At 43.1% G+C, this 144179-nt stretch overlaps 1 protein-coding gene, 1 long non-coding RNA gene, 1 other non-coding gene and 2 pseudogenes across 4 annotated transcripts; 3 read left to right on the forward strand and 2 right to left on the reverse strand.

Annotated features, from left to right (window-relative positions):
* Nucleotides 1-6074: 6074 nt before the first annotated feature.
* Nucleotides 6075-47934, reverse strand: Ciapin1-ps1 (cytokine induced apoptosis inhibitor 1, pseudogene 1; annotated as a pseudogene).
* Minpp1 (multiple inositol-polyphosphate phosphatase 1) lies at nt 47057-73271 on the forward strand. 2 transcript variants are annotated; one of them, NM_019263.1, is made up of 5 exons: nt 48025-48643; nt 51829-52026; nt 54884-54981; nt 59240-59373; nt 71943-73271. In NM_019263.1, the coding sequence occupies exons 1-5, from the start codon at nt 48025-48027 to the stop codon at nt 72337-72339; spliced, it is 1446 nt and encodes a 481-aa protein (NP_062136.1). In that variant the 3' UTR covers nt 72340-73271. The 2 variants fall into 2 exon arrangements, with proteins under 2 accessions (XP_063143914.1, NP_062136.1); XM_063287844.1 differs by lacking the exons at nt 54884-54981; nt 59240-59373 and having other exon boundaries at nt 47057-48643; nt 71943-72046.
* Nucleotides 60442-60518, reverse strand: LOC120100113 (U4 spliceosomal RNA; annotated as a pseudogene).
* A 21917-nt stretch (nt 73272-95188) lies between the features above and the next one.
* Nucleotides 95189-104562, forward strand: LOC134485221 (uncharacterized). Its single transcript, XR_010063232.1, has 2 exons — nt 95189-95384; nt 97348-104562. It is a non-coding gene; the product is annotated as an uncharacterized LOC134485221 (long non-coding RNA).
* On the forward strand, nt 104376-104566 carry LOC120100289 (U2 spliceosomal RNA). Its single transcript, XR_005500064.1, has one exon. It is a non-coding gene; the product is annotated as a U2 spliceosomal RNA (small nuclear RNA).
* The last annotated feature ends 39613 nt before the right edge of the window (nt 104567-144179 follow it).

Genomic DNA, 144179 nt, shown 5'->3' on the forward strand with positions numbered 1-144179 from the left:
CCATACCAATTGATTCAATATGGCTTCTCTCGGTTTCTCCTGAATTGCTCTGCTTTGTCAGCCACTCAATTAGACATCACTTTCAAACATGGGCGCTTCCTTCTATGAACTAAGTTTACCTCCATTGTTTGGGATGAAAGCTGTGTAGTAAGGGTGAGTCTGTATTCAGTCTGAGGGATAAAAGTATGTGCTAAGCCATAGAACTAAAAACATTTTTTTTTCAGTAAACAACACAATCTGGGGTTCGCAGTGGGATCAAATATCCTCCAACAGAAAGAACATTGCCCAATTTATTTTATAAGGCCATAGTTACTCTGATACCCAAACCACATACAGACCCAACAAAGAAAGAATTACAGACCAATTTTCCTTCTGAACATAGATGCAAAAGTACTCAAAGTATTGTTATTTGCAGATAATATGATAGTATACATTAGTACTTGCATAAAATACATAAGTATACGTAAAACACTTGGAAAACAAATCCAAAAACACATCTAAAAAGTCATCCACCGGACTGGAGAGATGGCTCAGTGGTTAAGAGCTCCCCACTGCTCTTCCAGAGGTCCTGAGTTCAATTCCCAGCAACCACATGGTGGCTCACAACCATCTATAATCAGGTCTGGTGCCCTCTTCTGGTGTATCTGAAGACAGCTACAGTGTACTTATATATAATAAATGAATAAATAAATCTTTAAAAAAAAAAAAAAGTCATCCACCATGATCAAGTAAGCTTCATTGCAGATATGCAGGAATGGTTCAATATATGAAAATCAACATATATACTGCCATATAAACAAACAGAACGGAAACAAACAAACACATGAACATCATTAGAAAGGGGCTTTTGACAAAATCCAACACCCATTCACGATAAAAGTCCTGGAGAGATCAGGGATACAAGGGGCATCCCTAACCATAATTAAGGTCAATTTACATCAAGCTTATAGCCAACTTCAAATTAAGTGGAGAGAAACTCAGAGTCATTCCACTAAAATCAGGAATAAGACAAGATTTCCACTCTCTCCATGCCTATTCAATACAATACTTGAAGTCTTACTTAGAGCATTATGACAACTGAAAGAGATCAGGGATACAAATCGGAAAGGAAGAAGCCAAAGTACCGTTATTTGCAGATGATATGACATGATAGATAAGTGACCCAAAAATTCCCCTAGGGAACGCCAATAGCTGATAAGCACCTTCAGCAAAAGTGAATGGCTGCAAAATTGATGCAGGAAAAAATATCAATAACCTCTTATACAAATGGGATGAGCATAGGAAGTCAGGGAAACGGATACCTTTCACGATAGCCTCAACGAATATAAAATATCTTGGGAAACTCTAACCAAGCCAATGGAAGACTTGTATGATTAAAAACTTTAAGTCTTTGAAGAAAGAATTGAAAACAATATCAGAAAATGGAAAAAATCTCCCCTGCTTATGGATCGGTAGGATTGATACAGTAAAAATGGCCATCCTACCAAAAGCAATCTACAGATTTAATGCAATCCCTATCAAAATTCCAGCATAATTCTCCACAGTTCTCAGCTTTATATGGAAAAAAAAAAAAAAACCCAGGGTAGCTAAAACAATCCTGAATAAAGAATTGCTGGTTGGGCTGGAGAGATGGCTCAGCCGTTAAAGGCTAGGCTCACAACCAAAAATATAAGAATTGCTGGTATCTCACCATCCCTGTTTTTGAGTTGTACTTCAGGGCTATACTAATAAAAACCACATGGTATTGGCATAAAAATAAACACGCTGTTCAATGGAGTTGAATTGAAAACCCAGAGGTAAATTTATACACACATGGGCACTTGATTTTTTAAATAAACCTTTTTAAAAACATTTATTTATTTTATGTATGTAAGTACAGTGTCGCTCCCTTCAGACACACCAGAAGAGGGCATCGGATCCCATCACAGATGGTTGTGAGCCACCATGTGGTTGCTGAGAATTGAACTCAGGACCTCTGGAAGAACAGTCAGTGCCCTTAACGGCTGAGGCCGGGCACTTGAGTTTTGATATAGAAGCCAAAAATACCCACTGGGGGGAAAAACTTTTCCACATAATGATGCTGTTCTAACTGTATATCTGCATGTAGGAGAATGAAAATAGCTCACTCTGCACAAAACTCAAATCTGTGGATCAAAGACCTCAACGTAAAACCAGATACATCGAGCCGGAAGAAGAGAAAGTGGGGGATGGCCTCAGCGTCATTGTCACAGAAGATGACTTTCTGAACGGAGTGTCAGTAGCTCAGGCACTAAATCAACAAACAAGAAATGGGACCTCATGACACTGAAGAGCTTCTGTAAGACTAAGAACTGTCATTTGGATATAGTGGCAGCCTACAGAACGGGAAAACACTTTAACAAACTCCACATCTGATAAAAGAGTAATATCCAAAGTATTTACAGAATACAGGAAATTAGATATCCAACAATCCCAATTAAAATGGGGAAGGGATCTAAACACAGAATCCTCAATAGAGGAAACTCAAATAGTTGAGAAACACTTAAATATTCGACGACATCAGCCTTCAGAAAAACACAACCCCAAACCTCCTTGAGAGTTCATCTTACGTCTGTTTAAAAGGAAGACCAACAACACCAAGAACAGCTCGTGCTGGCGAGGGTGTGGAGACAGGGGAACACTCCTGCATTGCTGGTGGGAGTGCAAGCTCGCACAGCCACTTGGAAATCGATATGGTGCTCTCTCAGGAAACTGGAAATCAATCTAACTCAAGACCCAGCTATACCACTCCTGGGCATATACCCAAAGGATGCTCCATCCTACCACAAGGACACTTGCTCAACTGTGTTCATAGCAGCTGTATTTGTAATGGCCAGAAACTGGAAACAGCCCAGATGTCCCTCAACAGAAAAAAATGGATAGGAGAATTTGATAAATTTACACATTGGAGTTCTTCTCAGTGGTTAAAAAAAAAAAATGACATCATGAAATTTTCAGGAAAATGGTGCAGAAAAAAAAAAATCCTCCTGAGCAAGGTAACCAAGAGCTAGAAAGAGAAATATTCACTTGCAAGTGAGTGTTAGCTGTTAAGTAAATGAAACCAAGCTACAATCTGAAGACCCGGAGAGGTTAGGTAAAGAGGGAGGGCCAAGGGGGCTGAGCACACACATGGATCTCCCTAGTAAACAGAATAGATTTTAGAGGTGGGCTGGGGGTGGGTGGGGATAGAAGCAGGAAGATCAGGTGCTTCAACATCTATCACTCTGAGAACATTGTCCTGCTGTGAGTTTCTTTGTTAATTACCAAATACTGCAGGAGGCAGCATCTCTGGAGAGGGCTGAGAGAACTCTGCTCTATTGGTGTTTTCTTCTCTCCATCCACAGTAATCTGTAACAGCGTCTCTTCCTTAACATGTAGCTTACTGGTTGACTAGGCTGGCTAGCTGGTAAGTTCTATGGATTCTGTGTCTCTGCCTACCCAGTGCTTTGGTTATAGATAGATACACGCTGCTCTACCCAGCTTTATGTGAATATTAGGGTTATGAACTCATGACAGGCACTTTATATACTGAGTCATCTCTCTAGCCTCTCCCACTCAGTGCCCCACCCCCAACCCCAAGGCTTCTATTGCGTTCTCATGGTTCACTGGAATTTTTCCATGCATTTATAGTTGAGTGATCAACCAAAGGTTGAAACAGGTTCAAGTATTCTAAACCTTCTCACTTGACAGCATCCTGTTGAGAATTATTCTTTTATTTATATAGCCATTCTAGTCACTCCAAGTGCCATCCTCTGATTTTTTTTTTCAAGCCACAGACTACATCTTTCTACCTAAATTTTGATGCCTGTATCTCTCCTGCTAGTTAAGGGGATGTTGTCCTCAGGTCATAAGTCACATTAACTCAGATCTTACTTAGTTCCATCCCTCAAATTTGTTGTACAATTACTTCAAAAATGAGAGAACAGGAAAAAGACAGGTGGAATTAAGAGACATTTGAGGGGTTATGTGGAAACCTAGTGCAGCGTAAACTTTCTAAAATATCTGAAGGAGATCCTAATGAGGTCTCCTAATAATGGGGATACTAGGTCTCGACTGGCCATCTCTTGTCACCAAACAAGGCTTCCAGGAGCCAAACCTGGTTGCATTTAATTGAGTTGTTGCCCAAGGGGGGGTCTCGTGGAAGTTATAAAAGGACCTAAGATGCTTAGACCAAGAAAGGCTTGTTCTCTTGACAGTAGAGCTCCATTGCCAAGGGCAATGCCCGTGCAACTCACTAAGCATGGGGGAGTTGAGCTGGTGCCCACGTGGAGCCTGCATTCTGCTTTCTTTTGTGCAGGAAGGTACTTTGCAGGCTACCGAAAGAAAAACTTAAAACAGCAACCCAGCCACGAAACCTTTGACCTACAGTCTGTCTTGGTTGCAAACTCTGCTTAGGGAAATGGTAGCACACCATTTACGGAAATAGCCAACTGTGATGGTTTGCATATGCTTGGCCTAGGGAGTGGCACTATTAAAAGGTGCGGCCTTGTTGGAGTAGAAGTGTCACTGTGGGTGTGGGCTTAAACCTTCATCCTCACTAGCAGCCTTCAGGTGAAGGTGTAGAACTCTCAGCTCCTCCTGCACCATGGCTGCCTGTATGCTGCCATGTTCCCGCCTTGATGATAATGGACTGACTCTCTGAACCTGTAAGCCAGCCCCAATTAAATGTTGTCCTTTTAAGAATTGCATTGGTTGGGGTTGGGGATTTAGCTCAGTGGTAGAGCACTTGCCTAGCAAGCGCAAGGCCCTGGGTTCGGTCCTCAGCTCCGGAAAAAAAAAAAAAAAAAAAAAAAGAATTGCATTGGTCATGGTGTCTGTTCAGAGCAGTAAAACCCTAGCTAAGACACCAACTAATACCTGATTTGACTTAAGGCCCACTCTATGAGACAGAACCCATACCAGACATTCCAGGATAATCAAGAACCAGAAACTAAATAGCCTAGAGACTAGGGTAAAACCAAACACTGCTGGTCTAAAAAGGGAAGACGGAAAGTATCAATAAAATGACTTCTGTTGATATATTGGTATACTTATAGATCAGTGCCTTACTCAGTCATCATCAGAGAGGCTTCCTGAAGCAACAGACAGGAGCAGATGCAGAGACCCACAGCCAAACCATACTCAGAGTCTACATGGTATGTCTCCATCAAATCCCTCCCCCATCTCAGAGCTCAGAAAACCTCGTGGAAAAGGAGGCAGGAAGGATATAAGAACCAAAAGGGGATGGAGGGCACCAGGAAATCACGGCCCTCTAAATCAACCAAGCCAAGTTCCATAGGAGCTCACAGAGATTGAGGCAGAAAGCACAGGGCCTACATAGGTCTAGACTAGGTATTATATTATAGCTTTTATTCTATTTTTATATAGAAACAGGAAAGTTTGATACCCATTGTTTACCAAAGATAACAGACACAGATACAACACTACAGCACATGGGGTGGGGTGAGGGAGTTAGAGGGTCACGAGATGGATCACGCCAGCCGGGGGGAGTGACTTCTTTGGTGCCCCTGAGGCCCTTGGACACCTGAGGAAGATCAGAAGATGGCGCTGATTTTTTGGAGACTGGAGCTTACACAGCCTTAGTGTTCAGTGATATCTAGACTCAAAGATGGAGCGGATCAGACGGTAACTTCAGAAGCTCCTTCGGGTACGTTCCCTTCACTTAACACTACCAAGAGGCAGATCCCCTCATACCCTGGTCTTTCACGACAGAGTAGCACATACCCCACCGCTCACAGCAGCTTCGCTCCGCTACTGGCCTCTCCCTGGGAATGTTTTCAGAATGGTTGAATCCAGAGGTGGGAGGAGGCAATGGCAGGAACTGAGGGATAGAAGTTGGGTGGAAGAGGAGGAGGAAGAAGCAGGGGAAGGGGGAAGGGAGGGGGAGGGGAGGAGGAGGAGAAAGAGGAGAAGGCGGGATGGGGGGGAGGAAGGGAAGAGGGGGAGGGGAAGGGGAGGAAGGGGGAGGTGAGGAGGAGAAGGTGGGGGGGAGGAAGGGGAGAGGGGGAGGGGAAGGGAGGAAGGGGAGAGGGAGGTACATATGCTTGAGGTTCCCCCTAGGCATCCTGGAGATTGCTATTACTCAGGAGCACCTGTTCTCCAGGCTTGAAGGCTAGCATCTCAAGGTAGGGGCAGTTGACTGGGTTGAAAGCGCCACCCAAGTAGCAATTTCCACAGACGGTTGCTCTGTGCTTTTGATTCTTTCCAGTTCTTCTGCAAGGCCGCAGATGCCGTTCTCACAAGCTTTCCTCTTTACTCCACTTTCTCCACCTGAAGGAGTCTTCAGGGAGGCCGGATGGGGCTTCTTCAAATCTTCTGGATCTAAGCAGCTCATCTGAGTCAATTGGATCCATGTTGTCATCCTCCACGTCATTGGCTAAGAGGATCCAGAGCTTGGCAGCAGCAGGATCCACCACAGGCTTCGCTACAGTTGTCTCCTGAGGGGCTCTGCAGAGCATGACAAATACAGAGGCGAATGCTAGCAACCAACCATTGAACTGAGAACAGAGTCCCCAATGGAGGAGTTACAGAAAGGATTGAAGGAGCTGAAGGGGTTTGCAACCCCATAAGAATGATACCAACCAACCAGAGCTCCCAGGGACTAAACCACCACCCGAAGAGTACGCATGGACTGACCCATGCATGGCTCCATTTGCATATGTAGCAGAGGATGGCTTTGTTGGGCACCAATGGGAGGAGAAGCCTTTGGTCCTACCAAGGCTCGATGCCCCAGTGTAGGCGAATGTCAGGGAGGTGGGAAGGGGTGGAGGAATGGGTGGGGGAACACCCTCATAGAAGAAGTGGGGGGTGGGATAAGGGAGTTATGGATGGAAAACTGAATGGGAAACTGGGAAAGGGGATAACGTTTGAAATGTAAATTTTAAAAAATCAAAAAAAAAAAAAAAAAAGCCTTTATGTTGATGAAAGGCTTAAGGGGGCTAGAAGAATCCACGTCAAAGTTTGGCTTCTTGCTGGTGACCTGAACTGAGAGCCGGCTGTTATTGTGGTAGACCAGGTATTCCTGCACCCCCTCGGGGATTAAGGACCCCGCTGCAAGCTGCAACTTGTTTACTTCCACAAGGCCAGAAAGAGGGACAGGGCGAAGAGCCTAGAGGCTCTCTTTACTTTCTCATTGTTAACTACAGCTCTCTACAGAAGAAAGTATCCTCCTGGCAGAAGGATTCGGGTCATCACAGCCAGAACCTCAGCACTGAGCAGAGACGTGCTCCCTGGAACTACATTGGACGCAATAAACTACAAAGCCGGAGTCTTCTTGTGTTTTGTTTTGTTTTGTTTTGTTTTGTTTTGTTTTGTTTTGTTTCGAGACTGTGTTTCTTTGTGTAGCCCTGGCTGTCCTAGAGCTCACTCTGTAAACCCGGATTACCTGAAACACACAGAGATCCGCCTGCCTCTGTCTCCAAGCTCCGGGTTCAAAGGCATGTGCCACTGCTGCCCAGGGGAACCTGGGTTCTTTATGGGCAGACTGCAGCAGCCGGTTGCTGGTTTCCGTAAGTACTTGGCGCTTGCTGCCCAGATAACCCTTGAAGTCTATCCAGTCTTTTAGGATCTCCTCAGGCGATGACTTGTCCCAGAAAATTGCTACAAGCTGGCCAGGGGCTCTGCCATTGCGGCAGTGCTGCAGGATCCAAAGGCTGCCCCTCCTAGCCTAAATACCGGCTCTGCAGACACCGGCTTCTTGTTTCCTCCGCTTAGTATTTTTATGGGATTCGTGAGTGTTTGAACAAGTGGGTCTTCCGATTCTCGTGCCTGCTCTTGGGACTCTTTTCCTCCTGCTGGGTTGCCATGCTCAATTTCAATATGATGGGTTTTGTTTTATCTTATATTTTATTTTGTCACGTTTGGTTGTCGTCTCTTAGAAGTCTTTTCATTTCTTATGAGAGTCAGAAAAGTATTGGGGGAGTGGGGTTGGAAGGAGTAGACAGAAGGACTGGAAACTACAATCAGGATAGAATGTATGAGAAAAGAATCTTTTTTATTTTTATTTTTTTTAGAATCTATTTTCAATAAAAGAAAAAATGGAAAAAAGGATTTAGAGATCAGTCTGAATAGAGGCCAATTTTACATTTTATAGTAATCACTTTCATGAGCATTTTCATATCATCCCTCCCAATTTCTTTATCTTTTAAGTAACTTAATATTGTGTAAATTATTTGGAAACTACAGATGCATTGCAGCTTGGTGACGTTAGAGCGGAGCCAAGCCTTGAAATACAGGTAGAGAAACATGTGTTATGGGACAATACTGCCCCCTACAGGTCATTAGCATGCTTTGGGCAAGACGGGCCCCACCCAACCATCGGACTGTCCTGCAGCTTGAATCAGACCTGTCCTCTGTTTTCAAAAGGGCTGGAAACAGTGACAAGGCATTTGGTCTCTGTCCACAGTCATCATCACTCATGAAGCTGGTGATCTGGAGTTAACTCCTAGAGGATGGAAAGCAGGGTGAACCATCAGAGCCCAGAAAAACCACCCTGGGTAAGACAGAAGCCAAAGGGAGCCCGATTCCAGCATACCTCACCTCTGTGCCTAGAAAAGTGCTTAGAATGGGGTCACCAGGCGGACCACTACGGATTCATTCTTAAGCTGTGCTCCTAGAGGAGATGCGCAAGCTGGATGAAGAGTGGTCTGAGGGAAGGAAGGGCCCAAAGAGAAGCCTCGCTGGACCACGAGAAGAACTAGACACCAGTCCCTACAGTCAAGTTTTTCCCCATCTCATTCCAACTTGACTCATCCCCATCTTCTTAACTTAGGCCTCATTTTTCTTTTCTTATTTCTCTGTCCTATTTCCTATGTCCCATTCTGCAGGAGTAAAGCAAGCAAGGTTCCCAAAGCAAGGCTCCCAAAGGAGTCAGGCTGTTCTATGAATCAGTTTGGCAATTCTGGTAACAAAACCCATGAAGGCCCATAGCATGGTCTCTAGAGGATTGGTAGAGCCTGCTAAGCACCATCTCTGCGGTTGGTGAATGTGGGACTGGGAGAGGTGACATTCATATGGTGACTCTGCCCAACAGTTGCTGATGATGGCAAGGTGAATGGTGGCATGAGTAGATGTCACTTAGATGCTTCCAGACCAAATGGGACTGACCGATCTTATGAGATGATGTTTTGCTGAGAAGGGAAGCGGTGTCTTGCTGGAGGCTGCCTGGTGAAAGGGAATGTGACGTTTCACTGGAGTGGACACTTGGGAGGACATGTGATGTTTGGAAAACATGTAAGGACAACCCAACAATCAGTGAATGGCGGATGCTCTGACACTGCGTAGCCTTGCTTTCTTCTCATCTTTACTTGTGGCAACTTCATAGAGAAAAGAGGACCAAAGAACTTCTTGCCGGTTGGAGGAGCCTCACAGTTTCTGTGCTGTTACTGCTGATTCGTGTTTGGTGTTTTGCTAGTGGACTGGACCGCAGACAACAGAGATTGGAATCTCCCTAAAGAACTACTTCTAAACAGGTCCACGTCCCCCTTGTCCTCTTAGCCATCTTCCTCCCCTAACTTTGGTCAGTGGGCTATAAGAGAAGTTGAAGCATTTAAGAACCCTTATTAAAGTGGGTTTTGAAAAATATAAGTCCACACCCCCCACTCAGCACGGCCCTTGTCTGGATTCTCACTCCATCTCACAATGTCCAACCTCCCAATCCCTTTATCTGGAGTGACCTTCTGATGCTGTACCTGTCTGGCCTTTTCTGGACCCCTTATTTCTTCTGTACCTCAAGCAAGTTATCAATTGTTTAGTTCATTAATGTCTTATCATAATTGGGATTGCTTTTGTTAATTTGGCTGTTTGCTGTAGGGTCTTAGACTAGGGAGTGAGCATTGTCAAGGCAAGGACTTAGTCTACCTTTTGTGTCACTATCTCCTGCCCTCTGACTAGTATATGCCATACAGAAGAGTCCTTACATTGAACATGGACTGCTAACATATGACCTTTGGTCTACCAAGAACAGGTTCCTATTGCCTGAATGGTTGGTGACCACTTGGTGAATGAATGAATGTTCTGAAATTTGAGTTCCTACCACTAGGAGCAACAGAAAGTTATAGTGATTTGTGTGCTGTTAGAATTTGCCCTTGTTTTTCCCTTGATCTCTTTTTATTCTAAATCGTTCTCAGACAGACCACTGAAATTCTCTAACTACAAATTTTCTTTCATAAAGACATTCTTCTCTATTAAAACAGACAATCTGGGTCAGTTAAATGCAGATTTTTAAAGGCAACATTTCTCCAAGACAATTTAGTAAAACAGTAAAATTTATTTGCTTTGGGTTTCACTGAACCATAATTTAGACACATGAAACATTTCCCACTTTAATGCATAATTTCATGAGATGTGGTGTTTCCATGACAACACAAAGGCCTTTCTTGCTCTTCTGTCATCGGCTCCCTAGAGCCTGCTCTCTCAGGCAGCTACTGACTTCCCAGCTATCACACAGGTTTGTTTCCTCTACAGCTCTCCGTTTCAGCATTCTGCCCGAGATCTTGGGTGTCTCTTTGCTTTCCCTCAGCAGTGTTTCTACAATGGACCCATATTGCCAATTCTCAGATAATTGCTACCCCTTTGTACCCTTAGATGGAAGGGAGCTCAGGCTTTCTCAAGCTCCTCCAAAGACAGGGGTCTTCTTTGGAGGTGAGCGAGAAAGCTTGAAAGCACCAGAAGGTGGTACTGCATCCTGACTGAAGGGCCAGCCTTGTTGGCAGGACCAGTTCATAGCCAGCACTGTATTTGCCCACTAAGCAAGCTTGGGTACCAATTGGCATAACTTGTCCGGCCTTCTCAGTTCAGCTGGGATGAGCAGGCTGCTTGACTTGAAGCTGCCTGAGGGACACATTGGTCAAGAATGTGAAATGTTACTGTCTCCATAGGTGCCAGCAGCACTGGACTTTAGGTACCATGGAGGAACTGCTCCTCCAACGTTCTTCTTTCTTTCCTTCCCACTTCCTCTTCAACCATTTGTTCAACTCAGACTCTCTGTCACCAGATGGTTATGCCTTGGAAAGGAAAAGGAAAAGCTTGGACCATGGAGTCCATTTGTTTCTGAAAATTAATTAACAGTTAATTTATGTATATTGGTTTGGTTTTCACTGGGGAAGGTGCATATGCCCATGTATGGAGGCCAGAGGAAAACCCCAGGGGTCCTTCACTGATAGCTAACACTGAGCTTGTGTTTTTGAGACAGTCTCTCACAAGCATGCGGCTCACCCGATTAGGGTAGCCTGGCTGGCCAGTGAGCCCCAGGGATCTGCCTGTCTCCACTTCCCCAGCCATGGAATTACAAGTCCACATCACCATGTCTGTCTCTCATGAGGTTTGAACAGAGGCCTTCCACTTGCATGGCACACATTTTATTAACCCAGATGACAGAGTTATTTTCTTGACGCTAGGATAAAATATCCTGACAAGATCAACTGTGCTGGCTAGCTTTGTGTCAACTTGACACAAGCTAGGGCCATTTGGGAAGAGTACTCTCATTTGAGAAAATGCCTTCATAAGATATGCCTGTGATCGAGTCTGTAGGGCATTTTCTTGATTAATGGTTGATGTGGGAGGGTCCAGCCCATTGCAGTCAGGGCTGACCTCTGAGCAGGTGGTCCTGGATGGGCATGAGAAAGCAGGCTGAGCAAGCCATGGAGAGCAAGCCAGTAAACACTGTTCCTCTCTGGCCTCTGCATCAGTTCCTGCCTCCAGGTTCCTGCTCTGAATTCCCTCAGTGATGGGGTATAGCCTTCAAGTTGTAAGGGGAAATAACTCTTTCCTCCCCAAGTAGCTTTTAGCCATGGGTTTTACCATAGCAAAGAAACCCTAACTAAGACAAACAATGTAGCAGAAATTTCAGGTATTTTGGCCAACAGTTCCAGAGTGATATGGTCCATCATGGTGAGGAAGACAGGGTAGCAAGCAGAGAAGGCACAGCGGTAGGAGTAGGAAGCCGGTCACAGTATTTGCACATACAGGCTGCAGAACATAAGCAAAAGGTGAGGCTTGGGTATAAAATCTCAAGCCTACCCCTGTTAACCACTTCCTTGAAAGGGGTTTTATCTCACACAGGGTGTGCAGCTCTCCCAAACATCATCTGGGAACCAAATATTCAGACAAGTGACTGTGACATTCAAACCACAGCACTAGCTATCCCCCTACTGAGGAGAGTAATTCAAACTAGGCTTCCCTGCAGGGTCTCTTTTAATGCCTATCTCCTTCTCTGATAAATAGTTCAGAACTTTTTAGCATATTCTTATTGCCCATTTGCATACTGTGCTTAGGGGGAAGTGAAGGCAATGTCTCTTAGCAGTAGACCTTAGCATCGAGCCTATGTCCACTGACGTTTAGCAGCACATTGATCACAGTGTGGATGCAAAACAGTTCTCATGTCCAGTGGAATCAAATTTTATTCTGGAGCCCAACCGCAGTGAGCTCAGCCTGGAAACACCGGTTCTGCCTTCCCCACATACCATGTTCCGGTGCAGAAATGGTTACATGAAATCTATTATAGTAACAGGGCAAGAAAGCTATACTCAAGGCATTCGTTCTTTTATGGCCACAAATATGATAATGTCATTATTGGTCTTTGGAGTGGTAGAAGGTCCAAGTAGGGGTCTAGACTGTCTATTCCAAAAGAATTTGCCTAATAGTTACAAGGATTGGTTTTAGATCAAACACAGAGGTGGACCATGGATGGCTATTTAAAAAGACTAGAGACAAGATTGTTTAGGTCGGGATCTGCAACATTCCAGCTCTCCCCAATCACCAGACATTTGGCTAGTCAGCCTTGTAGGATTTTTAACATTGTAGCACCTCCCCACGCCCCCATCCCAGCCTCCACCCTCAGCCTGCGGGAATTTAGGATCAGGAAGGAATGGACTAGCTCCTCAGAACAGGTTGAGTTCAGAAGTCAGAGGCTTCCAGGGAGATTTAATTAGCTTAGCACTGGGTGGCTTCTCTTTCTACTTAATTAAAGAGATTAACCTCATTCAATGAAGAAATGGTTTATTTTGGCTCACAGTTCTATTGGCTCAACTTTGAAGAGACGGGTTCCAGTCTCACTGATTCCAGTCTCATTGCAGGCCAGATGACAGGAGTTTGGTCACCTGGTATCTATCTGCAGGCAAGAAGCAAAGAGAGATAAATGGTGGTGGCCAGGCACTCCTTTTTCCTTTAGGTGCAGATTCCAGCTCATAAAATTGTGTCACCAACGGGCTGGAGAGATGGCTCAGCCATTAAAGGCTAGGCTCACAACCAAAAATATAAAATTGTGTCACCAACATTTCAGGCCGGTTTTTTAAACTCAGCCCAACCCAGAAAGTCCTTCACAGATATGCCCAAAGGCTTATCTGTCAGTTGATTGCAGATTTTATCAGCTAACATCAACAAGTCCATCCCTTGTCAACTTGCCACCCAGAGATACCACTTTTATAGCCACAACCTTCCACCTTTATTTAAATGAGCTCATAACAAAAAAACGCACTCAACCCAACTTCAACCCATGGTCTTTAACAGTTCCACCGGAGTTCAAAAGTGTAAGTGCAGAGCTCTTCAGAGACTGGGGTAATTAACTGGGAGTCCTGTGGCATCAGGAAGAGAGTTACACCCTTGCAGCCTACAAAGGCACAGAGCACACATGCCTATTCCGAAAGGGGGAATGAGGAAATAGCAAGGGAAGATCAGACCGAAGCCAGACTGAAGCCCAGAGGGTAGACACCAAGCTCTGTGTTTGGCATCTGAGGTTTGTGAGGAGTCACCCAGGATCCACACCCATCCATCTCTGCTGCCTGCGGCACATCTAGCCTGTCCCTGGGACTGACTCCACTTAAATCATGCAGCTATCTTGGCAGACATCTTACCGTCCTGGCATCTCCAACATCCTGGGAGCTCCACTCCAACCTTGGCTTTACCTTCCATGAAGTGGAGTGACCTCAGAGCCTCTTTCCAGGAGTCCAACCGTGCCTTAGCCAGCTTCTGGAACTTTGGCGAAAGCTTTGTTCTTGCGTTTTCATGCCTATAAAACCAGAACCACATGGACGATGCTGCCAAGTTCTGCTGCCAGCTTAAGATGTAGCCTTGTCCCCTTTGACCACACTTATATCAGTCCCTGTCTGACTCCCAGGGTGACCTAGGGACATACTTTTGTAGGCAATTGTTAGGCCATTTCATTTCATGCAGGTTCACAGTTGGAGTGTGCAGGGAACTTCTCCTATTGTCCCAGTGCAGAGCACACGCTTTCTCTTTAATGGGAGGGGGAGGGGGGCGAATCTCTTTTGAACAATGACAGTCACTTTCCCTGCATCTTCCTTGTCTGATTAACAGGTTAATTTTCTTATTCAGCTAATGAGCACATAGTAACGAAACGCCTTTCATATCTGGATGCTATGAATAGATTCCTTTACCATCTTAAAGAAGCTAAGACAGGTGGTTGCATATGAATGATTAATTTATTCATGTGAAGGGCTCCATAACTAGAAAAGGTTAATTTAAACAAAGCCACATCACAATCATTTTTGTTTATGAACAATTATTTTTTTTCTAAGCAACAAAATGACTGCCTACAGAGAACATAACTAAAATAATGGTGAATGTTGATTGAATTGAGCAAAGGAAGCAGCATGCTGGTTTTACAGATGTGACTCTTAGCTGTGTTTAAATGCTCGTAATGAAACCTACATTGGTGTAATGGTTTCTCTCCTGAGTCGCACAAATGTTTTCCGACCCCTTTGTCTTGAATTTCCTGCCTGGTAATTATCTTCTTGAGAGAAGGGCACAGTAAATAATAAATCTGTACTGAAGAGTTTATTTTAAAAAGTTCACGAGCTATCTATTTTTAGTAAATCTGAAATCTGCAGGAAAATCAGAGGCACTAAACTGATTAAGGAAACTGGGGACAACATATTTAGGGAGCAGAGCCATGCTGGCCTTGAAGACATTAGGCTCCTCTTCAAGCTCTGCTTCCCTGAAGGTAAGCATGATTGGCCCACAATTATGGTGAATCCTGAGTCGGGTAGCCAGGCAGGACAGCCTGGAGCTGTTTCTTTTCATAAAGAACTCAGGCGGCAGGGAGCACAGTAGGAATAGACTCTGAGAATAGACTCCCAGGAGACATCTTCAGTGAGACAGCTGTTTATTGGGGAGGTGGGGGACAAAGACTATTTAATCTTTGGGGAGTGAGTAGGGGCTATCCTGGGATGAGTGCACACCATTGGCTGGGACTAGGGTGCTTGGGATGCCTCATTAGCATAAGGCGGAATTCCAGGTGCTGCTGGACATGATCTTATAAGGGAGAAGAAATTTAACTTGGCTACTGGGCTACTTGACCTCCTCTGGTGGAGCAAAGGTGAGGGCGCAGGTCTACATGTGCCGGGTCATAAAGACCAGGGCAAGGAGAGGAGTAATCCTACTTCTGCCGATCTGAGGATGAAACTTCTGGAGTTTGAACACACTTCAGCCTCACTCTTGCTCTGGGACCTGGTACTCGGGTCCCGTGGCTCCTGTTCCCATGATCTATCTTTCTTTCTTTCTTTCTTTCTTTTTTTTTTTTCTTTCCTTTTTTTGAAATAGGATTCTTTTTATTTGCATTTCAGATGTTATTCCCTTTCCCGGTTTCCCCGGACATAAGCCCCCTATCCCATTCCCCTCCCCTTCTTCTATAAGGGTGCTCTCCTCCCCATCCACCCCCTCCTTCTCACCTCCCCCCTTCCCCGACATTCCCCTGCACTGGGGGTCCAGCCTTGGCAGGACCAAGGGCTTCTCCTTCCATTGGTGCCCAGCAAGGCCATCCTCTGCTACATATGCAGCTGGAGCCATGGGTCTGTCCACGTATAGTCTTTGGGTAGTGGAGCTCTTGTTGGTTGGCATTATTGTTCTTATGGGGTTGCAAGTCCCTTCAGCTCTTTCAATCCTTTCTCTTAATTCTTCCAAAGGGGATCCCTTTCTCAGTTCAGTGCTTTGCTGCTAGCATTCGCCACTGTATTTGACATGCTTCCTCTGGCTGTGCCTCTCAGGAGACATCTATATCTGGCTCCTGTCAGCATGCACTTCTTAACTTCATCAATCTTATCTAGTTTTGGTGACTGTACATATATGGAATGTATACCTATGTGAGGCAGCCGCTGAATGGCCGTTCCATTCAGACTGAAGAGTCTCCATTCCAAACTTTGCCTCCATATCCCCTCCTATGAATATTTTTGTTCTCCCTTTTAAGAAGGAGTGAAGCATCCCCACTTTGGTTGTCCTTCTTCTTGAACTTCCTGTGGTCTGTGGATTGTATCTTGGGTAATTTGAGCTTTGGGGCTAATATCCACTTATCAGTGAGTGAATACCATGTGTGTTGTTTTGTGATTGGGTTAGCTCACTCAGGATGGTATTTTCTAGTTCATTCCATTTTCCTATGAATTTCATGAAGTCATTGTTTTTGATAGCTGAGTAATATTCCACTGTGTAGATGTACCACATTTTCTGTATCCATTCCTCTGTTGAAGGGCATCTGGGTTCTTTCTAGCTTCTGGCTATTATAAATAAGGCTGCTATGAACATAGTAGAGCATGTGTCTTTGTTATATGTTGGAGTATCTTTTGGGTATATGCCCAGGAGAGGTATAGCTGGGTCCTCAGGTAGTGTAATTTCCAATTTTCTGAGGAACCTTCAGACTGATTTCCAGAGTAGTTTCCCATGGTCTTTCTGCCTCTGTCTCCTGAGTGCAGGAGTTACAGATTTGAACCAGCATTCCAGATCCTGATGTTTCTTTCCATAAAGATTTTGTTTTTCATATCAAATTTTTTCTTTGCTCTCCTGCTCTCCCAGCTTGCATTCATCTCTCTCCCATATGCTTCTTTCTTCCTCTATTGTCTTCTTTTACTTACTTGACTCCCTCAAATAATTCCCTGTAAAATTACCTCCTGTCTACATCCTCTTTAGACCATGTACCTCACAAATGCAGGGACAGTTGTACTTTGAGCACTGGCTACCACGTCTTGTGAGACTTAGTTTCCAAGGAGAAAAGGCCGCGTGTGAGTTAAAGAGTCTACCAGTCTGAGGACATGAATAGAGTTATTGTGAACACACATAACAATTACATTAAACCAGTCTGCTTTCATAGTGGAAAGAAAGAAAATTTATATCTCCATGTTTTTAAGATAAAAGAGGAACTCAGTGAAATTCAAGATTTTTTATTTGTTTGTTTGTCATTTTTCTTTGTTTGGGAAACAAGGTCTCACTTTGTGGCCCCAGTTGGGTTCAAACTTGCTACATTGACCAGATTAGTCTTGAATTCACAAAGTTCCGCCTACCTCTATCTCCAAAATGCTGGGTTTAAAAGTTTGTATTAGCATACCTGGCTCTTTTTTTTTTAATAACAAGCATTTATTTTTATTCAATATGTTAAAAGATGGCCTATCAAACACAAAAAATACTAGAATGCATGAGTATTAGAAAATATTAACATTGTTGTACAGCATTTCCTATTTTCTTTTTTCTTTATTATTATTTTCATTTTTCATTTTTTTGACATTTTTCTCTTTTATTGAATTTTTTTAACTTACATTTCAGAGTTATCCCCTTTCCCAGCTTTCCCTCCAGAAACCCACTATCTCCCCCTGCTTCTATGAGGGTGCTCCCTTAACCACCCATTCCCACCTCCCCACCTTGACAGTTTCTTACACTAGGGCATTGAGCCTTGACAAGACTTCAAGGGCTTCTCCTCCCATTGATGCCCTACAAAGCCATCCTCTGCTACATATGAGGCTGGAGTCATAGGTCCATCCCTGTGAACTCTTGGGATGGTGGTTTAGTCCCTGGGAGCTCTGGTTGGTTGATATTATTGTTTTTCTTATGGGGTTGCAAACCCTTTCAGCTCCTTTCCTATTGGAGACCCTGTTCTCAGTTCAATGGTTGGCTTCGAACATCTACCTCTGTTTTTGTCAGGCTCTCACTTTGCCTCTCAGGAGACAGCTATATCAGGCTCCTGTCAGCACGCACTTCTTGGCATTAGCAATAGTGACTGGGTTTGGTGGCTGTCTATGGGATGGATCCCCAGGTGGAGCAGTCTCTGGATGGCCTTTCCTTCAGTCTCTGCTCCACACTTTGTCTCCATATTTCCTCCTGTGAGTATTTTTGTTCCCCCTTCTAAGGAGGACTGAAGCATCCACACTTTGGTCTTCCTTCTTCTTGAGCTTCATATGATCTGTGAATTGGATCTTGGGTATTCTGAGCTTTTTATCAGTAAGTGCATACCATATGTGTTCTTTTGTGATTGGGTTACCTCACTCAGGATATTTTCTAGTTTCATCCCCATTTGCCTATGAATTTCATGAAGTCGTTGTTTTTGATAGCTGAGTAGTACTCCATTGCATAGATATACCACATTTTCTGTATCCATTCCTCTGTTGAAGGACATCTGGGTTCTTTCCAGTTTCTGGTTATTGCAACTAAGACTGTTATGAACATAGTAGAGCATGTGTCTTTGTTATATGTTAAAGCATCTTTTGGGTATATGCCCAGGAGTGTTATATCTGGGTCCTCAGGTAGTACCATGTCCAATTTTCTGAGGAACCACCAGACTGAGCCATACCCGGCTCCTTAAAACAACTAGATTGTTAGCTGTGCTGTGTCTTTAATGACCCCCAAATCTCTTTGCCTACCTATCCCTGCAAGTGACCCTGAGACCCAAGACATTAAGACCTCCAACACTTCCTTCTCTCTAATCTTTTCTTTTCGATGTTGTTATTGTCATAGACTTAAGGACAGCTCTCTCAGCCTAGACTACACACCAACCCCACAAATAGAGCACCTATAGTAACAAATTTTATTTTTTCATTTTACGTTGGCGAAAAATAGTATATATGTGGCTACAGGTTGAGAATCTCCCATCAAACAAAACAAATATCAGAAAAGCTCCAGAGTACAAAACTTTCTGAACATTGACATGATGCCACAGGCAGAGAATTCTACAACTGACCTTATGTGATGGGCTTAATCATAATGCAAGAAAACTAAAACGCTGTATAAAATCCTATTCAGACTATCTATACAAAGTGTTTAAACACACATGAATTTATTCTTGGCATGAATCCCATCCTCACAATACTCATTCTCTACATGTAAAGACCCCAAGATAAGAAAAAGATCAAAATAGAAAACATTTCTTGTTCAAGCACTCCTGCTAATGGCTCCTCCTGCATGTAACGGTTAGACTCTCACTTGTCTGTCTGACATGAACCTATTTGTACCTGTATTCTGAGTTCTGAGTGGTTTCTTCTAGGTTTCTTTGAATTAAAGCCACTTGGCACAGGACTTCCACTGAGCACAGGCCAAGTGACTCTCTCTTCAGGTGGCTTCTTTACCCTGGACAGAGTACTTTTCATGTTCTGACAGACGTTTTCTGTCTCAGATGCTTGTCATATTGGAGCAAACCATTCCATAAATATCTGTCTTAGGGTTTTACTGCTGTGAACAGGCACCATGACCAAGGAAACTCTTATAAGGACAACATTTAAATGGGGCTGGCTTACAAGTTCAGAGGTTCAGTCCATTACCATCAAGGCGGGAGCATGGCAGCATCCAGGCAGACATGGCGCAGGAGGTGCTGAGAGTTCTACATCTTCATCTGAAGGCTGCTAGCAGAATACTGGGTTCTAGGCAGCTAGGAGGAGAGTCTTATAGCCCACACCCACAGTGACACACATACTCCAACGAGGCTACACCTCCAAATAGTGCCACTCCCTGGACCAAGTGTATGCAAACCATCACAGTGTCTATCCTTATGTTCTGTTTGACACACCCGCCATAGTGTCGGTCATGATAGTAAAACAATTCATATTCTTTTCTGTTATTGAACTTCCTGCTAAGAGCTGTCTTCTTTAGCCTTGAACCTTCAAACTATCTTTAAATTCCTCTGGGGAATCTTAAACTTCAAGCACACTTCCCTTTTTGTCAATTCTCATTCCCCAAGTTAGGGATACAGAAATCTTTTTACATCATACTTACATTTTTCTTTCAAAAATGAACACTCACAGGTCCCTGGAAGTGCTCACCACGTTACCTGTAAGGTGCACGATAAGATTAAACACCCCATACCTGTGAACTCTTTTAACAAGGACGGTTCAGCTTTAAAACACCTGGTGTTCACAATCCTCACCAAAACTCCACAGCCGTTCTATGTGTGTTTATTGATCATTATTACTTTCTCTTTAAAGAACTATGTATTCATTTCACATGCCCATTGAGTGTGTTGTTTGACTTTGGGGTATTTAATGGGGTTTTGTGCAGTGTTTTATATATTCTAGATATTAACCCCTTTCCTGGCGTGTAGCTGTAAGGACTGTCTCCCATCCTGTAGGCTGTCTGTTCACCCTGCTGATAGTATTCCTTTGTTGTGTAATCTCATCTGTGGGTTCCTGGGACTGCTGCATGTACTTTCAGGATTGTATGCAGGATGTGTTATCTATACCTGTGTCCTGAACTGTTTCCCTATATATCTTCCTTCAGCCATTTCAATGAATCCAGTTATAAGATAAGGTCTTTAAACTTTAAGTTAAACATGGTTTTTATGTAGGCTGAGAAGTGTGGACTCAATCTCATTCCCCTGCAGGCAGAAGACAGCCAGTTTTCCCAGCACTCTTTGTTGAGAATGCTGCCCCCCATGTTTTTTGATACTTTTGTCAAAAATTGGGTGTCCATGCTCCCAGTCACGATAACCTCAAAAGATAAAATATGTAGAAAAAAGAACTAAGCAAGGAAGTGAAGGACTTCAACAGTGAAAGCTTTCAGCCCTGAAGAAAGAGATAGAGAAAGATACTAGAAAATTAAAATACATGCTCATGGGTCAGTAGATTTAACATTGTCAAAATGACCATTTTACCAAAAGCTATTTACATATTCAATGCAATCACAGTCAAAATTCTTCAAAGAAACAGGAAAAATTCATATGCAACCACAGAAGACCCCAGATAACCAAAACAATCTCAGATTGTCCAGCAGATCTCAGAATTTGTTTCAGCAGAAAGAACAATGCTAAAAGTATCCCCAGTCCCAGACCTTAAGATATATTACAAAGATATAGTAATAAAAACAGCATGGCATGACACTACAAGAGGACATGTAGACCAAAGGAACAGGTACATGTAACTTCAGCCATTTGATATTTGACAAGAATGCCGAAAACATTAGCTGGAGAAAAGAAAGTATCTTCCACAAATGGTCCTGGAGAGATTAGATGTCCACATGCAGGAATCTATCACACAAAAACTAACTCTAAATCTAATGTGAAATCTGAAATTGCTGGGAGAAAACAAAACAGCACCCTACATGATAAAGGTTTAGGAAAGGACTTTCTGAATAGGCCTCCATTTTCTGAAAGCCAGCAACTCAGAGTTGAAAAAGAAAAAGAAAAAAAAGAAACAAAAAATGACCCCCAAAAATGGGCCTGGGAACTGAACAAAGAGTTCTCAAAAGATGAGAATAATGGTTAAGAAGTAAATGCAAGTCAAAACAACGCTGAGTTTTCATCTGACACCGCTCAACATGGCAAAAGACGACTGACAACAATGGCTAGAGGGAGTGTGGGGGATGGGGACCCTCATTCTCTGTTGGTGGAACTGCACACTGCTGCAGTCACTATGGAGACTGGTGTGGAGAATTCTCTAAAAGCTAAACGTCAGTGTACCACAGGACCCTATACCTTACTGCCCAGATCCTTGTTCAGCCATGGTCACTGCTGCTCCATTCACAATAACTAGGAAATAGGAACGACCGAAGTGGCCTTCGGCTGACCGTTGGATAATGGAAATGCAGTCCACACATGCTCTGGAAACAAAGGAAATTGTGAACTTTGCAGGTAAATGAAACGAGAAACGACCATATTGAGTGAGCTCACCCAGACCCAGGAAGACAAATGTCACATGTTCCCTCTTAACTGAGGCTTCTACCTCAAAATCTTCAGACGTGAGTGCATAGCCTACAGTGACTACACAAACCAGAAGAGCGAAAAAGTGGCCATCGCCAGGGTGGGGGTGGAGGAGCGAGAGAGGGGATTGTAGGATACAATTGATCTGATCAGAGGAAGAGGAAAAAGGAGGACTTTAGTTAGAGAGGAGGAGGGGGATGTATACAAACGTAGAGGGGAGGGCAAAATAATATAAAAGGGACCTGAAAGCATCATAAGGAATCAATTATTTACCTTAAAAATCTATAATACATGCAAGCCTGTGTATAAATATAGTTTAAATGAGCATTTCTCTTCTGGGATGACAATGCCCCCTGTACAACTTGAAGACTACTTAACAACAAAACAAAACAAAACAAAACAAAACAAAACAAAACAAAAACCTACCAGGCATGAGAAGCCCCCCTTTTCTGGCTGTTGTTCAGGGTTGTACAAGAGACCCCTGAAACTCTACAGCTTATTTCTATTGCCCTTAGTTGCCCCCGACCCCAAGATAGGAGGTTAGTTCTTATTGTAAATGATGCCATGCACTTTAGACACAAGACTCACTAGTTCTTGAGCTGTAACTGACTGAAAGTCTTCTTCTCCCTGAGGACTAGCTTTCATGGTACAGAAGCAGCCATGCGAGGTTCCAAGCGGGGAAGCAACCAACAGTCCTACCAAGCTATGATGCCTTTGAAGCACAAAGATGGTCGATGCATCATGGCAACCCTAAGCGGGCAGAAGTGCACACATACCTTGGTGGCGACCAACAGCTCTCGAATTGAACTTAGAGCTATATTTAAACTATATTTATACACAGACTTACATGTATTATCGATTCAGCAAGAGGGAAAGCATGCCTGGTACTGGACCTAGCCAACTGCTCAGGGCCAATGAAGTCATGAGAGGAGACTTTACAACTGACCCTTTACTGAACCAGCATGATCCATAGGTACATTCTAAAGATTTTTCCTTATCCCCACAGATGAGTGTGGTCCTGATTCCCATCAAGAAAACGTCTCTTTGTAACAGACAGGGACTATCACAGTAAACCACAACCAATCCAAATGCAGAGTTGTGAAGCCAAGTCCCAAGAAATATGCCTACAAAATAATTCCCATACACACCTAAGGCTCAGGGAACATGGCGGAAAGAGGAAGTAGAAAGATTGTAAGACCTGTAGGATCAGGGAGGTTGCTGTGAGATTGTGTCTTCTAGGAATGTCAGAAGCTGCCCCCTTACTAGCTTGACTTCCTGAGCATAAGCTGAACAAGGACAGCAACAGACATGATAAAGTACACAGGGGAAAGGACAGGGGACTTCAACCCTACGTAAAGAACTATAGGCAACTAAGAAACACTGTGAGTGGGATAAGCATTCTTTAGGGAAGAGCACATCAGTTCATCTTCCAAAATATCAGCTGGTCAGCTTTGAAAACATACACACTTGTTAAACAGACAGAGCAGGCTACATTTATATTTTTCAGAACATGTATGAATATTCATATACAAATATGTACATGTCAATGATTAATGGAAAAGAGGCCATTAATGTAAAAGAGAGAAATGGGGGTATAGAGATTAATATCAGATAGCAAAATAAATAGATTTTAAAAACTAGGTGTCCATAACTGTGTAGGTGTACCTCTGGGTAAGGAGAATGAAGTTATGTCATTTGCTGGTAAATGGAAACAACCAATAATAATCATATCAAGTGAATTAGATCTGTATCGGAAGGACAAATCAAATACATTTTTCCTCATTTTTGGATCTTAAATTTTATAGAGACACATAAGACTATACATGTATACGTGACATGAAAGTGGAAATATGGGAGCATATGGGAGAAAGTACGCACAAGAGAGGGTGAGGCACACTTGCATGGAAATGCCCCTGTGTAACCAGTACCATGTGTAATGGACACGTCAACCAAAAGGGCCGCAGGCGTAACTTATTTGGGAAGGAATCATCAGGACAGTTAAGGTTTCCCGTATTGCCCCGACTCTAGGCTTGGGCTCAAGCTAGAGCATCATTCACCAGAGAAGCGTTTTCCTGCAGCAGGTTATAGTTAACACAGAGACACAACTGAACAATGTCCAGAGAACAAGAGGCTCTGGGACACTCGACCGTAAGTGAGATCTCTTTATCAAACCTGCCTCCTCAAGGCTCAGAGATCCATGTGGAGGAGAAGGCAGGAAGAGTGTGAGAGCCGGAGTGTGGATGGGACCAAGAAAACAGCATCATCCAGACACAGCAGGACAGATGAGCTCACAGACGGACAACGCGCACATCCTGCACAGATTCCAAAACCTCAGCACAGAGAAGCGGAAACGGATACAAAGGGCCACACCAACCAAGAAACTATTTACAGTTGATATCTGCTGGGCTCGGGGAAATCAGTTTATTCAAACGGAGTGTCACTGGGTGTATCAACCATCCTCCAGAGCAGGCCCAGGCCCAAGAGCTCTTGGCCAACACAAAATAAACTCCATTTTTTTTCTGTGACTTTCTATTTTCTTTTTCCTTTTTTCTTTCGTCCCTTCCTTTTTCCCTCCCCCCTTCCCTTCCTTCTGTCTCATTGGATTTTTATTTTCTGTTCTGTTTATTTTGTTCTGATGGAAAGAGAGGAAAGGGAGAAAGTGGCATTGTGTGGACAGGGAGGCGGAGAGAATCTGGAAAAATTTGGAGAGGAGAAAAAAATATATTCAAAATAAATTGTGTGAGAAAATACATAAATACATCCCACATTTTGTTTTTTTTTTTTTCCTTTTGAAACGCAGTCCAAGAGTTGTGTGAGACTTCTGAGTGCTTGTGAGAGGACTCCGAGAAAACACAACGTGATTCTTGGGACCTCAGTTTCTTCAGAACATGGAAGTGTTCTTAGATTATGTTTTCGTGCTCCTCCCAGGCGTAGCAGATAGGAACGGGTTTACTCTGGTTGTTGTTATTCATGTGCCTCTGTGGCTTGTCCTCGTTACTGTACACTTTACTCAGGTGACTCTTCTCCGCTCTCGGAGTATAAATTGTCTGATGCTCTGAATAAAGCCTGAGACTTTAGTCCGCCTCAGTTTTTACATCCCGCTCTCCCACTCATGGCACCAACTAGAGCAGTAAACACTTTTCCCCAAGATACTTCCAATATTACTACTCTAGAGGACCGTTTTTGGTTATTTTTAAATTATGTATGTGTGTGTGCCTGCGGGGAGTGGGAACAGGTTGTGCAGGAGTGCAGGTGCCCACTGAGGCAGAGGCATCAGGTCTCCTGGAGCTGGAGTTACGGTGGTTGGGAGCTGTCTGACATAGGCGCTGGGACTCGAATCCAGGTCTTCTGGGAGCAGCAGGTACTCTTAAGCACGGGGCCATCTCTCCAGCCCCCATTACTATGCTTGCTCTGCAAGGTCCGTCTTCTATAGTCACACAAATCTGTCCTCACCCCGGGAGACAGCTATTCAGACTACACCCCCAACTTCTTCATGCATGCAGATCACGCTGGGGCTTTTCTAAGATTTAACAAATTCAAATTGTAGGATGCTTTCATAACTCCATCATCCGTCCTTCCTAAAGCAAAGGTTTCATCCTTTGAGACGTTTCTCTTCTAGTGCTTTTCCCCAGTGAGCTTGGGCCACTACTCAGTGGTCCTGTATTTGCTTGACACGTGATAAGTCCTGGGCTAATTCCCAGTAATGAGGGAGGACGGAGAGGGAGGATTACCATTTCCTGCCTGGCTTGGAGACTGACCTGCCTGGGGTGACAAAGGAATGAAGGACAGACATTTGTATATAAAGGTTGGGCAGACATATGTATATAAGGGCAGACATATGTATATGAAAGTTGGAATTAGCTCGGCAGGGTGCTTTAATAGAAGCATCATCAGCCTAAGAATTCAGTGTGTGTGTGTGTGTGTGTGTGTGTGTGTGTGTGTGTGTGTGTGTGTGTGTTTGTACTGATCCTGCAGGTGGGTATACAGTACATGGTTGAACAAAGAGGTGGGGTTTTATGTAAGGCTGAAAGGGGAGGATGTGGGCTAGCTTATCTCAGTAGGAGGTTTCTGTGGGGGAGCAGTTTCAGGCTGATGTCATCAGAGGCAGTGGTTGATAGTTTCTGCATGTGCCAGTTTAGCTAAATGTCAATCCTCCTTAACATCTGTGGACCAGAAGGCCCTGCCATCCCTCAGAAGCCTGCCCCAGGGAAGGCTTTGCCAGTCCGGTGGGTGGGAAGCATTGGGAGTTTGGACGTGGCTGTGCTCATAGCAACAGAACATGCACACTCAGGGGTCATCCCATAAAATGTAGTATTTCCCTTTGTCTTTGTGTTTCACTCGGGTTTTTTGTTGTGGTCGTTGTGGTTGTTTTGAGATAGGGTCTGATATGTAGCTGAGGCTGGCACTGAACTCAGCAAATTCCCTGCCTCTGTCTCTTGAGTACTGAGTTTACAGGCATGAACAAACAGGCCTCCTCACTTGCCTTTATGCTACACACTTTTATTAACATTTCTTTATGGAAGAATTATGAAACCAAGTTGGCAGAAGAAGCCGTTGAGATGTTAGATAATTAGGATAAAGGGTGGAGGTAATTTTAGAGTTCTGGTTTGATGAAACAAACTCACCCCATGTGATAAGACTGGGGATTAAGGTGTTCTGAATCTCTATATATTCAGATTTAATTTTAGAAATTATGATCATGGATTATTCATCAGCCAAATAAAATGATAAATTACCTTCCTCTCCAGTCAACCCTATTACTTCATTTTCCATGGCATGAATTTTAATGTAATTCAGAGCAGCTTTATTCTCAGAGGCATTAACAATCCCTCTTCTTACCAGAGCCAACACCCCCACCAGAATTCTCATCTTTATTATAAACTCCAAACCATCAATAAAAACTAATCAGTAAGGCTGGGTCTGTGTCTCAGAGGCAGAGTACTTGTTTAACACAGAAAAGGCACTGAGCTCAATGCAACCAAAAGAGCAAAACATCAACAAACATTTAGAAGAGGAAAACATGCATGTGGATTTTCAATTAGTCTGTGATCATCAAAAGGAGAAAATAATATCCTGTGCACAGATAAGGCAGGATTGGGTATTTTAAATACGTGACGTTAAAACGGGAAAGATCTTTGCACTTAGAAGGCAAGAAGTCATGTTAACCATTGATGACTTTTTCTTCAAAGAGTTATTTTCTTCTAAGGGAGAAGTGGGCACCTGGACTCAATGAGGGGTGTTGTGAATGCTGGGAAAATTGTGCCAATACGATGCACATCCCTCATGGAAGATTTGAAATCAAAATATGCTGTCCTTCTTATTGGAACTTTTAAGTGCATTTCATGCACTAGTCACTGGGAACTATGCAATGCCCGAGGTGGATTCTGTTAGGCACAGCAGACACAGATGTGAGCAGCGCAGAGGAAGCCTCCTTTGTGGCGTTTACAGTCCAAGGGATGAGATACAATATCGACTCCATACAATGCAAATAGCAACTTGTTCATCCATCTGTTGACAAATACTCATTGAGGTTTTATCACATGTCAGACATTGCTCTAGACATTTTCAATGTAGCGACACCTGAAACTAGTAAGAACTTTTCTCTTCCTTGTATCTACTTGTGACAAGGGCTATGGAGGAAAAATGCAGGTTACCAAGGGAGTTTACACAACACACGCCTTATAGCTAGTCTAAAAACTTCTGAAATACCTTTGAAGTGGGCTGGGAAGCCGACCCTTGTGTAGTTATATGTTTAGTAAAGCCTTCATGTCTGGCTTTGAGTGAAATGTTTCAGCAAAGCCTTTGCTGTGTTTGGGTCAATCAGTAGAGGCTGGGAAATTTGTTTTAAGACTGTTTGAACCTTGAAGAAATGTTGCCTCTCTAGAGAGTCTGTGCTTGGTGCTACACCAGAGCTTGCAGCCGCACTAATCTTGGTTCTAAGCTGCTCCTGGCAAACCTGGAGTTCTTACTTTTGATTATGGCTAACCATGGTCAGAAGGGACTGAGATTTGGGTGGGTCGTCTGCTCTCATGACCAGCAAAGGGCAAGGTAGCTTTGGTACCCGGACCCTTTCCCAATTAACCTTGTAGAATGTTTGTATAAAGTGACTGGAATGGGTATCAGTCTTCCCCGTGAGACTGTACCCCTCTGCTCCTTCAGAAAAGGACGGCTTAGCATCTTGGTGAGCATCTCTCTTGACTGTGGCACCTATGACCAACATCAATCAATACCCTGTGCTTTCTGAGTGCTTTCTAAGTGCCCTTCAGAGTGTGTTCAGGCTGTGCTCAGTTAGAAAGCCTGAGACTGACGAGAGAGGACTTTACTTTTTGGGTGATGACTCTTAACTTTGCATTTTCCTCTAATGTGTATGTAACCTACCATCAGACAAGGGACACTTGGCCACTTTAAACTGTCTATACTTGAACTGGGCCCCATGAGAAAACACATCAATCCTGTATCTTTTCGGGGATAACTTGGCTTGGAGAGACTTCTAGTACTTTCAGAGCAGGTGACAAGAGCTCACTGCACAGACCTTATCACCTGCGAGTGCACAGCCGAAGGTCGCATTTTCAAGTAGCAACTACACTTCCTGGGATGTCTTCAGAAAGACTGCCTGTGTATCTTGATTGTTCTGACTTTCTCCTGTGTTTGTCAGATAAGAAAGCGCTTTTATATTTGTGTAAGTGGGATATATGCCTCGTAATTTATACTCTTAAACAAAATTCAGTGTTTGTATAGGTCAAGGTTGTATAACTTTTTGTATTGAACTCATTAACTTTTGCTTGTTAGGCAAGGCTTTACCTCTGAGATATACACTTCTTCTTACCAATTAATAGACTTAACAAATGACATCGTATGGTGTGTACATAATAATTTAAGGTGACAAGCAAAATTTAAATAACTTCACATTTTTCCCCAATGTGGGCCTGTATTCTCTGGCCATATTCTGTTGGGCCTATAGAACAGAGAAAACTCCATCCCCGACTCATCAGAGAGCAGAGATGAGATAGGGAAGAAAGGAGAGGCACAAGAAACAAGGGAAGCCTCTTATCCTAGCGTCTCGTTCATGTTTCCTACTGAACATGGACGGTCAACACAACAGATAAAACCAGGAATGCCTGCGGATGTGATGCTCATTTTCCTGTAGACGTCTCACGCATGGGCATGGACAGTAAAACAAACCATGTGTTTAGAACGAATACCTATGCTGACCTCGAGCCAGTGCGTCTGTGACCTGGACTTTAACTGTATTAGCAGTCCTTTCTGCCCCCAGGTCTAAGCAATTTACCTCATAAAACCACCTTATAAACTCATCATCTCTTAAAGGTAAGTAAACACATTTTTACTTCATTGTTGAACTTTGGATTTTCAACTTTGCTTAATGCTTATACATGTGTCACTTTTTTTCTTCAGCCTCCCATCACTTTTTCCTTGGGAGGCAAATGCCCCTTATTAAATCTGCACCATATACTATTACTTATCTCGACTTCAAAAACCTCCCTAACTTTGCTTTACTGACTCATCTAAATTTCTTCTCTGGGATGCAGTCAGTCATCTGACTTTGTCTGAGTGGAAGTTAGTAAGCGGTAAATCCCTCAGGATGCCTGTGGCAGAACTGGCTTTCTTTCCCCTCCACCACTGACAAGAGCAGGCTCATATGTGCAAGGAACACACAGGAGTCTTTACAGATGATCTGAGGGAAATTGGAAACTAGTTATAACCTTACTTGTCTTCTAGTCTATCTAGGACACTGCAATACAAATAACAACCACTAGGTGGCGTACAAACATTAGACAGTTCTCACAGTTCTGAGGGCTGAGAAGTCTAAGATCCAGAAGTGCACAGATTAGGTGACTGGCGCTCTCTCCTTCCTCCTAACAGCTTCTTTCTACTCTAGCTTTACATGGCAGAAGATACACGGTGTCTCCTTTGGGTCTTTTCTATAAGAACACTAACCCCGTTTATCCGGGCTCTGTGCCCTGTTCCAATTTCTCAAAGCCATACTTCAATCATCTTGGTTAAAGTTTCAAAGTATGTGCTTAGGAGACAAAACACTCAAAAGCACAGGCCCATGATCGAGTCTTACTCGGGCTGCAAAGTCAATATGTGCTAGATACATTAGTTTGAGTTTGTGTAGAGTGAACATTCAGGAAGGAGTTGTGAACAGAAAATTTATTTTAAGGTAATCCAAAGGGAAAAAAAATCACAGCTGAGAGACTGGAAGGAGGAAATGGGAAAGGGATGTATGGGGGACAGCTGAGCTGGTTGCCATTGTGAGTGACCAGGACTCTCAACAGTGTCTCGTCTCTGTGTGGAACTGCCTGGAACAACCCACGGACAGGAGGCCTGGCGTGCTTGCTCAGTGAGTCTATTTCCTTATTGTCTGTCGTTTTCTAAGGTGTCGACACCCACATAACCTAATGCAAACTTCCAGATTTCAGAAAAAGCCTTGAATAGACGAGAGTGACACCAAGGTGTGTGCTTGAAGTTGGACAGTGCCCTGTGCACAGACTTGGCCACCATTGCTGGGGATCATGTCACAAGGCACGTGCTCGAGGTAGGACAGTGCTGCATGCATGGGCTTGTTCACCACACTGTCATAAAAGCTGACAGCTGTGGATTGTGTCACAACATACCAGAAGAATATGGTGCACTGAGACAGGATCTATGTTTCTCTTTTCCAAGGCATGGAATGCCCTGATTCCTTTTCATGGGACATAGCACACAAATGGGCCATTTTTAAAAGTCCTGTTTAATGGACATTTGAGGATGTGCTACAAATGAAGAGACAGACCAACTTTTTAAACACTAACTTTTTAATATTTTTAAACATTTTGTAAGAATATAAAACACTCTGAGAGGACCAATTTGACTATAATATTCTGATTGTTCTGTGGGTGCTCTCTCCGGCTCTTAGAGGAAGATAACCATTAAGAAAACTAGAATAGTGCATTAAGCTTGACGGTGGTGATGGCTTCACTGACCACTTATGTGCCAGGTACTGTTCTGAACTCCTGACATGTCCTAATGCAGGCATGAGGCATCGGTTCTGAGAATATCTGAGTCTGAGGGGAGCCTGGAGTGGCATCTAGTGATCGCCCGGAACAGTAGTTGGCTGAGCTGAACGGATCCTGGAGCTTCATGCAGAGAGAATACACATCCTGCTTGCTGCTTGCAGTCTGGGGATGGCAGAGTAACTCACTACTCCTGTCTCACCTGACTGGACTGAGAGAAGAGCCAGAACAGAGCACGGTCTTGGCGTGCCTCACTTGGGATCTCTCAGTATCCGAAAGGAGAATACCTCAACGTCAATTCTCACGGACAGCCCTAACAAGGAGGGAACTTGTATCCATTTAGAAGGACATAACAACTTCAAACAGAGCTCTCAGATGATGACTCTGGTAGTAAAGGAAAAACGCAGGACACAGAAGAGCACATTAATTGAAAAGTGATGAGAGTGTTCAAGTATATAGAGTTGGAAGCATAAAACAATTCCAGAAACTTAAAACTTGTGGGCTTTTTAAAGGTTCTACATTTAATTACTGGGCAAACCACACCCCCAGTTTAGACATGACCAAGTCTCCAGGTTGACAATGTTGAGCTCCATTGGTAGGACTGACTGATGACCATGATTCATTTAAACCTTCAGTCTTGCCTCAGTGTGAACCCTTTCAGACCTAGCTTCTTTCTCCTCCAGTGCCTTTTCTTGGATGTGTTCCTGATTTTATTACCAGTTTTCCTTGGAATCCACTGAGAAATGGGATGATTTTGCCTTTATTTCTTGGTCAGGAATCACTTGATTCTGAAAGTCTTATGAGATGGCATGGCTAGAATCAGGTATAGGGCACAGGATGGCAGGGCAAAGGAGAAGAGGACCAGAATCTTAAAACCTAATTTCAAATTTCAAAACAGAGTAGAAAAGTTGAAGTAAAAACAACAAAGTGGGAAATTAATTATCTAAAAGACCAATGAAGAAAATACCTTAGTACATAGCCATAATAAAAAAAAAACAATGACTGAAAAGTTACCAAACAAGAAGGGTAGATTAGCAGAATTCATGTGCTTGTTTATATACATACAGACATTTAAAATTAGGATCCACATTTGAGAAAACCATGTGATCTTTGTCTGAGACAGAAAAGTCAAAGAATAAAAACATATAGACCCAGTAAACAGAAGCAGGAAGTAGGCAGGAGTAGCCATTATTATACTTGACAAAGTAGACTTCAGTAAAATGAAGAAGAGGAAATAAAGAAGGCCAGTACATTTAATAAAGGGAAGAGTTCATCAATAACATATAACAATGAATAAATAGTGATAGATAGATAGATAGATAGATAGATAGATAGATAGATAGATAGATAGAATAACAGTGAGTGGCTTACATAACTGATTCCTCAAAAAAAAAAAAAAAAAAAAAAAAACAGAAGTCAATTTTCCAGACAAAAATTTAGCAAAAAACTTGCGACTTCAACTGCACGATAAATCAAATGGGTTTAACAGACGTCAACAGAATACTGCACCCAAAGGCTTTAGGACAAATATTCTACTCAGCAGACCACGCAACTATCTCCAGAGGAGACTGCATTCTGGGCCGCAGGGGAAGTCTTTTTTGCTGTTTGGGATAGGATCTCACACACCTCGGCTGGCACTGAACTCCTAATCCTTTTAGTGAGCCTCCTAAGGGCTGAGGTGTGTGCCTCCTTGCCTAGCCAGTTTGGGAGTTTTGAACTAGGCTTTTGACAGTTCCCTCATGAGGACCCTTTCTCTTCTTTCAGTCTCTCATCAATGGGCTTCCTTCCCCACCGTATAGCTTAGGGCTACTATAGTAGCACGGAAGGCACTAGAGACAGGAAAAAGATTCCTGCTATAGTGAAGAATAGGAAAAGAGTCGTTTGCTCACTGTACTGTAAAAGGCGTCGGGATGGGTACTAACTAGAGTACTGTCTGTGCAAGTCTGAAACCATAAACCGGGATTGAAATAGTTTCCTGTGTACTTACTATCAGAAATGGAAGAAAACTAGAACAGCAAGAGAAGCTCTATGAACACATTAATAGAGAGCAATAGATTCTGAGATGACTGCCGAGCCACTGAGAAAATAATGGGAAATTATAAAGCCTTCTAGAGTGGAATAAAAAGGAAAACAACTTACCACAACTTTGGGGATCAGATCTAACAGGGGAGTGCAGAGGCTTGAGGCCCAACATCAACAGGCATGTCTAACTGACTGGCAAACCTCCTGGTCTTAGCAACACAACAAGAAGTCAAATCCCAAACGACTAAAGAAAGAAACAAACTATGCAAAGACCTTTTTAAAAAGTCAAGGCAGAAATCAATGGCAAGGAAACGGAAAGAACAATACAAAGAAATCAGTCAACGAAGCAATGGCTCTTTGATAAGATAAACGGGATTAACAAATCCAAGACAAACAGAGAGAATCCCAACTAACAAAATTCATGATGAAACGGACAATAAATATTATTGATATGTAGGGGATCATCAAGGAATACTTTGAGAACCATAATCCCATAACTGAGAAAATATAGGTGAAATGGCAACATGTCTGCACCTGTATCACCAACCAATATTAAAGCTTTGGTTAGAAACAACATCAACAGATCTATAATAGGCAACGAGATTGAATCTCCCAAGCAGAAAGTGTCCAGGATGGTATGGAATCACTGCTTTGTTCTACCACAGCTTTAAAGATGAGCTGGCCCCAATGTTCCCCATGTTTCATAGATCAGAGGGCAAGTGACACCACCAACTCACCTGTGACCCCAGTGCAGTAACTCAGATGCTGCTCTGGTTTGCTTTCCTTTGCTGTGATAAAGCACTCATTTCAGCTTACAGATTTAAGTCCATCCCTGGAGGCCAGGGAGGAACTGAAGACAGGAACCAACAGGCAGGAACTGAAGCAGAAGCCACAGAAAAACACTGATTACTGGCTAGCTCTCTTTGGCTTGCTCAGGCAGCTTTCTCGAACCACCCAGGACTGCCTGCCCAGGACCGTGGGAAAAAAATCCTAAAATTTATATGGAAGCACACAAGACTCTGAATGGGTATAGTAATCCTAAAAACCAAAAAGCAGTCCTGGAGATACTACAGAATCTGATTTAAACTACAGTAAAGAGCCATACTAACAGAAGGAGCACGGTACGAACCAGACAAATCGCAGTGTGATGTATCTACAGGACCTAGAAATTAGTTCATATAACCAAAGCAACCTAACCTTGGACAAAGAACAAACTATACTGGGAAAATCGGATAGATAGCCACATGTAAAGGAATGAAGCTAGGCCTCTATTTCTCAGTCTGAAAACAAAACAAAATAGGTTAAAGACATAAAGACTTAAAAGTTTAGTTTAGAGGACAACACTTCAAGATACAGGCAATAGCTCAAGAAATAATAGCAGGACTTGACAGATGGTACTGCATGAAATTAACATACCTCTACACAGCAAAGCAAAAAGAAAAAATAATCCAGTCGAAGAGGCAATATATAAACATAGAGAACATCTTTGTCATATGTTGGGAGCGATGCCCTTGAAGCCCTCCATTATTAATGTTATTATTATGATTAGTATTAAGTATGACTGGGTTCATGGAAAATCCCCAGCCAGCTGCAGAAGACTAATACAAATCTGGTGGTCAAGAAAAATAATAATATGATAAAATTCTCCTGCTGACTAATAGATATGACAAACCTGTGACTTTTCTGACATCCTGTCAACATAAGCCGATTCCCTGACCACATGAATATTGTGTCCTTGGCCTGTATAAAGGTTTCACACTTCCCCCTCCCTCTGTTACCCCTGTTATGGTATAAATTCAGCCCTGTGGAAGAATAAAAGTTGTCACCTTGATCAGACTCTTGTCTTGGCGTCCTTCTTCGCGTCCCTTGTCCCCCATTCTCTTCCAGGTAACCCTCAGACACCCTTTGTTTACAGTTATACATTTGACAGGGAATTAAATCTAGAACTTATAAAGGACTCAAAAGATTAGATGGGAAATATCTGGGCTGTAAAAGATGGCTCAGTGGTTGAGCATGGACTCCTCTTCCAGAGCCCTGGGCATGAGCCTCAGATCATACACGATAGCTCAGGACCAGGGTATCCAACGGTTTCTTCTGGCTCTGTGGGCACCAAACATGCAGACAATGCGTGTGTGTGTGTGTGTGTGTGTGTGTGTGTGTGTGTGTGTGTGTGTATCCAGACAAAGCACCCATATACAAAAACAAGAAATTTTAATTTAAATGTGAAAAAGCAAACCATCTGTTCAGTAGATGGACAAATGAATTGCATAGGCAAAAGAAAAAAAATACAATTAGGTGGCAAACATGAAGAATGTCCAACATCTTTAGCCACCAGAGAAATGCAAGCTTCATCGTCGCTGAGATTCTATCTTACCTTCTGTCACTGTCAAGCAAACAGATGACAGGTAGTGAATGCTGAGCAAAGGTAACAGTTATACACCGAGGGTAGAAATATAAATGGTCCCAGCCACTGCGGAAGTCAGCTGGAGGTTCCTCAAAACTACTAAAACTAGGACTCCCATGGGGTCCGGACTGCCCACTCTTGGGGCCCTGGAGGCAGCAAACATCTGAGATACCTGGGCGTCCATGTTTATTGCAGTGGGTCATGACTGGAATCGGCCTCAGCTGCGTCCCACCAGGTTGCGTAACTTATTATAGGGAACATGGGCCAGGCTTGTGGAAACTCACAAACTAAAGTTGATTCAAGAAGAAAGCAATCCTAACAGACCAGTTTCAAGAATGGAGACTGAATCTCAATCAAAAACTGCCCCACACACATCTACCACAAGGTGACTTCATTGGTGACTTCCATCAATCATTTACAGAAAATCAGCACTTTGCCTCCACAAACACATGCTGCTCACAGCGTTCTCACTTTATGTGGTTTGTTAGCTCATTGTTGAAACCAGCATGACCCCACGGACAAAGAGGAACAAGTACATTAAAACTATGGACCAACAGCCCTTGGGAATTAAGTGCAAACATTCTCATCAAGAGACTAGGAAGTAAGACTTAGCACCACAGGAAAAAGAGTGTGTACTGTTGTTATTCACTGAACTTTAAGGAAGACTTTTAAGAGCGGTTGATACATTAAAAAATCCTAATACACCACATTGTTGAAAAGGATTTTTTTTAAGTCATAACAAGATGAGCATTCATTTTTGGTTGTTTTGGATCTCACTACTAGCCTTGGTTGGCCTGAAACTCATAATGTAGACAAGGCTGGCCCTTGGGCTCATAGAAATCTTCCTGCCTCTGCTTCCTGAGTATTGGGATTAAAGGCCTTATGTGTTACAAGGCCTGGTGTGACAACTTAATTTGAAGTGAGGAAAAGTGTAAACAGATATTCTCTGAGAATGAGGTGAAAAGATGCTAATCGAAACCCCAAAGAGGCAACACTTTGTTAGGAAGAGAAAAACAGAAGTCACCAGTGCTAATGACACTCAGCCAGCCTGAAGGTTGGTGCGTTACTGTATAAAGCAGCACCTTCAGTGTGAAGTACACTTGGCCATTTCTTAAGAAGTAAAATACAGAATTACCTTATCACCAATAATTCCTTCCATAGGCTACACTTCCAAAGAATTGAAAGCAGTGGCTGGAACAGAGGCTTGTATTCAAATGTCCATAGCCACACTATTCACAGTGTCTGAAAGGAGAAGCATCCAAGTGTATCCATCAACAGAGAAACGAACAGACATATGCAAGGAACACTACTCAGCTATAAAAAGAATGAGGAATGCTGTGGCACACAGATTAACTGCAAACACTGTGCCTGGTGCAGTAGCCCGGGCACAGGAGGATAGGGTACCACAGGGTACCACTTATACCAAATGCCTACAAGAGGCAACTTGGCAGAGGTAAGATCACATTAGGCCTGGGGCTGGGGAGAGGAGGCTCAGATGAGAGGTGACCAGCATTCTGGAATTAAGGCCTTCCTGACTCTCAATGCTTAGAATATCGGCCACAGTGGAGTTTCTGCCCTTAGACCAAATCCAGGGGATAAAGTATCTGTTCTTGACCTGTGCAGTAACTTGTGTTCTCAGGATTAAACAAAACGTTAGATAAAGCATTGGACAGCTTCATGGCTGTTGCAGATAATGCCGTGGTGCAGACTAGAGGCATCTTGTCAGGAAGACAAGGTGGCAAGCAGGAGATAAATACACGCTCAGGTTAGCTGTTGCCAAGAGCTATAAACAAGATCGTAGTTCCCTATCCTGGGCATGGGAATAACATCTTTACGAAGAAACCAAAGGCTAAACACACGTGTATTAAAACAAACAAACAAAAAAACAAAAATACAAAAAAAAAGTGTATTAAAACAACACCCCTCATTACTTCATTTATTCAAGGTCTTGCTGTGTGGTTACAGGGAGATTCTAAAACTCAAAATAGCTGCGGGCAAAGATGGGAGGGCAGATTTCCAGTCATCCAGTTTCTGCCGGCTCTTTCTGAGAAGCTTCAGCTGCTCCCTTCCTGACTCGGGTTTGGGGATTTAGAAACTAATAACCGAAGCCTTCAGGAAAAGGGCGGCTTCTTTCTGTCCTGTTCAGGGAAGAAAGGGAGAGTGCTGAACAGAGGGCCAGCACCAACGGTTATTGTCCACGACCTGGAACTCGCTGGGATTACAGTGTTCTGGTGCCCTTATCATTTCTTTTATGGAGATCTACTTTACTTCCATAATAAAACATTAGATTATACCTAAGGATAGAAACAATAAAAAGAACGTGTTTCAAAGGGAAATTGCTTTTCTAATTTTTTTCAGTCTGTCAAGCCTGTCTGCTGTTGGGCAGTATTCTTAAACTGTTGTAAAACATTTGCAAGTTGGCTAAAGGTTAATGTCTCCAGTCACTACGGTCTTTGAAAGCTCTCCTGGACATCACGTGTAGTATGAGGCAATGGACGTCTATGGAACATCTGCTTTAAGGCTTGGGTGCTGGGTGTCTGGTCTCTCTGGTTCCTTGCATCATCCTCTTTCCCTTTAACGTCAGCAATGTCTTTCTGAAAATGGTTTCTTCCACTTGGAACAGTGCTCTCCATCTAGCCCTGTGCATTTTCTTGCGAATGTCAGTTTCATTCTTTGTTCTGTTTAATATTTATCAACAGTTTTTGTATCAATTATAACATTCTCTTTTTTTGTTGTACTTGTTTTGTTTTGTTTTTCAGAGAGAGGGTTTCTCTGTGTAGCCCTGGCTGTCCTGTAGACTAGACTGGCCTTGAACTCAGAGTTCCACCTGCCTCTGCCTCCTGAGTGCTGGGATTAAAGGCAAGGGTCACAGTTACAGTGTTCTTATAAAGACATGTAAACCACAAGCAGTTATTAAGGAAACCATCTTGATCAAATATTAAGGAATTTTCCAAATTGGATTTCTACAAGGCTCAAAGGCAGCTCAGCAGTTTAGAGCAGTCGTTGCCCTTGAGGAGGCCTTGGGATTGATTCCCAGCACCCACATGGTTACAACCATCTGCAACTCCAGTTCCAGAGGATTCAACACCCTCTCCTGACCTCAGCAGGCATCAGGCACGCACGTGGTGCACCTACATACGTGCTGGAAAAACATTTATACCCATAAGATAGATAAATCTTTTTATCTATCTTATGGGTATAAATCGAGAGAGAGAGGGAGAGAGAGAGAGAGAGAGAGAGAGAGAGAGAGAGAGAGAGAGAACACGACACTATCAGAGAGTGCTTAGATATTTACAGAAGAAGTGAAATCAGCTTTCTCACCTCAGGCCATCTTGTTATCAAACTGAGGAAAAGAATTGCAGCTAGAATCTTCCACTGTGCCATAACCACTGATCTCTCACTTGAGAGAAGAGCATGGGTATTACTGCAAAGTGCCTTCCGCAATCCTCACGTGAGGCATGGCCCCCAGTCGATTGCTGTCCTAAGGATCTGGGCTGAAAGGGTGCCTTCTGTTTGATTTTCATTTCTATCTCCTGCTTAGCTTTCACGGTTCTCCTTGCCTACAAAGGTGTCCTAACCCAGCTCATCTTCATTAGACGTCTCATTTTATCCACCTGCCTTCTAATCTTCCCTCTACCTCCCACACACAAGAGACCCAAGATTATACACAGCCCGGAGGAAGTAGGGTTAGAATGTAACCGTCTGTGATTCCTGTTGCCCTTAATAAATGACTTCAGAAAAATCAAACAACACTTGAGAGGGCATCCAGCAGGAAAGAAGGGAGAAGAGAAATAAGGAAAAGAAACACAGGGATGTTCCAATTCCTCTGATTACATTCTGGAACTGACGTAATGATATTTGTTGGTAAGTTTAGGAGAGGCCTGCGAAGGCTGTTTTTACATTCACAGCATCTTACTAATGTTGTTCTGTAACATCGTGAGACAGGTGAGAATAGAAAATGAGTTAATCAAACTGTATACAAAAATCCCAATGTTTCCATACTTTAGCTTCCCACACTCCTGTATTAGGGTTTCTTTTGCTGTGACAAAACATCATGACCAAAAAGCAAGTCGGGGAGGAAACGGTTTATTCGGCTTACACTTCCAGATCATAGTCCAGGAAATTAGGACGGGAACTCAAGCAGGGCTGGAACCTGGTGGCAGGAGCTGACGCAGAGGCCACGCAGGCGTGCTGCTTACTGGCTTGCTTCCCACAGCTTGCTCAGCCTTCTAATAGAACTACCAGCCCAGAGTTGGCCCCACCCACCATGGTCTGGGCCCTCCCCCGTTGATCACTAACTGGAAAAATGCCTTACAGATGGATCTCATGGAGGCATTTCCTCAACTGAGACTCCTTCCTGTGATGACTGTAGCCCAAGTGACAATGACACACAAACCCAGCCAGCACACTGCCCACTTCTCTTTTCATTAATCATTCACACCCTTACCTAACACACAAATAATCCACCCACCCTTTCACCAAAGAATTGCTGAGACGCTACCAAGGCAGAGTGAATGTCTTTTGGGTTTTTTTTTTTTTTTTCTTTTTTTCGGAGCTGGGGACCGAACCCAGGGCTTTGCACTTGCTAGGCAAGCGCTCTACCGCTGAACTAAATCCCCAACCACCAGAGTGAATGTCTTTTACCAGCCTCCTGTACCTAGGGAATGAGTGAACTTTTAGCAGCCCTGCCTTAGCTCTTACAGTACAGAACCAGACGAGAGAGTCCGGGAAGACAGAAAAGGTAACGCAGGGGAGCAAAGGATATCGTTTGTGGAGACATTATATTTGCTTTCACAGACAGGGATGTGTCCTGTCCAATAAGGTGGCTGTGACAATGTGTGTCAGTACACAGGGATCTTTATTGCCTTCTGGCTTAGGTACTGTTTAACATTCAATATCTACTAATATACCAAAACCAGAAAACCAACTCGATGTGAGCAGAATTCCTTCCTACTACAGTAAACAATGAAAACAAAGCTAAAGTGACCATGGAGTTTATAGAAACTGACATTCTCAGACGAGGTAAAGAAAAACCTGTCTTCCTGATTGACAGCTAACAGGATAGAAGAACCACTATCCAAATGACAAGTGGACATCAAGCAACTGTGCTAATGTCCCATGGCTTGAAAGGACTGTGTATCTTGGAAAACTAACCCTTCAGATGGAGGATACTAGTATAATCGTGACTATCTATTTTGTTTTAGGTTTTTCTTTTTATAGCAGGGTTTGGAGGCTCCTTATTTATCTCTGTGATGTGATACCAATTTATTTTAGGTAGAGAAGACTTCGGGAGGAAATTACATTGCCAAGCAGCAATGTTAACATACACAGAACATCAACAGAAAAGGACTGGCAAATGTGTAACAACTGTCTCACCTGCTCAATGGCAAGTAAAAAAATGATATACGAGGGGTTGGCGATTTAGCTCAGTGGTAGAGCGCTTGCCTAGCAAGCACAAGGCCCTGAGTTCGGTCCTCAGCTCTGGAAAAACAAAAACAAAAACGATTTATGAAATGTTAGTGACTTAAATGTATCAGAATGTTGGTCTGTGTATAATTTAGAACCAAGAAAATTATTAACAACAATATCTTGGGACTAGTCAGGACACTGGGAATACAGCTTTGTCAATGCAAAAGAGAATATAATTAGCATGTCCTCTCCGTGTGTGTACATAGTTTAGGGAAATTCTCTACATCAGCTAAAGCACAGTTCTAACTAATTCAGTGTACCTCTGGGGTACAGGAGAACAAACTGCGGCTAATGTTTTTCAGCAAAGGTATCTTAGGGCTGTAGCACTGGTCACCAGAACAGCCTGTATGGTCAGGGCTGAAGGAAATGCTATCGACACATGGCTCGCTCTAGCTGTGGTACTGTGGTGAATAGTGTGTAGACATTAAATCAAGCGCTGGGAAACGCAGGAAGGGGAGTGATACAACTGGCGGGCAGCAAGATAGCTGAGCAGTGTCTTTTCTGGCAACGGCATAAAGTCGGTTGCTTAATGCAGCTGTGAGATAACAGATAGCTATGAGAAGATGCCCATCTGTTGGTTTCCTTCACCAGGCGAGGAGTAGAAATAAGAAACTTTTACATTCTGCCCAGTAGAAATAACTGATAACAGTGTGGATATAGGACCCCCACACACAACTTTGTTAACTGTCCCACTTAACTCTCTGTCTCATGACATAGGTGCTGTGCCTATGTGTATATATGTGTGTGTATATGTGTGTGTGTGTGTGTGTGTGTGTGTACGTATGTATGTATGTATGTGTACCACTTTAATAGATAAAAGAGAAAAGAAGAGTTTAACTTACTTAAGATCTCATGGAAAGTAATAAAGTTTGAGTTTGAAATAACCTACCATCAGATACCTATGTATTACAGTCCCTTAATAAGCATAGCACCCAACTTGAGAGCCACCACATGGGAGAGAGCCAACCTCTGACACCATTAAGGATTCTCTATTGTGCTTGCAGACATAAGCCTTCCTTAACTGTCCTCTGAGAAGCTTTCTCCAGTAGCTGATGGAAACAGATATCCACACCCAAGCATTAGGGAGTCTTGTGGAAGAGTTGGGGAAAGGATTGAAGGAGCCAGAGTAGTCAGGGACACCACAAGAAGACCCACAAGCCAACTAGCCTGGGACCATTGGTTAGTTGAACCTCCACAGAGAGTGAACCACCAACCAAAGATCATGAAGTGACTAAACCTAGGCCCTCTACACATTTGCAGCAGATGTGCAGCATGCTCTCCTAACAATTGGAGCTGGGGACAGCCTCTGACTGGAACTCTGTTGCCTGCTTGTGGATCCCTTTCCCTTAGCTGGGCTGCTTTGTCAGGCCTCATCGAGAAAGGATGCCCCTTAGTCCTGATGTGACTTGCCTTGCCAGGGTGGTTGGTTTGGGGCAGGGGAGGGAGCAATAGAGGAAGAGGGTGGGAGGACAGGACTCTGAGGAGAGGAGGGAAGGGGGCTGTGATTGGGATGTAAAGCAAAATTAGTTGACTAATTAACTCATGAAAGAAGAAAGCAAATGGCTATCACTAAGATACAATATGTGGTACTATGTAACGTTCCAATTGCAGCCTACTCCTTGGTATAGTGGGTTGAAAAAGTTCACCTTCAGGACTAATGCACAGCACTAAGTTAAGCTTTCCTCGCACTCTGCATTGTAGCAGCTAGTTTTCACTTATGGCTAACATAATACAATTACTACAAGTCCAAGTCTTCTAGTCTTAGATTCTCAGAGCTGACCAATCAACTTTTGTTTTCCCCCATTTCTTTTAGTTACAAATCCTTTCCCACTCTTTTGTTTCTGTCAATTACACATTCAAGCCAGTCAAGTTCAATGTTCCAGTTACATATTCCAAGCCTCCACTCCCGTCTCTCTCTGTCAGAGAATCTTGCCTCCAATGTTACTGAAGCAACTGGCCACAAGGTGTGGGTCCCTTGAACTCCCTACTCTACAATGCCTACACCTTTGGACACCCACCCATCTCTCCCAGCTTCACCGAGGAGATGAGTTTTCTCCTGGTGCAAGTGGAGGGTTCCATTCCCCTCCATCTCTTCTGGCTTGGCACACTGCTTTCCACTGTCTCTTGTTATGGCCGATTGGTCAGCGTACTGCTGTGGCTTCCACAGCCTCCTAGGAAGGGGAATGACTCACTTATGATCTCACAGAGGGCAGCCATGCTTCGTACCAAGTGTACTCTACCTGATTACAGATCAGATGAGGGACAGCCAACTCACACCCTGGTCAGAGGATTATGTCCTGGCCTGACAAAGCTTAGCAGAGTTCCTCATCCTACCAAGTCTCACTGCGCTAAGAACTAACAGCCTACTATATGAGACATGGGTGTGTTTTTATTATTAACAACCATCTCTGTGACCTAGCTTGTGGAAAGGTCATTTAATGTTCAGTGTAAATAAATAAATACATGCTATATAATTGCTGGAAAGCTCAGGGTAGGAATAACAACCTCAAACATTACTACTAATAAAACAAACTTATAGTACCCACTTGCATGGGTTCAAATATCTCTGTCAAAAACCCCACAGTGTAGCTTCTAAGGTTCCCAAGTTTTCAGATAAGGAAGCAAATGCCTAGAGAGTTCAGATAACTTATCAATGTCCTGTGTCAGTGAGTCACAGAGTTTGGACTCTGCATCTGAACTTGTGGATTCTGTGTCCTCTTTAGAAGTTATCTAGCCTTTCCCTTCTCAAAAAGGCCATGGCTCACTTTAACCCTTGTCAGATTAACAAAACATCAAAAGGATGGGGATTGGCTTCCCCTAAGTATATGAATAGAGTAAACAGAGTAAATGTAACAGGTATCCAGGAGGAAAATAATATTCAGTTAGGAACAACTTTAGTGTACATTTGTGCATATCGTAGGTTTTATATGTAGTCATAGCTGGGTCACTAAAGATTGCTTAATTAGGAAAGTTGAATGGTGGCTTTGGAAGACTTGGTGGCTACTGAGGATGCAAAAGTTGAGCATGCAGAGTAAGTGAGCATTTCTTTCCAAGGTGATCACTGTTGAACAGATGTGTTAGACAAACCTGTTTTCCCTGGTACAAACACCTGATGGGTGGGCATCAAGCAACACCTGGCAGAGGATTAATATCCTGAATATCCAAAGAACTCAAAAAACTAAACAAGAAAACAACTGAATCCAAAAAATGGCTAGGATACTCTATGGCTCTTGTGAGGAGCATGATCAGCCCAAGTAGCATAACTTCATGTAAGATATTTACATGTATATACACGTGTATTATATATAAATTGCATATAATTTTAGGTAGATGGGAAATAATATGACTCCTGGAGATTTATGAAACATCCTTAATTGTATTTGTTCTTTCTTCACCCCCTCCTCTTGACTTCTCTCCCCCTCCCCTATAGAAGCCCCATTTTCAGATTTTTGTTTCCCATTTCCTGTTTCTGTTTCAATTTCCTGTATCCTGCTACCTCTGACACCTAGAAACAGGCATGGGAAATCTCCATTTGAGTTGTTGGTCAGTGTAGTCCAAGTGACCTCCAAAATAATATAGGCTATTGCTGTTACCCTTGGTTGGTTCTCAGAGTTGAAGACACTACACACTTTGAATACAAGACTCAGAAGACTTCTTCTGTCTAGCTTCCACAGTCCAGTAAGTACTATTTAAGACGCCAATAGAAGGATGCAATAAATGATTCTATCCAGCTGTGATGCCTATGAAACAACACTTACCCGGCTTGGCAAGCTATCCTTATAGGTGCAGTAGTGGAACTAATATCTTGGTGATAGCCCTAGCTATCTAACTGGGCTTAAGACACACTCAACAAGGAGAGAAACATGCCTGGTAATAGAAACCTAGCCAAGAACTCTACTTGGGGCTAGCAAAGAGGTCATGGAACTTAGAGGGAAACCCACTACCATTACTTCACTAGACCTAGCTAATTCCTAATAATTCCCAACTGCACTCTAAAACTTACACCCATAGATAAAGTGTAGCTTTCACCCCTACATAAAAGAAGCTCCGCTTTGCAGCAAAGAGAGACCATTACAGAAAACTACAACTGGTCGTAGTTCCGAGATCAACTGATCAAGGGGAGTCCCAAAGGATCAATCTCTGTACCTAAAGCTCGGAGAGTGTTGCAGAAGAGGTGAACAGAAAGACTGTTAGGAGACAGATGGCCAGGAAGACTGCAGTGAGGCTCTGTATCCCAGAAATAGCAGAAGGCTACACCTATGATACTCGACAATATGGCTGCCTGAACAGTGACAATACCGATAAGCATGCGAACACAGAAGGAGATCTAGAGTCTCATCCCTAGACAAAGCAACCAATGACTGCTGAGTCAGTCTCCTTGCGTTGAGCCCTGTCCCACCCCAATTGTTTATTAATACAAAAAATTGTCTGCCTGAAATCATATATACACAAGCAACACTAAGTGGACTCAACAGGTTGTGTTTATATATTTATGCACATATATGTGTGTATATATGCTAATATATATATTTTTTCAAAGAAAAAGAGGCCATACATTTTATAGGGTCTTATAGAAGAATTGGGAGGAGTTGGAGGAGGAAAGGGGGAAGTGATATAATTATATTCTAATTAAAAATGGGGGTGGGAAGGCCAAGCAAGGGTCCTCAAAAGAAATAAAAATGGCCAATGAATATTTCCAAAAGTCTTCAACATCCTTGGTGACCAGAGAATGCAAATGAAAACTACTTTGAGATTCCATGCAAGTATGACTATCAAGGAAATAAATGACAAGAAATGCTAGCCAGAGTGAAGGAAAAAAAAAGGGGGATCCCTGTTAGGATTGGCTGGAATGTAAACTGGTGTAGCCGTTATACGAGTCAGCATTTCTCAAAAAGCTGCAGAACAGAACCACTGTATATCGCAGCTATGCCACTCAGGTATACACCCAGAGGGGTCTCCATCCTACCACAGAGACACTTCCTCAGCCATTCTTATTGCAGCTCTAGTCACAACCACAAGGACATGAAATCACCCTAGATGTCCATCAACTGATGAATAGCAACAGTACATATACACTGTGGGATTTTACTCACCCATGTAGAAAACTGCAATTTTCAGAAAAACTGCTACAACTGGAAAACATTTAGGTAACCCAGGCTTTAAAAAAAAAAGCAGGGGCTGGGGACTTAGCTCAGTGGTAGAGCGCTTACCTAGGAAGCGCAAGGCCCTGGGTTCGGTCCCCAGCTCCGAAAAAAAGAACCAAAAAAAAAAAAAAAAAAAAAAAAAAAAAAAAAAAAAAAAGCAAACACCCCACATTCTCTCTCATGCTTGGATTTTAGTTTCTGAATTTTAGTGTGTGTGTGTGTGTGTGTGTGTGTGTGTGTGTGTGTGTGTGTGACACTAGGAAACTAAAAGGGGGCCCAGGAGGAACAAAGGACACTTTATAAGGGTGAGGAGTAGGTAAGGTTCTAGAACAAGTTGAATATGGATTGAGGGACGCTGGAAAATGGTGTAAGTGGGGTATCCAAGCTGGGAGATGAAGAAAGGACAGGGCGAGAGGAGGTACAGACAAAACTAAGTATGTAGGAAAATGCCACAAGGAAGCCTACTGCTTTGTAAAAACTATCAAATTACAACAATTGGAAAAAAATGTATCATTGAAAAAAAAATAACTTAACAAGCACTTTAGCCTATAAAGTGTAAGGCTTAAAATTCAATAACTACTAATTTAAGTAGCCTTCTATGAAAAGTAAGGCTGACTGTGAATTTTTAGTCATTTAAGATTACAAAATGACATAACAAAAAATTAAAAAACACTTGTCTTAGAATCCCCTTACCCTTGTGCCTTAAAATTTCAGCATTCAAGTTGGAATCTACTCTTGATTTTATAACATTTTCTTCTTGGTCAGTACTTAACAGTATAATTTTCTGACCTAGAGAGATGCTTAAATAAAAGGTTAAAAGATGGTAACAGTGGTTTTATGGGAAAGATCCACTGGCAAAATGTGGTCCAAATCCCCTTGGGTTTGGGTCTTATGATTTAAGACTTCTTTGTTCAATTGGCATATAGACTGGGGTTTTGGTAGAAAAAAAACAAACAAACAAGGTATTTAGATTCTTATTTTGGAGTCCAAGATTCCGAGCTATGTGTCCTGACAGACACTCAACTGTTGGGGCTGGAGAACTGGCTCAATGGCTGTTTAATGGTTTTGAGAAGGACCCCAGTTAAGTTCACAGTACCCACATGACAGCTCATAACAGCCTATACCTCCAGTTCTAGGGACTCCCAACGCTTTATTCTAGCCTTCATGGGCTTCTGCTCCCAAATGTTGTACATATAGTCATGCTAGTTCATACATACGCATTTTAGAAATCTTAAAATCTCAACTGATTTGCACATCTAACTACACAGGAGAATACGGGTGTTTCCTCCATACAGTGATGAGCTCATACTTAATAATGGAGTGCATCTTTTAGGCCATGATTCAGTGTCCCCAAATTATAAGGACGGCTGTTTCTACTCTCTAAGTGGCCTTAGGCATAAACAAGCATACGATTTTGAGGTGTTGTGTCAGCTCTAGTCTACATTAAAATCATACTAAAGCTCAGTATTTAAATTTCTGAAGAAGCCCTTTTCCAAATTCATGCTCTAAGGTGTCCTGTTTATTTTTAAACTCTAACAAGGAGGGGGCGGCGGAAGTGCTTCCGGAGGTATCTTGTAAACAAAAGCCATAGATGTCTTTTCTGGAGTGGTCTCGCAACTGATCGTTCTGGGCTCACATTTTGAAAACACCCAGTCAAGGACAAGACAAAAGCCATCTCCTAAAGGTTCTCTTTTGGTAGAACCCGGACTACCTATTTAAAAAAAAAAATTGGTGTTGTCTCCTTTACTACACCATAAAACAGCTCAGGAATCTTTGACGTCGGATCCTGAGGCGCCAAGCTGCCGGACAGTCGCCCACACGCCGGGGTCAGCTGACGCCGGCTCCACCTGTGCCCGGTGTCGCACGCTCCTCGGACTTCTCCGCCTCTTCACCGGCCCACATCGAGGTTTCGAGACCGTCGGCCACACTCGCTCGGAGACCACGCTCGCATTCAGAGGTCCCCATCCGGAAGCGCGTTCTGCTCCCGCCCCCGCCGGCGGATCCGGAAGTGGGGGTCGGCAGCGGTGCACCGCCCTCCGCGGGCCCCTGGACACGATGCTTCGCGGCGCGCGCAGCCACCTCTCGGCCTCGGTAGCCCTCGCCGCGGTCCTGGCTGCGGCGCTGCTCTCGTCGTTCGCGCGCTGCTCTCTCCCGGGGCGCGGCGACCCGGTGGCTTCGGTGCTTAGCCCCTACTTCGGCACGAAGACACGCTACGAAGATGTCAACCCCTGGCTGCTGGGCGACCCGGTGGCGCCGCGACGGGACCCGGAGCTGCTGGCGGGGACTTGCACCCCGGTGCAGCTGGTCGCCCTCATCCGTCACGGCACCCGCTACCCTACGACCAAGCAGATCCGCAAGCTGAGGCAGCTGCAGGGGCTGCTGCAGACCCGCGAGTCCGTGGATGGCGGGAGCCGAGTGGCCGCCGCTCTGGACCAATGGCCGCTGTGGTACGATGACTGGATGGACGGGCAGCTGGTGGAAAAGGGGCGGCAGGACATGCGACAGCTGGCCCTGCGTCTGGCCGCCCTCTTCCCTGACCTCTTCTGCCGGGAGAACTACGGCCGCCTGCGGCTGATCACCAGCTCCAAGCACCGCTGTGTGGACAGCAGCGCCGCCTTCCTCCAAGGGTTGTGGCAACATTACCACCCAGGATTGCCACCTCCCGACGTCTCAGGTGACAGCGCGCCCTGCCTTCCTCAGACTTCGGACCCCCAACCCAGCCTCTGCTTGGGTCCCTTTTTTTCACCCCCCTTTCTGACTTGCGTTCTCGGGGCACAGGATGTGGACTTGGCCTGTCTCTGTTTTATGAATGAGTTCATTCACTCATCAGATGCGAATTCCTGGCATTTTCTGCGTGAGGGCGCAGTAGGGGACGCTGGCGGTCCAGCTGGAAGGAGGGGAGGAAAAGTATCATTCCCAGTTTTACATTACCCATTCTCAAATCGCGCTATCCCTCTGAGTGCCAACTTCGCTTCTTTTCCTTTCTTAACTGGGCATACTCTTTCAAATTATATAGAACTTTCTTCCTCCTCAACTACTTATGAGAATTGGTTGTTTTGTTTTGTTTTGTTTTGTTTTGTTTTGTTTTTCGAGACAGCATTTTTCAGCCCTGGTTGGTTGTCCTGGACTTGCTTTGTAGACTAGGCTGGCTTCAAACTCACAGAGATCCACCACCTTTCTCTGCCTGGGAAAATGCTGTGATCAAAGGCGGTGTCACCAAGCCCAGTTTGACTTTTTTTTTTTTTCTTAACCCCATCGTCTTTTCCTGAGTTTCGACATTTACAAGGTGTTTTAGGAAGCTGCTCCTCAAAGCCTCTTTATGCCTTACTTAGGGTTAGGGTACCCCGTTTCATTCTTGTGTTTACTGTAGCTGTGGTCCGTGGTCACAAGCATCACCTACCAACTTATTTCGTCATTATTATACTGCTTCGGGATTTGGGGGCACACGTAGTGGAATCCTCATTTCATAGGTGAAGAAGCCAAGAGTGCTACCCCTTCACCACCCTTACATAGTTGTGAACTAGTCAGGTCCAGTGTCCAGGTTTGTGGCTTTTGTAGAGTGCTGAGTTTTCCTTCCGAAAATGTTTTTAGCTCTTACAGCAAGTGTTAATACTTTTTGTATGCCGAGCATACTTCACATTGAATCCATACCACTGCTTTATGAAGTCGATAATTGTGTCCCCTGCCAGCCTCGTGGATGAAGCAATGAAACAAAAAGTACCAAATAATTGGTAGATTTTCATACAGCTAGACATGGATCTAAGAAATCGGATGTAGAGCTTGCTCTCAACCGCTGCACATAGGTGTGCCCTGTACTTAACCCTGCAGCATAACCTGATGAAAATGGCATGTAACGTTTCCAAATGTTTCTATGCCAAGGGGTGGATAAGTGTTAGCAACTGCTTATCAGTATGAACCTCAGAGAACTGAAGCGAGGAACATTAGCCGTCAAAGACTCAAACACCTGAGAAAAACTCAGTTTCCCCTTTCTTCCCTAATACTTAAACACCTCTAGAGAGGTCCCCATTGTTGTGTGCCTTGTCACTACTTGGAATAACTCAGCTAGTTGATGCTCGAATGCTTATTTGTTGAGTGTGCTTTTTAATTATGGCTACATTTCTTTCATTAGATTGAGGGAACATCTTCCTAAATCCATTCAAATTAACCCGACTGTCAAAAGTAGAACATTTAAAATAGCACAGCAGGCTGATGAGATGGCTCAGCAGGTCCTAACCTGCTTGCAGCCAAGCCTCACATGCTGAGTTGGATCCTAGGTTACGTTGTGAAAGGGAGAACTGAGTCCTGCTAGTTGCACACTAGATGAATACCAGTGATTTTTTTTTTTAAAGCACAGTGTGTGCCAGGTAAATATATATTGGACTTTCTTAGCTAAATGAATTTCCGTCCTCAGATTGTATTGTGAAGATTGGCTTTGCCCCAAGAGTCAAAGCCAGTGATCAGAGCAGCTCAAGGTAAAGGTATCCGTCATTGTTTCAGTCACAGAGTAAACTCACTCTCTTGTCATCTGAGATGGTTGGCTTGCCCATTGTGTACATCTGGGCTTTTGAGAAAGACCATAGAACCAGATTTTAGGTTTTCATAGACACAGAACAGTGGGATTTGATAATGGCAGGTTCTTTGGGGCCATAGAAGAAGATGACAGAATTCTCTAATTCGGGATGTTTCTGTAGGAACTATAATCCAGTTGTCAATTAGTGTAGACAGAAGTACCATTCAGGGGATTATATTTACATATATATTTATAGTTTTGCACATTATCGAACATGATGTATGTCATCTAACTTGTTTTCCATGTTCGGACACAGAAACAATAGTGTACTTTTCCTCCGGGGAGAATGATGATGGTGATGTTTTGAGTATAATAGGGAAAAGGCCCCAACAGTTGAAGCATGATAATGAATGCTTTTCCAGTAAATATTTGTTGCCAACTTGTGGAAATAATGTAGCAGTGAATGCTAACCGGGAAGGCATCTGAGCGCTTCAGTCTCTCAGATGGTGAGCCTACCAGAGGCAGGCTTCTGAAAGGAAACAGCAGACCTGAAACATTAATGTTGCTTTGCTCTGTTTTGTAGATTATGTCAAAACAGAATATTTTGTAAAGTAAGGCAGGTTGGAAAAGTTAACCGAGAAAATGAAAGCTCCACTTGGAGTTTTACTCAGCAGGGGGAATCAGAGCTGTGAATTCTCCACCTGAAATCCCGAAAGGCGCCTGGCTGGAGGGAAACAATACTTAGTAACAGTTTTGCATTGTCATGCGTCCCTAGTTACTCTTGTTTTAGGAAAATATTTACTGTTGTGTATATTATTTCCTTGTATAGCATTGCTTTAAGTCTTTTATTTCCAGTCTACTTTTCAAAAGCCTTTTCTAGGATATCTGCTCGTGCATTAAAATTGTTATAAATGAAGAGGCTGTGCTGGGGACATAGCTTAGTGGCTAGAGTTGGCCTCGAGTACAAAGGTCCTGAGTTTGATTCCCAAATCAAATGAATAAATGAATGAATGAATGAGTGAATGAATGGAAAAAAAGCAAGACATCATTCTCTTTGGGGAGAGGACTGTGCGATTAGAGAGACTACTGCTCTTGCATGGGACTCAAGTTCCATTCCCAGTACCCCTATCAGGCGCTCACACCGTCTACCTCCAGCTCCCCAGACTCTGACCTCCTCTTCTGGCCTCCACTCTGTACCCCCGCTCTTGGTCAGTGCTTTTCTTTTTGTTGTCCTCTCAGACACAGCTTAGTCCTTTGTTAAGTGTCCCCTTTCCACACTTTACACTTTGAGTAATTTGAAATTGTTACTCGTGCCGGTGATTTACATGTGTGTACTCTTTTCTCTTCAGACATGGAGTGTGACCCTCCGAGAGTTAATGATAAGCTAATGAGGTTCTTCGATCACTGTGAGAAGTTTTTAACCGAAGTCGAAAGAAACGCCACGGCTCTTTATCATGTGGAAGCCTTCAAAACCGGGCCAGAAATGCAGACAGTTTTAAAGAAAGTTGCAGCCACTTTGCAAGTGCCAGTGAACAATTTAAATGCAGGTAATATATATGTTGTATTTCATTTAAATTCTGGTTAAATGTAAAACAAGCAAACAAAAATGAAGTTACTCTTCTTAAAGGTCCATACTTAAGTTTATGTTAACTAAATATTATGTCTTGGGTCAGGAAAATATACCAGGCACTTAATTTTATTTTCACTTCTCTAAATCTTTTATAAATTATTTTGGAAGGTTCTTTTTTTAAAAAATATCAAATTTGATTATTTCAAGTTTGGCAAGATGGAAGAAATATGATAGAGAAACTCATTGATATCAGAACTCCTCAACCATTGATTAAAATAAGTTAGATTGTTTCAACGTGCCATGCATTTTCATAATAAAATGTTTTTTAAAATAACTAGAAGAGATAATGTTGAATATTCTCCATAGAAAGCAATGATACATGTTTGAAGTGTTGAATATACTAATCACCTGGTTTAATTGTCACATATTATAGTCAAGTTTTTTTCTCCACTTTAAATTTTTTCCCTTTTTTTTTTATTGGATATTTTATGCAAGGTTCTTTCTTTTTTTTTTTTTTTTTTGTTCCTTTTTTCGGAGCTGGGGACCGAACCCAGGGCCTTGCGCTTCCTAGACAAGCGCTCTACCACTGAGCTAAATCCCCAACCCCTTATGCAAGGTTCTTAAATGTGGAGTTTTTTCTTTTTCCTGAGAACATCATTTCTAAGGATTACTTATAATTTAAAAGTTTGCTTTTCTGAATTATCTCTTAGTAAAATAACTCAAGTTAAAAATCGTATAAATCCTTTAGTTTTGAGAAACTTTAGGACTGCATGTAGTGTGGGAGGATGGTAGGTTTTAGTAAACTAAAAAAAAGTCAACTGGGGTTTGCAGCCTTAATTGTAGAGATCCCAAGGACATGGGTATTCTGTCTCTTGAACGGCTGTAGTGGAGTGCTTGCCTGGGTTTGTCGTTGATAGGAGACACTTTGGAGAGTGGAAGCAAATGACTGCAAGAGGAAGCAGGGCACATCTCACCTAGCAGTAGAAAATTAAGAAAATGGAGTTTTTTTCTTATTTTCTAGAACTTTATAGCTTATTATGGATGTTGGTGCATACTAATAGGTAGAGAAGTGATAATATGTCTCACACTGTGGATTAGTTTCCAGAAGACTAGAAGGTCATATTGGTGAGAGGGAAAGGTTAAACTCTCCCATGCCTGGCTTGGTGACATGTCTTGTTTGTCTGTCATAAGTTTCTGGTTATAGGATATACCAGCTCCTAGTCTGAGCTTGACCTGAGACTCCAGAAGAGCCTTGTCATGTCAGCAGACATGTACAGTATCAACAAGCCACGCTGACTTATTAGGCATTGGGAAATGTTTCCAATTGCTTTTATGTCTATTCCTAGTGAAATACATCTTTTAAAAAAGATTTATTTATTTAATGTATGAGTACACTGTCGCTGTCTTCATGCACACCAGAAGACGGCATCAGATCCCATTACAGATGGTTGTGAGCCACCATGTGGTTACTGGGATTTGAACTCAAGACCTCTGGAAGAGCAGTCGGTGCTCTTAACTGCTGAGCCATCTCTCCAGCCCCTTTTAAAAGATTTGTGTGTGTGTGTGTGTGTGTGTGTGTGCGCGCGCGTGTGTGTGCGCGTGTGTGCGCGTGTGTGCGCGTTTGCGCTTGCTTGCTTGCTCGCTCATGTGGTACTTGGTGTCCGTGGAGACCAGAGGAGGAGGTTAGGTCTCCTGGAACTGGTTATGGAGATTGTGAGCTGCTATGAGAGTGATGGGAATAGAACTCGGGTCCTCATAAGAGCAGCCAGGGTTTTTAATTGCTGTTCAATCTTTCTAACCCCAAAGCGTATTATTTTGGTTTTGTAGTTGTTATTGTTAAATATATTACCTCAGAAATCTTTAAACTGAACTGATATGGAATGCATGTAATATCAATTAATTAACGTTGGTCCCATTTTCCTTTGGGAAAGAAAAAAAGAAAACAGTAAAATGGGCTAGAAATCAGAGTAATGGGAACAGCGCCTACCGTTTGTACCTCATCTTATCTCTTCTCTCTGTGTATCAGTGAACACAGTGCTTGGCTTGTGTTGACCAAGGTTTCCTTTTGAAACCCAAAGCACTCACTCACCTGTCCCTACTTTAGCACCCATTTGTGTCTAAAGTACAGCAGTTAGCAGACTAACAACCCCTGGTTCTTCACCTGACCTCTGCTGAGGTTTCTTGGTCAGCTAAGTTTGAAAAGCCGATGTCACTGCCAAGCCACCCATCCGGCCCCCTTGCTGGTTTGGGGTTGTCCTTTCCTGTGCTCGGCTCGGAGTCGGCGTCTTCCTCCTGCCCTCCATTCTGTTCTTCCTGCTCAGTCCTCCATGGTCCTCTCGCACAGTGTTTTTGTGTCTCTGGTTATGTACTTAATAGTTATAAGATGAACTACTGTGTAGTTTTAAAAACAGATAGTAAATATACTTTGTCGTTATTAATGTTCAAGTCAAGGACTCAACAAGACCCTAGTGCTCCTTTTCCATCCCTCTGAAGTTATCGATATCAAGTCCTGTTTAATAAGTCATCGGGCTGACCTTTGTAGGGTTTGCTAGGCAGCACGCACTTAGCAACCAGCTAGTTCAGAACTGAAACAGTGAGCATTCGCAGAGCGCTCCACAGTCTCCTTGGACTGAATGGTCCGCTGCACGATGCCCTCTAGTGGTGCAGCGTGGGTTGGCGACGTACAGGCTCTCATCCTCCAGAGTCTCTTCTCCAACAACTCAGGTTTTTCTCAGCTGTGTGTGTAACTGTGCTTGTAGCATTCTATGGGTATATAGACTTCAAAAACCCAAGGAAACTAAAACCCCACAAATCTTATCTATTTTCTTCCCCAGACTTAATTCAGGTAGCCTTTTTCACCTGTTCGTTTGACCTGGCAATTCAAGGTGTCCATTCTCCCTGGTGCGATGTGTTTGACGTAGATGATGCGAAGGTGAGTATTTTGTTTGTATCGTCTCCTCGTGGCTTTTGGTCGTTATTTGAATTTTTTCTTGTTATTTCTTAAAGCAGCTTTCTAGAACATCAGTAGAATTAGGGGATATAAACTGCCCGGGACTAACCCCTAATCTGCTAAGTAAGGAGAGACAAATGCTTACTTGGGTTCATAGAACTCAGAAAAATGGTAATTTTATTTCTAAGTGGTGCCCCCTTCATCCCAATTAAAACCCGACTATGGGGAGAGGTGGTGGGCTAATATAAAACTGAGTGAGCTGAGGGAGAACCGTTTTCCACAGACCTGATTGGTCCCTAATTACTTTTCATGAGAAACCAAGTTCTGATATTTTACTAAGGTGCGCCTGCTCCCCCTGCTGGTGGCCATGGTTCATTTCAGTTCCCTTGTTTTCCCCTGATGTGTAGACTTTTAAGGAGTATAGAAAGACCTCTGATGATCTTAAGGGACTACATTTTGCCTGATTCATGAGTGCTGGGATCTGGAAAGGGTGGAGTAGGAAAGTGTTTTGCGTTGTCCAGGGTTATAAACTTGTGGACCTTAGCTACCCTTACACACATGTGAAATGTCAGTGTTTCACATGAGAATCAAGAATTGCTTCCAGATTGACTTAAATTTTAAAGAAATACATTCCCTGCCAAATAGAGTGAATTTCAAGCTTTGTTTTGAGGAGACTTAGATGACCAGCAGCATGTCAAAAGTAATGCCATGGTTCTTGTAGCAGTGAGGAGGGTCTCACGGCAGAGTTGAGAGGAGTGAAGGATGCTCAGTGTACGGCTGCTGTAGGATGCTGAGAGCCAGGGTACACAGGTGCTGTTTCTTCCCCTCTGTGCTGAGTCAGTGCTGGGTGACTACTTCTCACCCCCAGTAACCTCTTGCGTTGGGCTCCAGACTTATTACTTAGATTAGAAACTTCTCAGCCTTCCTCCCTTTAGTATGCCCTATTTTGGATAGACACAGGATTTGTCTTTAGAACCTTTTACTCCATTTGCAGGAGGTGTTTTTGTGGAGATAGAACCCAGTGCCATGATCTCCAGATGCTTTCCCTTCATCCCAATTAAAAAGCTGCTGCTGGGAGGATTGTTGAGGCCATTATAAAGCCGGTTACCTCAGACCTGAGTCTGTACCACCTTCCCGGTGCCGTTTCATGTTCTAGTCTTTTAGTTATACAAAAGAACAGGTTTGGTTATGACATCTACATAGAAGTCATTACTTACCTTGCTTCCCCCCTTCCTTCTGCCCTCTTCTGTTCCTCCTCCCCACTTCTGTTTGCCCACCTCAGCCAATTTTCTGGTTTCTATATCTGAAAGCATGAGATATTTGTCTTCTCCCTGTTTCCCACTTTCATTTCCCACCCTCTGCTCCCTTTAGACTTCTTTCCTCTCCCTCGTTCCACCTTTGGCGGGGCACGTTCAAAATGAAAAGAGCACCATTAATAATTTTGCCATAAGTACAAAGAAATCTCTGGTCACTGTTCATGTATGTGAAAATATCTCCTCTCCTCGCTCCTCAAGCTGCATGGGTCCAGGGGACGGTCAGGAGGAGATGATGATAAATTTTGACAAAAGAAAATTGTCATTTTACTTGTTTGCCCAGGTTGCCATAATCGTTGAAATGTTTAGGATGTGATTCAGTTGGCTGCCTGCCGGCTGCCTCCTTCCTGTTCTGAGTGGCTTTGTCCATGAGATCCCGGTAACGACTGACCACACTCACTTCCACTTGAAGTGGTCATAACCTGCCTCTGTGGTCACCCATGTGTGCATCCCTCGACCACCCTTGTGCACTTCTTGTCTTCTTAATCTGTACATCTTTTCCCTTCTAGCAGGTGACTTGATGTACAGCAAAACCTGACACCACATCTGAAACACCTCAGGGTGCCCCTGGAACTTCTGATGTTAAAGAAGTCTTTTTCTTTTTAGAATTACTTATCTCTTTATTGCTATGAGTCCTCCCTCTTTTTTGTTCCAGAAAGTTTCAAACTGATAGAAGTGTTAAGCACTTGTGCATCTAAACACGATCATTCTCCTCCATGACCGTAGATAGATGGCCCTTTATATCACATTTTCAGATATACATATCAGTATATATCACAACTACACCATACAACGAACGGCCCAACACACAGTTTTTACAGGCATCTTACTACAGCCCTCTATAGCTGCTGTCCTTAAGTTCAGGGTCTCTTTGTGGATCTCTGATCCATTTGGTGGTGTGTCCAGACTCCTTCCGTCTAGACAGGCACTCCAGTTTTCTTTCATCTGCCGTGCACGGCAGCCGCAGGGATCTAGGCTTTTTTTTTCTTCTGCAGAATTTTTACTAAACATAAATTCAGATTAAACATTTTTGATAAGATACTACCTGAAATCCTTCTAAATGTATCCCATCACAAAGAATTATGTCACTTTGTCACATCCTTGATAAGTTTGATCAGTTGATGAGAATGTCACCTGCCAGGTTTCTGTATTGTGAGTTTTACCTTTTACTCTGTGTAATCAAAGAACTCATATTAGCAACCATGAGTTAACGAGCACTCACAGTGCTTGCAGAGCACTGAGACTCACCCACACGGACTGGTAGCCTTCTTTAATTGTAGGGACCTGGTGCTCTATCCAGTCTCCAAAGACTCCTGCCTGAATGTGGTGCACACCCACACAAACATTCAAGCACACGCACGTGCACATGCTTTTATTAATTTAAAAAAATATATAGTGTCTTTTAAAGTTTTTCAGTGATTTGCTTAAAAATAATTTTACCTGTTACCACTTAGAACTTACACTATGCCCTAATTTACATAATGAAGAATTTGCAGATGAAATATGATGTGTCAGGGATTTACTTGAGAACAATCCATTGTTAACTAGAGCACAGTTGAAACACAGTTGATTAAATGATTGTTGTTGAAGTTGGGTGATGGGTACACATGATGTTATTATACTGCCGTAGCATATTTTTTTTACCTTTGAAAATTAACACTGTTGGGTTGGTGAGATGGCTCAGCTAGGAAAGGTGCTTGGCACCCAACCCGATAACCTGAGCTGGATCAAGTTGTCCTCTGCCCTCTGCTCTTGACATGCACCTGCCCATACGAAGACGTGCTTCTGTGTGTGTTGCACACACACACACTAAATGTATCATACAGTTTAAATGAAGAGACACTCACACAGTTGTAAGCACTGGGGGCGGTTTCGGTTATCCTAGGACCTGTGGACCACTTGTGATGTTATTTAGCAGACAGTTGTTTTAGTGGATGTTTTATGACGCACATTTGCTTAGAACTAAACGTACTGATACAAGATAAGCACAAGGAACAAAGATGCTAACAGTATGCTCTTCTGTGGTGATGGCATAGTTAAGATAGAAGCCACTGGAAGGCCGTTCGTTGGCAGGCAGGCAGGTCTCTATGGAGACGGTGCAGAGCCAGCTGCTCTCCGGCTCATTGCCTGTTTTACAGCTCTGCACCATCGTTTGCTGTACGTGTTCCTGAGGACCTATTCTGTGGTCAACATTTGTCTTTAAGATTTTCACATAAAAGTCTCCATTATTCAGATCTGCCATCTGGTAAACCTGTCCTCGGCACTTAAAACCTCAACCTCTCTCTACATCTTTGACTCTGGTTATTTGTTTTCTCGAACTCCCCAAGTCAGTTAGGTAACTTACACTCGGCTGTAAAACTCTGTTGGACCTGCACCTTCAAGCATTTTACACGACATGAGTGTGCACGAGGAGATTTGTAATGGTCATTTGCCACTGTTTTTATCCCTCATGCTATTGTTTTATTTCTCAGTAGATTAATATATTTTTACCCAGTTCCTTTTATGTTGAAATCTGTGCATTATGTTTTTTTTTACCCTTTTGCTGACTTGGAGGTGTTTTGTTTGAGGTCCAGCACACTGCTAACTCTGTTCCTAAACTTTGAGTAGCACCAAGATTCTCTAGGAGCTCTTGTCTTAAAGTTCTTAAAAATTCACATAAACTGTGAATATAAGTCAGAGAAATGGGACAGTAGTTGTTTCCTATTAGCCCTGACCCAGATGTTGGTGTCACCATTGTTGCTGAGTGAGGGGTGGTGGGGGCCAGTCCTTAGATGCCTGGGGCAGCAGTCGTAGGCAGTGAATGCTGAGTTTGTACTGCTTGCCCTCTAGTGGGGTTAGTGTAACTTTCCTGAGAATTGCTATTAATCAGGAACCTGCTCCATTTCTGGAACTGGAATAGTAATTACTTCTGAAATGTCTCTGTTTAGGTTCTGGAATACTTAAATGATCTGAAACAGTACTGGAAACGAAGTTATGGCTATGCCATTAACAGCCGGTCCAGCTGCAACCTGTTTCAGGACATTTTTCTACACCTGGACAAAGCAGTTGAGCAGAAGCAAAGGTAAACACATCTTTAAAACGTGGAAATATGTGTGGAGCTTGCTGTTTGTAAGCTTATGGAAAAAACCATACAATGTATAATTTTTAAAAAATATATTTTTATAAAACCTTGATATGGTAATTGATATTCCCAGTCAGTATGTTAGTTTCGTTGTAATCATACTGTGTGTTGTCCTGACGCCGGTCTTTTCCCCTGGACATTCCGTTTGTAATAGTCGCCCTGCAGCTGCGTGTGCACTGCAGTGCAGGGGTCCTTGCTGTGGGCATGCGCTGGGCTTTTTCCACTTCACTTCTCAGTGGCCCGAGACTTCTTTCTAATTTCTGTTGTAAAATGGCTTCTGCTATAAATATGCAAAATGTTTTTATTTTAAGAGGGAATCTCTCATTTAAAGAAAAAGAAGAAGCTTTTGTTAACATTCCTACTTTTAAAGTAAGGGTGTGAGGGTGCAGTCAGTGGTACAATGTGTACCAGGTATGAGGTCTCCGGCACCAAAACCAAGCAAACGGAAATAAAAGCTTCAGGAGAGAAATGTGATGGAACCGTAACCCTGTTCATTGGACAGATTTACAGATGTTGACCGAAGTGGGGCAGCAGAACCTGGGAATGAGCTGCTTCACTGTAGTTAATTAATGTCCTGAGTTTGTTCAGACAGCACTCATTTGTAAAATGCTCTTAGGTTTAACAGGAGATAGGGGAGTAGAAAAACTAATAAAACAAAATCCCCAATTAGATTAATTTGGTTTCTGCTACCAAAAACATCTTTTAAAATCATCTATGTTTACTTATTGTATGGATGCCAAGGGACAGTGTGCAGGACTTGGTTCTCTCCTCTACCACATGGGTTCCAGCTATGATCTTGAGGCTTGTAGCAAGTCCTGTCATCAGCTGAGCCATCTCCTGGTCCAGCTGGAAGCTTCTGGGGGTGGGCTGTGGTTTCAAATAAAGAAACTTAGGGGAGGAGTTAACCTTTTCCTGTTTGATTTTCTGAGTTACTTCCAGCTCCTACATTTTATGAGAGAGCAGACCTTTCCCGTTTGATCATTGTTCATTTGCTCAGTGTTGAGTCTAAGGGATGATAAGTTTATTAGCAATAATCGCGCCTCGGATAAACCTCATTGGCTACGATACTGCCACTGCGCAAAGCTGGATGATAAGTTTATAATTGTGTCAGGAGGCTCTAAAATAACTTTGTAAGGCTCCTATTATAATTTAGTTCTACTTTGAAGCTTAAGTAATAAAAATTTATCAGTAATGTTTTAAAATAAATGAGAATTTCTGTATACTGAAAAATCAGGATAGTATGAGGAAATTCCAAATAACTCCAGCCCCAGAATTAAATTTCAAATAACTCCAGACCCAGCTATTGGTTGAGTAGAAATTTTTTTTTTTTTTTTTTTTTTTTTGGTTCTTTTTTTCGGAGCTGGGGACCGAACCCAGGGCCTTGCGCTTCCTAGGCAAGCGCTCTACCACTGAGCTAAATCCCCAACCCCAAGGTCTCTTTATTATGTAGCTTTGGCTGCACTGGGACTATGTAGAGCAGGCTGGCCTTGACCTCACAGTTCCCGCCTCCAAAGGGCTGGAATGAAAGCATACACCATCACACTTGGCTATGGTTAAGTGGAAGTCTTATCAAAATCTCACAAGTTTCCTTGTAGGAATTGAGAAGTTAGTTCTAAACTCACACAGGAATATAAAGAATCTATAGAAATGAAAGTAATTTTGAAAAAGAACAAAAGGATTTGTCATACTTCTGTGAAAACTTACAGGAAGCTTGGAGTAACGGTGTGCACCAGGAATCCTAGCACTTAGGAGGCTAGAACAGAATTATGAGTTTGAGGGACATCCTGGGTTATATAATAAAACTCTGCCTCACAAACAGGCAGATAGCCTCAGATGTAATATAGTCAGACAGGGACACAGTAACATCGTAATATAGTCCTAGTCAAATAGACAAAGGGACACAGTAACATCATATTGTAGTCCTAGTCAGATAGACAGAGGGACACAGTAACATCATATTGTAGTCCTAGTCAGATAGACAGAGGGACACAGTAACATCGTAATGTAGTCCTAGTCAGATAGACAGAGGGACACAGTAACATCATATTGTAGTCCTAGTCAGATAGACAGAGGGACACAGTAACATCGTAATGTAGTCCTAGTCAGATAGACAGAGGGACACAGTAACATCACGAAATAGACCCATATATAGTAGTCTGTCCATATCCCTGTGGTTCCCTCCTTGGTTTTTATTTAACTACAAATCTAAATTCACATGGGTCCTGGATATATGGACTCTTCACCTGTCAATATTCTCTGACTACTGCTGAGTATTAACCTTTCTGTAGCTATAATAATAATCTGGGGATCGTGGTCAGTGCATGGCAGGATCAGTGTAAGTCATGTGTAAATAGCACATCAGTGTGGATGTGAGTGTCCGTGGGGAGTCGCAGAGCCACTTCCCCACGAATGCTGAAGAACACACACTGTGCATGTTACATTGGTTTTCAACCAAACGTCAGGACAGTGTGATAGGAAGGGTAACACTTGGTCACATCTGATGCCGGGACACTTGGACATCCGTGCTCAAAATGAGATACTCAGACCTCCATACTACAAATAAGAAGGAATTACAGATTTTATTAAACAATCTAAAACCATAAATCTCTGAAAGAGAAAATAATAGCCATGACCTAATTATAAGAGATTAAACTCATTCATAATCTTGGATTGAGTGAGGTTTTCTTAAATGTAATACCTAAAACATGATCCATCAATAGAAATTCATTAAATATTCTTATCACATTTTAAACTGTCCTTCTCAAGGGTACTATTTGGGAAATATAAAATATTTGCAAAACTTATATACGTTAGTAATTTGAATCCAAAATATTCAGAGAACTACATCTTACTTAATAAGAAACTGGCCCCCCTTTAAGGTAGAAAAGAGGGGCTATAGCTGTAGTGGTAGGATATGTACTTAAAAAGTGTGAGTCCGGGCTGGGGATTTAGCTCAGTGGTAGAGCGCTTACCTAGGAAGCGCAAGGCCCGGGGTTCGGTCCCCAGCTCCGAAAAAAAGAACCAAAAAAAAAAAAAAAAAAAAAAAAAGTGTGAGTCCATTGATGAATACCTGTGTCCTCCCCTCCCCTCAAAAAGAGAAGAACAGAAGATTTACACGGATTTCATTAAAGAAGATCCATGGATGGCACGTGTAAAATGGTCAGCATAGTTTTTACTATCCGTCATCAAGGATACCGGTGTCTTAGTGAAATACCACTTTATTTCCCCATAAGCCGGGGAAAATGAAGGACCAGCCTCATTCATAGCTGGCAGAAGTATAAAATTGTGTGGCCTCTTTGGAGAACATTGGCATTACTGACATTAAACATCTGCGTGTCTAAGCAAACCCATCCAGTGTATCTACCCGGTAGTGATGTATCTTTTGATGATTTCTTATGCCTTGGGTAGTTCAGATTTTTTAAGTAATGGATTTTTTTTTTGTAGGTTGTGTAATTCTTCCTTTTAAACATTAGATGGCAGCATTGAAACCATTGTGCCGCGACACCCTTGTACAGTGCTGCGTTGTCAGCTCCCTCATTAAAACAGGACAGCTTGGTCTCTTAAAGTTCTGAGGAATTTATTCAGATTTTAGGTTGTTTTTTTAAAGTCAGGGCTGTGAGGTGTAACTCAGGGGCCGAGATATTTTTAGTGCTGTATATTGAAAGACGATGGGCTGAATCTTGGAAGAGTTAAACAAAATGGCTGTTCCCCTAAGTTAAGATTCATATGTCTAACTGCTTTTTGGATAGACACGTCTTCATTGTTATCCTGTGAGGGTTTAAGACATTTTCAGTATACTGCTCTGTCTTCAGTCACTAACTCAATGTCTAGATATCGTTGGTGCTGTATGTGTGTATGATGTATGTGTGTATGATGTAGTATGTGGTAAGGATATGGGGTATCTTCAGTGCTGCTTTTTCTCCTGTACTGTTTACTTTAGTGCCTCCCAGACAGCTAAGCCGCAAGACCACTGTTGTTCTAGACTCCAGCCTCCTCACTTTCTCTATCTAGTCATTGCCTTGTGGGTTTTTTAAATTACACTTAGCAATTCATTCACTCGTGTGTGTGTGTGTGTGTGTGTGTGTGTGTGTGTGTGCGCGCACGTGTGCATGTACATGCATATGTCTCACAGCATGTGTGGGGAAGTCAGAGGATAACTTGAGGGAGACAGTTCTCTCCTACCCAGAGGTCCTGAGTTCAATTCCCACCAACCACATGGTGGCTCACAGTCATCTGTAAGATGATCTGATGCTCTCTTCTGGCACATGCGTGTACATGCAGATAGAGCACTCATACATGAAATACATAAACCTAAAAAAGCTAGCTGAAGAAAGGTTTGCTTGTCCACATGCTAGTAAAGACAATGCTTAAAGTGACTGAGACAGAAGTCTGGATAATTAGAATAATGTGAATAATTACAAGATCAGGGTAACTAGAAAAGGATAACTGGCCATCAGTAAAGCGAATGTAGTGTGGTAGGATCTCTCTTGATTTTAGAGCCATATTTAGTGTTTCTCAACTAAGTTAAAACATAGGGGATACTTGTCTTAGATGTGGTGGAAATTGTGTACCATAAGACATTGCGGGCAGATGTCCTGGAGTTTGTACACACTTGCTTATTACCGTTGTCTCACAAGTACATACCCTATCAGTTACTTATTAGTTTGAAGGATAATATGGAGAATAAATCATACTAGGTCGTGAACACCTTTCCTAGGCCAGGGAAAAACAAGTGCACTTAACATGTGTTCTAGATGTTAATTTAACATGCTCACTATTTATTATTATTATTATTATTATTATTATTATTATTATTATTATTATTTGTGTTGATGTATATAATAATGTGTAGCAGTTTTCCCCTAATTAATTGATTTGATAATAAAGACAACAAAAAGCCAATCGATGAGTAAGGAGGAGGAGGAGGCGGGCCTTTCAGGTCCAAGAGGAGAAAAGGGAAGGTAGGAGGCAGGAACAGCCTTTTTGGCCAGTGAGGCAGGCAACGTGTAGACCGGGGACTGTTAGGTCTGGTGGTGGAATCAAATCCACCATGGAAGCTTCTAACATAGAATAGTTGATGAATTTAGGACGATAGAGTCCGTGCCCAGTGGTTACGTTATCTGTTGATTCTAGTCTAAGATTCTCTGGAGTTTTACATTCAAGGCGATTCGGGTGGGCTCCAGGGATAGAGGCAGTCTTGGCAGACTGGCTGCGGCAGAGGGCAGATGACTGGAAATTGTGAGTGGTTAGGTGACAAGTGAACTGAGGGAAACTGGGTGGACAGCTGCTTAGGATAACCATCGGGGTGGGGAGAACGCCGCACAGCCAGCAATAGCGTGGATTGTTTTTTAATAATTACACTCGACAGTGATGTTCAGGTATCCCTCTCAGAATAATAGCAAGTAAAGCCTACCCACAGAACCACTGTTAACAACTGGACAGATCTCATAAGTACAGAGCAGTCCTCATGTTATTTTTGAGTACAAAGGGTGTTTGTTCGTTTGCAGGCAGTAGAGATTATGCAAAGATACATACATCCAAATTGTCTGCAAGAACCCATGTTCCAGATGGGAGGACGTTCATATGAGAGCATATGTATGTAAAAACCAAAGTGCCCAGGGAGGTGAATCGGAGTGAGGAGGTCACATGCAAGTCTTTATGGGAAGAGACATCTCTGGGTAAACAAAGACCAAAGAGGTGATCTCACTCAGCTTAAAGGTATCACTCCTCATGTTGTTTTTACTATTTTTACAGCTGTATTAAATCACAGCTAACACAAAGTCATCTCCGCATAGTTCACTTGTACATCTCTCTGGGTTTCGTCTGTGTGCCCACTAAGCCGTTAGCACTCAGTCTCTTTTTAAGATTCACTTTATTTGCACACATATGCGCATGTGTGCATTTCTGCACATGGCAGAAGAGTGTGTCAGATCCCTTGGAGCTGGAGTTATATGCATTTGTGGGCTATTCAGCATGGTGTGGGGAACAGAACCCAGTTCCTGGATGAGCAGGAAGCTGAACTGTTGAGCCTTCTCTGGCCTTTTCTTTGCTTTTGTTCATATCTCCTAAGCTGAGTTGTCTGACCAGGAGACCTCTCTTCTGAGCATTTGAGCTTTTACTAGTTTGGCTTGTTAGCCTTGAAAATGTATTTTGCTGATGCCTTCCTCCTGGATTTGAATGTGAGGTCTCGTGTGTGCCATAGTGGCTGGCATTTTGAGCAGCCCCTCTGGATTCTGGAGCTCCCTGCCCTGCAGTTCCTCTTCTATGATCTGCTCCATGAGTTCCAGCCAATGTTCCCTCCCTAGACCTCACTCACCTCAGGGCTGCCATGGTCTCTGCTCCCCACCCTCCATCACAGCCTGCAAGCGTTAAACAGTCTGGGCAGGTCCTGGGCTCAACTGTTTGCCTTCTTTCTTACTCTTGTCTGACTGAAAGCTACTGTTTCATAGAATTCTTCTAGCCTCCTAATACCTGTAGAGAGGGTAATAGAGCTTTATCCCTGTTCTTCTATCTTGTGAACTTAATTTCTACATATTTTTACATAAGAAAAAGTACATTTGTGTCATTTTAGTTCCTGGCTTACATCACCAAAGGCGTACTTCTCCAGAGATTTACTGCAGTCAAATGTAGAGGAAGACTTGTAAACAAAATCTGTATAATTGTCATAATTTTCTTCTCAAACCTCATAGCTCTAGCATTTCCAACCATTCTGCTCTTATATAAGTGTGCAAATTGTGGAATTTGTCTAAAGCTCCATCTGATAGTCTTAGATCATGTTTGAAAACATAGTTTGTGTAATACCAGTTGCGTGTGAAACATAAATTAAGAGCTTAGAAAGATCTAGCTGAATACACCTGAGGGAAAACATGCAATCATTAGTTTTTCTTACTGAGCATTTTGAATTACTTAAGGTATTTTACCTTTTTTGAACATATACATAGTTTCATTTCTTGATGTAATTTTAGACTTCAGATTAAATTTGGTTTGGTTGTTTGTCGTTAAAACAAGGATATGATTTACAAAACCACATTCTTCCTGGGTAACATTCACTTGATACACTGGACTTCTTATTTCTCAAATCTGATAAAGTGTTCACTGTGTGAGTCATGAAGATCTGAATTTGAATCCCAAGTACCCATGCAACACCAGGACCTGACAGCCCTGTACTGAGAGGCATAGAAAGGCAGCGTCCTAGGGCTCACTGGCCAGCTGTCGCAGATTCAGGAGAGACCCCATGTCTAATAAGGTAGAGTATGAGACTCCACCTGTAGGTGAAGAGCTGCAGTCAGCGAGGGGTCGGGGGAGACCCATTCTCCAGTGGTGTGGCCACTGTTGCCTGTGCCCCATAACTAGGCCTGTAATCACAGGCCCATGCTCGCAAAAGCAGCCTTAGTACATTTCACACAGCCACATGATCTCTCTTCAGCATATTTATCCCTCTGCCCTCTCTGGTCCCGTCCCCTTCTTTCCAACACGCCGCTCTTTTGTCTATGTTACGTGTATGAGTGCTTGTGTGAGAGAGGGGGGTACCAAGATCTTTCCTCATTCAGACACAGGCATATTTAATCCCATTTGTGTCACTTCATTTGGACTTCATCCTAACATGGCTCTGGAGTGCTGACTCAGTGAAGATTCACAGTGAAACCCAGGCGCATTCTCATGCAGTCCTTGGGAGACAGTCAAGGCAGAAACTAGGCATCTGGTGCTTTCATGACACGAGTGATTGGGCCTATGTGAAAGTGGACTGGAACAAACAGACTCCCAGGAGTTGGCTTAGAACTTGATGGAACTATTCAATTTTGGTGCTTGGAGCAATGGCAACATGTTCCTAGAAATGAACTCTAACTGCTTCTTTACAGGAGTTACTGATTTCTCCGTTCTCTCTCTCTTCCTGATTGGCTGTGAAGTGAACAGCTCTCCTCAGCCAGGTTCCTCCTGCTGCACAGTATCTGCCCAATGGCCTGGTCAGGAGAGTGGACGAGACTAAACCCTTTGAAACATAAGCCAGAGTAAATACTCCTGTTTAAAAGTCAGAGTCTTTATCAAAACTGCGAGCATACTTTTAATAACTTCTGATGAAGATTAGATCAGATACTCTTGTATACTTGGTTTGAAGTATTTGGAATGGTGATTATAACAGAAACTGATCAAAAACTTTTAAAATAGTAAAACTCAGTAGGTCACAAAAACAAAGCAAACAAGACAAAAAGCAAGAAAAATTGTTGGGAAGAAGAAAGGTTTAAAGGGAGTAAGAGACTAGGGAGTGGCAATGGCCAGCACACAGTATGTCCCTGAGAAACCCCTCAACTCACTGAGCCACGCATAATTGAAGGTCCTTACCCCACCCCCAACACACACACCACACACACACACACACACACACACACACACACACACACACACACACACACTTTTGTTGTTCTGGTGTAATTTAGAAAAGAAAAATGATAAGTTTTTCCATTGAATGCTTATGTTACTTAAATCCATCCCCCAAGACAGAAATTTGAGTAAGTCTTATGAAAGGGCAGGCAAGTGTAAGCATGAACAGATGTTTAAGGATTATATTAACCCTTCAGAGGAGACGTTCCCCTTTTGACATACATGTTTCACAGATGTCACTGAAGAAAGGTCTGTCTGATATGTTACCAGTAGTTTTTAACAGCAAAGTAGAAATCAGTTTGCACACTGCTGCTTGTTTCTAAGGGAAGAAGAGCACTATTAGTCATAATGGAGCCTCAGTTTGAACTTAATGATTTTAAAATAACTGAATTATTACTACTGCGATTTGAGTCATATCTCAGAACCAGTTCAGATGCTCTTCTTATGCTCTGAGAGCCTTCAGGAAAGCCGCTCTCTAGGAGAGACTAGACGGGTTAAGGTTGCTTTGTCATCTCGCTATTTCTCTGTTACTTACCTTACTTAGATGCCCAATGAGAACTACGTTGAATTCAGGCCATGTGAAACAAAATAATGAGGAGAAGCTTATGTTTGAGACTTAAGCAGTTTTATGTTCTGAGCTGTTATTAATGGAAGTGCCATATGACAGAGTCTGTCATGGTCGCAGACTCCTAGCAACCCAAGCACACAAGCAGCTAACTTGGAAGGAGTTAGGTCCAGCCAGACTACATAGAGAACCCTCCCTGACCTTAACTTAATGCTCTTCCAGTCACAGATTAATTGCTGGTAGGCAGTTTGTCTTTTTACCCTTACACCCTCAACCTAGCCATCTATTGAACTCTTTTGTGTTGTATTTGAAAGCAGTGCATGCGTGCGTGCGTGCGAGCGAGCATGCGTGCGTGCAAGTGTATGTGTTTTGGATATACATGGCACTGCCTGCCTGCATTCCCAGAACCAGGGAAGTAAAGACAGAACCATCAAATATTAGACAGCAGCCTGGCTAAATGGTGAATTCCAGGAGATACTGGCTATGACCCAATGTGGCAATCCCCAGTCTCTAAAGTCAAAGCAGGGAAAGATCTGGAAGTGTGGGGTGGTAGGATGCTTGCCGCACGCACACAAAGCCCCGAGTTTAACCACACGCACAAGGAGAAACATGGAATCTTAACAGTTTTCATGTGTTTTCTCACTGTATACCACTCCAGACACTGCCCCTTAGCAGGTTCCTCCTCACACGGGAGGGTTTCTCAGCAGTCATGCTTCTGTGTGAGCCAGACATACATGTCCTTGTTGTCGTCCTACCTGCTTTTCTCCTTGTAAGTGAGCCTGGTGCTAGCCCTTGCCATGGAGGGATATTCTGCCACACCTCCACATTAGCCAGTGGATCTTTGAAAAGCCTGTTTCTTATTGCTTCTTGCAAACTTTATGTGGCATTTTTTTTTCAGGACCTTTTTTTTTTCCTTTTTTTCGGAGCTGGGGACCGAACTCAGGGCCTTGCGCTTCCTAGGCAAGCGCTCTACCACTGAGCTAAATCCCCAACCCCAGGACCTTTTATTTTAATATAAGCAGCATCACCATGTTCTCTTTTTCTTAGTTACGAGAACCTCTGCTTCCAGCTGGATGCTTTGAGCTTCAGTAAGGGCTACACACACACACACACACACACACACACACACACACACACACATGAAGTCATGCTCATTCCTCCATTTCTTGACATTATTTCATAAAATTAAAACATCTTGGTTACTGTAGAATATATGAACTATGAAGTAGTTATCAGTTCCTACAGGCACCTTTGAATTAGCAAAGTCATGGTCTAAGTGCTAGTGAGGATTCTCATTTTTGTCTTTACTTTCAGCTATGATCATAGTCATATGATTTGATATTTGACTTGTACTGGCATTTTGCTAGAAATGTAAAGTTCTGGGTTTTTGGTGCTTTTTTTTCTGTATGTTGTGGACTTTTGCAGAAAGTTGTTCTATATTAGAGGGTGATGTAGATTTATAAAAGCTACACCTTTTCTTTCTGTTGTAAGCCATCTCAAATTGAACAATTTTGTTTTTATATGTAGGTTTTGCTTGTATGTATGTATGTCCACCACATATGTGCAATGCCCATTGAGGCCAGAAGAGGGCATTAGGGTCACTGGAATTGTGGTTACAGATGGTTGTGAGCCATCATGTGGGTGTTGGGAACAGAACCCAGATACTCTGGAAGAACAGCCAGTTCTCTAAACAGCTGAGCCATCTCTCCAGCCACCAACTGTCTAAAATACTTGTAGGGATAATCTCTTATGTACTGTGTGGAAGCATTACCTGTCAATAAAACCTGATGGCCAATAAGCTGAGGCAAGATTAGAAGGTGGGACATCTGGCAAAGAGGGAGGGGGACTCTGGGAAAGTCAAGGGAAGAATTCCCCACCTGGACTCAGGAAGTTGGCTGTATGAAACTGAGGAGAGGTAAAGCTATAATAGTAAAAGCTGGTTATTATAAGTTACAAGCTAGTTTGTGAACACACCTAGCTTATGACCTAGGCTTTTATTCATGAATAAATAGCCTCTGAGTTATTCGGGAACTGGGGTGTGGGTAGAAAAGCTCATGGTTATAAATGATTTTAAAATATAAGTTATTTTTAAATTTGGTCAAATGCAAAAGACAGTCATTTATTTGTGGTTTACATGGCTTCCTTTATCAATCTAACATATAATCATTTTGATTGCTCATAAAATTCCCAATTAACTTTTTAAAAGTTTGATCTTTTTAAAAAGATTACCTTTAATTTTTATTAATGTGTAGGTATGTACACATGCATGCAGGTACCCACAGAGGCCAGAAGAGGGCGCTGGAGTTGCAAGCAGTTGTGAGCTGCCTGATGTGGATGCTGGGAACCAAACTTGGGCCCTGTGAAAGGATAGCGTGTGCTGCTCTACTGAGCCCTTTCTCTAGCCCCACAGTAAACATTTTAAAGCACCGTATTCCTTAATTTCTGAAAAATTGCTGATATAAAGGAAAAAAATGAGACCTTTTCGTTTGTTTAAGTTTAAAGAATCTTCAGATTTAAATTTGGGTGGGGGCTGAGGTTGTAGCAAGCAAAGTGGTAGAGCACATGTGTTCTTAGGTTCAAACTCTAATTCAGATCGGTCACACTGAGATTGACTGTAGTTGATGTGTTTAGCAGAACTTCGAACTCCTCGTTTCTACTCTTCCTCCCAACATGCACGTATGTGTGTGTTTATTGTATCAATCCTCACAAATGCCTCTTACTTCAGCCCTGTGGGGACAGGGACAGAATTACTGGGGCATGCTGGGTCCTGGCCCCACCTAAAAAATGGCAGCCTGGGGTTTGGGGAGAGACCTCTGGTCTCAAAGGAAAATACAGAGTCAAACACTCAGCACCCTCTCCTGGCTTCTGTGCATGTGCAGAGGTACACACAGACACACACATACACACACATACACACGCCTGAGCACACACAAAAGTAAATACTGGGAAAAAGAAAACCTGAAAAGATAAAAGGCAGCACTTGAAGTGCACTCATTTACTCAGGAGCGCTCGGTGCGTGAATCAGTCTTCCTAGAAACAGCTTGTCCAGCACCACACAGGAAGTGCTAAAGTGCGTACTTCAGTGCCTTTGTCAACAGAATGGTCACTCGTGTGACCATTTTGGGTAGATTTGCAGCACTCTCCATATCCTAATTTCTAATTTCAGCTCCCCCACAGAATCTTAACCACACAGAATCTTAGAAAGAACTCTAAAAGTCAGAGCCATCCAGATGGCTCAATGGGTAGAGCCAGGCAAGTGCCAGGCAAGTCTGACCACGAGTTCAGTCTACTGGGACACCTGCTGAGAGGAGAGGCCTGACTCCTGACATTTGTCTCTGACCTACGCACTCACGCACGCACGCACGCACGCACGCACGCACGCACGCGGTGACACTAGTGAGCCTCCCCTAACTTACACACTAGATGTAATAATTAAAAATAAATAAATAAATAAATAAATAAGATGAGATTACATTTTTAAATGAGAAAATTAGTTACTATTAAGCATAGGTATTATATTTTATGTCATGAATCTATAAGTTTCCCCTTCAATTTCTCGTTGAAGGTCTCAGCCGGTCTCTTCTCCAGTCATCCTCCAGTTTGGTCATGCGGAGACCCTCCTACCCCTGCTCTCGCTCATGGGCTACTTCAAGGACAAGGAGCCCCTGACAGCATACAATTTTGAGGAGCAGGTGCATCGCGAGTTCCGAAGTGGTCACATCGTACCATATGCTTCAAACCTAATATTTGTGCTTTACCATTGTGAAGACGCACAGACCCCTCAAGAAAAATTCCAGATACAAATGCTGCTGAATGAAAAGGTGTTACCCTTAGCTCACTCGCAGAAAACTGTTGCCTTGTATGAGGATCTGAAGAACCACTACCAGGACATTCTTCAGAGCTGTCAAACTAGTAAAGAATGTAACCTACCCAAGGTGAACATCACGTCCGACGAGCTCTGAGGACTCATCAGTGCTCTGCTGAGGGCGCTTGTTGCCAATAGGTAGCCACTCTAAAGGCAGCAACAGGAGGATCTCTGTGAGCTCAAGGCCAACCTGTTCTACATAGTGAGTTCCAGGCCAGCCAAGGCTGCGTAGAGAAATAAAGTTTGGTCCTTTTGTCTTTTCACAGAAAATGATAGTTTCTTTTAGAATCTGGACATACGGGTAAGACATGACTCTCCCTGGAGCAGCTCTCTTCAGAAAAACTAATTCAGCAAAACAGCTGTCCCTCCCAGTGTTTGCAGAGCTGAAATTTTCCTAATGACCTAAGAAAATGCTGATGTAGAATGGTATTAGAAAATAACACTTCAAAAGTGTTGGATACCAAAGCACAGTGGCAGCTGGGTGAGCCGCAGTGAGTGACTGAGATGGGGACTTGAGTGATCATGTTGGGTTCTTTCCTTCTCCTTCACGAAGGACACAAAGAAGGAAGTCTAATAACGTATCCATCCAGACAGGAAATCAACTCGATATTAAGAACCAGGCTGAAGTAAAACTGAAAGTGTGGGCTATTTTTGTTGATGTTATTTACAAAAAGATTTAAACACTGTCAGTAATTGCCTTTAACCTCCAAGTAGGTCTTGCAGAACCACCTCCATCCCTCGGACCTGTTTGAGGCGCGCAGTTATAATGGGGCCCAGCCTGGTACAGGAGCCGACTTCCTTGACTGTTGCCTGGTTATCTTTCGTTCCATCATGGCTCCCCTTTTTATATCTTGATATTACATAAAGTTTATCTTTTGGTGGCTTGGATTTTTTTTTTAAATAAAGACTTATCTGCCTAATTTAATTGTAGAGATTCGAACCTGATTCAAAGAAATTTTGAGTTCTTTCAAATACCATAAAAATGTTTGCTACAATAAATAAATAAAATTCTTGTGGCTTTACTACCAAGTCATCTGTGCTCATTGAGACTCAGTCATAGATAGCGAAGGGTCGGAATCCTAAGTGTTTGCCTTGACTAAACAACGTAAGGCAGTCTCCCCTTGTTCTTCAAGCGAATGGGCTATTTTAATGCCGTCTGATTTGATTTCACCACTGCCTTTAAAGGAGAAGATTTGGTTTGGGTTGAAAATGTATGGTTAATCTTATCAAACCGTATGAGTTAAATCTCTAGAATCTGCTGCATTAGTTTTACAGTTTGCTTTTGAAGAAAGGAATTTTTGAAAATATATCTGTAGTCAGGCTGTGCATGTGTCTGGACAAAGCTTCTGTGATGAGCATGAGGGCATTTTCAGCCCCATTTTCGTTGGCAAAAGATGTAAAGATTCATTTTAAAGAAAATGCTTATGGTTTTGATACCAATCAAAATGCTTCCTAATTATTTTAATGTTTAATCAGATGAATATTTTGGTCAGTAAAGCTGCACTAATTTAGGGATACAGTTAAAATATTTTTCATGCTCTCTTTTGACAGTAAATCTTCCTCTTCCTATTTTGTAAAATATAATTAGAGGGGCCAGCAAGGTGGCTCAGTGAATGAAGATGCCTGCTTGAGCACTGCGGCTTGATCTCCCCGATTCATATGGGTGGAGAGAACAGACGTCCACAAGTTGTTCTCTGACCTCCCTGTGTGCACATGCATGCATGTGCACATGTATATGATCAAGTAGTAAAGTTTACATAGCCAGAGCCTTGTTCAAAATTAAGTTAATTACTGGATTGTATGACAGTCTTTTTTAATGGAATTTTCTAAGGTTAAAAATGATGAATAATGAAAGCAATAAGCCAACACTGGCGAGCTTTAAATATGGTATCCGTGTTGTGAAAAGACGGTACACAGCAAACTCATTCTGGAATAGCAAGTATTCATAGCTGGGCACTGGTGATCACCGTTAACAATGAAAAGACCTCCCTCTGATGGGTGTCGGAGTCACTTCCAAGAAGATTAACACGAGAGACTGACCCTTCAGAGTGGTTGGCCCTCTCCAGCATCTGGATATAAGGAGATTTGGAGGAAGTCTTGCTGGGGAATCTGGCAATTTCTGCCATTGCTGCTGTTCTCAGCATCCTTCAGTGACTGAGACACCAGCGTCTTTGGACTTCCAACATGGAATGAAGACTAGCAGTTTCCTTCAGCACCATACTGGGACTGCTGAAGCACCAGGCTTCTTAGTCTGAACAGCTGCAGGCTTTCACTCTGTCGCCATTGTTGGAACTACGTGGTTCATATTGGTTATCACCACGAATGCACAGTTGTTCTGCTCACTAGAAGACCCTGCCCAAGACAGACATGATAGAGATTTACCCTTCTTCCAGGATGCAAATCCTACAAAGATAGGCTTTGAGTGACATTGTGTGTCACTGGGGGTGGGCTTTAAGGTTTCAAAAGCCTACACCAAGCCCATGCTCTGTCTCTAGCTTCGGATAAGACGTGAGCGCTCAGCTATTGCTCCAGCACCATGCCTGCCCGCTGCCATGATGGTCGCAGACTAACCTACAACTAAGCAAATACCCAGTTAAAGCTTTCTTTTATAAGCTCCTCTGGTCACACCTCTAAATAATGTGAATACAAAAATAACGAACACCCTTCCAAACCTGTATTACCTAAAACCTAAATGAGCATTGTAACATAAGCTATTGATCCCAACAAGAAAAGAGCAGTTTGGAGAGCCTATATCCCATGTTCCTTATTCACTGCCTGGAGTATTCACCATGTCGTGCCTAACTGAAAAGTATCAGGAGTTGGTTGAAAATGATTTCATAAAAAGTAGTCATAGACTGTGAACTGTTCTTGAGTGAATGACTTAACCGATGTGAGTTTTTTCACAAGGCTTCTTGGCCCCCCCATCTTTGGTACAAATTAGAATTTATTTTTTTTATAGTTGCTTTGTGGGTGTACCTGTGTGGTGATTTAAATGAAAACAACCCCCTCTAGGTTCATAGGGAATGGTACTATCAGGAGGAGTGGTACTTTTAGGAGGTGTGGCCCTGTTGGAGTAGGTGGTCTTGTTTGAAAAAATAAGTCCCTGTGAAACTTTAAGGTTTCCGATGCTCAAGCACTAAGACAGCTTGTGTGTCTGTCATACACATGAAAATCAAAGGACAATTTGCTGCAGTCACTTGACTATACTCAAGTCGGGATAGAGCACGGGTGGTCAGGTTTGGAGGTAGCCACCGTCATCTATCCATTGGTCCATCCTGTTACCCTAAATTGGTATTTTTAACTCACTAATACCTACTGAGTACGTTCTGTGTTTGAACTCTACATTTAGCCTGTGGCCATGCATAGATAAATCAACCTTATTCTTTTATAAGGTTGCCTGAAAAGCAAGTTCGCTCAGTGTCCTATGCTGGCTAAATAACCCTGGATTCTTTGAACACTGTATAGTATCGGAGGTTATGAATGTGTGATAGTAATCGTTAGGTTCCATCGTTAACTAGGACTGTAGTTGATGTCAATCATATAATGACACATGACACAAATATTTGAGGTTAGAGGGTTAGCAGCCACTCTGATGGACAACTGCATGTGTGCATCGTGCTGCACTTTGTTTTTTGACTCCGTGGTCATCTTGAAGTTGCCCACACTCACTTGAAACTACCTATATAGAATCCCGATCTTAACTCTGGCTCTAAAAGCAAAAGCAAGCACCTGAATGGAAGAACGCTTCATCCTCCCCAGGCATAACCAACTCACAGTTCCAACGTAGCCATCGCAGCTACAGAACCCGTCCACATCCTTAGTTTTGGCGTTAAATAGCTGAGTCAGAATATTAATAGGAAAACTTAAGATTGAAACACTTTCCCTAAGGTGGTATTTCAGGTGGCTCACCAATGACACTTGGAACTTGGCTGCCTCCTGCCAAAAAGTATCCAATAAAAAAATATTGCTGTCGTGTTAGTATGAGGCCAAGCAGAGCAATTCAGGGAGAAGCAGAGAGAAGCCAGATTAAGTCAGTCAGCTTTGAAGATCAGATTCTACATAGGCCAGAAGCTTCCAGGCCTAGGCCCAGGGATAGCTAGAACAGAGAAGGAAGTGCTCTGGGCTCAGCCCAAGCCTTGTGCCTGCACAGCTTGGGTATGGCTCTCATCTCATCCCTCCATTCTGAGGAAATAAAACAGACATTTACAACCATGTAGTAAGGCTGGCCTCAGATTCTTAGCAGTCCTGGCTCAGCCTCTCGGCGTTAGGATGATAGGCATATGCCACCACATCCAGCTCTGCAGTCCAGTCTTCATGCAGGCAGGCGAAACCAAGATGTCTCAAACTTCTCCACTCTGCCTCTTTCTGCCCAAGAAATGTTTGTGCAATCCCAGAATGTACATATACAATACATGTATACAAATCAAACATTTGCTGATAAGAAACAGTTCTTTGGTAAACATAAGATTCTACATTTTACTTTTAAAAAAGAAAACAAGTTTACATACTAGTAAAGTAAGTGTGCTTTTTTTAAGAGCAGCAGTACGTTTTTAAAAAGGTATACTTATTTCTTTGTTATGTATATAGTATTCAGCCTGCATATACGCCTGCACACCAGAAGAAGGCAGCAGATACCATCACAGATAGTCGTGAGCCACCATGTGGTTGCTGGGAATTGAACTCAGGACCTCTGGAAGAGCAGCCAATTGCTCTTAACCACTGAGCCATCTCTCCAGCCCAAGTGTGCTTATTTTTACATAATTAAAACCATGACTGAACACGTGATACTGCAGAATATAGGACATCTTCAGCGTTTCTCAGAGTTAACCAGTATTTTGAATAATCAATATGGAAAACTCTGCTTTACATAAATACATAGCAGACAATGGCAATAGCAATTGTTAAGGCAACTTCAGAAACTGTTGAAAATTCTGCCCTAATCTCAAGCCAAGAGCCATCTCTTAGGAAATGTAGGTCAGCAACTCAGAAACAGCAATTCTTAAAATCAAACTTTCTAACACAATACATCCCAAAGATACATGAATTTGATACCTTGTATGGTATGGGCAGAAGAAAATTATTCCAAGACTTTGCTTTCCATTAACCCGTGTCTTAGGGTTTTACTGCTGTGAACAGACACCATGACCGAAGCAACTCTTATAAAAGACAACATTTGACTGGGGATGGCTTACCGGTTCAGAGGTTCAGTCCATTATCATTGCAGAAACATGGTGGCATCCGGGCAGGCATGGTGCAGGAGGTGCTGAGAGTTCTGTCTTCATCTGAAGGCTGCTAGTGGAAGAGGGACTTAAGGCAGCTATGGTGAGGGTCTTAAGCCCATGCCCGTGACACATACACTCCAACAGGGTCACATATTCTAAGAGCACCACACCCTGGGCCGAGCATATACAAACCATCACAACCCACTATATTAACGTTCAATAAAAACTTTATATGTGCAGTAAAAACAGAGCAGTTCATACTGTGCAGCTGTATCGTATCTGAGCGGAAGCGCTTCAGGCTGTGTCCATTGATGTTAGATGGCGTCACACGATGCACAATGCTCGCGTGTGATCAGAACCGGAAAGCCAAGTGTGCTAGAATAATCCAAGATTTGCTGCACATGTGATCTTTTTTTCATTAATTTTGTTTGTACTTTCAGAAACCTTTTACTGTTGATGAATTTTTTGGCAACTCTCTTCCCCACATTGAATTATGTGACTTCCATATGGTGTAACAGCCCGCTGTCTAAGAAGCCGTGAACTGTCTACACATACGTTGGTGAAATCCATCACCAGACACATGTAGCTAGGAAAGGCCTGTTTGGTTCTGAATGTTCTTGTCCGCTGGCTTCCTTTCCTTGAGAGGATCTTTCTTCTCCTTGCCTTCCTTGGGAGGCGGAACAGAGCAGTAGGGACACTTCCAAGCTGTTGATAATTGGAGATCATGCCGAGGGAGGCTGCTCTCCTCATTGGTCTGTTTTAGGTATAGAATTGTAGAGTCCTAATCGAACCAAATACTGCAGGCTGAGGGAAATCCCTGAATCTCAGTACCATTCGACTGAGTTAAAGGATCTATCAGGACTGGGCATTGAAAAGGCAAGATAGAAACAGTTGTCTTTTTCCTATTCCTGTTGAGCCAAACACGGGGCACTCCCAGAGGTGCATATAGACCGAGGAGTAGGTGGGTTCGACGCCATCTAACAGTGTCGCAAGGCTTCAAGTTTTTCTAGTAAAGGGAATGAAGTCGTCAGGATCACACTCAGAAGCTTTTCCAACCTGCTTCTAATTTTGCTTCAGACGTCTGTTGGAGGTAAGAGAAATCAGTAAAACCTTTTCCAGTTCAAACCGCTGTTGGCCTTTGTGACAGGAATGTTCCCTAGAGTGTATTCCCCCCAGATAGGACTAAAGGATTGGTTCCACTGTGCCTAGTTTGTGAACCAGCAAGTTTATCAGGCTTACTTAATGGAATACAGATGACCCTAAAACACCTGCATCACCAGAAGTCCCAACCAAGCATGGGTATAAACCTCTCAAAGACTGCAAAGATAGAGGCTCCTTTGGCTAACTGTTTCCCTCCTGGCTGCCTGAGACTCTGCAGCTGGGTACAGTTATATGGGGGAGCAGATGTGCTTAGGAGATAGGGCATGGCTAGACTCCCAGGTAAGTATCTGATGCCCTTCCCCCTTCCTCTTTTTTTTTTTTTTTAAGATTTATTTATTATATATAAGCACATTGTAGCTGTCTTCAGACACACCAGAAGAGGGCATCGGATCCCATTACAGATGGTTGTGAGCCACCATGTGGTTGCTGGGAATTGAGCTCAGAACCTCTGGAAGAGCAGTTAGTGCTCTTAACCGCTGAGCCATCTCTCCAGCCCCGGTTCCTTCCCCCTTCCTCTTATGAACGACTGTGCACAGGTCCAGTCTTGCTGCCATCTCCTGCCAGTACTCAAGGCTGCTGACTCAAATGCTAACAACCACATTATAGTCAGAGGACAGCATTTCCACAGCAGCCTCTCTCTTAAATAAAAAGTGCTAAAAGCATGTCTAGCAGACCTCCACATTGCTTCCGAGACCTCTTTCCACCAAGTAAAACCTCTGATTACTACGTATGTCATAAGCATTTTCCTAGGTGGATACCTGTGTTCACTAGCCTTTGCTCAAACACATGTACAAAAGCCATTCCTAAGGGAATCGTCTCCTGTAATGTAATAGCATACTCTATAATTTCCTACCCAGCAATAGACGTGGTGTTAGATATAAATAGACTCTGTATATTATAGAGTAGCACTGGGTGGGGGCCGTACCTGTACCTGATTAGCATCAGAGCACAGAAAGATCAATTTTCTACTTCATCCTGGTACTGAGGTTAGAACTCTGAGGCCCGTTTGGCCAGTGAGAAAATGGTGGAAGTTAGCGGCTCTATTTTATATTTCCTATAACACTTTAAGCTCCGTCTAAAATTTGCCTCAGCTCCTTCAGGGCTGGCAGTGGAATCAGGACACATTTACTCGGGACTTTGTAGTCTGTTTCCATGATGCAGACTAATTGTGAAGACTAACTGTACTCTCGCTGTATCCCTGTGATAGAAATGTGTTCCAGATGCTGCTGACCTTTGCCCCCTGGGGCCCCTGGCTGTAACTGCGGAGTCCAGGAAGTTCTAAGAAATGGCGGTAAAGGCAACTTACAAGGGGAGCCTCATGCACATCTCTTCTGTTTCTCCTGTCTCCCGGCCAGCTGGCCGCACCACATAACACTCTAGAAGGCTTTTTTAGTTCATCAAGGAGTGGGGAAGGCCCTTGGATTCTTTTCTCTTAATTACAGCTATTTGTTTGTTGGGGTGGGGGGTGAGTACCACTGTGTATGTGTGAAGGTCAGAGGACAACCTGTGGGAACTGGTTCTCTCCATCAGCCGTGTGGGTCTCTGGGATGGATTCACTACTGACATTGGCAGCAAGTGCCCTTTACCCCCTGAACCATCTTGCTGGTCCGAGTGAATTGAATTGATTCTTCTATTAAACCATATCCTAGAATTATATCTGAAGTTTTCAGAGCAAGGCTCAGCTCACACATTGTTGGGATTTAAAAAAAACAAAAAAAACAAAAAAACAAAAAAACAAGGTGCACTCTATACCTTGCTATAATTCCAGGCAGAGCCAAGTTACAGCACAGGTTTATTGGTTTTATAACAAAACCTGTTAGAACAACAATGGTGACTCTGGCATGAGATTACACAATGGAGGTAAAATATCCTGGGTGCTCATATATTTTATGTGCGTGCTGTACATGTGTTAATTAGGCTTTAGCCCTGTTTTTATATGTCCTCAACCTTAGAATTCTCAGAGAAAGAAGATAGCTATATTTGATCTACATCCCAGTCCTCATTCAGTGACACAGCTGTCGTCTATGTAGGCCAGACCTCACCGCCCCACTACCGAGAGCTGTTGATTCTATAAAGCTGGTGGTTTGAGCACATCAATGGCAGCTGGCAGACGCTTTAACCAAAGAGCAGTTTTAAGAAGGATGAAAAATGTCAGGGCTCTGCTGCCAACTTGCCATATGCTGCTTCTTCCGCCCCGTGGCAGTGGTCTCCATCCTACCCCATCCCAGTATGACGGAGTATGCCCCTCTGCCCGCTGCAGTGAACACCATGTGTGTTACAGTCAACACCACACCACCACTCCACTGTTTGACACGTGCCTTGGTACAGACAATGCAAAAATGACTTCCCAGTTGGAGGACTCGAATATAAAACTCCTTTTGTCAGTGATAACTCTACCACTTAATATGTGGCCCCACATGGGGCTTCGTGTTGGTTAAGGAAGCTCCTAAGGCAGGTGACCAGGGCAGGAGCGAGGTCCAGAAGGCAAAGCAAAGGGCAAGAAAATTCCCCAGCTGATGCTGACTAAATCAGGCTGCAGACGCAGGCACGAGCAGAGAGCTACACCAGACTGCCTGAAGGTGATCTATTATGGTATTATAATGCATTAAAAATCCGAACAAACAACCCAGGGGGAGATTTAGGATGCTAATGTGACAAGAGGTGTATGACGTTCTATGAAGAACTATATGTCTTGTGTAACAGACATGCACAAGCAGACCTGTCCTATACAAATGAACCAAAAAGCCTACAAATTCCTCTCTTTACTGTTAAAGACCCTGTTCAGCTATCCTGCCCACCTTCTTTCTGATACAAGGTCTCATGTAGCCCAGGCTGCCCTAAGATTTAGGTCCTCTTGCCTCAGTCTCTCTACTGCTGGGACTGCAGGTATGCATCGCCACCTCTAGCCTTATTGTGTCCCCCTTTTAAAGTGTACTGTTTGATACTATCAAGCACAAGTATTCTTTATATATTCAGGCGATAAATCCTTTATCGGATATATATTTTCTCCCACTTTGTTATTTCTTTTAATCAACATTTTTATCTTCATGGGATTTATTCATGGTGATCCATGAGTTTTTCATTAATTCTCATGTTCTGTTATATGAATACAACTTATCGTGATGGCAGTTTAAGGCTTGTGGCTACTAGAATAGTGCTATTCTTTTGGTGAACTATTATGTGCATTTTCTATGTTTACAGTTCTATTCAGAGTGGAATTTGAGACTATAGAGAAAAATATATGTTCATCTTTGCTATACAAAAACCCCAAATCTGACATGCTCCAAAATCTCTTTTGGAGTGCTGATAAAACATTACTAGTAGAAGTGTCACATCGGACCGTATGTAATGGGACACAGTAAAAACACAGGCACCCCAAAACTAGATTTTAAAATTTGCATTTGGCGGGGTTGGGGATTTAGCTCAGTGGTAGAACACTTGTCTAGCAAGCGCAAGGTCCTGGGTTCGGTCCCCAGCTCCGAAAGAAAGAAAAAAAATTGCATTTGGCTTTTGTGTATGTGAAACAAATAAATTTTGCACTTAGGCTTAGGTCATCATAAAACTTCATTATGCATATTCCAAAATCTGAAAGAAAGGAGTCCAGAATCAACAGTTCTCTGGTCTAAGCATTTCGGGTAAGGAAAACGAGGAAGAGAGTCTCTGTATTGCTCAACGGTTTTCCAAGAACAGTATGCCAGTGTGTACTGCTGTATCAGTAAACAGTCTACTCTGAGCTCACGGTGGGTCATGCACACTCTACCCAAGAGCTCTGGATTCACAAATGAAACACACACATGCACACGCACATGCACCCACAGATACATGCATCCCCAGAAGGAAAGGCTTTGCCATTTCCCCACAGGTTGTAAGGTCCTTGACATGGCTGTGCCTGTGTCAACAATACAAATCCACTCAGAACTTCACACACTCAGGGCTTCCTCCACTCCCTGCATTTATTACTGCTTCCTCTTAGCCATTCTTGGAGGTCTCTCAATGACAGTTGAATTTGCAGTCTTTGATGAGTCATGAAATTGAAGCCCTTTCCTATCTAATATCTTTTGGGATGTGTTGGCTGCTTGGTTTCAGTTTAATTATTTGCCTTTGTGTATTGACTTGTCCCTGTTAATAACTTTCATAACTTTCAGACTTTATCCTTGAATTGCCTTTAGCCTCGAATGGGGGAGCAGGCTTGAAAGTAACAATTCTGGAAACTTCTCAGTTTCTCTTTCTTGAAATATTTTCCAACCCTCTCTTACATTTCCCTTTTGTGTGACTCTTGGGCATATGTCGAATCCTTCCAATTCTCGGACCTTTCCCCCCTCATATGCATATGAGTTTGTGTAAGTGCGCTCATGCATGTGGAGGTCCAAAGTTGACCCAGTCTTCCTACAGCTCTCTTTTCCTTATTCACTGAGGTAGGGTCTCTCAAACGAGCGCAGAGGTCATCACTTGCTAATGTGGCTAGCCAGCTCACTCCGAGGATCCCTGTGTCTGCCTTCCACCAAAGGAGTTGCTGGTGGACACCACAGCCATGCGGCATCTGTGGGTTCTGGGACTCCTGATGCTAGTCCTCACTCTTGTGTGGGGAACACTGCGTCTGAGCCATTTCCCCATCTCAAGTCCGACTTCTGAGCTTCTTTACTGCTTTTCTGTGCTTTTTAACCCTTTGTCTGGCAATTGTCTTACTACTTACTATTTTATCTAGCATTTATCCAGAGAATGTCGCCCCAGTCCTTATTTGGGTTTAAGTCTCCTTTTCGAGATGGGATATTGATGTGTTGTCCAGGCTGGTCTCGAACCCCCCCACCCCCACCGTGTTCCCCAGAGATGGGGCACACATGTGCCAGCATGTTTGTCCCACTTACTGTGTCATCTTAAGCAAAAAAAAAAAAAATCCCATTATGCACTTCAATTTCGTGTCCTTCCAAATGAGAGGAAGCAATATTGAATCTTTATGGAGCCAAGTTGACCCATCTGGGGAAAAAAAAGGTGCTCGATGCCTTTTAATTCGTAAGTGAATTAACCCTAGAACCTATGACTGTGCCACATTTGCTCGGCTGATTTGGAGGGTAGAAGACTTTGGACCTCTGCTTTCTGCTTTCTGGCAGAGAACCAGGATATCTACCCCTTGGCGTGCCATATACACCTGCTCTGGAAAGCTTCGGAGTTGACTCTAATCTTCATTCACGGCAGAGCTGGCTGGCAGGCCAGATTCCGGAATTCCACACATAAAGACCGATAAGATTCTGAGGGTACAACCTCTCTGATATGGAAGTCGAGCCTTATACAAAGAGCAAAGGGTAGAAGTTGGGAAAGAAGTGTTTAGTGTAGTCATGATGACCTCAGAAAGCAGCAATGATTAAGTAAGCCTGTGCCCGCCCCTCACTCAGACAGGTGACCTCCTGGGGTGGTCCCTCCAGCATAAACACAATGCCTGCAAGGTCAAGCAAGAAGAGCTGGTCTTGTTATAAATAAACACATAAATAAAAAATAATAACACATCTGTTGCTTTTTGCCTAATAATTAGGCCAACGGAATAAATAATTTTTTTTAAATCTACAAAACATGAAGCTTCTAAGAAAGTGGTGAGTTGTTTTTTCTTCAGCCAATTTAAAAGATCAGGCTCCTGCTACGACATGCTAAGAACCAGCGCAGAGAGTTGCTTAAAACACCAGTCATGAACAAAAGGGAGAATATTGATCCCATGTGTTCCCTGCAGCAAACAAGATGTGTGACTTGAGGAACACACACACACACACACACACACACACACACACACACACTTGAATTGTGAAATCTGTATGTGTTTTCCTCTTTGAATTCTAGCCTTTGTGTTTGAACACAAAAGATCCTGTTTGACTGAAATGGTTCAATTTCAAACTCCAGATAAAAGCTCTCCTGTCATAATCGGATTTAGGTTTTAAAGATTGTCGGGGAGTGGCTGAGTAGGAATTTAAAGGAACAGCTCAAGGTTGGGCCCTTGTATGACTCAGAAACCCTTTGTGCACCATGGCCTTGGCCCCCAGTTGGGATCTATGTTGGCACAACTGGTCAGCCTGGTTGGTTTGGAAACAATGTCTGGTGGGCTCCTTTTGTCTGGGCCTAGGCCTCCACCTGGCTCCTGACAGAGTGGAGTGTTATGAATCTGGATAATCCTATGCTGAACTCATTCCTGCTTCTCAGGAGAGGCAGCTTACCAAGTCCCTCAGCAGAGAGCACAGGTGCTGGCTACCCGACTCCCAAGGGATACGTGCAAACTACTTGTTTGTCCCCCTAGCTACTATCTTCTTTCCTTCTCTCTTCTCTTCTCTTTCTTTCTTTCTTTCTTTCTTTCTTTCTTTCTTTCTTTCTTTCTTTCTTTCTTTCTTTTTCTTTCTCTCTCCCCACTCCCTCCCTTCCTTCCTTCCTTTCTTTTCTTCCTTCCTTCTTTTCTTCTTCTTTTTTAAACATTAATTGTAATTAATTTGTTTATTTATTTGTTTGTTTTTACACTCCATATTTTATTCCCCCACAAGGGTTCCACATCCCATACCTCCCCCCCCCCGCCATCTTCACAAGGATCTCCCCACCCCACCCCACCGGACCTCTAAACTTCTTGCCTCCAGTCTCTCAAGGGTTAGGTGCATCTTCTCTGACTGAACCAAGACCCGGGAGTCCTCTGCTGTGTATGTGTTTGGGGTCTCATCTCAGTTGGTGATCCAGTGTCTGAGAGATCTCAGGGGTCCAGGTTAATTGAGACTGCTGGTCCTCCTACAGGGTCACCTTTCTCCTCAGCTTCCCCCAGCTTTTCCCAAAATCAACCACAGGGGTCAGCAGCTTCTGTTCGTTGGTTGGGTGCGCACATCTGCATCTGACTCTCAGCTGCTTGTTGGGTCTTTTGGAGAGCAGTCATGATAGGTCCCTTTTTGTGAGTGCCCCACAGCTTCAGTAATGGTGTCAGGTCTTGTGGCCTCCCCTTGAACTGAACCCCCTTTGGGTCTGTCCCTGGACCTTCTTTTCCTCAGGCTTCTCTCCATTTCCATCCCTGCAGTTCTTTCAGACAGGAAGAATTATAGGTCAGAGCTTTGACTGTGGGACAGCAACCCCATCCCTTACTTGATGCCCTGTCTTTCTTCTGGAGGTGGGTTCAATGAGTTCCCTCTCCCCACTGTAGGGCCTTTAATCTAGGTCCCCTCTTTGAGTCCTGAGAGTCTCTCACTCCCCAGGTCTCTGGTTCATTCTAGAGTGTCTTCCCAACCTTCTTCCTCCCAAGGTTGCTGTTTCCATTCTTTCTGCTGGCCCTCAGGGCTTCAGTCCTTTGCCCCCACCCAATCATGTCCCCCCTATCCCCACCACCACCACTCCTTCTCTGTCCCTCCCTCCCTTCCCCCTTGTGGTTGCTTTCTTTTCTCTCACAAGTAGAACTGAGGCATCCTCACTTGGGCCCTTCAGCTTGTTGACCTTTTTGATTTCTGTGGACTGTATCTTGGGTATTCTGTACTTTTTTTTTTTTTTTTTGGCTAATATCCACTTATTATTGAGAACATACCATGCATGTCCTTTTGGGTCTCTGAGTTACCTCACTCAGGATGACATTTTCTAGTTCCATCCATTTGCCTGCAAAACTCAGGATGTCCTCGTTCTTAATAGCTGAGTAGTATTCCATTGTGTAAATGAACCACATTTTCTGTATCCATTCTTCTGTTGTAGGGCATCAGGGTTGTTTCCAGTTTCTGGCTATCACAAATAAGGCTGCTATGAACACAGTGGAGCATGTGCCCCTGTGGCATGGAGGAGCATCTCTGGGGTATATTCCCAAGAGTGGTTTTTCTGTGTCTTTAAGTAGGTCTATTTCCAATTTTCTGAGGAACCTACAATTTTATTTCCAGAGTGATTGTACCAGTCTGCAATCCCACCAGCAATGGAGGAGTGTTCTTCTTTCTCCACATCCTCGCCAGCATCTGCTGTCACCTGAGGTTTGATCTTAGCCGTTCTGACTGGTGTGAGGTGGAATCTCAGGGTCGTTTTGATTTGCATTTCTCTGATCACTACGGACTTTGAACATTTCTTTAAGTGCTTCTCAGCCATTCGAGATTTCTCTATTGTGAATTCTTGGTTTAGTTCTATACCCCACTTTTTGATTGGGTTGTTTAGTTTTTTTGGTAGTAAGCTTCTTGAGTTCTTTATATATTTTGGATATTAGTCCTCTATCAGATGTGAGGTTAGTGAAGATTTTTTTTTCCCAATCTGTAGGTTGCCAATTTGTCTTATTGACTAAGTCCTTTGTCTTACAGAAGCTTTTCAGTTTCATGAGGTCCCATTTATCAATTCTTGGTCTTGGAGCCTGAGGCATTGGACTTCTGTTTAGGAAATTTCCCCCTGTGCCAATGAGTTCAAGGCTCTTTCCCACTTTCTCTTTTATTAGATTCAGTGTATCTGGTTTTATGTTGAGGTCCTTGATCCACTTGGACTTGAGCTTTGTGCAAGGTGATAAATATGGGTCTATTTTCATTTTTCTACATACAGACATCCAGTTAGACCAGCATCATTTATTGAAGATGCTTTCTTCAATAAATTTCTTAACACTGTTGAGGGAGACAGACCACAGCCGTCTGACTGGAGTTGGTTTCCAAGCATTGCTTGTCCCTCCAGCCAACACTTGTGTGCACACAGTGACCATCCTGCCTGCTTCTGGGATGGAAAGACATCCCTCTGCCTCACAGAGCAGAGCCACACTGCAGGGTTGATGTTTGAGATTCTACTGTGAGACTTCTGTTTGACCCCCAAGCTTTGCCTGCAGTCAAGTGACACAGCAAACTGCAATAACCATTTCTCTGATGTGACAGAATACACTGGATATGTTGCCATGTGGACTCACATCCCACCTTAGGGGAGGGACCATTGGGTTTAACCATTGTTTGTCCCAATCATCTAAATCTGGCACTGTTTTTCAATCATCCGCAAACCATTTATTGATCAGCACAAATGGCTTTCTCTTGTGGCATTTATGTTTCCTTTTGGAAAGGGCGTTGGCTTAATAATTGTTTTTATCTGCAAGGTTTCAGAAAGAAAGCCAAAGAACATAAGTCAAAGGACAGCCAGAAAGAATGGAGTGTTCCTTTCCTTAGCAAACAGATGCTTTACTGCCGAAAAATGAGTCTCGGTCCAGAGTGATAAGCAGTTCAGCCAAGGGACAAGAGTCCTCTATCTCTTTTTAATTATCCAATTAGGTATATCTGTCCACAAATGAGAGAACACAAAAGAAGTCCTGTGTTCGCTAGAATTGCAGTTAACTTTGAGGTGATCTTTTTAACGTTCTGGAATAAAGTCAAGAAAAGAGTAACATCTTTGTGGGCCAAGCACATGTATTTGTAGCAGTTGAAGTGACTGTAAGTCCATATGAAAATTGGCTTTTAAAAATGGCTTGTTCAAAGTTTACTGAGCTACGGCTTGGGCTTCTTCATTTCTTCATCCTTGCCTTTGGATTACTTATGAATGTGAACTAAAGCTGAGTCATCTTCAGATGCTTCATTCAAGATATTGATGCAATGGTACAAGTTACGACTGTGTCAAAAGTCACAGAGACACAGCCACACAAAATGTAATTCGTAAAGTAGTTCCCGAATTAAATAATAGGAGGATTACGGTTTCTGAGACCAAGGGCAGTTTCCAATACCTGCTCTCTAACAATGTTCTTCATCGACAGAGAACCACCGTCCTGAGTCAGAGTACCCACACCTGATTTAGCATCTGATGCCAAGAATTCATTCATCACTGAGCCCTCCCATATCAGGCACTGGAAACCTAAGAGATGGTTCCCATTTCAGGATGCCCATGGCCTTCCAGAGATACCAACACCCTGGGAGATGATTGGCATACCGTGCGAATGCTGCAGTAATGGTGGCATTTAGAGAACTTTCTTCTTGGGGTGACCAGTGCATGCTTCACAGGGCATCTGTGGGCTGAGCTATGAAGGTCAAGTGCCAGTCACCAGGAGAGAAGAGCAAGGTAAAGAGTTGCTTTTCAGACAAAAAAAAAATGAAGTCTGAAAAGTATAAAGACAATTGCCTTTGTAGTTGGACACCTCTGACTCCTGATCCTACTGCACACCAGTTATATATCGTTGACATCATTGCCATCTCTGAGCCCGTTTCCGTATGTATAAAACTATCATGAACCGCTGGAGAGATGGCTCAGCGGTTAAGAAACTGACTGCTCTTACAGAGGTCCTGAGTTCAATTCCCAGCAACCACATGGTGGCTCACAACCATCTGTAATGGGGATTTGATGGCCTCTTCTGGTGCATCTGAAGACAGTGACGGTGTACTCACATACATAAATAAATAAATCTTTAAAAAATCAAGAATATTTGTATAGCTTTCTATGAGAAACAAAAGACACAAGTAAAGACCTACAACAAGTAAGTCAAGGTTAAGAACCAAAATGCAAGACACCCATTTTATTTTTAGGAAACAGTCTTTAAGCATAAGTATGACCTAAATACATGGTGGCTATACCAAACAATTGTTCCCTATTTATCTGAAATTCGAACTTAACTGGTAACCTATAGTACTTGTCTAGTAACAAATAACAGTAAGTGAACCCAGTCTTAAGTTGATATGATCAATATTCTCAGACTAGGGAGTACTGACTTGAAGTAAAAAAAAAAAGAGTTTTAAATATAAGAACAGACTTTGCACAACATCAATATAAAAGGGACTTACGTATAGGGTGCCTATTAGTGTTAGAATTTCAAAAGTTTCTCTAAGAATAAGGAGCATATTATCTTTAAAAAAAGGATTTCCTTCAAGTTGGTTGGTAGCATCACCACCAACAAAAATAGGTCACCTTTGTAAGAACTAGGTCACGGCAGCAGGGTCTGGGCTATGACACTAGCTTAGAAATTCTCATCAGTCTGAAAGAGTACAGTGGTTGGCTAATAGCACAGCTGGCTCTCAACTCCCTGGCTGATGGTAGATGCTACAGGTTCAGTCAGCTACAAATCCAGCGCCCTTGGTCAGTGTCTGGAGTGGAGAGAAGTTCAGAGAAGGGTGGGTCCCCTCGTGTCCAGAGAAGAAGCAGTAACATGTGCTCGTTCGTACTGCATCCCTTCCTGGGCCACGTTCCATGGACGTAGGTCGGTTACACCACACTATCCCCAGTACCTGGCAACCAGGAGGGTCCATTTGTCATTTGTAGATGAATGAATCAGAGTGGGCTGAGCTCACCGTGAAAGGTTTGATGAAACTCCTTAGCCTGAAATGGGTCTGAAAGGAAGATCTGACTGAGCAGGAAATCGTGGTCCCCTTCCTGATCACCAATGCACTCCGCTTACTGTGAACCAGCCTGGAGCACAGTGCCTTACGATAATTCTCCTCAGACTTTCCAGTAGCCCTTAGAAGTCTGTCCAACCTCAAACCCATTTCTTATTGTGCAGATCAGCCTGAGTAGCACCTCTAGTAGAGCTCTAGTCAACCTACCAAAGAGCGCTCTCTCTGCTGCTACTCTACCTCTACCTGCCTTGTTACCCTGGTGTGCTCAGTCCCCATCAGCACCCACTCTTTGCCTGGCACTCAGTAAGGACCCAGTCAATATTTATCAGACATGCACTTTATTTTCAGGTCCGTCTGCATAGAATACCACAGCTTTAAAAAAGTAAAGCAATAATCACACACACCACAGAACCACACACATACGCACACAAGCATACACTCATAAACACACACACAGACACATATATACACATACATACAAACACACAGACATGTACAAACACACAGACACATATACTGTCTACAGGCAGACACATATACACATATATACACATACACACATATACATACACACATACACATGCACATGCACTCAAACACACACATGTAAACACACATATATATATACAAACACGTACATACACACACACACATACAAACAGGCATTTATACCCAGTTGCACACAAACACACATACCATCTCAAGAGAGGCAACCATGAAAGCCTCACTCCACAGACACCAGACCCAAGTATCTGGAGTATTTCTGTGAAACCCGTGACTCTTTGTGTCTTCTTTCTTGCCTTTTAAAAGTTTGTATTTGAGTGTGACACACCACTGAAGGTGAAAATATCAGTGAGTGCATGTCCCTAGAAAGAACCTTTAAAGTCCTTGGTGGAACTCTGAAGGATAGCTGTCATGCTTTGTATTTAGAATGGCCCGAAGTGGTCTGGGCTTGAAGACTGGCTTGCTCCTCAGCTGATGGTTCTCTTAGGAGGCGATTGGCTCACGGGGGACACTGATGTTATTAATGACTTAGTCCACTGATGAATTAGTAGCTGAAAGAGCCTCCAGGAGGTGGGTCAGTTCATAGAAGCATGTCTGTGGAGGATATTTCTTGTCCCTAGCTGCTTCCTGGCTGGTGTGAAAGGAAGAGTCTCCTTGGTCATGTGATCCTGCTGCCATGGCACCCTGCCTCACTACAAGTTCCTTACAATGGCGCTTATCCACCCTGGAACGACACCTCTAGAATGACTAGCTAACATAAGTTATTTTCTTCTACACATTGATGTGTTCTGACATTTTGTAACAATGGCAGAAGTGATCAACATGGGGACATTTTGTCCTGCCTGCAATCTTCCAACTAAAAGCTTTATCGTACTGTCTCTAAGAAACACATTGGCCTCGCCCTTTTTCCACTTTGAAAAAAAGAACACAACACCATCAGGAGCAAATGTATTTGAATTTAAGTTTATTTTTATTGCCCTTAAAGATATGTCCTCAAGTTGCCCCATACAAAGTAAGATGTCAGAATTATAACAACACTTATAAGAGAGATATCACTTATCTATCAGAGGGCAAACTTCAAAAGTTTAACAACATATTTTATTGGCCAGCTTATTGGGAAATAGCTTCTGTGATACACGGCTGATAGAAATGCAAAATAACCCAGGAAGGGAACTGACTAATGAATGACTGGAAATATTATATAAGCACATACCCTTTATCCCAGTATTCCCACTTCTAGAAATCTACCCCCAAAGCACACTGCCACACATGTATGAAACACAGGCAGCTTGGCATCAAAGGCATGTGCTATGCTCGGGGCTCTTAACTGCAGTGTCATTCGTAGTAACATCGAGAAAACAGTAAGAATGTTTGCCAATGCAGAATTGGTTGAATAAATGATGCCACGTTCATGCAGTGACCTGTATCCATTGAAAAACAAGGGAGCTGTCTGTGCTCTGGTGGGAAGCAAGCGCTATAATGTTTAAAACAGGTAGATCAGTGTTTATAATATGCCACTACTTGTGTAAAAACATGACCACATTTGGTGCTTTTAAATAAAGGAAGAACAAGAACAACAACAACAAAATGACCAGCATGCATAACACTAAGGGTGCAGTACTGGCATGAATGCCTTGGTAGTCACCCACAGTTCCCTAACTGGACTTAAGACCCACTCAACACGAGGGAAAGCATACCTGGTACTGGAAACCCAGCCAACTACCCAGGGCTAACAGAGAGTCATAGATCTTGGAGGTGAACCTGCCACTGCCACTTTAGCAAGGCTGCATGCTCCCTAACTGCGTTTTAAACATTTGTCCTTATACCCACATTCTAAATATTCGTCCTTATAACCACAGATAAGCATAATCCTCACCCCTACTCAAAGAAACTTCTGTGTGCAGCAGATAGAGACCATGACAGAGCTGCAGCTCTTCAAAATGGAGCGTTGCGGGGCTCAGTCCCAGTGGGTACATCTACAAAACAGCTCCTGCGCCTCGGGCCCGGAAATCAAGTTGGAAAAGGACGCAGAAAGATCGTGAGAGCCAGAGGAGGAGGGAACTTGCTGGGAGATTGTGCCTCCCCGAGACGTCAGAAGCTACTCTCTGAAGTTTCATCAACATGGATGCCAAAACACGAACTGAACAAGCAGGACACTGAGACAGGCTCACACGGGTGGGTGAAAGGCAGTGGGGCCTCAACCCCTAATCTCAGAACTACAGGCAACTAAGAGATGCTGAGAATGGAAGACGTGGTCTTCTCCAGGGGAGAGGACACCAAGTGGAGGGTCTAAAAACACGTGTGTAAGTAGCATTATACAGGCTGAGGGGGTTGGAGTTATGCAATTAGAAACACATACACAAAGATACACACACACACAAAGACACACACACAAAGACACACATATAACAACAATTAAGGGAAAAGAGATTGAGAAATTAAAAGAGAGTAAGGGTATAAATGAGTGAGTTCAGAAGGAGGAAAGGGAAGGGGGGATGATGGAATGATATTATTTATAATCTAAAACATTACTTTAAAAAGTTCCTCTATGGGATTGCAGACTGGTACACCCATTCTGGAAATCAGTCTGGAGGTTCCTCAGAAAATTGGACATTGAACTACCTGAGGATCCAGCTATACCTCTCTTGGGCATATACCCAAAAGATGCCCCAACATATAAAAAAGACACATGCTCCACTATGTTCATAGCAGCCTTATTTATAATAGCCAGAAGCTGGAAAGAACCCAGATGCCCTTCAACAGAGGATTGGATACAGAAAATGTTGTACATCTACACAATGGAGTACTACTCAGCTATCAAAAACAATGACTTTATGAAATTCATAGGCAAATGGTTGGAACTGGAAAATATCATCCTGAGTGAGGTAACCCAATCACAGAAAAACACACATGGTATGCACTCATTGATAAGTGGCTATTAGCCCAAATGCTTGAATTACCCTAGATGCATAGAACAAATGAAACTCAAGACAGATGATCAAAATGTGAATGCTTCACTCCTTCTTTAAAAGGGGAACAAGAATACCCTCGGCAGGGAATAGAGAGGCAAAGATTAAAACAGAGACAGAAGGAACACCATTCAGAGCCTGTCCCACATGTGGCCCATGCATATACAGCCACCCAATTAGACAAGATGGATGAAGCAAAGAAGTGCAGGCCGACAGGAGCCGGATGTAGATCGCTCCTGAGAGACACAGCCAGAATACAGCAAACACAGAGGCATATGCCAGCAGCAAACCACTGAACTGAGAATAGGACCCCCTTTGAAGGAATCAGAGAAAGAACTGGAAGAGCTTGAAGGGGCTCGAGACCCCATATGTACAACAATGCCAAGCAACCAGAGCTTCCAGGGACTAAGCCACTACCTAAAGACTATACATGGACTGACCCTGGACTCTGACCCCATAGGTAGCAATGAATATCCTAGTAAGAGCACCAGTGGAAGGGGAAGCCCTGGGTCCTGCTAAGACTGAACCCCCAGTGAACGTGATTGTTGGGGGGAGGGCAGCAATGGGGGAGGATGAGGAGGGGAACACCCATAAAGAAGGGGAGAAGGAGGGGTTAGGGGGATGTTGGCCTGGAAACCGGGAAAGGGAATAACACTTGAAATGTAAATAAGAAATACAAGAAATACTCAAGTTAATAAAAAAAAATTTAAAAAAAAAGTTCCTCTGAACATCTGGGGGACCATATTTTCAGATATCTACTTTTATCTGTAAATATAGTGAGTAATTACTTATGGCAGTAATATGTGAAGAGTTCCCAAAATGTGGAGGCTGGAGATTTGGGTCAGCAGACAAGATTGCATACCACTCTTCCAGAGGACCCATATTTGTTTTCCAGCACCCATGTTGGAGACTCGTACATGGCAGATGGCTGAAGAGTATTTCTAGGTTTTATGCTGCTGTTACTATTTCCTGTCTTTCCACTGTTTTTGTGAGGTGTTTTTTGGGCAGGGGTGGGGGGTGGGGGTGGAGGTGGTATTGGGGTTTGAACCTAGAACCTTATGTAATCTAGGTAAGTGAGTTTCCACTGAGCTATCCTCTTCAAAACTTTCTACTTTGAGACAAGGCCTCAGCAAGTGACCCAGGTTAGCCATGAGCTCACCAAAGCAGGCCTTGAACTTTTAATCTCCTGACCGAAGCCTCCAGAGTAGCTGTGATTACGGACCTGTGCCATAGGGTCCATTTTGTCTGACTTCTGTTCTCAGGGACACTGGCCTCAAACTCACCGGAAATATTTCTTCTACGTACTCATAAACTCTTCCTTCTTTCTAATTTGCTTCTACTAGATAACACTGACCGCCACTCTTTGTTGGGTTGATCAAGGTACAAGGGTAACATTATAAAATTCTTCAGATCAATCACAGTAAAATAATAATCAGATGGCCTCAACCTTGTATGGGAATTTCTTAGAACACCTGGCTAGGAGCATGTCTGATGAAATTGGTGAAGAAATTACAGGCTGGTACCAGGCATGTTGGTACCAACAGGAAGTAACTACCACTAATTAGGCAGTACCTGCTTGGAGCTCAGGAGACAGAATTAATACAGATATCCTTGAATTTGCAAAGTCTCTGTAATCGTCCCATGTTTAACATAAGAGTTCTAAAATTAAATGACCACAGTATTTTAATGCCTCTGGTTTAGAACCTCTTAAGATAGTTCCCCACAGATGTCCTATTTCTTACGACATCAAGATATAAGTGGTGAGGCAACATCTTAGTGGGACACCACAAGAAATGAAACTATCGTTCAAGTTATTTTTTCTATTTTCTTTCAGAGAGGATGAACGACAGGGATCAAAATAAATCAGTGGTTTCAGACTCCTCTACCTGTAAAGATCTGGAAACATGAAGACCAGTGTTTATGGTGAACTGGACCCTGGACACTGACTTTGACCAACTCTTCCTCAGCTCGCTCCTCACTGTGTCCATGGAGGAGGGGATATAGACCCAAGGCTGCTGAAGTCATTTACTTTGTGTAGGTGTGCATGCATGTTCATGCATATATGCATGTGTACATGTGTGTGTGCATATATGTATGTATGTATGTATATAGAGACCAAAAGTTGATATTGGGTGGGTGTCTTTCTTAATCATTGTCAAATTTTGTGTGTGTGTGTGTGAGTGTGTGCACGTGTGTGTGTGCACATGCGTGTATGAGTGGTTTTGTGTATGGGTGGTTGTGTGTTTGTTTTGTGTGTGTCTGTGTATGTAGTTGTATGGGGGGTGTGCAGTTGCACGTATGTTTAAAACAGGTTCTTAACTATGTTTCCCAAGCTGAACTCCTGAGAATCTTCCTGCCTCAGCCTCCTGACTAATCAGAGTATAGCATATATCACCATACCTGGGCAATATTTTGTAATCGTAAACTATCCTACACCCTATGACTCCATTTATATGAAAGTTCAGAGCAGACAAGTTCCAGGAAGTTTAGTAGTTGCTAGGGTCTCACAGGAATGGAGTAAGAAATGTTTAAGTTTCCTTTTTTGGGTAGAAAATATCTAAAAATTTTATGGTGGGTCTGTGACTCCGGGAGTGTACCAAAGCCACTGACTGAACTGTGAACTTTAGAAGATGAACTTTAGAGTAGAAGAATAAAGCTCAATAAAGTTGATACAAAGACAATTAAGCACGACAGTTGCACAGTAATTTCATCAGTTTTCCGGGTAATATGGTTCTTGCAATTATCTCACTTAATCAGAAACCTAATAATTAGCAATAATCAACGAATTAAACTGGGTGCGGCGTGAAAGCTGAGGTCAGGCTCTGTGTAGAAATCACTGGCAGTGGTGTCTGTCATGCACAAAGGAGATGTGAGGGAGAAAATACTGGAATCCAAAAATGGGCTGCAAAGGAAACAAATCAAAATGTAAATGCTGTCCGTAAGGGAGGGAAGATGAATGTCAAAAGAAAGTCCCTGCCCCAAATAGGGTCTGTTCTAGGGACACTGTATCAGGATTTTCTTATCTGGTGTGAAACTGTTCACTGCTCAAAAGCACACAGCTACCAGATGATCAGGGCTGGGTTATTCTGTCCTCTTCCCGAAAGCCATGTGTCCGTCCTGGTGCAAGGTGCACCTAACCCTGGAGAATACAATTTCCTAATCTGTAAAAAGCACTGTATTACCTTTTGACAATCACTGATACAGAAAAAATAATGATAACGAGGCAAAGGACAGTAGTGACTGTCACCAAAGGAGGGGATGGTCACCAGAGGGGGGGCAGTTAGAGAAGTCCGCCTAAGAGATGTGCTGCACGGAGGCCATGAAGACTGACACCTGTTTGAATGTATAATTCAGCACAGAGCAGAGTCAGGTTGATATTGGAAAGGTTGGGAGGGGTGAGGCAAGTCAAGGGAAGAGGCTAGAAAGGTGGTTGCAAGCATGAACGTGTGGCCTGATTCATTCACATAGCAAATGTCCACTGAACCAGGCTCTGAGGTGAACATCTGAAGTGGAAACTTAAGGGTTCTTTGGAAAGTCAGTTGTGTCAGATGGTGTTCTGCTGGAGCAAACTCGTGAAGGAAGCAGACACAGGGGAAAGGACTTTATGCAAGAGCAAGCTTGTGAATGGACACGTAGCGAAGGATTCTTCGCTAACGACATGTGTAATTGGTTGGCCTTATACTGTGAGGTTGAGCTCCATTTGTCCGGCTGACTGACTCAGTGATGTCTGCTGAGACAGACTCATGCTGAGGCAAGACTCATGGAGGACACGTGATGCTTGGAGGGCATATACATAGGACTCTCAAGGTTTCTTACAGAGTATAACGCTTGTTGGTTTCGCATCCATGCTTTACTGAGAGAGGCACAGCTGAGAACTTCTCTCGGTGTCCCTCCTGGTCCCTCCTGTGACTTGTGCTGAGCCTGAGGCTTGCCTGTCTCTGGTAGGTAGTGCCACCACTTCTGATTCATGTTTGTTTTCCCGACTCTACCAAACCAGACTATTGGTGTATCCGTGAAGTGTTTACGAGTGGTTCGCGAGCTGCCCCTGCTGACCTCTAAACTGAACTGCCGGTTTCCAGATGACACAGATGGGACTTGCTCCAAGGAACCTTTCTAAACGGGTCCACCTCCCCTGTATCCTTTCTTTCCCACTACCTCTGGTGGGTGGGGGTTGAAGGGAGGTTAAAGCATTTAAGAACTCTCATTAAAAGGAGACTTTGAAAAAAATTAAAATTACGAACCCCTCAATTAAACTTCATAGTTCTTCCACACAAAGATGAAAAATTTACTGAGCTAGGACACCACACAACCATGCCTCAGCAGGACATGCATGGGGGGCACAAGGTTAGAAGTTCTGTGGGGCTAAGAGCAGAGGGAGCAGAGTTCATGAAAGGGAAGTTTTCACCCTCCAGATGGCTGAGAGGGGAACCTGGCTGGGGAGCTTGAGAGGAAATAAAGAAATAGGATCTAGTACTTTCCTTTATAAGTAAGACTGATGGGCACATCTTGCTCGGCTGATGCAGGGACATAAGCCAGCAAAATGGTCTTTCTGGAGCAGATTAGCTTCGTGAGTACCTATTCATCTCCAGGCTATCGTCTCAGATGAACCAGACTTGGAAAGATTGGGTAAATGGTATGCATCCATCCCGTGTTTGATTTTGGCTTCAAGTTTGTGTGCAGAGACCACGACATCAGAACCATTCTCCTCATGATTACTGTAGAAGAAAAGAAATGCCTTTTCACCTGCTTTCTGTCGCCATGAAAGAACCAAGACCAAAAACTGCTTAGGGAGAAAAACGTTTACCTCAGCTTATAATCGATGTTCACCACAAAGGGAAGTCAGGATGGGACCCAGGAGGCAGAAAAGGAAGCAGGAGGGATGTTGCTTCTTGCTTGCTCCCCATGACTTGCCTGGCCTGCTTTCTTACACAGCCCAGGGTGATCTGCCCAAGGGTGATACCACCAAAAACCCTCTAGGCCCTCTCACCTCAGAAAGTGTGCCCACGGGCTTGCCTGTAGGCAATCTGATGGAGACTTTTTCTCAATTGAGGTTCCTTTTCCCAAATAAGGATAGGTTGTGTCAAGTTGGCAAATATCCAACCAGGAGAAGGGGTCAACTGATTTCACACACAGCCAAACTGGAGTCAGAGTAAAGCAGCTCAGTTATTAGTGAGGAGGAAGAAGTATGGAGCTCTCACGTAGTTGACCTCGAGGGTCTTTCTCATTCTTAATTTGTGAATCTCAAATACCAGTTACACGAAACTGAAGTCCTTACCCGAAAATTGAAATTTTTCTGAAAAGGATACTTTGTTTCTTGGGCATGTTTCCCTGCTGTAGGTAGCCCAGGCTGTCCGGATGTGCTCTAAGTGGCCCAGTCTGTCTTTAAACTCGTAGCAATCCTTTGATCTCAGTTTTTCGTGTGCTGGGATTGTGGGTATGCACCACTGTGGTATGGACTCTGGAACAGATGGGGTCTACAGGATCCCGGTCCACTTTGGAGTGGGGGTGAGATTTCTCTGTGGATTTACAGCTTTGAGGTGATACTCAACAAAGCAGCTCTCCTAGAGAATCTTCAGTAAACAGCCGGTGGGCATACACTTTATTCGGGGTGACCAAGGACTGTATGTGAACCTAGGAGAGTGGGAAGGAGTTTTCAGGGTGAATGTCAAAATCATTGGCAGGAGCTTAAGGTACTGTGAATGCCTATTTGTATAGAGGGGCATTCCAGGAAGCCCAGGTACTTGCTGGGTGGGTTCTTATTGGGGAAAGAGGAAATCGAACCAAGGTTTCCCAAGGGCTTATGTGATCTTCCTCAGGTAGAGTGTATGAGGGGGGTCAGACCGCCCCAGACAAGTCAGAGAAGAGGAAGCTCTGCTGGGAAAAGGTAGTCCTGCATGCTTTCACAGAGCTCAGTGGGATGATCCAGACATAGTAGACTTTGGCCTTAAGTAACAGGGTTTTCCAACGCAACACCATGTCCAACTGAAAAAATGCTTTGTAACATGGGATTCTGGAGAGTTTAAATCGGCTTGACACAAGCTAGAGTTATCTAAAAAAAAAGACCTTTAGCTGAGAAAATGTCTTCATGCTATCTGACTGTACAACGTTTTCTAAATTAGTGATTGATGTGTGAGGGCCCATCCCATTGTGGGCAGTGCCATCCCTGGGTTGGTGGTCTTGACTTCTATAAGCAGACAGACTGAGCAAGCCATGGGAAGCAAGCCAGTAAGCAGCACTTCTCCACGGCCTCTGCATCAGCTCCTGTCTTCAGTTCCCTGCCCTGCTAGAGTTCCTGTCCTGACTTCCTTCCATAATGAAAGTGATGTGGAAGTGTAAGCCAAATAAACCCTTTCCTCTCCAACTTGCTTTTTGGTCACATCATTTTAGTGTTTCATCACAGCAATAGAAACTCTAAAGCAATGGGATAATATATAAAATTAATGGGCTCAAGATTCAAATCAGCAGTATACTTATAGGAGACAATTCAAGATCAACAATTACATACTAATTAATAAGTGGTCAGCTGAGCAATGTGAGAACCCATTGAAAAGCAGTCTTCTGTGGCTGGGTCTCTAAATAGCGGTGTTTGCCTAGCATGTGCATGGACCTGGGTTTAGTTCCCAGCACTGAAGACAGAACAAAGAACCAAGATGTCAGCCAGCCCCTCTGGGTCATATCTTTCAACCCAGCTGGGAGCGCCAGCCCACACTATTATAAGCCACACCGTGTATTATTTAGTGTGGGAACACTGTGCAGGGGAGAGAAGGCCACTAGTCAGAATTAACATTAGACGTTGCTGAGTGCTTGGTAAAATGCTGGAGACTCTAGTATTCCTTGGTTCTCTTGACACAGGAAATGGGAAGGGCTGAGCTGAGTCTCCAGGACCCTGTGAGGATCATTAGATAAGCAAGCAGTTAGAGCCCTTGTTCCCTGCATACACCGGAACCAACAAAACCGAACCGTCTCCTCTAGTAAGTTCAGACTTGAGTAAAGATAGGCCATTCTAACTCAGTTTCTCTTTTGTAAGAATAGCATCTCTGAATTTATGTTTTATTCCTTTCCTGTTTTTTTAATTATGATAAAATATGAATAACATAATTTACCATTGATGGGGACTTGGGAGTTGAGTCAAGCATGAGAACTGAGTTTCCAATTCTTAGCATCTGTGTAAAAGAGAAGTCAGGCATGACCTTGAGCATAAGTAACCCCATTTGGTAGGGTGGCTGGAGGCAGGAGGATACCTGCGTTCATTTGCCAGCCAGTCTCCCTGAAAGTGTGAGCTCTGGGTTCAGAGAGAGGCCCTGTCTTAAAATGTAAGGTGGAGAGTGATTGAGAAAGACCTCCCAACATTGATCTTTGGCTTCTGTTGGCATACACCGGGACACACCACTACACACACGTACACACAAAAGCATACACAGATACACAGATACACTGATTTGCCATAAAAATCATTTTTTAATAAAAACCATTTCTTAAATTCTCTCTCTCTCTCTCCTCTGTGTGTGTGTGTGTGTGTGTGTATGTGTGTGCATGGCATGGGCATGTGCATGTACGTGTGTGTGCACGTGTATGTGTGCATGTGCCTGTGTGTGCATGTGTGTGTATGTGTGCATGTGCATGTGTGTGTATGCGTGCGTGTGTGTGTGTGTGTGTGTGTGTGTGTGTGTGTGTGTGATACACATGTGGCGGTCACAGGGAAACCCCGAGTTTTGATCCTTACCTTCTACCCTGTTTGAGACAGTCTCCTTGGTTATTTTCCCACTCTGCACATCAGGCGTCCACTTGCCATCCGCCCATGGGATCACCGGAGTTGCACACACTTGTAATTTATATCCAGCTGTTACATGGGTTCTTGTGATTTAAACTGAGAGCCTTGTTGTGTTCGTGCCAAGCGTTTCGGCCAAGGCGCCAACTCCCTAGGCCTCAAGCCATTTTAAAATGTGCAGTTTGGTGGAATCAATTAAATAGCCAAGGCTCAAGCCATGACTTGGAAAACTTCCATTACCTTAGATAGAAACTGATCATTAAGCAATAATTCTCTATTTTATGCTGAGAAAATCCTAATCTTTCTGTCCTTGTTAATTTTCATAGTCTAAATACTTCACGTTTTTATGCAAGAGAAATCAGCACAGATATTCGTTTTGTGTCTACTTACTCCTGTATTTTCAAGGTTCACCCTTGTCATAGCATGGAGAGTTCCTTCCTTCAAGGATAAGTGACCTTCTGCTGTGCAGGTCACCTCGTTGTGCTTGTCCATTCATCTGCTGATAGACATTGCGTTATTGTCACCTTTGTCTTGAATGTTGCTGCTGTGAACACTGACGTACAAGCAGATAACCGAGTCCCTGTTTTCAGCTTAAATAAACTTCTACAGGCAAACTGCTGAGCCAGATAGTAGTTAGGCCTAACTTTGTGAGGGATGACTGTCTTAGTGACCAAGGCAACTCTTAAAAGAAAAAAAAAGATTTATTTATTTATTATATATAGGTACACTGTAGCTGTACTTGAGACACACCAGAAGAGGGCATCCGATCCCATTACAGATGGTCGTGAGCCACCATGTGGTTACTGGGAATTGAACTCAGGACCTCTGGAAGGGCAGTCAACGCTCTTAACCACTGAGCCAACTCTCTGGGCCCAAGACAACTTTTATAAGGACAACTTTTTTAATGGGGGCTGGCCTACAGGTTCAGAGATTCAGTTCGTTATCATCAAGGCAGGAAGGAAGCATGGCAGCATCCAGGCAGGCAGTGCAGGAGGAGCTGAGAGTGCCACATCTTCATCTGAAGGCTGCTAGCAGAATACTGGCTTCCAGGCAGCTAGGATGAGGGTTTTAAGCTCACACCCACAGTGACACACCTACTCCAACAGGGCCACACCTCCAAATAGTGCCACTCCCTGGACCAAGCATATACAAACCATGACAATGACTAAACATGGGAGCCCCATTTCACCTTTGAATCAGCCATGTCCAGGTTCCAATTTCCCTGCACAGCCACCGACCATTGTACAGAATTATCCTCTGAGCTAAAGTGCCACCATCTGTGGGAGTTCAGTTGGACCTGCTTGGAAAAGAACCTTTCAGCTCTGCTTATTGGCTTTTGAACTTCTTTCATAAAAAGATGGGACAGAGAGGGTCATGGGACCCTCCCCTGAGTATCTAGGCACCTCTCTCAAATACTTTTATACAATTTTGTCCTGTTTGTGGCCTCTGGGGTCTTGGGGAAGGGCTATAGTTTATAGCTGGAGAAGGACTAGAGGAGAGAGTGTTCTCTCTAAGTGGAAAAGACATCATTCCAGCTGGGTAAAGGCTTTTAGTGCAGCGTTTACAGGGGGAACCCCATGCTCCTATAAGTGGCCCTTCATCTATACTATTGTAAGTAAAAGTCTAATAAACTTACTGGCACCCCAAAGTGAACTTTGGTAGCATATACTTTGGTCAGTTATGGGGGCCTGTGGTGATTTGTTACACAGCCTACTCATACACTTTACAAACTGGTGAATGTGAGAATTCCTAAGAGGCCTAGTGGTGCTAGGCAGTGTCTGCCCAGGATGCTGAGTTAACAGAATTCTAAATAGAGTCATAGCATTCTGCAAGTGCTAACCTGGGGTTTACATACATTAAGCGACTTGGAACACCAGAGCTCAGAATACAGCTTTGTGCATGGCTCTGGAAGGAACAGCATCCGCGGAGGCAAATGGTTGCCCTGATGTCATTCGTATTTTTCTGATGATTTTTGTTTCCTAGTGAAGGTCAGGGTGTTGAAGGCAGTGGGGAGAGAGAGAGAGAGCCTCACAGGGCAAGCAGTGTCCTTTTGAATTTTTTTTATTGATATGCTGAACGTTTTGAAAAAGAAAATTTAACACATCGCAGACATGCCTATGCAGGAGGAAGGAGTCAAGCTAAGCCAGCACATGGGTGCTAGGCAGTGAGGCTCCATGGTCCCAGATGTTTGGCATGCTTCAGTCAAAGGGTGGTTCAGGGCCTGGGGTTGCTCAGGCTTGTCACTCACTTCTTTCCAGCCTGTCGCTGGTCCCAACATGCTCACGGGGCTGTAGCTTTGTCACTGGCTGGCACCTTCCTCTCCCTGTTCTGACTTTCACTGCAGTTTTATATCATTAACTTTTATATATTCTTTCCTCTTCCATTGTTTTATATGTTTGTGGATGTTTCCTTTGAACGTTTAAAACAGAATTAAATGATGGCATCTAATAATGTCTAAATATCTATAAGAACTCTCCACACTATACTCTCCTCTTAATGCTTTCTGAAATGCTGGTTCCAGTTTGTTTTTAAGCTCAAAATTGTTAATAGTGCATTATTCGTTTAGATTTATTTCTATATGCTTTCCCTTTTTAATTCTTTGGTGAGAGACAGAAAGTGGGAACAAGCGTGGCACATGTGTCGGGGTCTGGGGAAACGTACAAGAGTCAGTTTTCTACCTTGGGCATCCTGGGTCGTCAGGCTAGGCAGCAGGCACCCTTACCTGATGAACCTTCACACTGGCCCTTACTGTTGCTGTAAAATTATAAAAAAGGCTATCCTTTAGCCCCACTAGGTCCGGCACCGCAGTGCCCCAAGATATCTTGCCAGAAACACACATCCCAACTCCGTGAAGGCTCACACACTCTCACTCTTTTTTTTTTTTTTTTTAGTTTTTTATTTTTTATTTTATTTATTTATTTTTATTAACTTGAGTATTTCTTATATACACTTCTCGTGTTATTCCCTTTCCCGGTTTCCGGGCAAACATCCCCCTCCCCCCTCCCCTTCCTTATGGGTGTTCCCCTCCCCATCCTCCCCCCATTGCCGCCCTCCCCCCAACAATCTAGTTCACTGGGGGTTCAGTCTTAGCAGGACCCAGGGCTTCCCCTTACACTGGCTCACACACTCTCTTAAACTTAAATTGCTACATGAAAAAACACACAACACAATAACCTCTGATCCAATTGATAAGATATAATTGACCACCTAAACATACAAAGCCCTGTACACATCCATCCCTTAAGAACATTCATAACATCACTTCTCGGCCTTTTGGCTAAGATCAAGTGTAGTATCTGTTCTTATCAGTTTAATATCTGATACGTCCTCTATCCGAGGACAATATATTAAATGGATTTTTGGAACTAGGAGTTGGAATAGGAGCTTGCTCCGTCCACTCCACGCATCGACCTGGTATTGCAGTACCTCCAGGAACGGTGCACCCCCTCGGGGGATTTTAACACTGCTTTTAAGATGAGAGTTTGCCTTTGCGTCTCTATTTCCTAACCTTCCTCCTGCTTTTTGGCCTTAACTTTAACTTACCTCTTCTAATTATCTTTATTTATCCTTCTGTACGTTCTTCTAGTCGAGAGATTGTAAAAAAAGAAAAAGAAAAAAAAAAAAAGAACATTCATAACAACCTCTAACTACACAGAGTGGAATCTTAACGTAAGCCTCCATATTCTCTCAGTGGCTTCTCCTCCAGTCTCTCCCGTTCCAGTCTCCTCCTCTTCCCTCAAACTTTTCTCCCACCCATCCTTCCTTCTCATCCAATGACAGGCCTCGTTCTATCTTGTGCCCGCCTTCACCTGTATGACAATCCTACACCTTACTGCTGTCTTCTGAACGATTTCCTCACTGTGACATTTGCAGTTTTCCTTTAAATTCATTTCTTTCTCTCTTGGAACAACTTCAATGTAGTTGTGCCAGAGAGATTTTTTTCCATTAATTTATGTATTTATTCACTTTACATCCCAATCGCACACACCCTCCCCCCAGTCTCCCTCCCACACATAGCTCCTTCCCCCACCCCAGCCCCTTCTCCTCTGAGTGTCCTGGGTATCACCCATCCCTGGCACTGCAGGTCTAGGCACATCCTCCCACCGAGGCCAGGCAAGGTTGGTCCAGTTAGGGGAACAGGATCCATAGGCAAGTAACAGGGTCAGGGACAACTCCCACTCCAGTTGTTCGAGGACCCTCATGAAGACCACACTATACATCTTGCTCTGAAGTATGCTTTTTCCTTCCCATAGCTTTTAGGATGTTTGCTTTGTCTCTCATATGGAATTTGACATGATACATCTACGGGTGTTTTTGTTTGTATTTTCATTCTCTTTCGGTTGTATTCTAGGAGCTAATCTTTTACTAGCAAGTTAATTATTCAGACGCCAACAGTGCGGGTTCTGCTACTAACGTCATCTATTAATTTTCTAAGGTTTCACAATTATGCTTTACGTTGAATATTGCCAGTAAGTTCTAGTGTCATAGCACACTTTTTAACTTGAAGCTTTCTGTTGTCCCATATTTTTACTTCCACCTGGTTATATTACTTTGAGGACTCCTTGGGTCTCCTTCCTGGGACACTGGCCTTCCAGGCCAGCATTCGCAGAGACCAAAGAGAAAAAGATTGGTTATGAGTTCATTGAATTAGAACCATGCTTCAACTACTGTTATGAATCATAATGTAAATATCTGACCCTGTAAAAGGGTCACTTGTCCCCAAAAGGGGTAGCAACCCACAGGTTGAGAACTTCTGTCATAGAAACTATTATAATGACATTCCTTTCGAGAAGAGCTGGGAAAACAATTTCTTTTCTCTCCCCTTCAGACCTCAGTAGTGAGGCCGAAAGACACAGGTTTGGAGATGCCATATGGCCAGGCAAACAAGACAGGACACACAGAACCAGTAGCCATGGCTTCTGGCATCCACTGGGTTCTAATCTGAAGGATGAATAATGAGTCAACACCGGTTGCAGAAAGTAAAGTACACATGGCATTTGATGTTGGAAATCTGAATTCCATAATCAGGATAAGCCATGTTTGCTTTGGGAGCAATTTAACCGGCATTTCCCCTTAGGAACGGCTGTCTGTATCTGTACCCTGCTGCGTGATGAAAAGTCCCTGGTTCTGCTAGATGGTTGCTCAATACAGACTAAAACCAAACATGGACCAACTAGCTCCAACTAGTGCCCACGAGCCTTTACTTAGGTTTACTGCTAGAGAAGCACCCAACGCAGGACAAGGTCAGAGAAACAGAGTGTGCTGCTGCCTCCGCTGTTGCTCTACATCGACCTCGGTTTCCACCTCTCTCTGAGCCCTGCGTGGGGATGTCTCACTCTTAGAGATTGTCTTAAGATTTGTAGTAACCACAGATAAATTAGCATCTGTCTGGAGACCCTGAAAGACTATGGATAGGAACGGGAAAACAGAACCGTCTGGTTTTCTAGAAGCTTCTTATCTTAGAGATGAGCGAGTAGCTTACCTTGAGTAATGGATGAGCTTTGTTAACAATGGATTGAGTGTTATGTGTCAACCTTCAGCAACTTAATGAGTCATTTATTTCTCTGCAGGTTTGGGAAAAATTGTTCTGTCAAGATATCAATGGGAGCAAACAAACTTATCAGGAAGCAGGGTGCGTGTTTAGCTTTGTAACCGGAGGCACTGGCAGAATATATGTTTGTGGGAAAACCTGTTTTACAATTGGATTTTCTTTCTCTTTGAGGCAATCCATGATTCCAATGAATCACTAAAGAATTTTTTTCTAGATCATCCCAAACCACTAGTCAACTTATTAATGACATTTCGAAATTGTATTTTATTGGAAATGTTTGTGCAATTAAAATGATGGCTAAATAAAGCATCATAGAAATGTCTTATATATGAGATGAGAAATACAGAACAGAACTGAGTCATGCCAGCCATCCAGAGAGGCTTTAAGTATAGCTTTTTCAAAGTTTATTTTAAGATGGGGAGGGTAAGGGGGAATAAAACTCAAACACACCCATTGCTCAACCTTGTCCTAGTCTGTGACGTGACTGGCTTTACTGAACCACACTGTTTCTAACAGCACCCCCTTTATGCACAGTTATTCATACAGTTTCCCAAGTAATCCTAGAGCTGACTCAAGATTTCTGAAAGTGTTGGGCAGAAGATGTGTTTTGGCCTGGCTCATAAATGTAAGATCATTTGGGTCTTGAATAGAATCAGCAGACTAGCTCTGGCAAACATGAATAACTGATTGAATGTTATCGAACCCAGGATAGCCAGTAAACACAGTAGAAATGGTCCTGACTGAAAGTCCACAGTGACGTCTTTCAACCTGGTTTAGTTCATGACTCAGCTACTGCCAGGGAAAAGCAAACACTTTTGTATTAGATACAGTTTCCAATTGCCATTCACATAGCACAATCAGCTCAAGGCTTGCCTCCCCAATATGTGTGTGCAGGTAGCAATGAGACACATTGTTTATAAAACAAATGAAAACATAAACCGTTTTTGGGATTACCACAAAAACCCACTAGGAAGTCAAAAACCCACTAGGAAGTCATACGTGCAGAGTATGTGATAAATCTCTCACAAGATAAGTAAGCGTTAGTGTTTACTGGATCTCACGGGTTGTCAGCTATTGCTGTGTAACCAACTACCCCAAGCTCAACAGGCTTGAAATAGTCACTAATTATTGCTTGAGAGCTTACCAACAACTGTGTGGTGCTACTCACTGTGGCTGGATTCCCTCATGAATTTTCAGTCATCTGGGGTACATTTATACTCTACTCCTGGTCTGGGCTTGGGCTTGCGCGCAGGGTTGGAGCCTCTCTGGGTGGCTGGAATGACTCAGTTCTGTTCCATGTTTCTCATCTCAGTCTTCAGCAGGCCAGCATGTGTTTGTTCATAAGGCAGTCACAAGACGCTGAGAGATGGACTTGAAGCAGCTTGGAATTCATAAGTGTGTGTGTGTGTGTGTGTGTGTGTGTGTGTGTGTGTGTGTGTGTGTGTACACAACATATCTTAAGGCTGGCCCATTTTCAAAGGGGTGGAAAAATATATTCCACATTTTTGTGGGTGGAGACTAAAAGTCACATTACAAAGGGAAGTTTGGGCAGCTGGAACCAGTTTTGCAATCAGTGTCCTGCTGTACCCTCCATTAACATGAGAGTTCAGAGAAAATGAAAGAAGTGGGGTTATAAATCAGCCTTTTCGTTTGCCTTTAAGTTTCAGATTTGAAGTTTACCCTTTGGTTGTTTGGTGGCATGAGTGTGTGTGTGTGTGTGTGTGTGTGTGTGTGTGTGTGTGCATGCTTTGCATGAGTGTATATTTGAGTGTGTTGCATGTTACATGCTTCTGTGAGTTGTGTGAGTGTATGTGAGTGTGCATGCATATACATATATGCCTGTGTGTGGGTATGCATGTATGCACATGTGTGCATGTGTGTGAGTGTGTGTGTATGTGAGTGTACATGTATGTCTCTGGGTAGTGAGAACTGATATAGATCACAGACTCTTGAGTTTGACCTCAAAGAATCCAGGGCAAACCAAACCTACATATCAAGAATGGATTCTGCCTTTGGAATTAATGCTTCCTGGAGAGAGTCCAATTGGCCTCTGGGTTGGTGTCCAAACCTTTGCCACAGGAGAACCAGGTCCCATGGCTCTGAGTTGGTTTCACCAAGGCTATACACAGGAAGCTAAACAATTTCTCAAAGTCAGGCAGAATCTTTTACCAGACAGAGAGGATTTGAGGCAAGCAAATTGGCCACTATCCTCTGCAGAACTTAAATGATTCGGCCTTACACAATAACATCCAGTTGCAGTTTAAGTCACCCCCTGGGGGTAGAGGAAACCAACAGACAGACATGCCCTTCCTAACCAATTCTCTCAACGAAGAACACAAGGAAGTAGCTAGAAGCAAAGGGCAGAAATTACACAGAGAGCAACAGTGAATCTAACAGGGCTGTCATTTGCTCAGCTGGTGACACTGACAATGTACTTCTTTGACTCATGTCTGCCCTGGCCTAATCAAAGCAGCTCAACAGATAGATTGAGTGATGTGCCTCAAAGAGCATGGTATGACGGTGCGAGGAGCGTGAGGAGCAATGCTCTGGCTGCTGGTGACTTTGCTCTCATTGGTCGTCACCGAGACAAGTGGGCACTCAGGGTAGACCAGCAGCTTAGAATCCTTCAAGGTCCCCAGTCTCTCCTTCTTTTCCACCACTGTCGTCTCTTCAGTGTGGTAGTCATAGCTTATGACGGCACAACAATCTTCACCATTATGTCCTCATCGGACAGCATGAGAGGGGAGGAAGCCAAAAACCTTCACATGGCTTGCCTCTCAGCACGTAGCACCCTCAGCTAGGCTTCCCAACTACATTGTCTTAGTCAGGGTTTCTATTCCTGAACAAACATCATGACCAAGAAGCAAGTTGGGGAGGAAAGGGTTTATTCAGCTTACACATTCACATTGCTGTTCATCACCAAAGGAAGTCAGAACTGGAATTCAAGCAGGTCAGGAAGCAGGAGCTGATGCAGAGGCCACGGAGGGATGTTACTGACTTGCTCAGCTTGCTCTCTTATAGAACCCAAGACCACCAGCCTAGGGACGGCACCACCCACAATGGGCTGGGTCCTCTCACCCTTGACCACTAGTTGAGAAAATGCCTTACAGCGGGTTCTCATGAAGGCATTTCCACAACTGATGCTCCTTTCTCTGTGATAACTCCAGCTTGTGTCAAGTTGACACACAGAAATAGCCAGTACATACATCTTACTGACTAAAGCATGACTAACTCCAGCCAATCACGTAGGAAGGGAATGAGTGAACTGATGGGCTCAGACCACCAGTTCAAGTTCAGTCTCCCACACATAAGTCTCTCTCTTCCTGAGTCTGACATTTATGATCCTTGGCCTTGCTGGACCCAAGCTAGAGCCAGGGTGCATGGGATCCCTCATCTAAGACACCCTGTGCTTGCTTGATTAGTCTTCTGCTTCTTAATCACTTAGAGACAAATAGCCCCATCTTTTCAGTTTGCATTTAATTCTGCACTGCAAACTCTTTATTGGTCTGGCCAACCTTTTCTTGACTCCTTTCCAAGCCCACTCAGTCGCTTTCTCTCTCTGGCTTTTCCTGAAGCAACATGCAACAGTGGGTGCCCAATCACCTGGTGGACATGGTCAGTTCAGAGAGAAAACTTTGCCCAGAGCGGGCTGGGAAACAGAAGATGCTCCTGCGTCTCGGCCATGAAGGCACTTGCTTACCTCACGAAAGGTTCTGAGGATGAGGGGGAGGGGTCCGGGCCCCAGTGGTGACCGTGACAGTACATCATTTTTTTTCCATCTTTATTAACTTGAGTATTTCTTATTTACATTTTGATTGTTATTCCCCTTCCCAGTTTCCGGGCCAACATCCCCCTAATCCCTCCCCCTCCTCTTCTGTATGGGTGTTCCCCTCCCCACCGTCCCCCCACTACTACCCTCCCCCCCAACAATCACGTTCACTGGGGGTTCAGTCTTGGCAGGACCAAGGGCTTCCCCTTCCACTGGTGCTTTTACTAGGCTATTCATTGCTACCTATGAGGTCAGAGTCCAGGGTCAGTCCATGTATAGTCTTTGGTTGGTTGGCATTGTTGTTCATATGGGGTCTCAAGCCCCTTCAAGCTCTTCCAGTCCTTTCTCTGATTCCTTCAACGGGGGTCCCATTCTCAGTTCAGTGGTTTGCTGCTGGCATTCGCCTCTGTGTTTGCTGTATTCTGGCTGTGTCTCTCAGGAGAGATCTACATCCGGTTCCTGTCGGTCTGCACTTCTTTGCTTCATCCATCTTGTCTAATTGGGTGACTGTATATGTATGGGCCACATGTGGGGCAGGCTCTGACCCACTTTCCCTGGGTCGTCTTGCAAATGAACACACGTCTTATCTAAGATTCTGCCTTCAGGGAATGCTCAAACACCATGCGAATAAAATCCAGGTTTCATCCCAAAAGGAAGCTGTTTACCCACTTCCTAGCTGTCCATACAATGTTCCTTACGGCATACACAATAAAGAGCATCCTTCCTGAGCCAGTACCTCTGACTTCCAACACACAGAGCATTCTCTGAGTACCTGCTACGTCCCAAGCACTGCGCTGTTTTCCAGCGTGTTCTCCTGTGTTAGCCACACAGCTACCTCCTTCAGCTGTGAGATGGGCTCAGCCAAGATCAGAGCCAGGGGGCCTTCCAGGGACAGGAAACAGATATAATTGTTTTTATTTCAGAGCTATTTTTATATTATTTTAACTGTAATGTATGGATGTTTTGTCTGCACGGACACCTGTGTACCATATGGGTGCCCTTGGATTCCCTGGGACTGGAGTTACAATAGACAGTTGTGAACTGACATGAAGTTACTGCGGATCAAACTCAGGGTCTTCCAGAAGAGCAGCCAGTGCTCATAGGTGCTGCACCATCTCTCCAGTCCACAGATACAGAATTTTAGTGCGTGTTCTCTGGACATGCTTCCAGCCACAGCACCCTGACCCAAAAACAAAAACAAAAAACAAAACAAACAAAAACGTGATTGTGGGCTGATCGACTGGCCCTAAACCTGCAGCCACTCACACAGGACCGAGCTCTACGGAGCAGGAGAGCCAGCAGCGAAGCAGACTTTCCTCCGGGCTTTTGAGTATTGTATTAAAGTTTTCCCAGCAGGGTTTCAGGATTGTGGCCAGAGCGCAGCTCATGAATTTTCTTTAGAACCAGAGCAACCTGGCTCCAGTATTTTCCAAGCCTGGCTAGACAGATGGTTCTATTTTGCTTTGTCACTTTCAAGGGAGTACCCTGCCCTTTTTGCAGACTCGGTGCTGTGAGGCAGGCTACACTCGCAGACTGTTCTGGATAACGAGGTCAGGCAAACATTTGAGGAGACAGACCACAGACTACAGGGGCACCACTGTCTTTCTCCAGGGCAAGCCAGTGAAAGAAAGCAGACGTTGGTCCAGACAACGACGTCTATGATTAAAGCTGAACTGGGAAAGGGTGCCAGGAACTGGCTAGCAGTCAGCGACACGGCTGAAGAAACTGTAACGTCATTATTCTCAAAGGATTTATTTTAGTACATGGCTATGTGAGGTGTGACCCTCCTCTGTGAAAACACGGAGTGGAAACTTACCAAGTTGTCAGCATGGGATGAATCAAATTACACGACAAATTAATAAATTGTGCATATAAAATTTCTAATAGAGACACTCAGATTTCTTTTTCTTATATGAGTAAGATATCTCAGGATTTATGAGATAAAATCTGATAGGTCACTAAGTCCTGCTGATGTCAATCTCCCCAAGATTTTTCCTCTCAGTTAAGAAGGCATTGATGAACATGCATTTCCCTGAATCACAATTTATCATTAATTTCATTTTGTCTCTTTTAGGGCTATTTTCAGAGTGCCTGGATGGACAGCAAAGAAATCAAACCAACCACTTAAATAAAAATTTTTTGACAATAAATAATTTTATACATTAAAAAGGAACCCTTAAAAAAAAAAAAAAAGAAGGCATTGATGAAATGGACTCAAATCTTTTGTGGCTCTGTCTCCCACCAATAGAAAACCTTGTGCGTGCATCTACCATATCCTAGAAATTATACGGCTATACACTTTCACTGATAATCATATACGATGTGGGACTGGCAGCTCATTGTAGCTCAGTTGATAGAGTACTTGCCTGGCATGCATGAAGTCCTAGATTTGGCCCCTAACACTGTATAAAATTATATATGAATTATAGGCACACACCTATAATTATAGTGCTCAAGACAAGGAGCCAGGACACTCAGACGTTTAAGGTCATCCTCTGCTACATAGTGACTTTGTGGCCATCCTGGGCTACATGGCTAAAAAAATTAAATGGAAATAAAAAAAATAAATAAAAAGATACTGTTTAATGTATAATGTAAAGCAGGTTACATCTAAGGGATAAGATAAACATTATACTATCTTAAAAACACATTTAAATTGCGGTCAGCACAAACATTACAAAAAGTTACATAAAATAGACTTCTTCAAAAAGCATTCAATCTTTGATTCAAAGTTTTGGGCCAATTTGGCTTATTATAATACTGTTTTTTATTTCGTTAAGGTATTGTTTTAGAGGTTTTTTTTTTACTGTACTCGCAGAGTTATACTAACAATATCAATACCTTATTTTATAGTATTTTTCTTACCCTCAAAAGAAACCCACATTTATTGGTAGTCATCCCCAACTGCCTTCTACTCTCGGCCTCTAGGGACCAATAATTTTTGTCTCTATGGTTTTCCTGGACACGCCAGGTAAGTGGAATACTACAGATATATCTTGCTTTTTAAATTTTATATTAAGGTTTGTCGTGTATATCAGTACTTGATTTCTCCTCATGGCCAAATAACGTTCCATTGAATGGATTTGCCACATCTGCTTCACCTCCTGATCAACCAGTAGGTATTTGCGCTGTTTCTACTTTGAACCTATTAAGAACAATTGTTATTAACAATACTCTCCTATGCTCACAGACAGGAGCGTGGCATAACTGTCTCCTAAGAGGCTGCATCCAGTGGATGGAAACGGATGCAGAGGCCTGCCGCCGATTTGCAGGCAGAGCTCAGGGAGTCTTGTGGAAGAGCGAGAGAGGAAGGATTAAGGACACCACAAGAAGACCTACAGAGTCAACTAACCTGGGCCCGTGGGGGCTCGCAGAGACTGAGTCAACCAAAGAGCATGCATGGACTGGACCTAGGCCCCCTGCACATATACAGCAGACGTGCAGCTTGGTCTTCATGTGGGTCTTCTAATAGTTGGAGTGGGAGCTTTCTCTGCCTCTGTGGACCACTGCCTTTCAACCCCTCTCCCCTAGCTAGGCTGCCTGGTCAGGCTTCAGTGGGAGAGGATGTGTTTAGCTCTAATTCGAATTGATGAACTGATGTGCAAAGAGGGGTTAATACCCAGGAGGACAGACCTCCCTTTCTCTGAGAAGGGGAAGGGGCAATGGGGAAAGAGGTATGGGAGCTCGGAACTGGGAGGAAAAGGAGGGGAGCTTCAATCAGGATGTAAACCAAATAAATAAATTAATAAAGAATAATTATAATTTGAATAGTCATGTCTAATACTTTTGGATGTTTGTTTTGACTTATTTTTATGTAATTTCATAAGAGTAGCATTCTACTAGCCTATCTACTAACTGAATGCTTAATCATTTAAGGAACTGCCACAGTAATTGCTAAGCGGCTGCAACTTTTTATAATCTACCCCCTCCCTAGCAATGTATGAGGGTTTAAGTTTCTCCAAATCCATGTCAGCATTTATTGCTATCTGTTTACTTAATTATAATCATTTCGATGGTTGTAGATGGTGTCTCATTGTGGTTTCGATGTACATTTCTCTAATCACAAATGACCTTGAGGGGTTTATTGTGTGTGCTGGAAAATGTGTTTAGCTTCTCGGAAGAGATGCCTATTCATAGTAGTTGTCTAACTTTTGGTTGCATTGTTTCCTACTGTCGGGTAGTCAGAGTTCTTATGTAGTCTTTCGTCTGGATGCTAGACCTTACCACACATGACTAGTGATGTTCTGTGGTTTGTTTGGCTTTTCACTTTCTACACAGTGGACCTTTAAAGCACAAACACTTTTAAATTATTTTATGTACATAAATATTTTGTTTGCATGTATGTTTATGCACTGCAAATGTGTTGGAGGCCAGAAGAGGGCATTGAGTCTCCTGGAACTGGAGTTATAGGTGGTTGGAAGATCCCGTGTAGGTGCTTGGAACTGAACCTGAGTCCTCTAACAGAGCAGCCACTGATCTTAACCTCTGAGCCATCTCTCCAACCACACTTCTTAGAAATTTTCAGAAATATTTTTTGAGGTAGGGTTTTACTATCTAGCCCTCCCTCTCATACTATGGCTTGTTTTAGGACTTTTAACTTCTGGCAATCCTCCTGCCTCAGCCTCGTCAATATTGGGATGACAGGTGTATACCACCACACCCAGCCTCATTTTTTTTACTTTGATGAAGTCCAGTTTGTTCATTGTTTTTCTTTGGTTGATCTTACTTTTAATAGCATCTAAAACACGATCCTGCAGTTCAAAACTGCACGTGCTTTCTGCTGAAAGTTTTAGCATTGTAGCCTACATTTTGGTCCTTGATCTGTTTGGAGTTAATTTTCCTGTCATATATGATGGGGATTCAGTTGAGTTCTTTGAGGTGTAGCCAGTTGTCTCAACCTTTGAAAATATCTCTTCCCTTACATTGGGTTGCTCTGTTCTCATGTCAAAAAAAAAAAAAAAACCAGCTGGTTGTTAAATGAGTCCATTTACTTTTGGATTTTCAATCCCATGCATCAAATACCTGGTTTTTAATATATGTTGCAGATGGAAAGATCAAAATTCAAAAGACTCAATTGCTGTCTAACTTTAATAGTCTTTCTCTATCACAAGTAGCAGATGTCTGGCTGAGATCTAATCATTGAACTTCCATCCCTGACAACTTATAGTACGGACTTTCTTCTTACCTTTCTTCCTTTCTTTTCTTTCTCTTTGTAACACACAGGCAAAAATCTTACTAAGATTTTTCGTTTCAAAGGGTTTTTTTTTATTCTTTTTTGAGACAGAGTATCCATATTATATAGCTCTGGCTGGCCTGGAACTCATGGAGATCCACCTGAGTTTTATTCTTGGCCCTTCTTTAATTGTTGTTATATATTTAAATATCCCTAATTACAACCTGTTCAGTCCGTAGAATGTTACTAATTTGTATTCAGCCTGTAGAATGTTACTAGTATACATATGACTTCAGGGCTGAACAGTTGTGTTCTGAAACCAACTGCTGTGCCCTTCCCTGGGGAGAACTATTTCTCCCAATCCCAGCATTCCTGTAGTTCTTTGTGTAGAGTTGATGCTTCGTGAACCTTCTTCCTACCATGTTAGCATTTCTACAGGTGTCCAAGTTCAGGTCTTATCTAGGCAGCCACATTATTGAGACTTCATGAATGTAGCTTCCCTGTCATTTCCAGGAAACGATCTCACAGTAGACTTCCTGTTCCTCTGACTTTTACAATCCTTCTGGCCCGTCTTCCTCAATGATCCCTGAGTCTTAGGGGCAAGAGATATGGTGTAGATGTATCAGTTCAGGCTGGGAACCATACAGTCAGCTGTTCAATACAGTTTGATCAGTGTGGTTTTCTGTAATGGTCTCCATCTGTGACGAAAAGAAGTTTCATTGATGAGGATTGAGAGCTACACTCGTTGGTGGGTATAAGGATAAATACTTACAATGTTGTCAGGAATTATGCTGCTCTAGCACAGTGATGGTACGAAGTTCTCTTCCAAGATTCATGACCTCACTAGCCCCAGGTGGTTGGCTAGGTCTCCAGTACCAGCCATGATTTCCCTCTTATTGAGCAGGCCTTAAGTCCAACTAGACAGCTGTTGGTTACTGCCAAGATACGAGAGCCTACAACTCAGGGTCAACACGCCATACTTCTCGTTATTGTGGATCATAGGCTTTATGGCTGGGCAGGATTGTTGGTTGCTTTCCTCCTTCTAGCGTCGTGAATGCTAAATTTCAGGAGGCCCTTGGGTCAGATCCAGCTCATATCCTCTGACTCTTATGTCTGAGTGTATGTGTCTTTAGCAGTAGGAACTTACCTTCAACCTCTGGGGGACAACCAAAGGCAACAGCAATACCCCGTTTAGGAAGTCTCTTGAGCTCCCCTCACCAATTTGAAAGAGCTTCTCATGCTGAGAATTGGGATTTTTTGTTAATTACTCTATTGTCAGTCCAGGTGGGAGAATTTCAGTTGTCCATACTCTTGTCTAGGGGTGGGGCCCTGTGACTGGGAAAGTAATTTTTGTATAAACTATCTGGAGTGTATTTTAGATGAATGAAGGAACCTAGGAAAGATCCAATTCACTTCTCTCTCTCTCTCTCTCTCTCTCTCTCTCTCTCTCTCTCTCTCTCTCTCTCTGTGTGTGTATGTGTGTGTGTTTATGTACACATGAGAATGGTAGAGACTAACACATCAGGTGTCTTTTTTCTATTTTTAAGATTTATTTATTTATTATATATGAGTACACTGTAGCTGTCCTCAGACACACCAGAAGAGAGCATCAGATCCCATTACAGATGGTTGTGAGCCACCATGTGGTTGCTAGGAATTGAACTCAGGACCTCTGGAAGAGCAGTCAGTGCTCTTAACCCTCTTAACCGCTAAGCCATCTCTCCAGCCCCAGGTGTCTTTTTCAATTGTATCCATATTACTTTTTCAGACAGTCTCTTACTAAACCTGGAGCTTGTGGATTTTACTAGACTGGCTAGCAAGCAAGCCCCTGTGTCCTCCTCCCTCTGCCTCCCCAGAGCTGAGATTATAGGCGCAAGCTATGGTGCCACACTTTGTAAGTGACTGTTAAAGTTCAATTCAGATCTTCACGTCACCCTTGCTCCAGGTCATCCTTTTTGAACTAAGTCAGGCTACCATGACTGCATTTCCTAGAGCCATCTGGTCAACCTCACATCCACGGAGTAGAGAGCAGAGAATACTCCTCAGAGAAAAGGAAGCTGAGTTCAGGTGAGTTCCAGTCTGAATCCCAGATTAAGAAAGTTCAAGGACAGTGCTTCAAAGTATGGGATTTTAGAGGGATAGGGCTGGGGCAGAGGCCCCTCATACCTTTACATCGACAACAATATATGTTACCGTCATCAAGAAAATGTTTCTTTCAACATTCTTTGCTGAGTGCTCATTAGATTTTAGGAAATGCATGTTTATTAAACTGGACAACTGAGAAGAACTGAAATAAACTATTTCTTTAACCAGCAGTATGAAGAACGTCATCTCCTCTAATTATCTGAGTACTTAGCTCTGGACAGTTTTCATATTTTTCAATTAGATAGACAAGAGCTTTTCATACCTGCAAATTCTGCTTCTGGCATACTCTTCCACCTAGCAGATCAAATTCTCCCTAGGAGAGTACTTTCCTCACTTCCACACTTCTATTTCTGAGAAATGTCTTATTTCTATGTTGCAACAGAGCATCCATCCACCCTTCACACTTACCAGCCCAGGGCAAATGTTACTTTCCTGTCGTGCATGTTGAATATCTTCCACACACAAACCTCTGGGTGGCTCTCCATAGAGTTACTCCGTTTTCAGACAGGGCATACAGCCCTGTTCTCTGTGCTGTGGCACTAAGTAGATTTTGCACTTCTGCCCTCACTCAAAGTTGCTTTGCCCATTGGTGTCTAGAGGTCGGATCCCACCAGCAAGCAAGCAGAGTAGCAATCCCTGCCCCAACCATTCACCTCTCCCACCATGTTGATTTCGTTTCCCCCGTTTTCCAGTTTGCTGCTGTTGACAGTGATTTTGCCTGTCTCTGAAATGTCCTTGCCAACCCTTGCTGCCACTTCAAATGATGTACTAGCCTGGTTGCAATACCACCTTTTCCAAGAAACTCATTTTGAAATTTCCTTTGACAGAAAATTTTGAGATTGGGGTGTTTTTTATTTGCTTGTTTGCTTTTATGTTTGTTTTGCTTTGGTTTTTCCTGGAATAAGAAAAAGAAATAAAAATATTTCTTCAACCCAGGTTTCTTATTTTAAGTCAGTTATACAAAACAATGGATTATATTGTGGAACTTTTACGTATCCCTTGTCATTCATCCCCTTCCCCTCCCTCTGTGGTTCTCTTCTTCTTTCCCAATGACTGCTACCGTGTCACATGCATTTGTATTCCGTTCCACACACACATCCTCGCTTAAGCTCCCTTCTTCCTCTCTTACGCTCCTCATTCCAGTTTCATGACTTACACTCAGACCCAACCCATTCACACGCATTAAAATCTGGCATCCACATATGAGAGAAAACATACGGTGTTTATCTTTATAATATGGTTTATTTCACTTCATATAATGACCTCAGGCTTCATTCATTTTATTGCAAATGTCATGATTTCTTTTTTTTTCTCCTACGTTTAAAAGAAATTAAATAGTTTCATGGGCCCCTGTGCTGGCTAGTTTTTGTGTCCACTCAACACAAGCTAGAGTCATCTGAGAGGAGGGAATCTCCCTTGGGAAAATGGGCTATAGGAAAGCATTAGGGGAGTCACCCCTAAACTGGTAGCCCTGAGTTCTATAAGAAAGCAGGCTGAGCAAGCCATGAGGAGTAAGCTAATAAGCAGCACCCTTCCAAGGCTTCTGCCTCAGCTCCTGCCACCAGGTTCTGTCTTGAATCCCTTACCTAACGTCCATCAGTGATGGAATTGTGAAGTGGATATGTAAGTAAAATAAAGCCCTTCCTCCCCAAGCTGTTTTTGGTCATGATGTTTCATTACAGAAATAGTCACCCTAAAACATATCCCTAAATATATCGTGGATTCTAAACATCCTACCTAATCAATAATCAGTTCTATAGTTTTACACAAAACAAATAGTTGGCCTGGTTGTCGCCAGTGGCGATCAAAATACAAATTGTCTGGGTTTGAGACCTAACTGGCCTGGTCAGACTACTATGGATGTCACTGTGACTCAGTTTCCTCATCTGTAAATTAGAGAGAGTATTGGAACCTTTCCCTCTCTTTTTTTTTTTCCAGAGCTGAGGACCGAACCCAGGGCCTTGTGCTTGCTAGGCAAGCGCTCTACCACGGAGCTAAATCCCCAACCCTATTATAACCTTTCTTACAGGGCTAAAACTATTCTTAAATGGGCTAAAATGTTCTGAGACCAATGACTGACACCTAACCCTATATATGTTTACTATTACTCTTATTATTAATTGTTGTTGATACTATTAAATGCTCAACCAATATTATATTGAATACAATGAGTAAAACAATGAAAATTCTTCTTATGCCAAGATAGTAATTTTAATAATATTAAGGTCCTATAAATAAATGCTTAAACTCTGCATGTATTATTTATACTTTTGAGAAAAGAGGAGGATTTAAAAAAAATCATCTCTGGGAGATGAGTCATCTCCTTCACAGTGCATGAAGGTCTCAAGTGGGCATGTAGCACACCTAGCCCAGCTTTCCAAACAGTGAAATCAATTCTTTCAAAGGCATAGCTTTCTGCCCACTTGTGTGAACGTAGGCAGAAAGCTTACTCATTTATCTCATTCTGCCGTTGACCACATCAAGTTTTTAAATATTGTCTTCCAGCAACTTCTGTCCACCTTGCCCTGTTTCCACATGTTTGAAGCCATTGAGAAACAGGACCTGAGTGTGGGACCATGCCTGGCCATGTCTCCTCCAACTCATCCTGTTCAGCTTTCAGAGTCTCCTGTCAACCTTCATTTTCTCTGGCAATCATGTGCCCCCACACGCAAAACTTTTACCACCTACAACCTTGAAAAGCATGTAATTTTCTTCAAGTCACTGACAAGTTCTTGCCTGGGGCTGGGTCAGGGCAACTGTTTAAGGAGTGTTTCTGGGTTGAATACTCTTTGGATGGAGCTTTATATATTAGTAGAAAATATCAAGAAATTTACTTAGGGCCAGAAAGATGACTCAGCGGTTAAAAGCATGTATTGGTCTTGCAGAGGGCCCAGGTTATGTTCCAAGAACTCCAGTTTCAGGGACTCCAGAGCTCTCTTCTGGTCTCTGCTGGCACACACACACACACACACACACACACACACACACACACACAGAGAGAGAGAAAGAGAGAGAGAGAGAGAGAGAGAGAGAGAGAGAGAGAGAGAGAATGAGGGAGAGAGAAAGTATAGGCAAAACACTTGTTTACATAAAAATAAATCTGGAAAGAAAAATCAAATTACTTGTGGGCATGTTTCTGAGTGTGCACATTTGTATGTGTGTGCATGAGCAGTCCAGAGGTTGATGTCAGGTGAATTATTATTATTATGTTATTATTGCTTTCCACTTGATCTTTTGAGCCAGGGTCTCACTCGTTGTGGAGTTCATCCATTCAGTAAGACTAGCCAGACAGCTCCAGGGATCCTCCTGTCTCCAGCTCTCCAGTGCTATTATGATTATTTGCGCAATGCCACACCCAGATTTCTATGTGGGTGCTGGAGATGCAAGCTCAAATCCTCATGCTCTCGAAACAAGCAAATATATATATATATATATATAGATATAGATATAGATATAGATATAGATATAGATATAGATAGATAGATAGGTAGATAGATAGATAGATAGATAGAGAGAGTTTTATTCTCACTGAACTCAGTAAAGTTTTAGATTTATTTATTTTTCTGTTTTAGAAACTTTCATCTCTGTGAAACACATTCCCTTGGAGAACCTCTGGACACGGAGCCATGCTGAATCTATGGAGGGCAGAGGAAGTCCACCACATGAGCTCTGGGGAGTGAACTCGGGGTGTCAGCTTTGTAGTCAGTGCCTTTAACTGACCTATCTTATTAAACTTTTAAAGTTCGTTTTCTTACAGGTGGAAAGAAATGTGTCCATTCACTCATTTAATGTTTTGATTATCATATATGTGTGTGTGTGTGTGTGTGTGTGTATATGGTTTATTTCACTTCATATAATGACCTCAGGCTTTATATATGTGTATATATGTGTATAATGTGTATATGTGTATATATGTGTATATATGTGTATAATGTGTATAATCATTACACAGATCACAGACCACAACAAGCCACATGAACTCCAAAGGATTGATAGCACAGTGATCAGCTCTGAGATAACCCAAATGCTCTGAAAGGAAAGAACTAAAATATTCAAGTCCAATAATTGGGGAGAAGCAGACAAAAAGACTTAAGATGTGGGCGGAGCTGAAGGAAACAAAAGATGGGCGTGGTAGTTCACAACAAAGGACTGCTCCAGGCTTGGGTGGGGAAGAGAACAACCCTGGAGTAAGGCAGGCTCCACCCCGCATTTGGCAATACCAATCTTCAGCCTGGCAAAGAGGAAGGGGGTCAGGTGTGATAAACATGCCGGGTGATTAGCACTGTGTGTCAACTTGGCTGGGCATGGGAGCCAGATTTCCCATAAACACTGGATTTGGAATTGTTGCCAATATTTATGAGTGCGATTAATATTTATTCCATTTGTAGATGTATTTATTTTATGCATAAATGTTTTGCCTGCATTTATGCATGTGGTACCCTCAGAGGTTGGAGGTAACTGGAACTGAGTTAGAGATGATTGTGAACCACCATCTGGGTGCTGGGAATTGATCTTGGGTCCTCTGCACGAGGAGAGAGCACTCTTTACCATCGCTGAGTGCTGTGTTAATACTTAAATCAGTACGTTTGAGTAAAGCAAATGACTCTATAGTGTAGATGATTGGATAATCAACTGGAAGCCTCAGAGGAAGAAGCAGTTCCTGCAAGGAGGCACCATCACCATCCATTTTCCGAATCTTTAGTAGCCTGCCCTGCAGAAATCAGACTTCCGGGATTCACATTTTCAAGAGGCAATAACTGCAACCCATAGGGGAATGCCGAGGCAAGGAGGTAGGAGGGTAAGGGGAGCACCCTCATAGAAGCAGGAGGAGGAAGGACGGGATGAGGGTTTCCGGAGGGGAAACCGAGAAAGGGGATAACATTTGAAATGTAAAAAATAAAATATCCTATAAAAATTTTTTCCTGGTTTCTCTCTTCCTCTAGTCTACCAAGTCCTCCCTTTCTTTCTCCTCCCCTCTTACCGCTCCCAGCATCCCTCTTCTTCGTCCTCACCTCACCTCTTCTGTCTCTATCCCTCCCTTCCAAACCCCTCTTCTCTCCCCTCTCCTCTCGTCATCTCCCTCTATTAAACAGATATTAAGGACTTCCCCTGGCCTCGCCCCGATTTTCTAGTTTCTGGCTAATGTCCATCACTTGAAGTCAACTGAAAGGGGGCGGGTGAGTACTGACCACAGGGGCCAGCAGCCCCAGGAGCAGGGGCACATCTGGCAGCATGGGCAGCCGATCTGGAGGGTTGACTCAGGATTGCCAAACAGCGAGATCAACTTTTCCAAGAGGCATTTGTACAATACAACCCTAACCACTCTAGTTACTCCCGGTCTACGAACTTTTTGTCTCAAATGAAAAGCGGGAATAGTCCCGCACAACCGTACCTTTCTCATTACCCCTCCACCCGGTCCCGGGAGGGTGGGGGCCTTCTCTCTCACTTTTCCCTGTATGTTTCCAAAGAAATCCCCCAAGATTCTGGAATTCTCTACAAAGGGGGCAAGGTTTTTCACGGGGCTGTGTCTCACTACACAGCGCTCTGCCCCATCTGCCTATTTTGTCCTTTGCCCCATCCATTAGCAAAGCATTGCGGGTTTCGATCAAACCCACAGTCACTGCTTTGTGAAGTCCATGAGGTCTATTGTTTGATGGCCCTAGAGACACCCCCACCCTCACCCCAGCTTTTCTCTATTACTGTTCTGTGTTTTTGTTACTCCACAGAACCCCAAAACTCCAGCGGTGTGTACACCCACCCACTTTCCCCTCTGCACCATTAGCATCCCAGGAACAGAGGCGCTACGTGACCCCTGTGCTTCTCTCCAGTCCTTCTCAGAGCTAAGCAAGTGCGGTTGGAACACACGTGACCTGTGAAAACTCTCGGGATTCTCGAGGATGCAGACTTGATGCTCTTTGTGGAACAGTGGGAAACAACGACAGTTTTCCAAGCTCACTTCGGACTACGCCCTCATTTAGGAACAGCATAGATTCTTGAACAACATAGGAAATGTACTAAGATTTTTTTTTTTTGGGTGGTGGTGGTGGCGAGTACCTGGTTTCAACCTCACTCATACCAACTACCCACAGCATGTCCAAATTACTGTGGACAGTGTTCTTATCTGCCTCGGTGAGAGCAAAGAGCAATTCAGCAGGGGACAAGGCTCTGTTATATGGGTGCCAATGTCTGGACAAGCTGTTCCAAAGCCTTTTCAATACGACTACATCACTTGTATACTGGAGACTCAGCTCATGGAGCGTCCTTCATGAAAGGATTGCGTTTGACCACAGATGTTTATGTGTGTTTTGAGGAATCTGAGGGGACCATAAACATGTTTATTTAGTCCATTTTGAAGTGTATCACTGTTATTGTTGTTGTTGTTGTTGCTGTTGTTGTTGTTATTATTATTATTATTAATTATTATTTTAGAGCAGTGGGAAGGAAGAGGCTATTTCAATTTACAGGTTGCGATCTATCACTGAGGGGAGCCAGAGCAGGGACTCCAGCAGGACCCTGAAGCAGAAAGCGTGGATGAACATTGCCGGCGCATTCTCATGCTCATGATTATAACACTTTGAAACAAACAAAAACCAAATAGGATCTCACCTAGTAACCTGTATGCATTTTTATCTTACCCACCTTGACACCTACTCCTAACTCCTCCCAGATTTATACCTGTCTCCTCCTCCTCCTTCCCCTCCTCCACCTCTCCTTCCCCCTCCCCCTCCTCCTCCTCCTCCCCCCTTTCCTCTTCTTCTTCCTCTTCCCCCTCCTCCTTCGCTTCCTCCTCCTCCTCCTTCTCTGCTCTTCTCCCCCCCCCCCCCCAGAGCACCCAGGGCCTTGTGCTTGCTAGGCAAGCGCTCTACCACTGACACTGAGCCAAATCCCCAAGCCCTTCTCTGCTCTTCTTAAATAATCAATCCATTGAGTGTGATTTGTACTGCCCATAGCTGCCCACATACTCCTAGTTGTGAGACCATTGACTGAATGGCTGCTTTAACAAGGCCCACATTCTTAAATAAAACTGATTCTCCTTCCACTAGAATCCACCTGACCAGAGCTTCTCAGTTAGGGCTGAGTGCTTGCTGGTGAACCCCTCCCTCCCCCACCCATCACAGAATACCGTTATGGCGCATTCTTGTTTGGGTTTCCCTTTAAGTAAAGCAATAATGTTCAAATTTTCACAGCAGTCTCCAGGATCTCCCCACATAAATGCTGAAAGATTGAGTTTCAAGCCAAAATTCTGGGCAAACTCCCAAAATCCACCAAAAACAAACCTCTCATGGATTGCTCAGGAGAGCTGGGGCCAAGAAGAGGCTGGCCAATACGGTTACACAAGAAGGAAAGGGATCTCCAGCAAGTACAATCTCAAAAGATTATTCACCTCTGAGCACGTTGCATCCATTTGAAGCCTGCAAGATGTTCTTTGGAAGATACTTACTTATCGACTTGTGGGCAGGAGGCATAGAGCTGACTGATTAAAAAACAAAATGACAACTTGATAAGGTATATCCCCCACCTTCAAGGGGCCCACCAGGCACAAGGGTGTCCAGTTCCTTACAAGGAAAGATGTCCTGGACAGGGCTGACAGATTGGTAGAAGTGGGGAGATCTGAGGTGTGAAGATTAATGGGTAGAGCTGGGAAGGTGTTTTGAGATCCCTGTGACCAAAGTGTAACCATCCTAAGCAGACGGAGACCATGCCTGTGGAAGTAGGCTCACTGGGACAAGTGACCAGAAAGGTGTTTCTCAGAATATGGCTTTTGGGTCATATACTAAGAGTCTTGAAGGCTTCCGTGAACTTTAGTCAGGAGACTTCAGAAGGACATGTGAGAATCTGAGAGAAGGCATGAGTGATTCCACTGTGCTTGGCACCGGTGATTCTTGGGAGGGATGATGTGATGAGTCAATTCAAGAATTTAAAAATAATTTGAGGACAAATAACTCTTTTGTGCTTTCAACTTTTCTTCTTCGACACATTGCTTAGGCTTAGCGAGACGTTACACATTAACAAGTCCACGGGGCTGCATAGCCACACCCTTTCCCCAGAATGTTCAATTCCTGGCTGCATTAGGAGATAACCTCTACTATTGTGATATCTGCTGATTCTTGTAGGCAGCTGACTTGACACTTTTGCCCCTGCTAATAAGGTTGAGTGTGAAGTATTTACCAGGGCTGTCTAAAATCGTGCAAAGTGAGCTCAAGTCTCAAAATGTTTGGTACTTTTCGGTCTCATGGTTTTATGGAAGGGAACCTTGTCCTCGGGAAATAAGATGGCTGCAAAGATTCATCTTTTAAAAATTCCATCTATGCACTACTGCTAAAGAGTTGGAAACAGCCAAGCTCTCCAGAAAGAGAGGGGCAAACAAGTTATGCAGCCAGTGAAACTTCATAGAAGAATATCTAATAATGTAGGGAAATGTGTTAAATTAAGGTGCAGATCATAAAACAGATAATTTCATTAAAACTAAAGGAGAATTCATAGAAAAAGAGCCTGCATGTTCTTTTGTTTGATGGATATTAGGAATAACTTTTAATCTTTTGGACTTTTTTTTCTATTTTGTTTTTTGAGACAGGGTCTCTCTAGATACTCCTGGCTGTCCTGAAACTCACTATGTAGACCAGGCCTGCCTCAAAGTTACATTGACCTGCCTGCCTCTACTTCCCAAGTGCTGGGATCAAAAGAGTACACCACTATGCCTGGTCGATGGCCTTTCTTATATTTAATAAATCTTCTACAGTGAAGATGAACAGGTGAAATTGAATAGCAAATATTTTTGAAAAAAATAGTATTCTTGGTAGATGAGGGAAAATGGTATTTGAAAATTACTTTTATGCAAGAGTGTTAAAATGCAGTTCAGAACCATCCCTAAGGTCACAGCATGAGGTCAGAGTCTAGATGTGAATGAGGTGACTAGCACAGATAAACTCTAGGCTCCTTCAAAATTCCAAGGCAACAAATCACATTATCTGTCACTTTGGGTGACCACATAGCACCGGGCATGGAAAGAGTCCGATTCCCCATCACAGGGCAAATGATTCTCAATCCCATGCCTGCCTCTCCTTGAAGCTAATGAAGTGTTTCTCATGCATGGTTCATCTCACGCCTTCTCTATTGGTTGGGACCATTCTAGTTTTGAGTGACAACCAGAGGAGAGAAATAAGAATCCAGTAAATGAATTCTTAAAAGGAATATCACTAATCTTATTGGGCAAAGGATAGAAATTAGTATGAGCTCTTGCCTTTCCAGAGAAGCAGACTTCACTTGATTCCACTCAAAATTTATCTCACGCCACATTATTTCATTTATGTTGGCCATTTTGTCTAGTTACAGAAGCCCGGAGGCCACACCTTCCTGGTTTCAGCCTCCACTGAGGGGGTCATCCCCTTAATGATGTTTTCACAAAAGTCCCAAGATTGTTTTCTTAGCTCCCATTTATAGCACTGGGATTTGGGTTTAGGATGTGCCAGCTGCCTGCCTTGCTCCTGAGGCTGTCAATGATTACAGTGGATGGTCTAGCCTTTGCCGGAAGACATAACCTGAACCAAGAGTAGACACACTAATGCTTTCCTGAAGGAAACCCAAGTCATGCCACTGGGAAAGGAGGACACGGATTCCACAGAAGAAAAAAGTGCCAGCTAAGCTTCCACACGCAGCCCTAGCACCTTGCGTATGTGTGCCGTCAGCCGGTAAGAACCTGCTGAATGAACGAAGGACCAAAGAAAACCACTACCCTTCCTCCATGCGGAAATGGAAATCTCATGCAGTTATGAGCAGGTAACATGAAACTCATGTTACCTTCCTCCACATCTCCTCTGTCTGTCTGTCTCTGTCTGTCTCTCTGTTTCTGTGTCTCTCTGTCTGTCTCTGCCCCACCCCCTTTCCTTCACTCTCTTCTGACAGGATCTTACCATCTAGCCCAAGCTAGACTCAAACTCACAGTCCTCCTGCCTCAGCCTCTCCAGTACTAGGATTACAGACGTAAGTCACCGTGTCCTAAATACTCACAGAAATTTGAACGTGTTTTGGGGAAATCACTTTTCCTACTCCTACATAAGGGGAAATACATATTTATTTTGTGTGTCCCGTGAGAATGTGTACTGGGTTAATAGGAGTGAGCCTCCCTGTTCTGACCCATGCACTGTCATTAGCTGAGCTATATTTGATCTTTGAAAGATGACTGTATGCTTCTGGGTTTGGTATGTGAAAACCATTCAATTCAACCTTTGGTTACTTGATTGTAAAACCCAGAGAAGGCCAGGGCAGCAGGAATTCCATTGTACACCTCTCTGCTGGTGAGATAAAGGAACAATATGTGGTGTGGGTTTCCTTTTTGTTTAAATTTTCCTTATAGTTACATTTTATATTATGTTTTTGTTTCACGTATTTGATACGAGCACACACAAGATATTTAAACAGCATAAAAGAGTATGTCTTCTTTATGGAAGCAACAGCTGCTGACCGTGTTTTGTGTATCTTTGTGGAGATCTGCAAAGCAAATATAAACACGGGGGTATTTGCTTATCATGGCAGCCTCCTTCCCTTTTCCTGTCTTTCCTGTGTGTTGCTTTTATTCCCACCTCGCAGCATGTCCCAGCGTCTGTCCAGTATTAGAACAATGTTCTACTGTGAAGATGTACCAAAATGGCCTTAACCACTTCTCTACCAGTAAATAGTTAACTGATGCAGAATGTGTGTGCGTGTGTGTGTGCGTGTGTGTGTATATATGTGCATGTGTGTGTGCGAGTGTATGTGTGTGTGCATGTGTGTGTATGTACATGTGTGTGTGTGTGTGTGTGCGTGTGCGTGTGTGTGCACATGCATACTATGGCATAAATTTGGAGGTTTAGAAGACAATTTTGTGGAGTTGGTTTTCTCCTTCAATCTTCATGCAGGCTCTAGGGGGTAGCATTCAGGTCCTCAGGTTTGTGAGGCAAACACCTTTACTCACTGAGTCAACCCACTGGTCTAGAACAGTCTCTTACTCCAGAAGACAGTGAGGAGGAGGAGGAGGAGGAGGTTATATTCTTGCCTCTCACCATTGCTACTGTTGAGAGTCAACTCCGAAGCCCTGGGTCCAGTTTGGTTCAAATGTGCTCTTTCCCAGCCACCATGACCTCTGGCCTGGCTATCATGATCTGTGTACCGAGTGACAGGCTAGGTGGAGCAGACCTGGGAAGGTTTCCAGAAGAGCAGCTATGGGAAAGGCCACCACAGGAGCCGGCAAGCAGAATTGGGTGCTAGATGGATGCTGCCATGGGGAATTCTGCTCTTCTCTCCTTTTCTCCTCGGTCAACAAAGCAGCTTAGATTTGGGTACTTGGACATGGTGAACACATGTTGAGAAGGTCTTTCATGAGGATTTCCTAAGTGCTCTGCTAAAGAGCTTTATGTATCTCACGGAGGAGAACCAGCATCTACACATCTAACTGGCAAGAATTCTACATGAGTGCTTAAAACAAAAGAGAAAGGAAGTGTGGGGATGTCTTACTTGTCACTGGATGAGCCTAGGACGAACAGCCGATACAGCCCCACGTGAGAGCAGCCTCACTTGTGGGCTGAAACCTTCAGAAAGACTACAAAGGTGATTATCAAGGTTCAACTCCCCCAAAATTTATTTCTGCCAGAGCTATGAGAGTGTTCAGAGAGGAAGGCAATGCGTATAATGAACAAGGCACTGAAGGAGCAGGGTCTGAGGAAACTGTATTTAGCATTGTCTGCATCGAACTCCATACTTGGAATGTACTCGCCTTCAAACTTGAAGAATTTTCAAGGTTATGATTGACAATGTATGGATTCCATCCTTAGAAATCACTTCTACCATGATCCACATTAGACCTGAACCCCTCTGTATCTCACCTGAGCTTGCCTGAGGCTCACAGCGGTAAAGTGGATGCCAAGATTCATAAGCCACAAATAAACAGCCAGCATAGACTTCAAAGCCATGAAGTTGGCACAGCCTCAGTCAGTGCTCAGCCAACGCACTTCATGGCTTCCTCATTCATGGCCCTGTTACCTATATTCCTAGGAGCATGAGCTAGGACTGGGTGGCTGATGGCCATCTTTAACCAGGACTCTGGTTTGTCTCAGAACTTTCAGAGAAAACCAGAACAGACCAAGGCCACTCATATTGGTAGGTTAACATTTGGTGGTTTTCAAAGACCCTGAGCTCCACCTTTTCTTTAATTGTTTTTCTTTTCTTTATTCTAGATCCTTCACCTGATATTCCATGAAAGGTCCTTGTCCTGAGTTATAGCCCGGGGAATAAAGCCCCAAAGGCTCAATGGTATCTTGGTTATATAAACCCTCTTAGATATAAGACCAATCCATCTGCAGTGAACTTTGAATTCTTGGAGTCTTGATTGAAGTCATGAACTCTGAAAACTAAGATGTTAATAAAGCCAAGATCACATGGTTTACGGACCCAGCTTACCATTTCCTGGAGGTTATAAACTGCAGTGAGGCAAGCGAAGCCAGGGGCTGGTTACAACAGCTTTTCCCAGGAGAGGAGAAATTGAAGCAGGTAAGAAATAGTGACAGAAAGCTCTCCAAAGAATCAGTACAAACGGCCAATGAGCGCAAGAAAAGATACTTAACATCAATAATCAGGAGGTGAAAAAAGCACAAGGTACCAAGTCACGGTCACTGGGAGATTCATAATAGATTTTTTAAAAGCCAACGGTGACGAGTAAGGCTGAAGAGAATTGGAATCTTCCCACACTGACTGATGGGACTGGCAGCTTGCTCAACCACCTTGAGAAATGGTCAGTTGTCCCTTAAATGGTTAAACACAGATGTTATGCTCTCCCCAGTGCGCTGTCTCTCAGCTCTGAGAGTAAACTCCTGTTGTTGGAGGTACATGAAAACATAAATCATCAAAGACTTCCCAACCTATCTTTTTTGCATAGTCACCTAAGCTCCTCCTTCACTTATACAGAATTACTCTTCTACACATGATTGCAAGTTGGTGATCTTCTTATTCTGCTTAAAATGTTTAAATCAGACTGCCTGCACAGAGGCCGGGCCAAAGCCACGATGAACGTGGGCTGAGAAGCCAGCCTCTGCATTTAAATCTTGGGGTGTCCTTCACTTAGTCCCCTCACCTCTCTGTACCTCATTCTCCTCCCTCACAGAGTGGGACAGCAGCGTAGCCTACAGAGGGCTTAAACCCACGAATAAAGCACCCACAGGAGTGCCCAGTGATCAGACTGCCAGCTTCACTGTCTGAATTGGCCAACTCTGCCTTAGGCCCAGAACAGCGAATCCTAAGAACTCACTGTCAAGAGCTTGGGAATTTGTATCAGTAAAAGAACACAAGCACTGGGGCCTCGGTGAGTTCCTTTGGTGCATTTTCAATACTTCATGAAGCACTGACCCCTCAAGACAATACTGCTACAGACGCTGTGTATCTCCTTCAGTCTATAAAGTTTATTCTTACTAAGCATGAACTGAGACAGCGGATTGGGCTGGACATTTGTGGGACAAGTGTCACGGGAGCGGCCGGATATTTTCTGATCAGAATTAAGATCTGCTGCACACAATTAAAGTCAAGAACCTGTGGCTATACCAGAGGAGAGCCTGTTATTATTATTCTGCTAAATGGATATAGCACTGAAGCGTCTCCTAATGACCTACTCTAGCCATACCCATAGGTTAGTGTATCTTTCAACCTTTGTCAGAGACGCTTCTTGTGGTAGATGGCAATTAACACAGAGAGACCCATAACTGCTTAAATAGGAGGCTGTAAAGTGCTCAGCCCTGAATAGAATATCAGACTCTTCCGTGCAAGGCTCAAGGATTTCCACACAGACAGGGCTTGGCAGGCTGTAAGGGGCAGAGGCAGCAGATGGTCACAAAGAAACAATGCCTTCAAAACACAACACATCAGTTGCTCATGGGAACTCACGGTGGTTAGAATAGCTGCACGAGACCTGGGTCAACTCCAGCCAGAGAAAATCCCAGTGTGGAGCAGGAAAGAGGATATGACACCCTACCTGAAACTGAGGTGCTACTGGCAATTGCTAACTTCTGGGAGTCAGAGTAAGTGTTTAAGGATAGACCTGATAAGTCAACCATGCTCCAGACTAGACCTCAAACCCAAGAGTATTTGAGCGCACAAATTACTACATTTTTTCTCAACACAGGATACAAAAGTGGGGAGGGAACCTGGGAAGGGTGGGGGAGACAGGATGAACCTGATCAAGATACATTGTATGAAGTTCTCAATGAATTAAAAAATATATTTAAAACAATAACTCTGATTCATAACTCAGAAAAATGTGTGGTGATTCTCCCAGAAGAAAAGAAAGAAAGAAAAGGTCTACATTCTCAGTCTAAGCGTTTAATATCTGGATCTCCTCAGGGACCATGCAAATAAAATTGCAAGCAATGCAGGTATGGCAGAGTGGAGATAGAAGTTTTCTCGAGAGGCAGAGGGAAGTTACTGGTTGAGCTTTTAACAGAGGGGAGGCTGTTCTTGGTCTGACGATATCACTGATTTGATGGACTGCTCACCATTATCAAAATGTCCCGAGGGAAGCAGAAGGGCCATTCAGTGGTGACAGCTGGAGTCAAAATGAAAGCCCAGGCCCCACTGAGTCCCAGCTGAGCCATTTGTACCTGGGCATTCCAAACTTGAGGAAGGTAACCACTCGGAGCCATTCACACTGTCTGCAAAGGGGACAGATTAACATCCTGTTTATTTCCTGTAATATATTCAGATACTTATCTATATCAGAAAGAGTGATCTGACACAAACATTTATAATCTCTGTTTATGTAGGTCAGCGTTCCAGACATGACTTAGCTGGACCTCCATGCCTCAAAGCTGTGTCTGGATCAGGGGACAGATATTGCACGTTAAGGATTTGGTGATATGTGACATTTTGTCTCAGGGACTGACTAAGGGAAGCTCTACTCCCAAACTCTCTGGTGTGGCTAGTGACAGGTCTCAGGCGTCACTGGTGGTAGGTACAGGGATCTGTTCCTTCCCAGGTAGGTCTCATTATAAGGCGGCTCAGAACACTGCAGCCAAAGAAGGAGAGGTGGTGAGAAAGAAGAGAAGTAACTTGGAAGAGTGAAGTCTGGGTGACAGGAGTCTGTCTCTTTGTGACCTAATCTTGTCTCATTACCATCCTTAGAAAGCCAGCCATCAATCCAGCCCATTCCCAAGGTGACACAGCAGGAAATGAGAACAATATGTTGTCTCCCATATTCACAACTTTTTGCCCTTCCTGATCTCTGGCACCAGTCCCGGAAAAGAGCCCTTGGGGTTAAAAGTTCCTGGCAGCAGTTGTCTCCTCTCAAAAATTAAAGACAGCTGACAATGACCTGCCGTGCATCGTTCTGGAACTGTTCTGTTCTTGGCATGTTAAGTCGGCAACTTAACTCGTGGATAGAGTTTTTGTTGTTTCAAGAAAGGTTTTGTTGGCCAATGAGAGGGCTCAGTGGATAAAGGCCAAAACTAACTAAATTCAATCTCAGGAACCTACATGGTGGCAGAGAATCAACTTCCGCAAATTGTTCTCTGACCTCCACATGTGTGTGTATCCATACACGCTCGAAGTCCAAAAAGAAAGAAAGAATCTGGAGGGATGGCTCAGTCGTTAAGACCAAGTACTGTTCTTGCAAAGGACCCCAGTTTCCTTCCCAGCACCCCACATCAGCTGGCTCACAACTCCCTGGAACTCCACGGGGTTCCTTGGGCTCTAGCAGTATGGAAACACATATAACATGGCTTAAAAATAACAAAAATAGGCTGGACGTGTGGTGAGTGCCTTTCACCTCGGCGCTCAGGAGGCAGAGGCAGGTAGATCTCTAAGAGTTCAGGGCAATAGAAAGAACATGTCACAAAAAAACCCCTAAAAGTCATCATAATAATAAACCTTTTCTAAAAAGAGAGGAAAAGATAATTTTATGGGATAATGCATATTAATTTAAAGATGTGTTTGTAGGATGTAACATTAAGAAAGCAAACTGAAGGCATTCTTCCTGTTTGAAGGTTATCTTTGTTTCTTTATTACTGTTGTTGTTGGGGAAGGGTTGGAGCCCAGGGTTTTGCACTCGCTCAGCCAGCCCTTTACTACTGAGCTACATGGTTCCCGCCCACAAAGAAGTTGTCTGTGACCTGGATGAGCAAGTGAAGGTCTCACAGGGCAGAAGCTGGAAGAAGGTTCTCTTTAATGAGTGCAATTTGCATAAAGGTGAGTAGTAGTTTAATTGATCTGTTGATAATAAATTGTTGGGGACAGGAGTGGAGGATTCCCATTTGCGAAATCGTGTCTGGATTATGCCTGTCAGTCAGCTATGGATTAAAGAAGCTGTCAGAAATTAGGGAAAATATATCACCTGGCTGTGTGGCAGTTACAGTAATATAAATATCTGACAAGATTTATATATTGGGATCTGACTGACAGGTGACAGCTTATCCTGCTAATCCCAGGCCTGACTTGGTAAGACAGAGAACTACAGGCAGTGACAATTGGTGAAATCTGAGCGTGGTGAAGTCCTGAGGACTTGGTGGTGCAGATGTGGGGCAGGGAGCTACCTAGTATTAGGGAAGAGGACACAACACAACAAAACCTTTCCTCTACTTTTTTAGGTTTAGAGGGTGAGTCTTGGAGTCAGACTAGCTAGAAGGAGGGAGAGGAGGAGGAGAAGGAGAAGGATAAAGATAGAAGGTTTGTTCCACCCGAACATTAGTGAAAATGTCTTTCTAGAAAAATGAGGGAAACTTTCCCAGTAGCAATTAGGTGGGAGGTGTTCTACACTATATTAAATGGAAAGGAAAACTGACTGAAGGAAAAAAGTCACTTGAATAGGATTTATCTGTGCAGATTGATTTTGGTGCCCATTTAGCATCATTAATGTTGGGGTACTCTTGTCTTCTTGGTGTAGAAGAGAGGAGGGGGACCCTTTCACAAGCAAAAATATGTTACCTGTACAAAAAGCGATGTAGCCACTGCTCGTAGGTAGCAAGAGAGAGAGCTGGTAGTTTCCTGCAAAACTAGATGAAAGCTATTGTCCGACAACCTGGAAAATTCTGTATTACAGAGGGTCTGCAAATTTTGAGGAGAGCTCAAGTCATATCTATTCTATGCCATAGGCTATCTTCTAACTGGCCCTGGGACTTCCTTGGGCTGTGGTCCCTGACCACTGTTGAGGGAACAGGAAAGAGAACAGAAAGACAGAATATAGGTCTTCTGCTTCTGAGACTAGGATTCTTTTTGGTACATAACTTTTTAGAAGTTCTAGCCTACCTTTGTATCATCTCTCAAAGAGAAGGGCCGTGTCCAGGCAACCACTCCCCAAAACAACTTACCTCACTGCCCCACTTGCCTCTGACACTTACACCACTGATTCTCCGGGTGCTGTGATAGTTATGCTTACAAAGGGAGAGAAAGACTTGTTACTTTGCTAACTAATGAGGTTTAGTAGAGTAAACATACAGAGTTCTTCTCAAAATCTGTAGCAGCCTTCTACAACTAGAACAATAGTGTTTGTTGGTAATTCCACAAAGATGGCTTCTGTGTGAGTGTAAGAAACCCGAATAGAGACACAAGGCAGAGGAAGCTTGCTCTTCTTAAATGCATGTAAAATGATCATGCCATTATAATTATTAACATTTTAAATCGGATGCCCTATACAATTTGAGGAAGCATGGCAGAGAGCCGGGTAAAGGTGGCGACACATAATTGGTCAAGAACGGGAACAATTTGAAAGGCTGCAGGTTGCAGAACCACACTGCATCTCCCTCAGGACCTATGGTCTGCTGTGACAAAGACTTGGTATCAACTCAGTTGCTGCTGGGGATGGCGCCTGACAGCTAGAATTGTGTGTCATGGGGAAGGCACCACAAGCCATATAGAAGAATGCAGTATTAATAAATAAACAACATTAGAAAAACCGCTATGGCTCACAGAGGATAAAAGGAGAATTCAGTAACAAGAGAAACCACAGAAATATACCACATGAATGACCAGTGGGCCACTGAAGAAATCAAGGAGGGAAAAGTCAGAGAACCAAATGAAAAATGTGTTCTTCTTGCTCTATGAGCTCCAGGCATGCACATGGGGAACATACAAAGATGGGGAAAACACAATATACACAAAAGAAAAATAAATAAATTTTAAAAATGTAAGTGTAAGACAGTAGATAAATACACTAAGGGTAGGAATTACACAACCATCTCAGATACAGAAAAGGCTTTTCGACAAACATCTGTATTCTTTTATTTTAAAAGCCCTAAAGAAATTAGGAATAGAATGTACCTCAACATAATAAAGACTATGTATGACAAACATATAGCCAACTTTATACTGATTGGGGAAAAATTGAAAACTTTTCCAATTAAATCAGAAGTGAGACAAGGATATTTCAACTCTTTTTTTTGACATTTTCAAAATTTTTTTAGTTCTTCTCTTGTATATTACATCCAGCAGTTTCCCCTCACCTCACACCCCTACTTCTCTTCCCCAAGCACCTCCTCCCGTCCACCACCTCCCTTCTGAGGAGAGCAGGCCTCCCAGGGACGCCAACCAAATATTACATAACAAAGTTAGAAGAAGACAAAGCACATGCCAAAACATGACGGCTGGACAAGCAACCCGGTAAGGGGAAAAGAGTCTCTCAAGTAGGCAAGAGTCAGGGACAGCCTCCACTGCCACTGTGAAGATTTCCACAAGAACATTAAGCCATAAGCTATATGCATAGGACCTGGGTTAGACAGGCTCCATTTTCTCTCAAGTTCCTCTGAGTCCAAGCCAGTTGATTTGAGGGCTGTGTTCTCCTGGTATACTACCCTCCATCCCTCTCCTCCACCTAATGCCTTGCAGTGGGACTCTGCATCTGCACCCACAGTTGCTGGATAAAGTCTCCTAGTCTCTCTGATGACCACGATGCTAGGCTCCAATCCCAGCACACTCTTCAGGTAAGAAAAAATATAGGTCAAATGTTTTATGACTGGGTTGGTGTTCAATCACTCCACTTGAAGCCTTGCCCTGGCTACAGAAAATGACTGGACAGGATCTATGTCCCCCATTATGAGGAGCCTTTGCTAAGGTTACTCTTGTGGATTTCATGGAGTATCCATTGCTCTAGGTTTCCGCCTGCCTCTGAAATGCCCCCCAATGCCAGCCGTTTCTCCCAGTATTCTCCCCCTGACCCCGCCACTTGATTCCTCCTGTTCCCAACCACACCTGTCCCCAGTCCACCCCATTGATTCTATTTCCCCTTCCCAGGGAGATCCTCACATCATTCCTTAAGCCCTCCTTGTTCCTTAGACTCTCTGGGTTTGTGAACTGTAACATGATTGTCTTTTACTTTACAGCCAACATCCTTTATCGGTGGGCACACACTGTGTTTGTCTTTTGAGTCTTGGTTACCTCATCCAGTATAATTTTTTTCGACTTTCATCCATTTGCCTGCAAATTTCATGATGTCATTGTTTTTTAACAGCGGAGTAATATTCCATTGTGTAGATGTACCACATTTTCTTTATCTAGTCTTCAGTTGAGGGACATCTAGGTTGTTTCCAGTTTCTGGCTCTTATGGGAAAAAAGATGCGACGAACATGGCTGAGCAAGTGTCCTTGTGATGGGATGCAGCATCTTTTGTGTACATGCTCTGAAGACGTATAGTTGGGTCTTGAGGTAGGCCAATTTCTAATTTTCTGAGAAACCGCCAGATTGACTTCCAAAGTGGCTGCCTAAGCGCACACTCCCTCCCACCAGCAGTGGCAGGGTGGTCCCTCTTGTTCTCATCAGCACAAGCTGTCACTTGAGATTTTTTGATCTTAGCCACTCTGACAGGCAGACTCTCAGTGTCATTTTGATTTGTATTTCCCTAATAGCTAAGGATGCTGAGCAGTTCTTTAAGTGCTTCTTGGCCATGTAAGATTCCTCTGTTGAGTATTCTCTGTTTAGATCAGTACCACATTTTTTTTAAATTGGATTATTTAGTTTGTTGATGTCTAGTTTCTTGAGTTCTCTATATATTTTAGATACTAGCCCTCTGTCAGAGGTAGAGTTGGTGAGGTCTTTTCCCATTCTATAGGTTGCCATTTTGTCCATGGCTTTACAGAAGCTTTTCAGTTTCACGAAGTCCCATTTATTAAGTATTGATCTTAGTGCCTGAGCTGTTGGTGCTCTGTTCAGGACGTTGTCTTCTGTGCCAATGCACTCAAGACTATTCCCCCACATTCTCTTCTTTCAGTGTACGCGGTTTTATGTTGAAGTCTTTGATCCCCTTGAACTTGAGTTTTGGGTAGGGTGATAGACATAGATCTATTTGCATTCTTCTACATGCCAGACATCCAGTTAGACCTGAATCATTTTCAACTCTTGTTCAATATAATACTTCAAATCTTAGCCAGAGCAAGCAAGAAGGAAAAATAATAAATTAGATAAAAATAGGAGAAGTTAAGTGATCCCTATGAGCTCATGACATGATCCCATACTCTAAAGACCCTAAAGATTTCATAACAAAACTCTTAGCTATAATAATCATTTCAAGAAGTATAAAATCAACTCAGAAAAATCAATAGTCTTCCTATGTACCAGTAATGAACTTGACAAGAATGAAATGGTGAGGGGAGGTTCCTGATTCAAAGATTTACAAAATCCTTGAGAAGATTCCCTGGAATAAATATAAATAAACATGGAGGTAAAATATTTCTACAATGAAAATTTTAAAATGCAAAGAGCCAGGTTTGATGGCATAAGCCTTTGATCCCAGCATGTAGGGGGCAGAGGCAAACCCCTCTGAGTTCAAAGCCAGCCTGGTCTATACAGTAAGTTTCAGGACAGTCGGGGCTATATTGAGAAAATCTGTCTCAAAAAAACATCAAAATAAATAAATGTAAGATTCAGAATTATTAAACAAACAAACAAAGCTATGAAGAAAGAATTGAGGAGAGACTGGAGTGTGGAAAGATTTCCTGTGCTCTAATGGCTACATTACAAAAAATGACCTATCCATTTAATTCAATATTCGTTAAGTTTCCAATGATACTCCTCACAGAACTAGAATGAAGATCTCAAAATCCATATGAATCACAAAAGACACCAAGTAGCAAGAGTAGATGGAGAATGTTGGAAGTATCACAATACCAGCCTCAAATTACACCACAGAGCTACCGTAACACCACCAGCATAAAGGCAGACAGACACATGAACCATCGAAACAGGACTGAGGAAAAACCCAGGCATCTGCTGCTTTTTATTTTTTGTTTGCTTGTTTTGTTGTTGTTGTTGTTGTTGTTGTTTTTAATTAAAACACTCAATTGGAGGAAAGACAGCCACCGCAGCAATAGTTGAAAGACTAAACTCGATCCCTTTCTCAGCTCATACAAAAGTACGCTCAAAGTTGGTCAAGGACCTTGAGACCTTAAGCCCCGGCGTTGCCAGAGGGAAACAGGAAGAATACCCTAAGGTGCAGGCATAAGCAAGGACCTTCTGAAAAGGGCTCTCCTGCCTCAGGAAATAACTCTAAGAACCGACAAGTAGAATTACACGTAACTTAGAAGCATCTGCAGAGCAAAGGAAGAGACAGCCTAAGGAGTGGGAAGAAGTCTCTGCGGACTCATCATCTAACTGAGGACTAACATGTAGACTCTGGAAAGAACTTGAAAAACTAAATATGAAAAGCACCCATTAATAATGGGCCAGTGAACTGAACAGACGGTTCTCACAGGAGGAGATACGAGTGTCAGTAAATACTTCGGAGATAAAAGTTCAACATCTTTCTATGTCACGAGAGTGGGGCTATTTGAGTAGAGAAGAACTGAGTGGGACATGGGAAGATACAAACTAGGTATGCACAGGAGGCACCGCCATTCTCACAATATTAATTCTTCCTCTCCATGAGCATGGGAGGCCTTGTGGCTTCAGATTTTTTCTTCACCATTTTAACTTCTCATTGTGGGGGGTCTTTCACTTCCTTGATTACATTTATTTTTAGGCATATATAATGATAAACGTGTGAAAATGTCTTAGTGAAATCATTATTTTGTATGCAGGACTACAAATTAAAAATGCTAAAAGCATCAATGTTTTAAAAACCATTAATGGGTTTTTTGAACTTTCTTTTTCCTTTCCCACCATTCAAGCAAGAACATTCTGGTCTCAGAGTGGTAAACAAAGAAAGTAGGGTCTCCTTGTGATGGTGTTATGAATTTAAAGCTCTCCGGGGACTCAGACTAAACAAAGCACTTGGAGAGAGAGCTCCCAGCCAAATGAAAAAGTCCTCATGTTAATTGGGCCTCAATGACCTTGTGGAAGAACATCAGGGTGAGAGTCAGGAATGCATGCTTTTGTAAGCACCCTCAGGAATTTCTGTACGGGCTATGGTTAGAGAACCGGTGGCTACCTTTGTGGTTCCCAGCTGGCGCACAGCAGAATCATCCCAGAGTGTGGCATATTCTATGGCAACACTCCCCACCCCCATCCAGACAGCTGTGCATCTGGGGAAGGTAAAACCCAAGCAACAGGATTGTTTTGGGGTTTCCTTGCTTGTTTTAAGCTTCTGGGGGAATCACAATGATCAGTATATTGTATTCCTAGGAATAAACCTGACTGATGTCAACCTTATTCAGATCTCACCTCCACCCAGATTCCTCTCACTGATCTCTTGCTTCCTTATAGCCACTCTTTGGCCTTTATGTCACGAAGGTGGCTCTCCTTATATGCTCATGTTGAAATCTAGATTCTTCATGATTCTTGGTTCCTATCAAATAAGCCTGTTAAATTTCGTGTCATTAAAAATCCAGCGAGTACAGGAGAGACCGCCACTTCTGCTCACATTCCTGGCCCACGAGGAACCTGCCTAGTGCCCTCTGGATACAGGAATATAGGAGCTGTCAGTAGCAGGACCCTTCCGGTTTCTGCCTGTGCCGAGAGCCAAAGGCAGTCACCAGGAGCTCTGACACACCTGAGAGCAGAGGTAAGACCAACTATTCTGCTCCAAGTGACCTGCCTGGTGGCCTCAGGACACGCAAAGGCAGAAGTCATCTGGGACAGGACTCTTCCGGTTTCTGCCTGCACCCAGAGCCGAACCGGTCCCACAGCTCTCTATAGCCAAATCCTGTGTGGGAGATAACTGGACTCTCAGAAGTGGGGACAATCCTGAGAGCTCAGAGGAGACAGCCACTTCTGCTCACATTCCTGGCCCAAGAGAAACCTGCCTAGTGCCGGCTGAATACAGGAACTTAGGAGCAGTCCGTGGCAGGAAACTTCTGGTTTCTGCCTGTGCTTAGAGCCAAAAGCCAGTATCCTGGAGCTCTGACACACATGAGAGCAGAGGTAAGACCAACTATTCTGCTCTAAGCAATCCTCCTGGAGGCTTTAGGTCACACAAAACCCAGGAGCATATCTCTGTTCCTAGATATGCTGAAGGAAAACAGATCTATAGGAGAGCTGACACACAGGCTTACAGGAGGGTCAAACCACTGTCAGAGACAGCAAGACAAGCTAACACCACAGACAACCTGATGGCGAGAGGCAAGTGCAGGAACCTAAGCAACAGAAACCAAGACTACTTGGCATCGTCAGAGCCCAGTTCTCCCACCAAAGCCAATATTGGATATCCAAACACACTGGAAAAACAAGATTTGGATTTAAAAATCACATCTCATAATGATGATAGAGGACTTTAAGAAGGACATAAATAACTCCCTTAAACAAATGCAGGACAACACAGGTAAACAAGTAGAAGCTCTTAAAGAGAACCACAAAAATCCCTTAAAGAGTTACAGGAGAACATAACCAAACAGGTGAAAGAATTGAACAAACCCATCCAAGATTTAAAAATGGAAATAGAAACAATAAAGAAAGCACAGAGGGAGACAACCCTGGAGATAGAAAACCTAGGAAAGAGATCAGGAGTCATAGATGTGAGCATCACCAACAGAATACAAGAGATAGAAGAGAGACTCTCAGGGACAGAAAATACCATAGAAAACATCAACACAACTGTCAAAGATAATGTAAAGTGCAAAAAGCTCCTAGCCCAAAAACATCTAGGAAATTCAGGACAGAATGAGAAGACCAAATCTAAGGATAATAGGTATAGAAGAAAGCGAAGACTCAAAAATTAAAGTGCCAATAAATATCTTCAACAAAATTATAGAAGAAAACTTCCCCAACCTAAAGAAATAGATGCCCATAAACATACAAGAAGCCTACAGAACTCCAAATAGATTGGATCAGAAAAGAAATTCCTCCCATCACATAATAGTCAAAACACCAAATGCACAAAACAAAGAAAGAATATTAAAAGCAGTAAGGGGGAAAGGTCAAGTAACATATAAAAGCAGACCTATTGGAATTACACCAGACTTCTCACCAGAGACTATGAAGGCCAGAAGATCCTGGGCAGATGTCATACAGACCCTAGAGAACACAAATGCCAGCCCAGGCTACTATATCCAGCAAAACTCTCAACTAACATAAATGGAGAACCAAGATATTCTATGACAAAACCATATTTACACGATATCTTTCTACAAATCCAGCCCAACAAAGGATAATAAATGGAAAACTCCAACATAAGGAAGGAAACTACACCCTAAAAAAAAAGCAAGAAAGTAATCTCCTTGCAACAAAACCAAAAGAAGAGAGAAACACAAACATAATTCCACGTCTAACAACAAAAATAACAGGAAACAACAATAACAATTCCTTTATATCTCTTAACATCAATGGACCCAATTCCCCTCCAAAAAAGACATAGACTAACAGACTGGATACATAAAGAGAACCCAGCATTTTACTGTATGCAGAAAACACACCTCAGTGACAAAGACAAACACTATCTCAACAATAAAAGAACTTCTGGGGGAATCACCATACCTGACCTCAAACTTTATTACAGAGCAATAGTGATTAAAAAAAAAAACAAAAACAAAAACAAAAAAACGGTATGGTATTGGTATAGACACAGGCAGATAGATCAATGGAATAGAATTGAAGACCCAGAAATGAACCCACATAACTATAGTCACTTGATTCTTGACAAAGGAGTTAAAACCATCCAATGGAAAAAAGATAGCATTTTCAACATATGGTACTGGTTCAACTGGAGGTCAGCATGTAGAAGAATGCAAATTGATCCATTCTTATTGCCCTGTACAAACTTTAAGTCCAAGTAGATCAAGGATCTCCACATCAAACCAGATACACTCAAACTAATAGAATTGACAAATGGGACCTCATAAAACTGCAAAGCTTCTGTAAGGCAAAGGACACTGTTGTTAGGACAAAATGGCAACCAACAAATTGGGAAAAGATCTTTACCAATCCTACATCTGATAGAGGGCTAATATCCAAAATATATAAAGAACTCAAGAAGTTAGACTCCAGAGAGCCAAATAACCCTATTAAAAAATAGGGTACAGAGCTAAACTAAGAATTCTCAGCTGAGGAATTTCGAATGGCTGAGAAGTACCTAAAGAAATGCTCAATGTCCTTAGTCATCAGGGAAATGCAAATCAAAACAACCCTGAGATTCTATCTCACACTAGTCAGAATGGCTAAGATCAGAAACTCAAGGATACCACATGACTATAGTTTTGTGTTTAATATTAAGAGACTGAAACATTACATGAAAACTAAGAAGTGAATTTGATAAAATTTTAAATGACTGTGAGTTATTCTTCCAGAGCACCTAAGAGCATTTTAACAATATTAATACATATATAGAGCTATATTTCTTTTGAGAAAATGTATAGGATTACGTAAAGCCTTATAATACAGGAACCTAAAGGATATGGTCTTGTATTAAAGAAAGATAAGACTTGTCATGGTGGTGAAAGCCCACAAACCTAGCACTAGTGAGATCTGGGCAGGAGGATTGAGAGTTCGAGGCCAGCCTGAGCTACTTGAGAGCCTGTCTCTAAAGACATTCTATCTTTCCACTATTCAAGATAAATTTCTTCTTCAACACTTGGATTTCTTCAAAAGTCATATTTTGACATATTTGTTCAATTTTAGTCTAGCATTTCCCCCTTTCTTTTTTCTTCATTTCTTTGGAATGTAAGCCCCAAAAGGTCTATATTTAATAAATTATTTAAATGAACAGTCAAGTAATTTAACAACTCAAGTCTAATCGAATATTTTTCAATTGTTTAAAGTCCTAAGTGTAACAAGCTAAGTGCTTTGCCACACTGCTAAGCATCCTTTCAAGGAATCTGTTTGAGGCTAAGAGATTCAATCAGTTAATGAGCGGACGCCATTTGTTTATCTGACAGTTGACAAATACAGATCTTGTCACCACAGTTCTTTGAAACATGGAATTTCTATAATGATCTGTTTGTATTTTATGTGACGTTTGGACATGATAAGAAGTATACTTGTTTTATTTTGCTCTGTGTGTGTGTGTGTGTGTGTGTGTGTGTGTGTGTGTATGCACTTGACACTGCACATACACAAAG

The sequence above is a fragment of the Rattus norvegicus genome, chromosome 1 (genome assembly GCF_036323735.1).
Source record: "Rattus norvegicus strain BN/NHsdMcwi chromosome 1, GRCr8, whole genome shotgun sequence".
NCBI classification, from domain to species: domain Eukaryota; kingdom Metazoa; phylum Chordata; class Mammalia; order Rodentia; family Muridae; genus Rattus; species Rattus norvegicus.

Excerpts from the sequence above, each read along its gene's own strand:
- Minpp1 (NM_019263.1), top strand. The coding sequence starts at position 48,025 with ATGCTTCGCGGCGCGCGCAGCCACCTCTCGGCCTCGGTAGCCCTCGCC. Across the intron at positions 52,027-54,883 it reads AGTGAACAATTTAAATGCAG|ACTTAATTCAGGTAGCCTTT; the intron begins GTAATATATATG and ends TTTCTTCCCCAG. Across the intron at positions 54,982-59,239 it reads TTGACGTAGATGATGCGAAG|GTTCTGGAATACTTAAATGA; the intron begins GTGAGTATTTTG and ends GTCTCTGTTTAG.